Consider the following 121,896-nt stretch of genomic DNA (forward strand, 5'->3'; position numbering starts at 1 on the left):
AGGAAGGCAACGTGGCAGGCCACGTACTGTAAGAACTGGAGCAAAGACATTAAGGCTTGGACAGGTTGTGGCTTGCATAATCTTCTCTCAGATGCAAATAACCAATTTGACAGAATGATTTCTGTGGCAGCATCTTTTATGTCTCCCAATGACTGCACATAGTCAAGGGACTGAATGAAATGATGACTGAATGATTTTACAGGAAAATGGTGAGTAATTTATTAGCTGAGAATGCACCAGAAGCTACCAGAAGGCATGCAAATTTCAAAATTTTCTGGTGGGGCATGCCTCCAGAGCCCCCTAGCATTAGTGCGGAATTCAAGAGCCACCTTCTGTTGTGTTTTTTTTTTTTTTTTAAATCAGCTACTTCAGATTTTCTGGAGAACCCTGAACATGCAAACTCCACACAGAATGGCTCCAGCCGACCAGCAGTTTCAAACCCATAACCTGCTTGCTGTGAGGTGACAGTTCTAACCACTCATCATTTTTTGCCATAATTTTTTTTTTTAGATAAACATCTTTAAAGAAAGCTCCTTGTTTGTGATAATTCATGTAATGGAAAATTTCCCAACTTAAGAATATCACTCACCTTTTATACTTTTTTTTAATCCACATGTACACTACCGTTCAAAAGTTTGGGGTCACTTTGAAATGTCCTTATTTTTGAAAGAAAAGCACTGTTCTTTTCAATGAAGATCACTTTAAACTAATCAGAAATACACTCTATGCATTGCTAATGTGGTAAATGACTATTCTAGCTGCAAATGTCTGGTTTTTGGTGCAATATCTACATAGGTGTATAGAGGCCCATTTCCAGCAACTATCACTCCAGTGTTCTAATGGTACAATGTGTTTGCTCATTGCCTCAGAAGGCTAATGGATGATTAGAAAACCCTTGTACAATCATGTTAGCACAGCTGAAAACAGTTGAGCTCTTTAGAGAAGCTATAAAACTGACCTTCCTTTGAGCAGATTGAGTTTCTGGAGCATCACATTTGTGGGGTCGATTAAATGCTCAAAATGGCCAGAAAAATGTCTCGACTATATTTTCTATTCATTTTACAACTTATGGTGGTAAATAAAAGTGTGACTTTTCATTGGAAAACACAAAATTGTCTGGGTGACCCCAAACTTTTGAACGGTAGTGTAAATTGTAACATAATAATAAATCAGAATCTAAATTCTAAATCCCTAACAATAGGGATCAGTTTGTTAGTGGAAACACCTTCTCTGTTGGGTTGTACAGCTTCGTAACTGAGCCTAGCTTTCCTTATCCACATCTTGGTATTAAGCACCATAAGAGAAACCAATCAGTGTAAAACTAAGTCCATCTGCCCTCTATTGCCTCATTTGTTACATTTACAATGAGAGCATCCAGACTTACAGATGCTATCAATTAATCGGTACTGGTGTAATTACAATTCAATTAACCTTTCTCTCTGTCTGTGTGTGTGTGCCCTAGTTTGTCCATCGCTTAATCACTAGAAACAGAATGAAAATTGAAAAAAGGAGTACAGAAGATGCAGAAGAAGAAGAAGAAGAAATGGAAAAAAGAAAGAAGGAGAACAGCAGTGTATGGGCAAGCGAGCAACAGATGGGATAATGAGATGGGAGAGGGATGACAGGCGCACAGAGGACAGAGACAATAATTCACTGCTGAGTCTCATGTGGTGTTACACACACACACACACACCTATACTTCTTTAAAGATCTGTAGTATTGATCTTCTTGTCTCAGTCCTGAGACTTTAACAGTGCAGTCACGGTGCACGGATGATCCTTGACTGCTTGGGTAACTCAGTGTCATGTACATTTCATAGGAATTCAATGAGTGTGAGAGAGATTTCTTTGGAATTCATATGAATCAAGTTATCAGAAATGCTACGGCTCCTAACCTCATCTTTCACCCCCAATCATAACCATTCATACTTTTTGTTATCAGTTACTGTACCCCATGAGAAGTGTTGCACATTTAGACATGTGGTGAGAAAACGTTGGCCTGGGTATTCAGTCTCCGTATCATTGTTCATCTAAGATCTCAAGTCTCTAAATATGATGTTCATCCTTCGGGGTTGAAGATGACCATGACTTCAGTTTGATGGGTGGTAGTTGTGGGTCCAGAGGTGACTGATAAGGCCAATCCCGGCTTTGAAGGTACACCCACATGTCGACATTCCACATGCCAAGGTTGAGTACCTTCACTATCTTTTTGCTGTATTTCGACCACTGAGTGGGATCCCCACTAGCCACGGTGTGCTGACCAAGGTGAGGTGAAGCAGGTTATGTTTGGGGCACCTTTTCTAGCCCCTTCCTCCAAGGAGGTGAGCAGAGTGAATCCCAAACAGGGCTACTCAACAGAGCTATTTAGACACCCAGGGGACTGCTGAACTCCACTGCTCCTTCGTTCCAGCAGAGAGTGACCCTATGCCCTGGGCCGCCAGTGTGCAGGTTCGTGACTACAGCTTCCAGTGTTTCTGGACCTGCTGCTTCGCCACTTGCCCATCACCACGGGACTTGAATTTGAAGTTATGACTTGCACATGACTTGGATTAGAGTGAGGGAGAGTTGCACAGCCATCAGCCTCACTCTCTCGTCCCGACCTAACAGGGCCCAGGGTCAAGACAGAATCAAAACGGCTGGAGCTAGATTTGGATGCAGTAGATGACCAACAGTGTTCTTCGTGTTGCACTGTGTCCTGATTGCACTCCACAAATGCTTTGCTGGGTCCACCTTCCTGCCCGTTGAACAACCAAGTGGTAGTCTCCTCCACGTAGTCTGCCTAGTCCAGTCTTCAATTGTAACCCTGACCAGAGGGAGGCTGCTAGTGCTTGCTCAAGGCACCACCCCAGGCTAGTGGAGGGAAGGAGAGGCCTGACTATTCCACTGCATGGTGGTCCAGGATGGCACATGCCCACTGCCCTACTCTAAATATAGTCAGTGTCTAGGCACTGTATTGTAAATTGTACACTCTCTATCCAAAATGTTGTGATGAATATACTGTACATATTATTTGATTCCATTTTTAGAGTCAGTTTTTAAGTCTGTAACAGAGGCATTTTTGCTTTTTTTTTTCCTGTGTCCACCTGGGGTTCTCAGGTTTCACCCCATGTTCCTGAAACTTGCCAGCAGGTAGATAGGAGCTTATGAATCACCTCTAGATGTGAAAACCTCTAGATGTGTGTGTTTGTCTGTGTAACATGCCTTTTAGATGAGGCAGGACGCAATTCAGAAATCAGATTCAAAGTCCATGACAGATTTCAAAATGCAGGTAGACAACATTTAGTAATGATAATTCGTGATCAGGAAACCAAACTACAAGCAGGGTCAAAACCAGGAACCACCAAAAGACAGCAAAATACAAACTAACTAAAGGTTAAATTTAGAACAGGTGCACACATTAGGTAACAGATCAAGGATATGACAGGGTAGAGACAAGACTAGAACCAAAAGAAAGGCACATGACAACATAAATAAAATCATATGACATGAACTCAAACCAAACAGCAATTCATGACACAGCTGCTTCTTAAAGCATGATCAGCATTCCCACTGGCACTCATCACACATCACTGACGAACATAATCCATCAGTGATGAAGAGAAAATTACTAGCAGTCGTCACCATGATGAATGTATTTGTCATCTTTATCATTATCATACAGTGGGGCAAAAAAGTATTTAGTCAGTCACCAATTGTGCAAGTTCTCCCACTTAAAAAGATGAGAGGCCTGTAATTTTCATCATAGGTATACCTCAACTATGAGAGACAAAATGAGAAAAAAAAATCCAGAAAATCACATTGTCTGATTTTTAAAGAATTTATTTGCAAATTATGGTGGAAAATAAGTATTTGGTCAATAACAAAAGTTCATCTCAATACTTTGTTATATACTCTTTGTTGGCAATGACAGAGGTCAAACGTTTTCTGTAAGTCTTCACAAGGTTTTCACACACTGTTGCTGGTATTTTGGCCCATTCCTCCATGCAGATCTCCTCTAGAGCAGTGATGTTTTGGGGCTGTCGCTGGGCAACACAGACTTTCAACTCCCTCCAAAGATTTTCTATGGGGTTGAGATCTGGAGACTGGCTAGGCCACTCCAGGACCTTGAAATGCTTCTTACGAAGCCACTCCTTCATTGCCCGGGCGGTGTGTTTGGGATCATTGTCATGCTGAAAGACCCAGCCACATTTCATCTTCAATGCCCTTGCTGATGGCAGGAGGTTTTCACTCAAAATCTCACGATACATGGCCCCATTCATTCTTTCCTTTACAAGGATCAGTCGTCCTGGTCCCTTTGCAGAAAAACAGCCCCAAAGCATGATGTTTCCACCCCCATGCTTCACAGTAGGTATGGTGTTCTTTGGATGCAACTCAGCATTCTTTCTCCTCCAAACACGACAAGTTGAGTTTTTACCAAAAAGTTCTATTTTGGTTTCATCTGACCATATGACATTCTCCCAATCCTCTTCTGGATCATCCAAATGCTCTCTAGCAAACTTCAGATGGGCCTGGACATGTACTGGCTTAAGCAGGGGGACACGTCTGGCACTGCAGGATTTGAGTCCCTGGCAGCGTAGTGTGTTGCTGATGGTAGCCTTTGTTACTTTGGTCCCAGCTCTCTGCAGGTCATTCACTAGGTCCCCCCATGTGGTTCTGGGATTTTTGCTCATCGTTCTTGTGATCATTTTGACCCTACAGGGTCAAAGATATACATGAGATCTTGCGTGGAGCCCCAGATCGAGGGAGATTATTAGTGGTCTTGTATGTCTTCCATTTTCTAATAATTGCTCCCACAGTTGATTTCTTCACACCAAGCTGCTTACCTATTGACAGCTCTTTAGTCTTGGCCATAGTGGAGTTTGGAGTGTGACTGTTTGAGGTTGTGGACAGGTGTCTTTTATACTGATAACGAGTTCAAACAGGTGCCATTAATACAGGTAACAAGTGGAGGACAGAGGAGCCTCTTAAAGAAGAAGTTATAGGTCTGTGAGAGCCAGAAATCTTGTTTGCTTGTAGGTGGCCAAATACTTATTTTACCGAGTAATTTACCAATTAATTCATTAAAAATCCTACAATGTGATTTCCTGAATTATTTCCCCCCATTCTGTCTCTCATACTTGAAGTGTACCTATGATGAAAATTACAGGCCTCTCTCATCTTTTTAAGTGGGAGAACTTGCACAACTGGTGACTGACTAAATACTTTTTTGCCCCACTGTAAGTCATCTTTTATAGAAATCCCTCCACAAATCTATCTGTTTACCGAAATCCAACCCCAGTGAAGAGACGGCAGGAAGCCAGAGTGTAAACAATGAGCACGTGCTTTTGACCAGTAAATTTGGCTACACATAATGACCAAATGAGCGCCAAGCTTTTGACCAATCACAGTGCATCTTAATCGGCCTGGTGTAGTGGTGTAATTATCTCTGCGTGAACCAAACAATGGCGCAGTTGAAGCTGATGAAGTTTTTTGGGCGGGCTTCTTCAAGCACTGAAGATGATTTAAAGGCTGAAACAGCCACAGGGGAAGCACACTCAGAGCCCCTACCATCCCCAAGCACAACAGACCATGTCAGTAATATGGGGGTCAGTTTTAAAAAATGCCAAAGTGAAAGTGCTGTCAGCCAGCAAACGACTAAAGGGAACTATGTTTTGGGGATCATGGCACGTTGAGTTCCCGTGGTGAACGTATGTTGAAAACCACGGTGTCATTCTGTCTTCGGTTCATAAATCGACAGGAAAATCAAATTCCTCTACTGTTGGTTGGTCCAAGATTCTTCTTGACTCTGTTCAATTGTAAATCAACTTTTGTGTTGAAGTAAAGGCTAAAGGGAGTCCTAATACCGCTTTTGAATAATTCCATGCTAAAACAATCTTCAATAAGCTCAAACTAAAGAGGTTGATTTTAGCTTGGTGATGCACAGTGGGCGGCACGGTGGTGTAGTGGTTAGCACTGTCACCTCACAGCAAGAAGGTTCTGGGTTCGAGCCCAGTAGCTGGTGGGGGCCTTTCTGTGTGGAGTTTGCATGTTCTCCCCGTGTCAGCGTGGGTTTCCTCCGGGTGTTCTGGTTTCCCCCACAGTCCAAAGACATGCACTTCGGTTAACATGGGGTGGCCTTGGGCTGAAGTGCCCTTGAGCAAGGTACTTAACCCCTGACTGCTCCCCGGGTGCTGTAGTATGGCTGCCCACTGCTCTGGGTGTGTGTGCGTGTGTTCACTGCTTCAGATGGGTTAAATGCAGAGGATGAATCTCACTGTGCTTGAAGTGTGCATGTGACAAATAAAGGTTTCTTCTAGAATAAAGGTTTCTTCTTCTTTCTTCACAGGGTGCCCAAAATCAAGTCTTTCTTATCAGAGACTGGAGTGGAGCCCAAATTTTATATGTAATGGAGAGGCCTATTCAAATATCTGAATTGTGCCAGTTTGGTTGGTATAAACCTGTATTAAGTCCACATTGATATGTCAGTAACTAAGAATAAATCCAGACTAAGTGAAGAAAAAATAAGAAAAAGTGAAGAATACTTCTTTGACTTGCGGCATGGTGATGTAGTGGTTAGCACTGTCGCCTCACACCAAGAAGGTTCTGGGTTCAAGCCCAGCGGCCAATGGGGGCCTTTCTGTGTGGAGTTTGCATGTTCTCCCTGTGGGTCTGCGTGGGTTTCCTCCGGGTGCTCCGGTTTCCCCCACAGTTCAAAGACATGCAGGTTAGGTTAACATGGGGCAGCCTTGGGCTGAAGTGCCCTTGAGCAAGGCACCTAACCCCCAACTGCTCCCTGGGTGCTGTAGCATAGCTGCCCACTGCTCTGGGTGTGTGTGTGTATTATTGCTCATTACCTCACCCGCAATGGAGTAAGCGGGGCGAGGTATTGTAATCAGTGCGGTTTGTTTGTGCGTCTGTCTGTTAACAATCTAGCATCTAGACGGTTGCACCAATTGACTTCAAATTTTTCAGGGTAGGTGGGCAATGGTCCGTAGATTACCTGATTAAATTTTGGGGGTAATCCGGTCAAGGTGAAGGCCAAGATCACTGGAAAGGTCAACCTTTCGGTCAAAATAACATATTTTCCATTATAACTCAAAAACAGTTGCCGATAGACAGATGTTTACTAAATGAGCATATAGGAACTCCCATATGGCTTTTCATTTGGCACCATGATCCTTGACCTTGAGTGGCCTTGAAAGGTCAAACTCAAGGTTACGGATTTTCAGAGGGTTGTAACTTGAAAACGGTTGATGGTAGACAGATATTTACCCCTATCAACTTACAGGAAGTCCCATATGGCCTTTCATTTGGCACCATAATCTTTGACCTTGAGTTACCTGGAAAGGTCAAACTCAAGGTCATGGGTTTTCAAAGGGCTATAACTTTAAAATGGTTGATGATAGCCAGATGTTTGCCATTATCAATATATAAGAAATCCCATATGGCCTTTCATTTGGCACCATGATTGTTGACCTTGAGTGACCTTGAAAGGTCAAACTCAATGTCATAGGTTTTCATAGGACTATAACCTGACAGCTGATGATTGAGAAATATTAACACTATCAACATATAGGTATAAAATAAGTGCTGCCGGGTGAGGTCTGTTTTGCCTGGCAACACTTGTTTATGTGTGTGTTCACTAATTCAGATGGGTTAAATGCAAAGGACAAATTTCACTGTGCTTGAGTGTGCATATGACAAATAAAGGTTTCTTCTTCTTCTAATTCTTTTTCAAGGAAAAAAGTGGAGAATATTTTTCAGAACCCAGGGGGAACCCTGCATGATGGAGCAATGAAGCAATGTCCTCTGAGAACCTGGGACAAGAAGTGACAATGATGTCCTCACCAGAGTTCGGAGGCATGAAGTCATGAAGCAGGTAATGAACTGATTGGTAATGTTTAGCTGATAATCTATAGAACTTTGACTTGTCCCTGGTGCTATCAAAGTGTTAAAAGAGTCCATTGCTTCAATGTATAACATTTCTTTGAAAGAATCGCTTGTTAAAAATGTATTCATGACCATCGGCCAACAATTTGCCTGTTTGTAATGAATCCAAAGCCAAACACCCAAAGTAAAGTTTTAGCACCCTGTTTCCTGTCCTTCAATAGTCCTCTATGATGGGTTATTATCTGTATTTCTGACACAGTGCCATTCCTTTGACTTTAAGTCTATTAAGCATAATTTTCAATTCGCATTGATCAAAAATGAATGTTTTTCTTGTTGTTGACTTCTGGTCTTGATCTTGAGCTGGACCTTGCTGGACTTCCCACCACCCAAATTCACTGATTACATCAATTCAGATGAAAACAGTCCGGTGGAAAAACAATTTCATGAACCTGTCGACAATATTGGCACAATATAAGATTTCATATATCGGAGGTCAAAGAAAAAGAATGAGAGATATTACAGAAGTCTTGATAACCACTCAAAATGTGAGCACCTAACTCAATTTTTTTCCCAATTTAGTTGTAGCCAATTCCCACCTGCTAGCTGAGGCTTTCCTATCACACTCGTTTACAGCTGGAGAGGATGAAAACTAAAAATTGGAACATCTGGTCATCGGTGGAGCCACCATATCTTTTCAAACTACTGTTCATGTAATGTAATAAGGCAGCGCACACTTGGGCCACTATGTGTCTATGTGCAAGCTACACCATGCAAGCGCCACATCCTATTCATTTCAGTACTCTGACGCATGAAGTTGCACTGATGTGAAATCTGGCATATAAGCTTTGCTTCTCAAAGGGAATAATCCTCAATATTATATTCACATTTACTGGATATGAGCAATCGCATGCTCTGATTGGCTACTCTACTACTAGGATGTCAGCTCATATACCATGAGCAGAAGAAAAACAAAATGGCAGAACGTGTTGCTGAACCAACTGAGGACAAAATAAAAACTCTACTTGAAAACACCCCCCCCCCCCCAAAAAAAAACCCAACCAAATATGAAATGAAAGTATTTGATGGTAAGAATGTATCTTTTTGATTTTTCAAGAATTATTATTATTTTTTAAACCTTTTTTCACAAATTGCTACTGTTATTTCACCAGTTTGTTTACATTTTTTTTGTCTTTAAGCATTAAAATTTGGTGATTTTTTTTAGACTGATTCAAAAGCTCAAAGAAGTTTGAAAATTACATCACTGGAACATCCAAAGAAGAAGTAAATAAATGTCTAAAGCTATCTATACCTTGGCACAACAACAAGATGACAATTTCTACAAAAAATAAAAACCCAACAAACACTAAAGTCAATTCATACAGCCATCAAGAGGTTTTTAAGAAGTCTGCCTAAGCGGAAATTATTTTCTCTGGCATTTTGTATAAAGTTTTTGTTGATCGAATTTGCCAAAAATAAAAATGCTCTGTTTCTCAAAATCCAGTGAATGTGGATGTAATAACTCAATCTTGTCATACATGGCTTATAGCCTACTTGGCACTATGCACCTCATCAGCTATCAGCTCATGTACGACTCGATTTCATGGAATAACTGTTAAATATATGCACAGTAATTAAATGCTCTATTAATGCACCAGGTTTTAAATGTTACACTTAAGGCATTGTTCTGTCCATAGAGTACACGAAACTTTGCCAGTTGAGTTGCTTAGCAACCAAAACATACTGTTAACAGCATGGCAGAAGAATTGTTTAGTCTGTATGATCTTATCACAGGTAAAGGTTCTTTAGGTTCTCCACTTTGCATCCTTTCTAAATACACCCTTACTCCATATGCCTTAATAGCAAAGACAAACAACCTCCTCATCACCAGTTTTCAACTTTATGATCACTTTATTACTGATAATACTCAATCAAATCTAGTTAGCAAGCTAGGGTTAGTTTAACTATATGACCTGGGACTGGAAAGAATGTTGTTATGGTTACAGTGTGTGAATCTTGTTGATGGTGGAGGAGCTGGCTGCTTTATGTCCCAAGGCTCGATCATGACTGTGTTACATTCTGGCGCTCCCTTTTTGTTCTGCTGTCATAGTTAGTCTTGCCAGAGTCCCTGCTTCCACTCAATGCAAAATGTATACTGTTCTTACTTTTTAGATGACATTGGGCATAAATAATAACCTGTGTTTTCTCTCTCTCTCTCTCTCTCTCCTCTGTCTGTCTCTCTCTGTCAAGTTATATGTTGATCCTGAGTTACATGACCTCTTCTGCTCCTCAGACTCGCCTGATCCATCCTGATGCCCTACTTCTAGCTGGAGTCTCATCACATCATTCCTGTTGAGGATGGCCTCATATCAGTTTTGTAGTTGAGTCGCTAAACCTCAAGTCCAAGTCCAGTCTCAAGTCCCCAGTGTTCAAGTCCGAGTCAAGTCCAAGTCATTAAAAAAAAAACAATGCGAGTCGAGTCCGAGTTGAATCCACTATTGATCCAAGTCGAGTCCGAGAACAAGACTCCAACCGCACTGTTTGATGGTGGCTGTTTTATCGCCATTAACATTAGTTTGTTCCTGAACATGACGTATGAACAGGTGAATGTGCTTCTCTTTGTCAGGGAGTGTGAAGTATTCTGTCAGAGATGGTTGGGAGACGGATGTAAGTGCAGAAGGTGTGTTTATTAATACAAGTGAAGACAGGTAAACAATCCAGAATGGCAGGCAAAATTGTAAAACAGTGAAACAGGCAATAGGTCAAGCGAGGCACAAACAGGCTATCGGAGACTCGGCAGAGTCAAAGACAAGAAACAGGAAATCAGGGATCAGGAAACCAAACAAGTAAATAAGGCTCGGTGATGTATCACTAACGCAACTCAATACTTCGCAAAGTGTTCACAGTTTTTATATAGGCATGCTGATTGCTCCTTAATCCTGTGCAGGTGCGAGTCATTTACGGCGTGCGCGAGAGTCTGCTTGGCACGCATGCTGTCCGGAGCACACCCAAGAGTTTATCTGATGCATGCACCAAGGTGCGCAGGTGTGACACTCTTGCATGAAATTAGTATAAAAATTAATGTAGATATAAATATTTGATGCCAAATTATTATGGCATGTTACAAAAAATAAGCAAAAAATCCGAGTCCTGGTCTTCAATTTATGAGTCCGAATCCAAGTCCAAGTTATCAGTGCTTAAGTCCAAGTCAAGTCACAAGTCCTTAAAATTAGGGCATGAGTCAGACTCGAATTCGAGTCCTGGACTCAAGTACTACAAGTCTGCCTTATATGGACAGTCCGAAAGTCACACATGGAAGACGGCTCTGGACACTCACAGTAATACATTTATGACTGAGGACTACAATTGACATGATAACTTTTGGACTGCAGTTGTCATGAATAGTTTTGCACTCGAGTTTCCATCAATGAACAGTTGATAACTTCAATAAAATAGACCTCATGTTAAAACTATAATGAGTTTCCAGGTTACACAGTTGTACTTTATAACTATATAGTACACTGTTTTCAAAACAAATTCTTTATAAATCATGTTATCTGTTGTCATCCAGATGAGGATGGGTTCCCTTTTGAGTCTGGTTCCTCTCAAGGTTTCTTCATCATTATTAGGGTTTTGCTGGGATTTGAACGTGGTTTGCTGGTGTGATAATCCAGCAAACCCCCACTAGACCACCAGGGGGATGACTCAAATGCAGAGGCATGAGGCAGAAGTAGAAAAAGTATCAAAAGGTTTATTTTCAATATTTACACTATTTACAATCCAAGGCAAAAACAAAAGTATAATCCAAACGCTCAGAAGATAACCAAAAAACAAAAGTTCAAAGAAACAAAGAGCCAAAAAACCAGAAAAGAAGAGGCAAAAATACAAATGCTCAGAGGATCCAAAATGGTAAACACAAAGTCCAAAAAGTCCAAAAGAAAGCAAAGTACAAAAATCACAAAGACACGGGCGAGGAAATCAGAACAGAGGTAACTGGAGCTAAACATAACAGCACAAAGACTCCGTGACAAGAGGACTGAACTCAGGGGTATAAATACACTAATTAAGGACAGGGCGGGGCAGGAAACAGGCAATAAGACAAAAACAAATCACAGAACACAGTGGTGACCTCTAGAGGCCCAAAACAAACAAGGCCAGAAAAGGAAATAACAGTGGCCTCTAGAGGCCAAAACAGTCCCAGTCCTAACAATCATGTCGTCTGAGGGTTTTTTTCTTTGCTACTATCGCCACAGGCTTGCTCATTGGGACAAATTAGGGATAAAATTAGCTCATGTTTAAAGTCTTTAATTTTCTGTCAAGCTGCTTTGCGGGAACATCTGTTGTTAAAAGCACTATACAAATAAACTTGACTTGAATCTTATGGTATAAGCCACAATTTTTGGCAAATGTGTAGACATACTGCACTAAAAGGGTATTGCTACATCCATGTTAATGATTGCTTCCCTTCGACAGTCAAATATTCGTTTGCAGAGGATATTTGCACTCATTGTACCTCCATCCATCCATTATCCATAACCCCTTATCCAGTACAGGGTCACAAGCAAGCTGGAGCCTATCCCAGTTGACTATGGGAGAAAGGTGGGGTACACCCTGGACAAGTCACCAGATCATCACAGGGCTGACACATAGAGACAAACAGCCATTCATACTCACGGTCAATTTAGAGCCACCAATGAGCCTAACCTGCATGTCTTTGGACTGTGGGGGAAACCAGAGCACCCGGAGGAAACCCATGCAGACATGGGGAGAACATGCAAACTCCACACAGAAAGGCCCCTGTCGGCCACTGGGCTCAAACCCAGAACCTTCTTACCGTACTGTGAGGTGACAGTGCTAACCACTACACCACTGCACCGCCCCAAAGATTAAGTTTTATTTAGTTATTCTCATCATGTGAAGAAAAAAAATGCTGTTGATCTCTTTTGGGAGGATGCAATGTTCAGATTTTGAGATTTGTAGAATCCATGTCAATATGTATTTATGTGGATTGCCTTGGCTTGTAGGAGCCCAGATCCTTACTATGACACTTTATTCTGATGTTTTCATTTAATTTGTTTTCTGTCTGTACAGAGAAAAGTGGAACTTTTGATACCAGACAGTCAGTATTTACAGACTCGCCAGCTTGTGTGTTACTTGATTGGTGTATTCCAACTCTTAGAAATATAGAGATATATTTTTGTACACTATGTATATTAATTAAAAAACTGGCAGCTCAATGGAAGTACACAATATTTATGAGGAAATGAGAAGATGATTTGGGCTGGTACCGGATTTCAGAAGCCGATGGAAGCTGAGTACTGCTAAGCGCCCTTGAGCAAAGTCTTATGACAAGAACCCTAAAGGATTTCAAGCAGAAGCCAAACGTCTAAATGACAAAAATCTGTCACTCCAACCCAGCATCAAACAGCGACCGATTTTACCATAGCCTTCACTTTCAAAAGTTCACGTTCTTCCACTTTCAGCAAGCCACAGCATTTTTCGAGTGACTTCTAGTGAAACTACAAAACAGCACAGGAGTCAAACTGGAGATGACACATGGCTTAAAAAGGGAGGCATGGAGAGCTTGGAAGGTGACCTTGTGCACTTTTTCTCCCCTAAACAACAGAAATAGTAGTGAGAAAGATGTGTTTGTAAAGTCAGGCAATATAGAGGGTATGTGATATTCAGGGATTAACACCATCAGTCAGGTTGGAGCTGAGGGGATAAGTGTTCCAGGGTGAAATTGGAGGTTCAGTGGAGGCAGGTGGAAGGTTGTGCATGAGGGATGGGGGAACATCTTACTCTGAAATAAGCGAGAGATATCTCGTTTACACACACACACACACACATCTGTGTTCAAAGGCTGTCATCAAAGCTTGGCAGAAATGTCAGGCCCATAGGCAGCACCACACTACAGCCTCTGAACGCCACTAGTCACAGAGAGAGAGAGAGATTATTTTTCACGTATAGAGAAAAAAATATGCTTGGTTTGGCGTTTGTGACTTATCCTCATTTATATCACAGCACTGATAAATTCTCATTTCTGCTTGGTCAGTAAGTATTGATTCATTTTCTACACTCACTGGCCACTTTAATAGGAACTTGTTCTTGATTCTAAGATCCCTGCTCTTTTTAGGACTAGAACCCAATGTGTTGTTCTGCTGTTGCATGCTGAGATGCTTTTCTGCTCAACACGGTTGTAAAGAGTTGCTATGAGTTACTATGTCCTTCCCGGCAAATAAGATCGAACCAATCTGTCCATTTTCCTCTGACCTCTCTTATCAACAAGACGTTTGTTTCCATTCACAGAACTGTCACTCACTCATTCAATGTTTTTTGTTGTTGTTGTTGTTTTTCGCACCATCCTGTGTAAACTCTAGAAACCGCTGTGTGTAAAAGCCCCAGAAGATCAGCCATTTCTGAAATACTCAAACCAGTCCATCTGGCTCAAACCAACACCCATGCCACAGTGAAAGGAAGTCACACTTTGAGATCACAATTTTTCCCATTCTGATGTTTGAACACTGTGAACATTAACTCAATTAGATAATGGCATAAAACAGCAGGTGGATGAGTGGGTGTTCCTAATAGAGTGGCCGGTGAGTGTACAGTATAAGGATGGGTGGTAAATAAAATTGTAGATAAATATTTGATGTTTTGTTACAGAAAATTTATTGTGAATTTTTTTTATTGTTGTGTGTATGGATGTTTGTATTGGCTCGATGTATTGTTAACTGTGCTGCTTGGCCAGGACTCTCTTGTAAAAGAGATTTTTAATCTCAATGAGTCTTTCCTGGTTAAATAAAAATTGAAGAAGAAGAAGATTAATTTCTGTAGAACAGAACAGTATGGAGTCCAGCATCCATGTTTTTTGCAGTCATTATCGGCTTAATCTTGCTTGATATTGGTTAAAAATACCAGTTGATTTTTTTTAAATAAGTATTGAGAAAAAGACCAATCCTGGTACTATAATAAGAGTCAAGGTATTGATACAACTATGCAACAAACACTTTAAAAAAAAAAAGAAAAAATGAATATGATAAACGCACTGCTTAGGATGAACTCAATTTCACAAAACATAAGTTCCAGACGTTTATTCAAAAATGTATGAAATAAAAATGACTTTTATTTATTTGTTTGCTTTGATTTATTATTTTGTTCATTGTGTATTTGTTTATGTATAATGTATTTAATTATTGTTTTTAAATACGACCTTTTACATTTTACATATGATCTAAAAAAAAAATCACTTCGCCTCTGATGATAAATTTAGCTCCACCTCAAACCATCTTACTTTCCATTTTATTCTTGTCGTCCTAACAGCTCCTATTTCTGACCGACAGTATTGATTTCCAACCCCGATTCCAAAAAAGTTGGGACAAAGTACAAATTGTAAATAAAAACGGAATGCAATAATTTACAAATCTCAAAAACTGATATTGTATTCACAATAGAACATAGACAACATATCAAATGTCGAAAGTGAGACATTTTGAAATTTCATGACAGCAACACATCTCAAAAAAGTTGGGACAGGGGCAATAAGAGGCTGGAAAAGTTAAAGGTACAAAAAAGGAACAGCTGGAGGACCAAATTGCAACTCATTAGGTCAATTGGCAATAGGTCATTAACATGACTGGGTATAAAAAGAGCATCTTGGAGTGGCAGCGGCTCTCAGAAGTAAAGATGGGAAGAGGATCACCAATCCCCCTAATTCTGCACCGACAAATAGTGGAGCAATATCAGAAAGGAGTTTGACAGTGTAAAATTGCAAAGAGTTTGAACATATCATCATCTACAGTGCATAATATCATCAAAAGATTCAGAGAATCTGGAAGAATCTCTGTGCGTAAGGGTCAAGGCCGGAAAACCATACTGGGTGCCCGTGATCTTCGGGCCCTTAGACAGCACTGCATCACATACAGGCATGCTTCTGTATTGGAAATCACAAAATGGGCTCAGGAATATTTCCAGAGAACATTATCTGTGAACACAATTCACTGTGCCATCCGCTGTTGCCAGCTAAAACTCTATAGTTCAAAGAAGAAGCCGTATCTGAACATGATCCAGAAGCACAGACGTCTTCTCTGGGCCAAGGCTCATTTAAAATGGACTGTGGCAAAGTGGAAAACTGTTCTGTGGTCAGACGAATCAAAATTTGAAGTTCTTTATGGAAATCAGGGACGTCGTGTCATTCTGACTAAAGAGGAGAAGGACAACCCAAGTTGTTATCAGCGCTCAGTTCAGAAGCCTGCATCTCTGATGGTATGGGGTTGCATTAGTGCGTGTGGCATGGGCAGCTTACACATCTGGAAAGACACCATCAATACTGAAAGGTATATCCAGGTTCTAGAGCAACATATGCTCCCATCCAGACGACATCTCTTTCAGGGAAGACCTTGCATTTTCCAACATGACAATGCCAAACCACAGACTGCATCAATTACAGCATCATGGCTGCGTAGAAGAAGGGTCCGGGTACTGAACTGGCCAGCCTGCAGTCCAGATCTTTCACTCATAGAAAACATTTGGCGCATCATAAAACGGAAGATACAACAAAAAAGACCTAAGACAGTTGAGCAACTAGAATCCTACATTAGACAAGAATGGGTTAACATTCCTATCCCTAAACTTGAGCAACTTGTCTACTCAGTCCGCAGACGTTTACAGACTGTTGTAAAGAGAAAAGGGGATGTCTCACAGTGGTAAACATGGCCTTGTCCCAACTTTTTTGAGATGTGTTGTTATCATGAAATTTAAAATCACCTAATTTTTCTCTTTAAATGATACATTTTCTCAGTTTAAACATTTGATGTGTCATCTATGTTCTATTCTGAATAAAATATGGAATTTTGAAACTTCCACATCATTGCATTCTGTTTTTATTTACAATTTGTACTTTGTCCCAACTTTTTTGGAATCGGGGTTGTCTTTAAAACATACAACTACACACTGACCACGCAGAAGTAAAAATAAATCTTAGACATAAATATGCAAATTTATTAATGTGAGTTATGGAATTCATGAAAATGAAGGTGTAAACCTTGGTTAACTGAATAACTGAAGGATAAAAATGTTTTCCCGTAATTTTCTGCTGATTTCAGGATTGCTGTCGTGATGACATGGCGTGAGGAGACTGACAGAAGATAAGTCCAACTCTCAGGCAGGTCATCACGAGGAAAGAAACGTGGGCAAATAAAGAAGGAAGGTGTCAGAAAGTGTATGCGCAAACTGCAAAACAGAGACACGCACAGGTTGTTGAGAACAGGTCTTAAAGGATCCTTCGGATTACAGGAGGGTAATTGAAATAGTAAGAGACGCAGGAGGTGGGTGCGCAGCATGACGCTTCAGCTCCAACTCTGGGGAAATTCAGCACACGGATTTGAAGAGATGCTGACTTCAGAGAAGCGATAAACCCTGTGTTCTCTTCATTACTTGTTTCACTGACAATCGCTTTGTTACTTCATTTAGTATCTGTACTTTGAGCTTTTCTTTCATTTAATACTTTTGAATTTTACATTTTACAATGAAAAACCTTTTCATTCGCTGTATTTCTTTATAGATCATATATCTATAAATACAGGTGGGAGATATGAAATAAATATCATAACATGATACTGAGATATATTTAACCATTATTCCACTCAATCTCATCATACATGAGCTGATAGGATATATAGTGCCTTGCAAAAGTATTCGTCCCCCTTGGTGTTTGTCCTGATTTGTCGCATTATAAGCTGGAACTAAAATGGATTTGGGGGGTTAGCATCATTTGATTTCCCCAACGTGCCTACCACTTTAAAGATGAAAATTGTTGTTTTATTGTGACACAAACAATAATTAAGATGATAAAACAGAAATCTGGAGTTTTCATAGGTATTCACCCCCCAAAGTCAATACTTTGCAGAGCCACCTTTTGCTGCAGTTACAGCTGCAAGTCTCTTGGGGTATGTCTGTATTAGCTTAGCACATCTAGCCACTGGGATTTTTTGCCCATTCCTCAAGGCAAAACTGCTCCAACTCCTTCAAGTTAGATGGGTTGCGTTGACACAGATTCTCAATTGGATTGAGGTCTGGGCTTTGACTAGGCCATTCCAAGGCATTTAAATGCTTCCCTTTAAACCAATCCAGTGTAGCTTTAGCAGTATGTTTCAGGTCATTGTCCTGCTGGAACGTGAACCTTGATCCCAGTCTCAAACCTCTGGCTGACTCAAACAGGTTTTCCTCCAGAATTGCCCTGTATTATTGCCATCCATCTTTCCTTCAGTCCTGACCAGCTTTCTTGTCCATGCAGATGAAAAATATCCCCACAGCATGATGCTGCCACCACCATGCTTCACTGTAGGAATGGTGTTCTCAGGGTGTTGGGTTTGCACCACACATAGGGCATTTCCCATGATGGACTAAAAGATCAATTTTAGTCTCGTTTCTGCTTAGAATATAAACAAACCAGCAAAATGACAGGAGCAATTTGTGAAAAATGTGCTAATAATTCTTGAAAATTTTAAAAATATATATGTTCTTACCATCAAATACTTTTATTTCATATTTTGTTGTGTTTTGTTTTCGAGTAGTTTTTATTTCGTCCTTGGTTGGTTCAGCAACACGCTCCACCATTTTGTTTTTCTCTACTCACAGTATATGAGCTGATAGCCTAGTAGTAGAGTAGCCAATCAAAGTGTGCGACTGCTCATATTCAGTGTCTGTGGATAGAATAATTACTGACACACACATATATATATATATATATATATATATATATATGCGGGGCGGCACGGTGGTGGTGTAGTGGTTAGCGCTGTCGCCTCACAGCAAGAAGGTCCGGGTTCGAGCCCCGTGGCCGGCGAGGGCCTTTCTGTGTGGAGTTTGCATGTTCTCCCCGTGTCCGCGTGGGTTTCCTCCGGGTGCTCCGGTTTCCCCCACAGTCCAAAGACATGCAGGTTAGGTTAACAGGTGACTCTAAATTGACCGTAGGTGTGAGTGTGAATGGTTGTCTGTGTCTATGTGTCAGCCCTGTGATGACCTGGCGACTTGTCTAGGGTGTACCCCGCCTTTCGCCCGTAGTCAGCTGGGATAGGCTACAGCTTGCCTGTGACCCTGTAGAACAGGATAAAGCGGCTAGAGATAATGAGATGAGATTATATATGCTGTAGACCAAAAATGGCTTAAAAAATAATGAAATTAAATATTTCAACATTACAAAAAAATACTATAAACAGCAGGCAGTCATAATAAATGAAACAAAGTCATTATTTGCTGTGAGATGACACTTTGCTTTTAAAAAAAAATAGTCTCAAGTACAATTAGTGCAGTTTTATGTGGAAATGAGCTGTAGGTTTTACTGAGCATCTTGCAGAACCAGCCACAGTTCTTCTGGACACTTTGTAAATAATAAAAATGCTCTGTTTTTCAAAATCCAGTGAATATGGATAGAATAAAACAGTTATTCCACTTAATCTCATCGTACATGACTTATAGCCAACTCGGTGCTACGTGCCTCATCGGCTATCAGCGCATGTACGACTCGATTTCATGGAATAACTGTTAAACGGTACATAAGTGTGTAGCAATGCATGATCTTTTACAGTTTTCTTCTGAAAAATAAAAGCCTGGTAGTGCACTAGATAGGGTGTACACAGCATTATTTCATACTGAATGTAGGGCACTTAAAGCTAGATGGCCTTTCGATTTCATAAAATCAGTGAAATTTAGTTCCCTTTGAAATTTTGTCACTATGATATATGTTTATTTGAGCAATATCTCACAAAATATGAGTTCTTTAATTTGAGGGGATTCTCTAGCAAATAATGTGTATGAAATCGCTCGCTTCGTGCAGTCAAGCAGACAGAGGAAGTCCGTGTGTGTATGAGCAGGTTTACCTTCTTATTATTCTTCTTTTGGGTTTTCCAGCAGCTGGTATCCACAGTGTTGCATTACTGCCATCTTCAGGTTTACCTTTGAGCATGCACTGACAGTTCCATCATTCTGTCGCTAAACGAACAGCTGATGACACCAAGGTGCTCACTGACCGCCAATATTTATTACTTTGGTCTTGTGTTTCCTTTCCTTCACAACATAACGTCTTTTCTTCTCGCTTTCCATTACTCGTTGTTTTTTCACGTTTCATTCGTTCACTCGTCCTCCATTTTTCTCTCTTGTTTCACATTTCTATCCCACAATGCCTTGTATGAAGGGGGAAAGCCCATCACATGATGTATGATATAGTATCTTGAATTGGGTCATGGTGAAGCAGGAAAAAATAGCAGAGAATTTAGGGCCACGTGGCTCTAAATTCATTAATTGTTCTATTAAAAAAAATAATAAAATTGGAAGTCTGTGATTTGAATTCAGTAGCTTTCAGTCCACTAAACAAAAATAACTGGGTGTCAGGGAAAATTCTTTTTACGACCTACACTTGAAAAATCTGAAAGGCAGTCTAGCTTTAAACAATAACGTAGAGATCCATTTGGGATTTTTGATAGCGATTGTCAGGCTAATCAACATGCCAATCATTTTAGCTGGATTTCCAATAAATTTGTGATATAAAACAAAGAGAAAACAGTGCTAATATCAAACCATTTGCAGTTTTCTCCCAAAAACTAACAGTCGAGTATGTAGTTGGTCAACTACGTTGTTCGCCCGGGCTTTACAGTACATGTGCAGGAATAAAACTTGACTTCAAATGGGCTTAAACTGTGAACATATTATTATTTGATTGGAACCACCAAAACAATTACACAAGCATGAATACAACTTCACTGACATTTATCTATTCTTTCATTTATTTTGTCTTCCTTCTCTTGATTCAAGAGATTTGCAAAATGTGCTCTCTCGAGCCAGGGCTTTGTATCTTCTTCTCCTGAGTGACATGACCCCAGTAGAGTTTATTTAAAGCACAGGTGTAAGAGAAGCAGTAAGGAGACACTGATCTAACACACACACACACAGCTTCATCCATTAAAGCCTGAATGTTTCATGCTCATGTGCAGGACTGTAGGCTATTTCTACAGACAACTTTAAAAAAGAGAGGGAGAGAGAGAGAGCGGGCGTGGCTGTCTCTGATACCACACACTCTTTACTCCATACTGCATTTTCTTCCTTCAGGTGTGAGACATTTCAAGAGAACTGCAGTTTGTACTGTAGTACTATAAACTTCTTTCCAGAGCTTCTGCTACAGTGGTGCTTGAAAGTTCATGAACCCTTTAGAATCTTCTATATTTCTGCATAAATATGACCTAAAACATCATCAGATTTTCACACAAATCCTAAAAGTAGATAAAGAGAACCCAGTTAAACAAATAAGACAAAAATATTATACTTGGTCATTTATTTATTGAGGAAAATGATCCAATATTACATATCTGTGAGTGGCAAAAGTATGTGAACCTTTGCTTTCAGTATCTGGTGTGACCCCCTTGTGCAGCAATAACTGCAACTAAACGTTTCCGGTAACTGTTGATCAGTCCTGCACACCGGCTTGGAGGAATTTTAGCCCATTCCTCCATACAGAACAGCTTCAACTCTGGGATGTTGGTGGGTTTCCTGACATGAACTGCTCGCTTCAGGTCCTTCCACAACATTTCGATTGGATTAAGGTCAGGACTTTGACTTGGCCATTCCAAAACATTAACTTTATTCTTCTTTAACCATTATTTGGTAGAACGACTTGTGTGCTTAGCGTCGTTGTCTTGCTGCATGACCCACCTTCTCTTGAGATTCAGTTCATGGACAGATGTCTTGACATTTTCATTTAGAATTCGCTGGTATAATTCAGAATTCATTGTTCCATCAAAGGCCTGGCCCAGATGTAGCAAAACAGGCCCAAACCATGATACTACCACCACCAACATGTTTCACAGATGGGAGAAGGTTCTTATGCTGGAATGCAGTGTTTTCCTTTCTCCAAACATAATGCTTCTCATTTAAACCAAAAAGTTCTATTTTGGTCTCATCCGTCCACAAAACATTTTTCCAATAGCCTTCTGGCTTGTCCATGTGATCTTTAGCAAACTGCAGACAAGCAGCAATGTTCTTTTTGGAGAGCAGTGACTTTCTACTTGCAACCCTGCCATGCACACCATTGTTGTTCAGTGTTCTCCTGATGGTGGACTCATGAACATTAGCCAATGTGAGAGAGGCCTTCAGTTGCTTAGAAGTTACCCTGGGGTCCTTTGTGACCTCACTGACTATTACATGCCTTGCTCTTGGAGTGATCTTTGTTGGTCGACCACTCCTGAGGAGGGTAACAATGATCTTGAATTTCCTCAATTTGTACACAATCTGTCTGACTGTGGACTGGTGGAGTCCAAACTCTTTAGAGATGGTTTTGTAACCTTTCCCAGCCTGATGAGCATCAACAACGCTTTTTCTGAGGTCCTCAGAAATCTCCTTTGTTCGTGCCATGATACACTTCCACAAACATGTGTTGTGAAGATCAGACTTTGATAGATCCCTGTTCTTTAAATAAAACAGGGTGCCCACTCACACCTGATTGTTGTCCGATTGATTGAAAACACCTGACTCTAATTTCACCTTCAAATTAACTGCTAATCCTAGAGGTTCACATACTTTTGCCACTCACAGATATGTAATATTGGATCATTTTCCTCAATAAATAAATGACCAAGTATAATATTTTTGTCTCATTTGTTTAACTGGGTTCTCTTTATCTACTTTTAGGACTTGTGTGAAAATCTGATGATGTTTTAGGTCATATTTATGCAGAAATATAGAAAATTCTAAAGGGTTCACAAACTTTCAAGCACCACTGTAGACAGACTGTCCTCAGTGTTGGAGTCTTGGAACAATAACAATAACTAGAAGGGCACTTGGTAGAGTGTATAACTCCACCAAAGTACATCTGGATTTGCATCAAAATCTATTTGTTCCTAGTCAAACGGTCCACCTTTCTTCCAAATTTCATCAAAATCTTTTCACTACTTTTTGGGTTGCGTTGGGAACAGACCAAAAATCCTGGATGCACATTCATATCCAGATTTGCATCAAAATCTAATCAATTGTTCCTTGGCCCATGGATCATCCAAATTTTACCAAAATCTGTTCACTATTTTTTTTTTTTGAGTTACATTGGGAATAGAAACAAACAGAGATGAAAACATAACCTCTCCAACACAGTTGGCAGAGGTAATAAATGATGCAGCCATGTCTAGTTAGTGGGTGCAGATTGGCAACGATTAAAACTTTGGGAAGAAAAACTGGGTCCAGGGTATACCCCGCCTCTCACTCATAGTCAGCTGGGATAGGCTCCAGCTTGCCCGTGACCCTGCACAGGATAAGCAGTTACGGATAATGGATGGATGGATGAAATCCATAGCCAAAGCAATAAATGGGTGAATTGATAAAAGGGTAGTTCTTTGGTAATGGAATTACATTCACAGAAAATGTGGCAACATTTTTTTTTTTTTAGTTGCAGTACTCAAGGTATTAAAGGGCTGATGACACGAACATGACTCTATGCAATTTCTTAAATAAACTATACAACATGGCAAACATGTTAGATTTCTGTTATAATTACGTGAAAAGAACCTGTTGTTATGCGAATATCCAACTTTTAATTGCACAGCGCAAGAAAACTGGGTCTGTGGCTCGCGGCCATGTTGTGACGTCAGCGGAAGAACACGCTGCGGTTCACTGGCTGTTCTACTCAATGGAAATGGCGCATGAAAACGCTGGTGAATTTTCTAGTGCTAGCTCTTCCTCTGAACAAAAGAACAACCAAATACTGGTACTTTAAGCAGTGATCATGATGGCATGATGGCATGATGGCATTATCTGATTTTAAATAAATGAGATTGATAATAATGTGAATGTTCACAACTAGTACATACAAACTCTGCAGCTTCTGATTCAGCAGCTGCGTCATACTCCACAAAAACATCAGCAAGAACCTACAATATAAATGGAAATGCAATACACTAAGCTCAAATGACTTTTGGAAAGTATAATTTCTAAATTTGTTCTACATATTCTTGAAGTCGGTCATCGGGGTACTTGCTACCGTTCCCTAACAACGCATGGCAAAGGGTAAAGTGTAGTGTTGCTACGAGTACTTGCTAAAGCCTCCGGTGGAAGATCCTCAATGTGCTGATAAGACATACAGTTCTATATAACACACAAGTGTCACGATAATCACAAAACAGATGCAAATTGTTAAAATACCTAATTTTTAAGCAATCATGTATTGATCTCTTCCGAATAGAATCTATGATAGCCTACCCTCTTTACCCTTTGCCTCTCGTTGCTAGGCGGCAGTTACATGAAAGCCGCAAGCTTTCACAAGCAAATACATGACTGATATCACGCCGACTTTATGATTACATTTATGATTATCATGAATGTGTACTCTATGATGTGTACTCTATGAGCGCTCTGGAGCGAGTCACTTCCAAGATGGCCGCGCAGACCGCATGGTTACTATTTTTAGCATCATGTCGGAGCACTCTATAGCTCTACGTACCTTTATCTTATGTCGTTTCTCAACACATGTTCTGACAGGAGGACTGTCTTTGGAGGAGTCGCCTTGTCCCAGGCGACTGCTGGATCCGGCATAGCCACTAGTAGACCCCCTCCGGAATACTGTAGGCACTGCTGATGGTAGTAACACACGTTTGTGCTGAACTGAACACCCAAGAGATTCTTTTAAGCTGGGAAGGGTGTCAAAACAATCCAAATCGAAGTGTTCAGAGCACAGGACGGATGTTGGTGAGGGCTCCCACTTGTCACGAGTGCGCCTGACTTGCCTCACCCACTTCGCATGCAGCTCGGGATCTCTGGGAAACTTGAATAAACTTACCCCATCCTTGTGGGTTTTGGAGCAAAAGCCAGCAACACAACGTGAAGGCATAATAACTATATATATATATATATATATATATATATATATATATATATATATATATATATAAAATGTATAATAAAAATACTAATAATGATAAACTGAACACCTGCCGCATCAACAACAAACTGGTAAGTTAGGAGGAAGGTTCTTTCACTGACGTCATATAGCTCCTCCTCCTCTTTCGTCTCCTGGGTGCTGCAGCCCCGTCAAATTTGCCCAAATAGCCGCGTTTTTTATCATAACTTGTAAAATAGGCGCCTTCGTGAATTAATATATGGATCATCGGGAATTACTTTTTATGTTATAAAACATCGCCAAAGATGTCAAAAACGTGTCATCAGCACTTTAAATTAAATTTTCACACTGTATCGGGTCTCTTTTGACCCTAAAAAAGGCATCGAAAAATTGGCTATGTTTAACTCTGAACACAAAATCTTTTATGAGGAAAGAAAAGTCAGTAACGGAATTACGTCAGAAAAAAACTGAACTTTCATTTCTTAAAATCCAAACCAAGATTTCTCTGAAACGACATTGCTATAACTGAGGTGATGGTTTTCAGTACATTTTGCCTTGGATTCCATACTCTAGCAATATCACTGAGCTGACAAGTTAAGGCAATTTTAATCATTTCATAATTTTGGCGTCTCTGCTATGTCCAAAACAAGTTGTTTTTCATTTTCCATGTTCTTTCTTTTTTTTTAATTGTTATTTCTAAATGGATATGGATTGAAAGAAGTGCATGCACACACACGCACATGTTTTCTCCCTGTGTCTTGCTCTGAAGTTTGGCAGTACAACCCATCAGAGTGTCATTGTCCTTGAACAGACTCCCAAAAGAAGCGGATTGACAGCTGCCAGCTCAGCTGACAGATGGAAACGAGTGTGTTGGAGCGAATATACAGTCACTTACCAAACATCAACACACTGCTCGTGTTTTTTGTTTCTCTCTCTCTCTCTCTCTCTCTCTCTCCCCAATGGTTCTGCTCCAAAACCATAAGAAGGAATCAGAGAGAACATCATCATCCCCAACCAAAGTATCTGAGAAAATAGATGACATTGAGTAGTAAAAGAAGGAGGAGGGTGGATGGATGATGGGAATAAAGAAGAGTGGCAGCAGAGAATTTGCCTGGCGGGTGTGAAGTTTGCTGATGTGCAGATGTCATTGGTGCTGTGAAGTGGAAATAATAAGGAATTAAGATTGTCTCTGAAGACAGGAGATTTCATGCAAATGGAATTAGAAAGAAAGAAAGAAAGAAAGAAAGAAAGAAAGAAAGAAAGAAAGAAAGAAAGAAAGAAAGAAAGAAAGAAAGAAAAGGAGGAGAAATATAATAGTGGCATGTTTCTTCTCTCCTGCACTTCCAAGCAGAAGCAGACAATTCCTCTTTCTTACGTACTTACTCTTGAAAAAATAAAGCAGAAAGTAGGGATGAAAGCTAATCATTGACGGAAAGTTTAAAATGGAGCAACAGAAAAATGACCCTTTGTGCAATATTGCTGTACATTTCACTAAGAAATAAAGCACTTAGGGATGTGCTGTTATAGGAAAATAATCAATGACCAAGTGGTGTGACGTAGCCCAATATAAAAAGAAAATTACTGTTACCACCATGAAGTTGACTATTTTCTGATAACAGCACATCCTAAAAAAGTGCTTTATTCCTCTTTTACCACAACAAATTACCAATATTTCATTTTTTTTTTAATTAAAGAACTTTTAATCCGTGTCGAGATACCTTTAATGCTTTGGATCATCCATGAAACAATTTCCGTCCTGTTATCACTTACATTATAGCAGCTATAAACTGTCAATACGACACATCATACATATGACAAGTAATTGTACAGACCCCTTGCGCATGATGTCACACATCACATGATAATTTCACCTGGGGGTCAAACAGACACTGTCTTTCGTGTAAGCAAGGCTTAATCTGTCTTCAGTATGGTGTATTTTTGGTTGTTCAAATCATTCAAATAGATACAGGTCAGAAGTTTACATGAATGTCATCTTGGATATGAACGTCATGGCGATATTTGGGCTTTCAGTAATTTCTTTGAACTGTTCTTTTTCTGTGGCAGAATGATTGTACAGCATACATCTTTAATTGCGTTGTGTTGGTGTACAGCAATCTTCAAGTTATGCCACAGATTCTCAATTGGATTGAGGTCTGGGCTTTGACTAGGCCATTCCAAGACATTTAAATGTTTCCCTTTAAATCACTCCAGTGTAACTTTAGCAGTATGTCTAGGATCATTGTCCTGCTGGAACGTGAACCTTGATCCCAGTCTCAAACCTCTGGCCAACTCAAACAGGTTTTCCTCCAAAATTGCCCTGTATTTAGTGCCATCCATCTTTCCTTCAGTCCTGACCAGCTTTCCTGTCCCTGCAGATGAAAAATATCCCTACAGCATGATGCTGCCACCACCATGCTTCACTGTAGGAATGGTGTTCTCAGGGTGTTGGGTTTACGTCACATGTGGCGTTTCCCATGATGGACAAAAAGATCAGTTTTAGTCTCATCTGACCAGAGAATTTTTTTCCATGTGTTTGGGAAGTCTGCCACATGCTGCTGGGCAAACTCCAAATATGTTTTCTTAAGCAATTACTTTTTTCTGGCCACTCTTCCATAAAGCCCCACTCTGTGGAGTGTACAGCTTAAAGTGGTCCTATGGACAGATACTCCCATCTCCACTGTGGCTCTTTACAGCTCCTTCAGTGTTATCTTTGGTGTCTTTGTTGCATCTCTGATTAATGCCCTCCTTGCCCGGTCTGTGAGTTTTGGTGGGTGGCCTTCTCTTATCAGGTTTGTAGTGGTGCCATGTTCTTTCCATTTTGCTATAATGGATTTAATGGTTCTCTGTGGAATATTCAAAATTTGGGATATTTTTATAACCCAATCCTGATCTATACTTCTTTACAACTTTGTCTCTGACCTGTTTGGAGGCTCCTTGGGTTTCATGTTGCTTGTGTTGCAGAGTCAGGGTCCTTCCAGAACAGGTTGATTTCTACAGACATCATGTGACAGATCATGTGACACTTTGATTGCACACAGGTGGATCTTAATCAACTAATTATGTGACTTATGAAGTGAATTGGTTGGACCAGCTCTTATTTAGCGGTTTCATATGAAAGGGGTGAATACCTATGCACACTCCAGATTTCTGTTTTTTCATCTTAATTATTGTTTGTCACAAGAAAACAACAATTTTCTTCTTTAAAGTGGTAGGAATGTTGTGTAAATCAAATGGTGCTAACCCTCCAAAAATCCATTTTAATTCCAGCTTGTAATGCAACAAAACAGGACAAACACCAAGGGGGATGAATACTTTTGCAAGACCCTGTATTTTTCGCAATCAAGGAAAATGTTAACAAAGAGAAGCAAATTCTTCAAGAACAATGAAGAAATGAGTGGTTAAAGAGAATATGATGAGAGGAGCTAAGCCTGAAAATGAGATGAGAGGAGCAAAGCCTGAAGCCTGAAAACACACACTGACTGAACTTTATAACAGCTGCATGCATGTGAAATGGAAATAAATCAACTAAGGCAGGAAAAACTCATCTCATCTCATCTCATTATCTCTAGCCGCTTTATCCTTCTACAGGGTCGCAGGCAAGCTGGAGCCTATCCCAGCTGACTACGGGTGAAAGGCAGGGTACACCCTGGACAAGTCGCCAGGTCATCACAGGGCTGACACATAGACACAGACAACCATTCACACTCACATTCACACCTACGGTCAATTTAGAGTCACCAGTTAACCTAACCTGCATGTCTTTGGACTGTGGGGGAAACCGGAGCACCCGGAGGAAACCCACGCGGACACAGGGAGAACATGCAAACTCCACACAGAAAGGCCCTTGCCGGCCACGGGGCTCGAACCCGGACCTTCTTGTTGTGAGGCGACAGCACTAACCACTACACCACCGTGCCGCCCCCGGCAGGAAAAACTATTTTGGATAAAATTGTTACTGTCCATTACACACTTATCAACCTGTGTGACTTAGTTGTGCCTTTTGAATAGAGAATAAATGAAGAGGGAATTGAACATTAACCATTTACTGAAATTTTTATTACAAGGGTGATTATAGTTCCTATATGACTATAGCTACAACTGGAATGTGCTGATTCTGTTAGGATTTGTAATTATTGTACCATCCAGTCAAAAGTCAAAGTCCATCTCATGCCAGAATCTGCTCTTCCCAGGCAGTCTCCTGTCCCAGTACTAACCAACTCTTTAAGGCATATAGGTATGGTACCAGTCTCCATTTTAATAGCCCTCAGCTTCTCACCTATACAGCTAGGGTTACAGTGGGGGGGCTAGTCCTCTAGTAACCATGAAAGTTTGACTTCCCCACTCGCATCTGTATTGCAGTGTACCTTACCAGACGGTAGTAGGTATCATTTTTTGATGGTCTTTGGTATGACCTGACCGCAAGTAGAACTCACGATCTCCTGGTTGAAAGGGGGACACATTAACCACTAGGCCAACTCATGGTCATTGTACCATCTACTATTAGATAAACTCAAAATAAAATCTTGCAATATTGTTTGAAAGTCTAGAGCAAGATATTTTGTTATTTTCCAAATAATAACACCTCAGATATTGTTTTAGCAATAATAAGTATCAATGTATAAATGATAGAGTGCAAATAGCTCTGTAGCTACATGTCCTTGGGGTTGTTGAGTCATGGAGGGCTGGGAATACTATCTCACCTACAGTTCATGTCGGAGTCCTTTGAGAGTAAATGCTTTGGCTTTCGCAACATTCTGTTCCCAAAAGCTGATGTTGGGAAATGTTATTTACACAAAGAAGGTTTTCTTGCTTTTGTAGGTTTTTTTAAACTGTTCTTCCATGTTGGGACTCTTCAGGAAAAAGAAAGTATATTCCAACATGCAGCTAATGCTAATGCGAGGCCACAAATCTGCACCATCACTCCAGTCATTTGGAGGAATTTTGTATGGATCAGAACCGCTAATAAACTCTAATTTCCACGTATATCTATCCTTTGCTTCTTTTTGACTATCTGAGTAATCCAGTAGTAGAGCTTTTTTTAGCTATAGTTTTCTTTGGACAACAGCAACACACATCAGACATCTTCACTTGGTTTCAGTATGTCAACAAAGTTCGCTTGTCCCCCAGGTCAAGGGTAGCGATGGTTGCTAACGTAAATGTGACATCAGTGCAAAGGGTCTATAAGTTGTTTTGTTACTATAGAAACAATAAAAGATTAGTATGAGTGCATTAATATAAACCTGTGATTTGTCTTTCAGCTAGAACTACTCTCAGAGCTGCCATTATAGAAAATTAATCAACACTGTCCAACCAATCAGAATAGACTCCTTGCACGTGATGTGACGCATCACATGATAATTTCTCCTGGGGGACAACCAGACACCATCTTTCCTGTAAGTACGGCTTAATCTGTCTTAAATATGGTTCATTTTTGGTTGTTTCAATCGTTCAAATAGAGAAAACGATCAAAGGTATTACTGTCTCCCTGGAACTTTGTCTTGAACTTCTGATTGTGGCTTAGGAACCTGACTTGAACATTTCTTTAGAAAGGAAATATCTCTGATCCAGGAGTAGGAGACTTTTTTCACAGCAGTAAGAAGAACTCAGTATGCCTTTTTATCTGTAACTGTCAGCGAATCCTTTTGTTTCACTCCAGCTTCGAGCCCACGATAATGATGCTATGTGAGAACAGCTCTCTCCAAGGCCTGCCATACAGTCACAGTGTGCAGCCACAATCTCACCATTTTTTTCATTCACAATCCACGGAATTAAAGGTTTTTTGGTCATTCTTTGCGAGTGGTTAACCTGGAATAGAATATAGGTTGTATTCAGTCATGTGACTTTTGCTTGCGAGTTTACTTCTGGTGAATGAAGTGGTGATCAGGCAAACCAATCTGGCCGCCGGCATGTAAAGAGTTCGTGAAGACGTCTCCGACTATTTTCACAGTTTTGAGGCAATGCACAGTCAAGATACCTTCAGAAAGTTGCTCTTTGCAATGGGATAGATCCTTACATGCTAGTAAAGAAGGATTTTTTCCTATGAGTTTAAAAATTATCCATCCGTTGAGTTCCCCAACATCACAAACTACCTGGTGCTGCAGACTTTGTTCTACATGGACAGATGAAAACCTGGAAGAGCATAGAGGCGTACAACTTTTTATATATGACTGGGTTAAAGATCTGGAGATCAGGGCATGACAAGATAAATCCTGAATCATTTATGCCTCGGGTAAGTAGGCATTTTTGGGCTTTTTGAACGTGTCTTTGTGATGTTTGCTAGGCTACAACAAGAATTAGTATTAAATGTAAACAAACCACAGTTGCTCAATTCTCAATCGTCCCTGCTCTTCTCTTCCAGCAAATTATAAGTTTTTTTTTTTTATTAAAACAGAGAAAATGCAGTAAGAAGGTACATTCCAACATCTACAGTGGGGCAAAAAAGTATTTAGTCAGCCACCAATTGTGCAAGTTCTCCCACTTAAAAATATGAGAGAGGCCTGTAATTTTCATCATAGGTACACTTCAACTATGAGAGACAGAATGGGAGGAAAGAATCCAGGAAATCACATTGTAGGATTTTTAATGAATTAATAGGTAAATTCCTCGATAAAATAAGTATTTGGTCACCTACAAACAAGCAAGATTTCTGGCTCTCACAGAACTGTAACTTCTTCTTTAAGAGGCTCCTCTGTCCTCCACTCATTACCTGTATTAATGGCACCTGTTTGAACTCATTATCAGTATAAAAGACACCTGTCCACAACCTCAAACAGTCACACTCCAAACTCCACTATGGCCAAGACCAAAGAGCTGTCAAAGGACACCAGAAACAAAATTGTAGACCTGCACCAGGCTGGGAAGACTGAATCTGTAATAGGTAAGCAGCTTGGTGTGAAGAAATCAACTGTGGGAGCAATTATTAGAAAATGGAAGACATACAAGACCACTAATAATCTCCCTCGATCTGGGGCTCCACGCAAGATCTCACCCCATGGGGTCAAAATGATCACAAGAACGGTGAGCAAAAATCCCAGAACCACACGGGGGGACCTAGTGAATGACCTGCAGAGAGCTGGGACCAAAGTAACAAAGGCTATCATCAGTAACACACTACGCCGCCAGGGACTCAAATCCTGCAGTGCCAGATGTGTCCCCCTGCTTAAGCCAGTACATGTCCAGGCCCATATGAAGTTTGCTAGAGAGCATTTGGATGATCCAGAAGAGGATTGGGAGAATGTCATATGGTCAGATGAAACCAAAATAGAACTTTTTGGTAAAAACTCAACTTGTCGTGTTTGGAGGAGAAAGAATGCTGAGTTGCATCCAAAGAACACCATACCTACTGTGAAGCATGGGGGTGGAAACATCATGCTTTGGGGCTGTTTTTTCTGCAAAGGGACCAGGATGACTGATCCATGTAAAGGAAAGAATGAATGGGGCCATGTATCATGAGATTTTGAGTGAAAACCTCTTTCCATCAGCAAGGGCATTGAAGATGAAACGTGGCTGGGTCTTTCAGCATGACAATGATCCCAAACACACCGCCCAGGCAACGAAGGAGTGGCTTCGTAAGAAGCATTTCAAGGTCCTGGAGTGGCCTAGCCAGTCTCCAGATCTCAACCCCATAGAAAATCTTTGGAGGGAGTTGAAAGTCCGTGTTGCCCAGCGACAGCCCCAAAACATCACTGCTCTAGAGGATATCTGCATGGAGGAATGGGCCAAAATACCAGCAACAGTGTGTGAAAACCTTGTGAAGACTTACAGAAAATGTTTGACCTCTGTCACTGCCAACAAAGGGTATATAACAAAGTATTGAGATGAACTTTTGTTATTGACCAAATACTTATTTTCCACCATAATTTACAAATAAATTCTTTAAAAATCAGACAGACAATGTGATTTTCTGGATTTTTTTTTCTCATTTTGTCTCTCATAGTTGAGGTATACCTATGACGAAAATTACAGGCCTCTCATCTTTTTAAGTGGGAGAACTTGCACAATTGGTGACTGACTAAATACTTTTTTGCCCCACTGTATATAGGTAATGCTAGGCCACAAATCTACATCGTCAGTCCAGTCATTTCAAGGAATTTTGTATGGATCATAACCACTACTAAACTCTAATTTCCACATATATCTATCCTTTCTGACTAAGACTAAGTTTTCTTTGAACTACAGATGTCTGACATCTTTAATATCGCTTGTCTTCAGTATGGAAACAAAGTTTGCTTGTCTCCCAGGACAAGGGTAGCAACAATTGCTAATGTACGTAAGTGTGACATCAGTGCAAGGGATTTATAGATTGAATTCAACAGTCTGTTGGAGAAAAAAGTCTTAAGTACAGTTTCTAATCCAATATTCCACAACTATCCATACTCTTATCCAGGACTTCTGTTCATTTCGGATCAAATAACATTACCTGTGAAAGTAGAAAGTGACTTCTCTGGAGGTTCTGGGGCCAAGACTAGTGATGGGTGATGATTTGGCTAATCTAGTACTCTTTATGTCACCACTTGATATCACTTTAGTTGTTGTACTCTTCAACCATGACATCACCATTACTATGGTTCTAATATGGTACTTACAGTATGTGAGTAATAATAAACATTTGACAGACATCTGGCTTAAATGAAATAATTATAGAACTGAATCATTTCAAGCATTTGTTTTTAGAAAGTTATCTGCTAACATTCACTCTATTGACCTTATTTTCCATGACAACAAGAGAGGCATCATCTTTGTTTACTTTGTGTAAGGGGGGAAGCCATGGCCTATTGGTTAGAGAAGCAGCTTTGGGACCAAAAGTTTGCCAGTTCAATTCCTTGGACCAGTAGGAATGGCTGAAGTGCCCTTGAGCAAGACACCTAACCCCCAACTGCTCCCCAGGCTGCTCTTGGTATGTTGTAGGTTGCTCTGGATAAGAGCATCTGATAAATGCCATTAAGGTAATGTAAAGAGGACCTGGATCTGTGTTTGAAAGTCCTAAATTTAGTCCATACGTCTGCTCTTACTATTTTGTGGAGGAGAAACCAACACCAGAACATCCTTACTAGGAGAAATTGCTTGGTTACAAGGCTCCAGCTTTTGGGTGCTTTTGAGGCTGTCAGGTAGGACTAATACATTAATTTAAGACCTAGCTAGTTAGCTAGCTAACATTAAACGGCTTGTTGGAACATTTGATTAGTTAGCATAGCTACTTTATTAACATCGGTAACTGGAGAGAAAGCCTGTCTGACTGTCATTGAATTGCGTATCTCACTGTAATGTTACCCCTCACATTTGCTGAAAACAAACATGGGAGAACATAGCTAGCTTCTACCTTCTGCATAGCATGTTATAGTAGAAACATATGAAGCAACACTAGCTAATGTCATATGCAGTTGACAAACATGATTATGTGAAAGTAAGGCTGTTTGTCTGTCACTGAATTGTGCACATCAACATAACGTTGGCTCGTACAGCCAAGTAGCTGAAAGAAAGTTATAACACAAAGGCAGAAGAAACAAACTCTTGAAAGTGGGCGTGGTGTAATAAGGTGAATTATCCATTGCAGGTCAGGGGTGAGCTGGAACCAATTGCTGGGTTGCATATGCCGTCATGTCCAGTTTCCTCCATCATGGAGTCATCCACATGGAGGGCAAATAACTGATTACACAACAAGGGACTCAGAGAGGCTACACTACAATTGCTGCTGTGTATTTGGATCCTCGAACCACTCAAACAGAGAAATAGGGAAAAGTTTATTCAGGGTACCTAAAGAAATGAGTCATAAAGGCACTAAAGTGAGAAAACTTACGAAATCCTGCCAAGAGAAATGCATTTTGAACCTTTCTCTTTCTTCGAGTGGAGCTCAATCGGACCATGCTTGCGTTTGCAGTGATCACGTCGTTAAAGGTTTGTATGAACTTCAAGCCCCTTTTAGGGGTTTCTTTAAACATACTGTATGTGGATCAGATTTTCCTTGCGTGTTTTGATTTTCTTTGTAGGTGCAATCAGTTAATTATTGAAATTAAGTGATCAATCTCATTAAATCAGTCTCATTAAATTTGAAGGTCAATAATTAAAATGAATCAATCCCATTGAATCGTTTACTTTGACTCATTTGAATTGAATCATACCATAGAATCAGTCTCATTTGAAGTGAATCATTCAGTGAATCATTTAGTGAATCATTCAATGAATCATTTAGTGAATCATACCATTAATCCTGGTGCTTAATAATAAATTACCAAACAGCTAAATTATGGTATATTTCCAAATTATTACGATCACTTACCATATTACATAACTTATATGCACCTTTTTGAATTCTTTGAGAGATTGGGGACTTCAGAAATATTGGAACACCAACAAGATGAATACACGCAGCTTTGATAATAAATGGATTTATTATAACAAAGATAAAAATGGATAATCAATATATACAAATATGATATGGTGTGTGTGTGTGTATGGCCTGGCTTGTTGCTAGCTAAAACAAAGGAATGTTATCTAAATAGAACAAGGGATTAGCTCTGTTGCTAATGTGTGCTTGTGTGTGTGTGTGGGAAGGACTTGACCATGTGTTTAGCCTCGTGTAGCTAACTACACATGGTGGAGGCCTAGATTAGCCTTGTGTTGCTAGTGTGTGTTTGTGAAAGGCCCTATGGCCTAGCTAAAGTGTGTTTGTTAGGCCTGGTGAGGCCTACTGAGCACGTGTTGCTAAAGACAAAGGAATTAGCCGTAGCTAACTAGGGTGTGTTTGTGAGTGGCCACGTGGCCTGAACAAAAAGCTAGCTTGTGGATTTCTAGCTGAGGTGTGGTTTATCAGGCCTGATGGCCTGCTGAGCACATGGTAGGCCTTGATTAGCTTTGTGTTGCTAAGCAGACAAAGGGAACCTGTAGCTAACCCACTAGCTCATAACCATACTGAATCCACTGAAATCTTGATGAGATCAAGATGTATAATAATGAAATTAAAATGTTAGTAAGAATAAGAGAGAGAGAAGCATGCACAGCCTGTCTATTAAAACAATTGAGATTAAAACAAAAACAGAACAATTCAACACGCTGTGTGTTTAACAGTGTAACAGATAAACCTGGGTTTAAATTCACACTTTCAATAAAGCAACTTCCTAAAACTAGCTTAATTATTATGCCCAAATATATTTTACTCAATATCTTGCCTCTATCAAAGTTCTGAGAAGATGTTCGCCGTTGCAGAGCTTCGCTGTTCATGAAGCACGTGAGTCGATTCCGTGAGTCGATTCCGTGGACAGAGAACTTCTCTTGATCCGACGCGTCGTTCGTGATGAAAGGAAAGTCTCTGATTAATGTGCACAGAACTTCAATCAGGAGGAATTCTGGTCGCTCCTAATTACAAATTAAAACTGCATTTGAGCTGCAGTCGTGACGTCACTTCTAATACGAATAAACCGGTTGTAACTCAGGTTGAGTTTAAAGATCGCGCTATTCTGGACTTTTACCTTGGCCAGTGGTTAAGCACAGAACGCGCTGGATGGTGAATCTTGCAAGAAGGAAGTGTTTTCGGGTTTGAGAGCATCTCTTTTGTGCGTCTAGGTTCCTTGGAATCCAGACACGAGAGACAAAGAGCGGAGCTTCTGCCTGGACTTATGCGTGCATGGCGGACTGACGTAGATGATCCCGCCCACGCGTGACGTAGGTCACGCGGAAGAGGACTGGGAGTTGTAGTTCTTAGACACAGAATGGCGGCATGATACCTACATCTTGAACCCTTTTGGCATAAACTTCGACAAGAACTTGACAATGTTTTGTTTACGTTTGTCGTGTTGAGTTGCTAGGTTGCGATCTCTTCCCTTTATCCACTTGAAATATTATGAAAATTTGCCCAGGACATATTAGATACAAGTGAGATTTTAATAGTTATGTGGGATATTTTCAGAAACTTCAGTTTTTGGAGCTTTTCTACTAGTTTTAAGCATGTTTTCACCATCGATGCATGTGCTCACTTTCTAACATGAAAAAACAGGATGCCAAACAAACATTGTTTACACACGACTTCAAGAACAAGCATGATAAGTTGCGCTGAACAAGGCTTTAAAACAGTAAGTACCCTGGCAAATATCAGTCGTAGATTTCCTTCTAACACTTTTACACCCAGATCGTGGACCCAGCCCATGGTGAAAAAGTTGTGAGCCTCCATGCTCTTGTGGTTCTTGAACTGGTTGCGTGTGTAGAACGATGTCTGTGTGACCAAATAGTTTGAAATGTCTACTTCTGTTACAGCCAAATTGTAGGAAAAATCTTTCTTCTTGAGTGTATAGGGATGTATATTTTCACATTTTTATATTTTTTGCCAATATCTAGCTTGAATATTGGGTTCTAAGGTCTTGTAATAATCTGACAACTTGTATACATGTCTTGCCCCCACAGCCACCATATCGGAATGTTTGCCCTCCAGCTGACAACCAGAAGTGAGGCCGCACACCCAAAAGGTCACATGATTGCAATCCAGCAATGCCAGATCTCATTGACAAAGACATGGGGTTCACCCTGGACAGGTCACCAGTCTATCAGGAGTGAACACAGAGGCCAAGTTTACGTTAGACCGTATCTGTCTCGTTTTCTTCGCGGATGCACTGTCCTGTTTACATTAAACCGCCTGGAAACGCCGGGAAACGGGAATCCGCCAGGGTCCACGTATTCAATCCAGATCGTGTCAGCTCCGGTGCTGTGTAAACATTGAGATATGCGGATACGCTGTGCTGAGCTCTAGCTGGCGTCGTCATTGGACAACGTCACTGTGACATCCACCTTCCTGATTCGCTGGCATTGGTCATGTGACGCGACTGCTGAAAAACGGCGTGGACTTCCGCCTTGTATTACCTTTCATTAAAGAGTATAAAAGTATGAAAATACTGCAAATACTGATGCAAATACTGCCCATTGTGTAGTTATGATTGTCTTTAGGCTTGCCATCCTTCCACTTGCAAGTGGTAAGTGATATGCGCTGGGATCACACACACAGCGGCTCAGTCCCGAATCGTGGCTCGTGCACTTCACTCGCGCACTCTGTGAGCTGCGCAGGGCCGGAGTGCGCACCCTCCAGAGGGCACTCGCTGTTCAGGGCGGAGTGATTTGGAGCGCAGGATGCCTGCGGAGCCGAGCGTATCCGTGTATTGGTGTTGCTGTGTGCACGCAAATCGTGTATTGGTGTTGCTGTGTGCACACTAATCGTTTTAAAAACGTTAATCTGATGATCCGCTGATACGGTCTAATGTAAACATGGGCAGAGAGACAGACAGCCATTCACGCTCACATTCACACCTAAGGGCAATTTAGAGCAGCCATTTGACCTAATCTGGATGTCTTTGGACTGTAGGAGGAAACCAGAGCACCTGGAGCAAACCCACACAGGCACGGGGAGAACATGCAAACTCCACACAGAAAGGCCCCAGTTGTTCAACAGGTTCAAACTCAAAACCTTCTTGCTGTGAGGTATCAGTGCTAACCACTGCACCAATGTACCACCCCATCTGCTAACAGAATAACAGTTTTGTATTTGCAGTAAGAAATTCAAACGTACATAAGGCTAAATGATCATTTCTTTGTTTTATAGTAATTTACAAAGAAAAAGATTGAATACATCTAGATACTTTTTACCTGCTAAGAGAAAGTCTCCAGTTTAGCTGTATGGCTTAAAATTTTGCATCCCTTCTTATAGGGATATTCCTGGGTTTCACATGATGTCACAACCGCCTCATTAGTTATTCAAAAGTTTAGCTGGTGGTCTACCAAAGCTCAGTTGACAAAGCGTTTGTATGGAGAAGGTACATTGCTCGCATGAAAAATCCCTTACACTTGCGTTGCTTTAGGTTATTCAAATCGATCAAACCATGAAATTGATCAAAGTTTCTTCAGGGTTCCCTGTGAACTAATAAAAAAGGGTGAACGAACACAGGATTTCACAAAAAGATGTCGAGAAAGGTGACTTTTGAACTTCTCATTGAAATCAAAAGGAAACGGAGTCGAAGCATGCTCGAGTTTGCAGTGATCACTAGTGAAAGGTTTGTATCTCCCTCTCAGCTCTGTCCTTCATGTTTTCCAAGTACTTTTCTTGCTATGTGTCATTATTTTACGGTACTTTTTTTAGTCACGAAACGCTAAAGTCCCCAGCTGCTTCTTTGTTTCCTCCTCACTCCTCACAAAGTCCATATGCATGAAGGTTGTGAAAAAATTCTTCCCCAGCCATACAGTTACAATGCGCCGTGATCACTTCTTCTCCGTCTTGTTTAACTAAGATCCAGGTCTTTAAAGGGGTTTCTGATGATCTTTGTGAAAAATTTAACTGAGAGATAAGAGCCAACACAAGTGAGAATCAAGTGAACTGTTGTTTGTTTACACTTCAACTTGAAGCGCTTTGTTGTAAAGACGTGAATGTAAAGCTTAAAAAAAACCTTACATGGGCAAAAACAATACAGGATTCATTCAGCAGCGAGTTGATCCCGAGGTCCTTTACCCAGCTACATACAAAAAAGTTGTAAGCCTCCATACTCTTCCACGCTTTCATCTGTTTTGTGGTGTAGAAGGACGTCTGCAACACAAGATAGTTGAGATGTCAGGGAACTCGACTGAAGGGTAGTTTTCGAGATTGTATGACAAATCCTTCTTTCCCAGACTGTAGGGTCGATTTCATTGCGCATAGCAATCTTCTGAATATATCTAAAGCCAGCAGTGGCTTCTAGATTACATGCATGCTCTGATAAGTTATCACTAGTTGTTTGCACTATGGCAGCCGTTTAGACCACCAGCTATTTCACTTCTGGTAAAATCGCTAAGAAAAGTCAATTGATTCCATAGAAACCCAGCAATAGGAGCCATTGAGAAACAATGCTTTTCCATTTTCTTAGATAAAACAAACGTCAATAAAAGTCACCCAGACAACAAACCTATTCACCAAAGTAGCCATCACGCCAAAGTTTTCTCTTGTTTTCTTACTGTTTCCTATCTCACTTTTGAAAACAAAACAAAATTCAAATGAGCTAGCTACTCTTACCATCACGTTCTCTTCAAAAACATTACCATCAGGACTGCATTTATCATTACGCATGGTACAATCCTTTCCACTGGCATACACTGAAGTTTTTGTCATAAAATCCTGTTGTTTTTTGCCTTTGCCTGCTAGTATTGTCTCGTTAGCAATGCTGTCCTCTGTGGTACCATTTATATTTCTGTATCACTTTTCATGTGTATAGCTTCCAAAAAAATACTTAAAAACTAGAAGAGCACTCCACCAAGGGCAATAGTCCATTCTTCTACAATATGCAAATCTGCAACTGCAACCACTTTATATGTCTGGATATATTTCCAAAACTATTAGAATTATGTGCCTACATGTGTATCCCAGAAAATTTCTGCTCCTCGTGAATGTGGATTACGATATGAAGTTGTCATATTTCTACATTGGCTATGTTTTGTCATGACTGAACTTTACTGCCATCTCATAGATTTTAAGATGTATGGCATTATTGAGTGCAGACTTCCACCGAGGCCAAATGCCGTATTTTGCAATTTAGTGAAAGGGAAACTGAATTCATGGATTTGTCCTGCGACTCAGATCCACTCCAAAATTTAAGGGGTTCTTCCTTGGTCCCAGCTATACCCTTCCACCAAGTTTCATGGGAATTTGGTTGGTAGGTTTTGCGCAATCCTGTTGACAGCCAGACCAACAAACCACAGCAAAATCATAAGCTCCTGGGCAGGGGTAAATATCATTTGAAAGCTTAGTAGTTTTTAAAGAAAAATACTATATTACATTTTTAATCAGTAGCGTATGATAAAGGTTTCAGTATCAGTATAGTTATTCAAATACAAAAACTAGTTTTGTGATTTCTCTAGATGTAATCTAGCGCACTGGACTCTGTAATGCTGGTGCCTAGGGTAAATCTCCCCTCCCTACTCATCTGGACCAAAACACGAAGACTTTTCTTACTGAATGCAAGATACACACAGAGGCACATCATGAATTATATTCATAGCTGTAATAGATGCTATAGTTCTCGTCTGTCTTTCTTTCACTACATAGAATGATATTGAAACACAAAACACAATCAGAGCAGCACGGTGGTGTAGTGGTTAGCGCTGTCGCCTCACAGCAAGAAGGTCCGGGTTTGAGCCCCGTGGCCAGCGAGGGCCTTTCTGTGTGGAGTTTGCATGTTCTCCCCGTGTCCGCGTGGGTTTCCTCCGGGTGCTCCGGTTTCCCCCACAGTCCAAAGACATGCAGGTTAGGTTAACTGGTGACTCTAAATTGACCGTAGGTGTGAATGTGAGTGTGAATGTCTATGTGTCAGCCCTGTGATGACCTGGCGACTTGTCCAGGGTGTACCCCGCCTTTCGCCCATAGTCAGCTGGGATAGGCTCCAGCTTGCCTGCGACGCTGTAGAACAGGATAAAGCGGCTAGAGATAATGAGATGAGAGATGAGAAAACACAATCACGGTGGATTATTGATAGAGAAAGTGACAGAGAGAGAAGCGAGACACTCAGTAGTCTGTTATACAGCTGACCTTTTGCTGTCTCACTCCCAGGTAAGCAAAAAAGGCAACTCAAACAGCTGCTTACTTTATTTTAAAAATCCACTTAATTGCTTCTTTTGTGGCTGAAACAAAGACATGTAGTTGTTTGTGGAGGTGCATTAAGGAAAGGAAAGGGAAAGAGAGGTGAGGAGCATCACCATCAAGAGGGCAGACCATGTGCTTTGACCCTGCGCCCTCATGTCAACCCACTTTTATCTAACAAAACAAGCAGCCACTGTGTGTGCGCTTCTAGCTGTGTGTGTAGCCTCACATATGCACACATATAATGTTATGATTTGATGCATTTGAGCAGCACCAGAGCTCCCCCTAATGGAACTGCACCACTGGAGGAGATACAGTGTCTTGCAAAAGTCTTCATCCCCCTTTGTGTTTGACCCATTTTGTTGCATTACAACCTGGAATTAAAATGGATTTTGGGGGGGTTAGCACCATTTGATTTACACAACATGCCTACCACTTTAAAGGTGAAAATTGTTGTTTTATTGTGACACAAACAATAATTCAGATGAAAAAAACAGAAATCTGGAATGTGCATAGGTATTCACCCCCTTTCGTATGAAACCCCTAAATAAGAGCTGGTCCAACTAATTCATTTCATAAGTCACATAATTAGTTGATTAAGAGCCACGTGTGTACAATCAAAGTGTCACATGATCTGTCACATGATGTCTTTAGAAATCAACCTGTCCTGGAAGGACCCTGACTCTGCAACACTACTAAGCAAGCAACATGAAAACCAAGCAGCACTCCAAACAGGTCAGAGACAAAGTTGTGGAGAAGTATAGATCAGGGTTGAGTTATAAAAATATCCCAAACTTTGAATATCCCAGGAAGCACTATTAAATCCATTATAGCAAAATGGAAAGAATATGGCACCATTATGAACCTGACAAGAGAAGGCCACCCACCAAAACTCACAGACCGGGCATGAAGGGCATTAATCAGAGATGCAACAAAGACACCAAGGATAATGCTGAAGGAGCTGTAAAGATTGACAGCAGAGATGGGAGTATCTGTCCATAGGTCCACTTTAAGCCGTACACTCCACAGAGTGGGGCTTTATGAAAGAGTGGCCAGAAAAAAAGTCATTGCTTAAGAAAACACACTTGGAGTTTGCCCAACAGCATGTGGCAGACTCCCCAAACACAGGGAAGAAGATTCTCTGGTCAGATGAGACTAAAATTGAACTTTTTGTCCATCATGGGAAATGCCATGTGTGGCACAAACCCAACACTCTGAGAACCCCATTCCTATAGTGAAGCATGGTGGTGGCAGCATCATGCTGTGGGGATATTTTTCATCTGCAGGGACAGGAAAGCTGGTCAGGACTGAAAGAAAGATGGATGGCACTAAATACAGGGCAATTCTGGAGGAAAACCTGTTTGAGTCGGCCAGAGGTTTGAGACTGGGATCAAGGTTCACGTTCCAGCAGGACAATGACCCTAGACATACTGCTAAAATTACACTGGAGTGATTTAAAGGGAAACATTTAAATGTCTTGGAATGGCCTAGTCAAAGCCCAGACCTCAATCCAATTGAGAATCTGTGGCATAACTTGAAGATTGCTATACACCAACGCAACCCAGCTAACTTGAAGGAGTTGGCGCAGTTTTGCCTTGAAGAATGGGCAAAAATCCCCATGGCTAGATGTGCTAAGTTAATAGAGACATACCCTAAGAGACTTGCAGCTGTAATTGCAGCAAAAGGTGGCTTGACAAAGTATTGACCTTTTTTTGTGGGGGAGGGGTGAATGCCTATGCACACTCCAGGTTTCTGTTTTTTCATCTTAATTATTGTTTGTGTCACAATAAAACCACAATTTTCACCTTTAAAATGGTAGGCATGTTGTGTAAATCAAATGGTGCTAACCCCCCAGAAATCCATTTTAATTCCAGCTTGTAATGCAAACACCAAGGGGGATGAATACTTATGCAAGACACTGTATCCTGGTGTCTTCCTTAAGTGTGCATAAGGAAAAATATGAAGCTGAGCTTTGGAGGATCTTTATGAAAAGTCAAATCCGGCATGTTCTGTTTTTGGTGATCAATAGTCAGGCAACTAGAAGAACATCTAGATAAGGTGCATAAGGTGGAAGAATTACAATAGACTGCCATTAAAGACCACCTCTCCTTTCTTCTTTAAATAGTTAAGGGGTCTTTGATTTTCAAAGGGTTCTCTGGAGGGGAAACTCTGTTGTAGGGTTCAACATAAAAATCTTTAAAGGTTGTTCCATGGAGGAAAACCTCATTTTCAAATGACCTCAATTTGGTCATTTCCAAATTTTCATCCACTAGCTAGCTCTCTCTTATCGTAACATACCATCTACCAAATAAGGTCAAAACCTAGCACATGCTTCCTCCAAGATATGGAAAGCCAGCCTCTTTTCAAACTGTTGCTCATGCTAAGTCACATTGCCACTGAGCACAATTGAAAGAAAGCGCTATCTACCCTCTTCCGCATACATGAACTCACAGATGCCCATGATTGGCCTAGTTAACACGAAGAGGTATAAACAGGATCATCCCAATCAAAAGAAAAAGGAACAAACTGTTAGCCAATGGAGCGTCTGTACAGTATTTATTAACAAACATTATACCACACCACTCCTCAATTCTCGAATCAGAAGATGTTGATTCATTTACCATAACAGCAGCTCTGACAGTAGTTCTGACTGTAACATAAATGATTTTTATATTAATTCACTCGTTCTAATATGTTCTAGTTTCTATAGTAACAGCTCATTTAGAGGGACTTGTATGGCGAACGCTCCACATAATCTAAGGCTAATAATAAACAGAATTTTTTAAGTGTGCTGTTGTTTTACAAAGAAGAAAAACCTACAGAAGAAAAAGCTATACATAAAAAAAGTACAGTATTATCATTGAAATGATGTCATTAAAAAAAATTGAGTCGAGTCCGAGTCAAGTCCACTATTGATCCAAGTCGAGTCCAAAAACAAGACTCCAACCGCACCATTTGACGATGGCTGTTTCAGTGCCATTAACATTAGTTTGTACCTGAACATGACATATGAACAGGTGAATGTGCGTTCTTTTTGTCAGGGAGTGCGAAGTATTCTGTCAGAGATGGTTGGGAGACAGATGTAAGTGCAGAAGGTGTGTTTATTAATACAAGTGAAGACGGTAAACAATCCAGAACAGCAGACAAAATCAGAATCAAAGACGAGAAACAGGAAATCAGGGATCAGGAAACCAAACAAGGAAATAAGGCTCAGTAATGTGTCAGCAACGCAATTCAATACTTCGCAAAGTAAGTGTGTTTACACAGTTTTTATATAGGTGCGCTGATTGCACCTTAATCCTGTGCAGGTGCGAGTCGTTTATGGCATACACACGAGAGTCTGCTTGGAGTGCATGCTGTCCGGCGCGTGCCCGAGAGTCTATCTTATGCACGTGCCAAGGTGCACAGGGTCTGACACTCTTGCACGAAATTCATACAAAAATTAATGTAGATATAAATATCTTATGCCAAATTATTATGGCATGTTACAAAAATAAAGAAAAAATCTGAGTCCTCATCTCCAATTCACGGGTCCGAATGCAGTTAATGCACGAGTCCGAGTCCAAGTCCGAGTCATCAGTGCTCAAGTTCAAGTCAAGTCGCAAGTCCTTAAAATTAGGGCACAAGTCAGACTCGAGTACTACAAGCCTGTATTGAGTGAATGACTGTTTATAGCTGCTATAATGTGAGTGATAACAGGAACTAGGTACCTCCACCAACTGTGTTGGAAGGTTATGTTTTCGCCTCCATTTGTTTATTTGTTTGTTTGTTTTTCTGTTCCCAACATAACTCAAAAAGTAGTGAAAAGATTTTGATGAAATTTTAAGGAAATCTGAGCCATGGGCCAAGGAACAATTGATTAGATTCTGACGCAAATCCAGAAACGTATGTGGATCCGGGATTTTCTTTTCTTTTCTTTTGCTTTTCCCAACGTAACTCAGAAAATGATGAACAGATTTGGATGAAATTTGGTGGACAGCTTTAATATTATCCTAGGTTCAAGTTATTTGATTTTGATGTTGATAATATGTGGCTTGGTGGAGGTACGCACTCTATCAAGGGCCCTTCTAGTTTGCCTTATGGATATTTACCATTAAATGTATCTATAAATGGTTAAAACACAACATTGCTCTTTAATAAAGTTTAAATTGTAACCACTGCTAAAGTGCTGTAGTAGAAGAGAAATAAAACACTTTAGGAGATTCTGTTATGAGTATATCACATAACCATTATGTGTTTTCTTTACTTTCCAACCATAAACTGTTGATATATCATTTCAAATGAGGATATAGGCTGGCTATTGGCTATTGATTGTCTGTAGAAGGGTAGTAGAGCATGTACATGTTTGTAAAAGTGTTATATAAATGAACTGGGATGAAATCCAGACTTTCTTTCTGATTGCATAGTTCTTTTCAGTCGTGCTGATTCATAATGGCAGCCATTTTGAGAACATGTACACTAAAGAGAATGTGGGCTGTTACAAACATGTTCAACTGTCTTACAACATCGTAGGAGCAACAGTTTAAATACCGTACATTCATCTCCCACAGGCAGGCCTTATTTTACACACTGGGGGTTTTGAGAGTCACACATTGTTGGAAAAGAGGGCCCTCTGCAGGAGAATTTAGGGAAATACCAATGGTTGTTAGACTAAAAGGGTTGGTTTACATCCAAGGACAGCCAGAGAATTATAGTTGATCCTCTGGATCAAGACCACCTCTTGCAAAAGTCATCCAAAATTGTATAGATTTTCTTTCTTTTCCTTTCTGATGAAAAAATAACAAAATAGGTTAACAGTAATATGCAAACACAGGCCATGCAAGACCAGTTTACAAGAGGAATAAGGCAGGGTATGTGTGAGATTGGGGGTGTTTACAAATAGCATATTTACAGAATCTAGACGTTTTAATGAGGTTTTGTGTATATGCATTGTGTATGGATTTAATTTTCAGTTGTCTCGTAGTATTAATAAAATAAAATCTTGAATTACTGCTTTATTCTGATCAGGGTTCATGTGGATCTGGAGATCACCGCAGGAACACTGAGTCGAGAATACACCCTGGACGGGACATCCAGTATATATGATCCAGCTTATAAAACTTGTTATATCCAGTCTCACATTTTGCTTTGGATACAAATACATAATAGTTATTCCACGAAATTAAGTGAGCTGATAGCTGACAAGGTGTTTTATTACGTCCACATTCACTGGATTTTGAGAAACGGAGCATTTTTCTTTTTTGCAAATTCGTTAAATAAGAACTTTATACAAAACGTCCAACAAAATAATGTCCGCTTAGGCAGACTTCTTAAAAACCTATCGATGGCTGCACGAATTGACTTTAGCGTTGTTTTTTTTTTTTGTAGAAAGTGCCGTCTTGCTGTCGTGCCTAGGTATAGAATAGCTTTAGACATTTTTTTAAAATTCTTCCTTGGACATTTCAGTTCTGTAATTTTCAAACTTCTTTGAGATTTTGAACCAGTCTAAAAAAAAAAATTCGACAAGTCTTAATGCTGAAAGATGAAGAATGTAAACAAACCGGTGAAATGACAGTAGCAGTTTGGGGGAAATGTATTAATAATTTTTTGGGGGAGATATATTCTTACCATCAAATACTTTTATTGCATATTTTGTTGCCTTTTTTGTATTTTTGGGGGGTTTTGTTTTCAAGTAGAGTTTTTATTTCATCCTCAGCTGGTTCAGCAAAATGCTCCGCCATTTTGTTTTTCCCTACTCACAGTATATGAGCTGATATCCTAGTAGTAGAGTAGCCAATCAGAGCGAGTGAATGTACACTACCGTTCAAAAGTTTGGGGTCACTTTGAAATGTCCTTATTTTTGAAAGAAAAGCACTGTTCTTTTCAATGAAGATCACTTTAAACTAATCAGAAATACACTCTATACATTGCTAATGTGGTAAATGACTATTCTAGCTAAATTCTACTAAATGTCTGGTTTTTGGTGCAATATCTCCATAGGTGTATAGAGGCCCATTTCCAGCAACTATCATTCCAGTGTTCTAATGGTACAATGTGTTTGCTCATTGCCTCAGAAAGCTAATGGATGATTAGAAAACCCTTGTACAATCATGTTAGCACAGCTGAAAACAGTTGAGCTCTTTAGAGAAGCTATAAAACTGACCTTCCTTTGAGCAGATTGAGTTTCTGGAGCATCACATTTGTGGGGTCGATTAAATGCTCAAAATGGCCAGAAAAATGTCTCGACTATATTTTCTATTCATTTTACAACTTATGGTGGGAAATAAAAGTGTGACTTTTCATGGAAAACACAAAATTGTCTGGGTGACCCCAAACTTTTGAACGGTAGTGTAAACATCATAAGTAGTATTATCCAAAACTGTGCATACGGTCTCTTTATTCATTCATGTTGTCACTGCTTTCATAGGCTCAGTTTTTGCATCGAGAGCTGACTCACAATAAAAGCAATAAAACAGAACTGGACGAACATAAATGCAACCAGGAGTCTATAAAGGAGACGAAAGACGCCTAAGCTGTTTCATTGTCTGCCGTTAACACAGATTTTATTTACAACCTGCCTGCATTCAATAAAATCCTCCATCCAGCTTCAGCATTCATTAAAGCCATAGTGTTAGTTCACTGGTTCTGTTTGAAGGAGACGGTTTGTTTAAGTGATAATAACAAGACTCCACTGGTTGAATATACAGTACAAGCTTGTATGTGGAGAAACACACAGTCAGGCTGCATAGCATTTTCATAAGTCACACCAAGCTGAAGGAATACATTTCAAAACAAGTACAGCTGGAGGATAAGAAGCCACCCAGTTACTGTATATACAACAAAGAAATAGTCCGTGTCCATAACCGTAGCTGTTAAGGAACGTTAAATGAGGTTTTGATTTGTTCGATTTATGTTAAATGACCTTGTCAGTGAGCTTTCTCCGCCCAGGACATAATGAAATTACAGAAACCAGTGATTAGGAGGAATAGCTGTGAATATGAGCAATAATGAGATTCCGTTATTTCATTTGTCAAACAGAAGCACCCATGCTCCCACTGATAAATTGCAGTAAACATCATTCCAGCGCGTGTGCGCATGTTCACGTCCGTGTTTCTGCCATGCTGTGCACCGGAGACAAAAGAAAAGGAAATTGATTTTACCAGAAGGAGTAGCTGAACAACAGCAGCCCCGGAGATAACAGCATCTTGGATATTAATACGCCATTACTCAAAGAATATGAAAGTAAGTAAACAGATCAAAACAAAGATGTTTTTACAAACGTAATAAGGGTACGAGAAGATCCGTCGCTTACGATCCAGAGACCAGAAATATAATAAAGTTTTTTTTTTAAATTACTTTGTATTTATAGATATTCCAAATGATAAATGTTTGGTGTATGAGAGAGTCATAAAGAGTTGAAGAGTGGAGACAGAACTATACGGTTATTAAGCTCGGGCTTGAAAGGAAATGAAACCGAGTGTCCAAGGAGAGAAAGATAGTGATAGCAGCTCGTGCTTGGGTGAGTTCACATCAGTTTGATTGACAGATTTAGGGATCCAATCAGGCATCTCATCCATCGTTCAGGAAGGAGGTGGCATGTAGATGAGACTTTGAGCCATGAGTCGGATGAAATTCTGTTCCCTCGTTAGCATTCGCTGGCTGTGAAACTGCCTGTGGGCACAGTGTGCCAAAAGTTGGCTCTTTAAAGTATGCCATATGAAATACTTCCACATGAAGTTTGTTCAGCCATTATACTTTCATATCACTTCCTGCTATGGGAGGAGGAAGAGGACGGTCCATCACCCCGAACAGGACAAACCACACAGGGAGAAGGGAGGGGATGCACATCCAAACCTCCTCATGAAAGCCAGGAAAAGAAGAAAGAACAAAGGCAGAAGAGAAGCACAGGGGAGGATAGAAGGGGATTGAAAGGTTCGGCTCTCCTGTTTCTTCATTCTGAGCAAAAGCTAAGGCGCTATGGCTGGTTCTGCAGCGCCGAGTCCCTGCAGATGGCCCAGAGGTTCCCTCTCAGCCCGAGTAGATCTGAGTGCCAATCACACGCATGATCTCCTTCTGCACCTTGGGTTCCTGGGTGTTGATGTTAGCATCTCCAACCTGGCCATCTTCATATCTGAGAGATGGAGAGGTAGAAATCAGAATAGTAGGTCACAAAATCTCACTAGTTCAAGCCTGAGCTCTCTTACTTATAATAATAATAATAATAATAATAATAATAATAATAATAGGGCGGCACAGTGGTGTAGTGGTTAGCACTGTCGCCTCACAGCAAGAAGGTCCGGGTTTGAGCCCCGTGGCCAGCGAGGGCCTTTCTGTGTGGAGTTTGCATGTTCTCCCCGTGTCCGCGTGGGTTTCCTCCGGGTGCTCCGGTTTCCCCCACAGTCCAAAGACATGCAGGTTAGGTTAACTGGTGACTCTAAATTGACTGTAGGTGTGAATGTGAGTGTGAATGGTTGTCTGTGTCTATGTGTCAGCCCTGTGATGACCTGGCGACTTGTCCAGGGTGTACCCCGCCTTTCGCCCGTAGTCAGCTGGGATAGGCTCCAGCTTGCCTGCGACCCTGTAGAACAGGATAAAGCGGCTAGAGATGATGAGATGAGATGACAGCATGTCTCAAAGTGGTTTAATCCTTTTATACCACAGCAATTTGACAATGAAAACAATGTTGAATTAATTAAAGAATGGCACGGTGTAGTTTTATCCATTTATAAGTACATTTCATTCCTATTACCACCGATTTTATAGACACTATAGAGGACTTTCAGTGACGTCACAGGTTTTTGTTTTTTTACGCAGCGTCCACCATATTGCTGGGCAAACAAAGAAACAGCCGCAAGAGTTAATAATGAAAATCAAGACGACTGCAGTCAGTACAATCTCTCTGAAATGATTAAAAATTTAATTCATCCCAGCAGATCATGTTACATCCAAAAGCTGAAACATGCAGGCATCATAGATCCATATAATTTACCCACAAATGTAATTATTTATTATTTATTCTGCACACTGCTCTCTCTCTCTCTCTGTATGTATGCCCACATGTGTGTTCACTGCTTCAGATGGCTTAAATGCAGAGGAGGAATTTCGCTGTGCTTGAGAGGACATGTGACAAAAATTAAGACCGCTTCTTCTTAATTTACCCACAAATGTATTTATTCTACTTGAAAACTGTTTGGCAAACCAGCTAACGGATATGGGACACTATGACAACCTGAGCTATTTAGTATTTGAACTTCTAAATACACTAGAGATGCTAAGGGCTTACAAAAGTACAGATGCCTACCAATATTTCGAGGCAGGTTTCGTGCTGGAATATTATGGGAAATTCCCATAAAAATACTTTATTATGACAAAGGTAAGCTCAAATGTGAACTTATAATAGTAAAAAAAAAACAAGCCAGGGCCTAGATCTAGCATATTTTATGGTGTTTAGCCTCATCTACATTATCAGTACATAATAAACATGCTGCTAGTCAAGCCAAGCATTAAGTCTAATAAAATATATCGCATCCAAAACCCACATTCAGATCTACATTTTAACATCGCCCAGAGCTTTCACACTAACCGGATATAAAATGTTTTCCACACACACAGGGATGTTTTATCATCCAGTCTTCCTGTTTAACTGCAGCTCACTATTTTTCTCATCTTTCTGGGTTCATCAGGAAGCAGTGAAAAATTAAACCACGCTTATCTCCACATCTGTTATTACATCCAAAAGCACTCCTGGCCTCTGGCATTGTTCTTTTAGATGGAGCTTCTACAAGTTTATCTGTAGATGTTTACTGAATTTGGCTTATGATCGCTTGCAAATACTTGTGCCAGTCACTGGTAAACACAAAGCTTGCCAGGCAATATGGCCATGCAAACAAATCTGCAGTTGCGATGACGTCACATGAAAGTACTCTATAAACAGAAGTTCATTCACTACTAGTCTCTCTCTCTCTTTTTTCTTTCAAGTTAGTACATCAAAAAAATGCTACTTATGTTACAGAGAGAGAGAGAGAGAGAGCACATGTAAAAAGTCTTTTCCCATGTTAGAAAACATTTTATCACATTAAGAGTAATCCTATTAATTAATAAAAATTACCTACTGTTTGCCCATTAGGTTGCTTAGGAACAAAATCTTACTGCTAATCGTTTACGTTGCATGGTAGAAGAAGTGTTTATTACAAATACTGTATTATTACTAATATAATATTTATTGAACACTGGTGGTGGGTTTTTTGTTTGTTTTTGTTTATTGATTTTTTTTTGTCCATTTTCTACATGAACAGTAATCTGGTTAAATTAAAAAAAAAAGATAACTGATAGTCAAACTGTAATTTAGGTCACGGTATGTTCCCAACCATAGTCCTGGAGTCCCCTCTGTGCTTGAAACTGATGCATCGGAAGCAGGGAAAATGGGGAAAATGGAAAACAGAAAAAATGAATATGTGCAAGAAGGGGTACTCCATCCAGGACCAGGGCTGGGAATACAGTCCAAGCCCGAGATGCAGTGAAAGTGTGGATTCATTTCTGGTCCGACATCGCCCCCTGGTGGGAGAGTGTAACAAACACGACTGGACATGTTCCCAGGAAATCATCCACACTCGACCCGCACTCTTCACACACAACCTCATCTCATCTCATCTCATTACCTCTAGCCGCTTTATCCTGTTCTACAGGGTCGCAGGCAAGATGGAGCCTATCTCAGCTGACTACGGGCGAAAGGTGGGGTACACCCTGGACAAGTCGCCAGGTCATCACAGGGCTGACACATAGACACAGACAACCATTCACACTCACATTCACACCCACGGTCAATTTAGAGTCACCAGTTAACCTAACCTGCATGTCTTTGGACTGTGGGGGAAACCGGAGCACCCGGAGGAAACCCACGCGGACACGGGGAGAACATGCAAACTCCGCACAGAAAGGCCCTCGCCGGCCACGGGGCTCGAACCCGGACCTTCTTGCTGTGAGGCGACAGCGCTAACCACTACGCCACCGTGCCGCCTCACACACAACCAGTTCTATAAATTGCTACCAAAACAGGTACTCACACAAAGAAGAAGCGTGTGCACACGTGGTCTGAAACAGGACACACCCAGATGTTTCCGTGTTTCTGCAGGTCCTTGGATGTGATCACTGTGATAGATCATACCAAATGAAAAACATTAAACCTCATCCTCACATAATACAGGATTTACTCTTTCAATGAAGCCTTGGGGTGGTTCGCTTAGGCAGGAATGCAGCAATCACATCACACTCAAGTGCAAACCTAAACAACTTCTCTAAGAGCACCTGCATGAGGTTATCAGTTCACTCCCATAATAACCCAAACCAATCCAGTATTGATATAATCCCACTGCAGAAAGCTTTGTCCAATGCATGAAAATCTTCTGAGAGATTTTTCCTGATCCCTTGACACATGTGTGATGTGAAACCAAATTGGATTAAAAAAAAAATCTGTTACTCCCTTTCTACCAACACGAACTATGTGCTAGTCCTGGGCTGGTACTAGTGCCAGTTTGGAGTTGGTTCAACTTGCTAACCTTCTAAGACCTGGTTTGCTTTTGCTTCTCTTTCTAGGTAGGTAGAGAGACACCTCCAGACTGAAAGTCTTTCCTGGTTTTATATGAGGGTACTTCAAAAAGTTCTCATCCTCACCCAGAAACAAGGGGCGTAACTCCTATTTTGGGGTGTAACTCTATACTATAAAGCCTTCCATCATTGTCCACAAAAAAACTCAAATGAACGAAGCAATCAAAGAAAAAAGGAGAGGAAAGCTTCAAGCTGGCATGCTACTGCTCCAGGACAATGCGCCCTTCCATACAACACAGGTGGCAGGGGCAGAAGCAGCCAAATGTGGCTTTGAACTGTTGCCCCATGCACCTTACTCACCCAACCTGGCACCGTCTGACTTCTATCTGTTTCCCAAACTGAAATCCCACTCGTGTAGTTGCCATTTTCAGAGTGATGATGAGGTTATCCATGCTGTTGAGGAGGATCTGAAGGCTCAAGATGTGACCTTCTTCCATGAAGGGATAGTGAAGCTTGAACATCGGTGGACCAAGTGCACTGAAGTTAAAGGAGACGACATTGAAAAATAACACAAGAACAATCTGTCTCCTGTGATGCTTTCTGGGTGAAGCTGAGAACTTTTTGAAGTACCTTCATATCTTCTTTGGATTAGGCAGACTGGACTAGGTTTTTTTTTTTTTAAATGGCAATCACAAAATTTTATTTGGTTTTGTTGGTCGTGGTCATGATAATCCCACCCCAGCCCATGATGTACATAAGCAGTTCTTAGTTCGAGACAAGCAGAGCATTGGTGCCACACTTGAGTCAGTTTTCCTGGCCGAGAGTCAATTCTTTGGCTGCTGAAATGTGAAGAACTGGTTTGAGATTAGGCACCAGTCTCCAAACTGGCCCCTGAACAGCCTTGGTGGAAAAGGGGTAGAAGTGAAAAAAAAAATCCCCATCTGCAGAGACACATACTAATCACCAGAGTCCATCAGATAAATCATTAAATTGTTAATCAATAAATCATAGAATTAAAAAATAATATAATAATAACAATATCTAAGAAATAAGACATTGGGTGGTGTGCTGTTATTGGACAATAATCAATGATGGATTTACTGTTACCACCCCAAATTGTTTGAATAACAGCATGTCTTGAAATATTTTATTCCTCTTATACCACAGCAATTTGTTAATAACAATTAACGAGACCTTCAATGACAGCGTAGTTCACTCCAGCCCCATCTAGTCCAGAAGGAACGATCTAAAATGGGCCACCTTGCGCAGTTCTACTCTCAACCATCCATTTGTCCATTATCCATAACTGCTTATCCTGTGCAGGGTCAATGGGCAAGCTGGAGCCTATCCCAGCTGACTATAGGCAAGAGGCGGGGTATACCCTGGACAAGTCGCCAGATCATCGCAGGGCTGACACATAGATACAGGCAACAATTCACACCTACGGTCAATTTAGAGACACCAATTAGCCTAACCTGCATCTCTTTGGATTGTGGGAGAAACCGGAGCACCCAGAGGAAACCCACACAGATACGGGGAGAACATGCAAACTCCACACAGAAAGGCCCCCATCAGCCACTGGGCTCAAACCCAGAACCTTCTTGCTGTGAAGCAACAGTGCTAACCACTACACCACCATGCCATCCTTACTCTCAACCAGTCAAGCTCAAATATTTGAGAGTAGAACTGCGCAAGGTGGCCCACTTTAGATCATTCCTTCTGGACTAGATGGGAGAAGTTATATGCACCCTAGGTACCCCTACCTTCATGCCAAAAAGAATCAAAATCGGTGAAGAATTGAGGGAGAAGAAGCGATTTGTGTGGAAACTGCTCATTAGGGCTTAATTACTCCATATCTTCATTATTACTTGCAATTATGCAAATTTGGGTAGAAGCTATATGGACCCCAGGCAGGCCTACCTTCCTGCCAAAAAGAATAAAAATCGGTGAAGAATTGAGAGGGAAGAAGTGATTTTCATGAAATGTGGATGACGAATGGATGACGGACAACACATGATGGCATAAGCTCATCGCCTATCGGCCAGGTGAGCTAATAAGACAAAAAAACTGAGCCTGTTGTGTTAGCAAGACACCAGAAAGAGTAAACTCCCCTCTCCCTGCCTTGAAGATTTTACCATGTAGGTAAATAATGTATTGGAAAGAGCACATAAATATAAACCAGTGATTTTGGATTACAGCCAAGAATATTGTCAGAGCCACTACTATAGAAAATTAGTCAACACCTTCTGACCAGTCAGAATTAACAGCAGTGCTCTGGTACCATTTAAAATCATTTCTTGTTAGGATCTGTGTGCTTTGGCCAACAATATGCCATAAAATGCTTCTTCTTCTAACCCATGAGCATGTTGGGTCATTTCCTGCAGGAAATGATTGTGAGTGGTTATTTTGGTCCACACTAGAGGACCAAAGCAAGTGGTAGAAAACTTAAAGACATAGAGGTATGCACTAAAGACAAGGGGAATGAAAGTCAGTAGGAGCAAGACGGAGTACATGTGTGTGAATGAGGGGAGGACAGCGGAATGGTACAGCAGCAAGGAATAGAGGTGGTCAAAGCAGAGGAGTTCAAATATCTGGGGTCAACTGTACAAAGTAATGGCAAGTGCAGAAGAGAAGTCAAGAAGAGAGTGCAAGCAAGTTGGAATGGATGGAGGAGAGGAGGATGTCAGGAGTGATTTTTGACAGAAGGTTGCCAGCAAGAGTGAAAGGGAAAGTGTACAAGACAGTAGTAAGAGCAGCGATGTTGTATGGTTTGGAGACAGCGACACTGACACATAGACAGGAGACTGAACTGAACTGGAAGTAGCAGAGCTGAAGATGTTGAGATTCTCACTGGGAGGGGAAAAAGTTCGGCAGGATTAGAAACGAGAATATTAGAGGGACAGGACATGTAGGACGGCTTGGAGACAAAGCGAGAGAGGAAAGATCAAGATGGTTTGGGTATGTACAGAGGACAGATCCAGGGTATATTGGGAAAAGATTGCTGGAGATGAAGTTACCAGGTAGAAGGAAAAGAGGAAGAGCAAAGATGAGATTTATGGATGTGGTGAAGGAGGACATGAGGACGGCTGTTGTGACAGTAAAAGATACAGAGGACCGGAGAAGATGGATGGACATTATCCGCTGTGGCGACCTCTAACGGGAAACAGCCGAAAGAAGAAGAAGAAGGAGGAGGAGGAGAAGGAGAAGAGGGAGAAAGAGGAGAAGGAGAAGAGGGAAAAGGAGGAGGAGGAGAAGAAGAAGAATAGGGAGAAGGAGGAGAAGAAGAAGAGGGAGAAGGAGGAGAAGAAGAAGAGAGAGAAGGAGGAGGAGAAGAAGAAGAAGAGGGAGAAAGAGGAGAAGGAGAAGAGGGAAAAGGAGGAGGAGGAGGAGAAGAAGAAGAATAGGGAGAAGGAGGAGAAGAAGAAGAGGGAGAAGGAGGAGAAGAAGAAGAGAGAGAAGGAGGAGGAGAAGAAGAAGAAGTAGAAGAAGAACAAGAAGAGGGAAAAGGAGGAGAAGAAGAGGGAGAAGGAGGAGGAGAAGATGATGATGATGATGATTTTGGTCCACACTAAGTTAGTCAATGCACCATGGAGCAAACTCAGTAAACACTGTTAATCTCAAAGCCCTTAATTATAAAATAATCAGACTCGGCAAACAGACCAATGGACTCAGTGTAACTTTTATACCCTTTATGCTTACCATGCATGTTGAAATAAAAATGAGTTGTCATGATTTATTTTTAGGAACACAGATGAAACACAATAATATTTATTGCACCTGCAAAATAACCTGCAGGCCAGACACAATCTTCAGTACAAGGGGAATAACTCATCTCCTCGGCTAATTTACAGTAACAAACACTCGGAGACTCACAGACTATTCAATACTGCAATCTTGGGTTTCCTTAGATTGAAATACAGTTTTAAAGGCCAAAATATTTCTAGAAAATCAATGTTATTTTGGAAATTTCAAATCACACTCATCAAGGATGGTTTTCGACACACTTTGGGTACTTACCTTCACAAAGTGCAATGCAGTTCAAATTCCGACTCTGTAGGAATCGTGACTGAATGGGGCGACTCTGTAAAAAGAAAAGACAGTCCTTAATGAGATACAAATTGAGCCAAGTGCATTAGATACTAAAGGTCGTACCTGTGGGATTGTGTTCATACGATTGTAACGTTGCACCAGTTCATCTTTAGTTGGCATCCGGTGTTGTCCTTTACCCATTCCTGTTCTCACACACACACACACACACACACACACACACACACACACACACACACAGGACCTGTAATATCCAATATTTTTATACAGCACTTCCACTGAAGATCATGCATCACATCATGAAGGATCAATGATGGATGAAAAACGCAATATGATTAATGATGCGGATTCTACAGTCAACCAAGTTAAACATTATTATGCAGTACATATGACAATGACAACAATAAACTGGTCCACATATTACACCAGATATGAAGGGTTTATCAGTCATAACATCTGATGACAGTTTATAGTTGCTTTCAAGCACCCACTGGGTGCATGATGAGCATAGAGGCTTTGCAGCATCATGTGACCCCCATAGCAACGGTAACTACACCACCATGACAGGAGGCACACTTGTGGTGCTTCATTCAGATGAGTTAGTTGTTATTGATCAGTATGGGAAGGTTTTGCAGCCTTTTTGGATGTGCAAATCATTTTGAACAAGACAAAGACATCAGATATTTTTAATTTACCAAAAGTAATTCATCATCGGGGGGGAAAACTAGAGAGATTTTGAAACGCAGAAGGGAAAAATGGGTCGCAAACATAAAGTCCAGCAAGGTGCTCATTCTTATACAGTAAAGTGAACATGAGCGTAAAGCTACAGTGACACTACAGCTTGCGATGCTTTGTGATGGGTATCGATGAAAACGAGGCGTTTTGGTGACGATGCATGGTGATATACAGGCGAGCTAAAAGTTGTGTTCAGACAGCAGGTGAACACTTGACTGTCACGCCTTCACACATTCAAGCAGCCACACTCATTCATAGGACCCTGCCGTTATGGGAAACACCTGATGTTGATTTGAGCACAATCAGCACACATATAAGAACACAGAGGCTTTGTGAAGTATTATCATTATCACTGTCACATTTCTTTCTAGCCATGTTTATGATTCTGCTTTCAGATTTGTTTGCTTTTATAAATATCATGCCTGCTAATAAACACTCTTCCTGCACTTAGACCCGTCTCCCACCGCATACCTGACAGAATACTTTGTAAAGTCTCTGTGAAAACAGTGTCCTTATATGCATGTTCTGATTGCGCTCAGCTCAGCATCAGGTGTTTCCCATAATGACTGGGTCCTAAGCGTATGCACAACATGCTCTGAAGGATCCCTGAAAGTAAATGCACTTTTTAAGGCCCACTTTTACACGGGGACGGTCTGAAACAAAAACGCAAAAGTCTGTTTTCGTTCTCACTTTTTTCCGCGTCTACACGACCATTTTCAAGGAGGAAATCTGCGTCTATACGGTGACGCATAAATGTGTGGAATTCAATTGGATGTGCATGCCAGGCGGCTAGGTAGTGCTGTGAAAGACCTCCGCTATGTCTGCACGCATGCGCAACATCTTCCGTCTTGTCTGATCTGCACATCTGCGCCGCGAAAACTTTGACTACTCTGGCTATGGTAAGTAAGAAAGTAAGTAAAAAAGTAAGAGCATACTATACCCGCCTCTGTTCATTAACGGTATATGTGCAGATTCGGTATAGATGTTCGAAGGACTCCTGGACGTTTATTAAAGCTGCCAGAGCAGCTTGAAGGTCCGTTGGATCGATGTAATCAGACATGCTCTTACTTTTTTACTTACTTTCTTACTTCCCGGGCTGGCATGTACAGTATATGACATATGTATGACGTAAACGCGTACCCGACGTGAGCAGATCCGAGCAGAGTTTCACGTATTGGGTAGTTTAGACGGATATGCAACGGGGGCTGTTTTTAACTTATCCACTCTGGAAGGCGTTTTCAATTTTTTCCGTTTTTCAGCCTCGGAAATGCTGTCCCCGTGTAGACGAAAGGCACTTCCGATAAAATATTTAGTCGTTTTTACCCGACAGCGTCCTCGTGTAAACGGGCCCTAAGTCTCGGTAAATGTTAGGCTCTGCCGAGCCGCTGTGTTGATGCTCATGTTCACTTCAATGGATAAGAATGAGCACCTTGCTGCATTTCTGAATTTTTTTTTTTATTCTTACCTTCGTGGAAATGAAGTGAGCATACCATAGGGTTTTTGATCTCTCTGTTCGACACCAAGTCCTGCCAAATGTTTTTGAGCCATTTTTCCCTCCTACATTTAGAAATCTCTCTAGTTTTTCCCCCGATGATGAATTACTTTTGGAAAATTAAAAAATCTGATGTCTTTGTTTCATTCAAAATTATTTGCACATCCAAAAACACAGCAAAACCTTCCCATACCAATCAATAACAACTAACTTGGCTGAATGAAGCACCACAAGCGTGCCTCCTGTCATGGTGGCATACCGTAGTTACCACTGCTATGGAGTCAAGTGATGGTGCAAAGCCTCTATTAGCTGGGGCTGTTCCAACTACTATACATATTGTAATTACTACACATTTATTCTCTAATGCAAGAGGAGCTTTTTACCCTAAAAATAAACATTTATACTATTTCCCTCAAATTCTGTCATTCAGCTAAACATGCTTAGCGTGAGATGTTTGCTTCTTTAGTTTTGTATGATATTGGAACAAGAATTGATCTCACATCTGATGTGTATTTGTTGGTTACACACATGAAACAAATAATGAAATGACAGTACAAACAATACAACAAACAAATCCCAACCACGGATAGCAATGGGAAACAGTGTAATGATGTTAAGTTTGGGGAACACATATCCATGAGCGTCATATAAACAGCACGGCACCGAAAGCAGACAATGAGAAAAAAGTGAGCATGACAGAGACACATGGTGCCATGACACGTTTCCAGCTGAGAGGCATACCTGAATATCCAAAAGATATGCTGGAGATGGGGCTGAGATAGATGCCTTTCCCATAGGCTGCCCCATGCAGCTTGGGTTGAAGAAAGGAAGATTGTCTAATATTAGTCTAGCTCTGAATGGTAGTCATGGTTCAACTGAGGTCCTAGTCAACCTGAACTTAACCTAACATGCTAACTCTAAAACATCCAGACTGACATCCTACAAACTCTTGCAGCTTCATACCTTACAATTGTACAATGCATTATATGGACAAAATTTTGCAGATATCTGGCCATCACACTCCTGTGTTGTTCTTCCTCAAATGCAATTACTGTATATAGAATGTACACTGTAGCATTACAATTTCCCTTCACTGGAACTAAGAGGGGGTCAGCACAGTGGTGTAGTGGTTAGCACTGTCGCCTCACAGCAAGAAGGTTCTGGGTTCAAGCCCAGTGGCTGACGGGGGCCTTTCTGTGTGGACGTTGCATGTTCTCCCCGTGTCTGTGTGGGTTTCCTCCGCATGCTCTGGTTTCCCCCACATTACAAAGACATACAGGTTAGGCTAATTGGAGGCTCTAAATTGACTGTAGGTGTGAATGTGAGTCTATGTGTCAGCCCTGCAATGATTTGGCGACTTGTCCAGGGTATACCCCGCCTCTCACCTATAGTCAGCTGGGATAGGCTCCAGCTTGCCCATTGACCCTGCACAGGATAAGTGGTTATGGATGGATGGATGGATGGATGGATGGATGGATGGATGGATGGAACCGAGAGGTCCAAACCTGATGATGCCCCTGTGCACAATGTGAGCTCCATGAAGATATGGTGTCCCAAGATTAGAGTGGAAGAATTCAAGTTCCTGCACAGAGTCCTAATCTCAACACCACTGAACACCTTTGGGATGAACGGGAACACCAACTGCACCCAAGATCTCACTCTCACTAACACTCTTGTAGCAGAATGACCAAAAATCCCCACAGCCATGCTCTAAAAATCAAGTGAAAGGCCTTCCCAGAAGAGTGGAGGTTATTATAACAACAAAGGGGGCTTAAATCTGGAATGGGATGTTCAAAAAAGCACTTAGGAGTGTAATAATCAGGTGTCCACAAGCTTTTTTTTTCCATATAAGCTATTTCCTTGGTCAAAAGCATAAATATAACAGAAAGAAACAACAACTAGTAAGATTAACCCTTGATCTTTAGGAACCACTTTATCCTAATCAGGGTTGCTGTGCATCTGGAGGAAGGGCAGAAAGGGTGTGAATATATTCTGTAAAGGACACGGCTCTGGATCCAACACGACCCTGATGAAGATAAAGTGCTGACCAACAGGAGTGTGATGGTTGTAAAAAGAAAAGATTTTCCTTTCAAGAATTGTATTGTCACTATATGATTTATTACTGTGGCACTGGAATGTGTGTAATGATTAAGTAAATATAGTACTGTGCAAAAGTCTTAGGCACATGTCAAAAAAAATGCTGTAGACCAAAAATGGCTTAAAAATTATGAAATTAAATGTTTCAACATTAAAAAAAATACTATAAACAGTAAGCCATAATAAATTAAGCAAAGTCTTCTTTTCTTCAAAGACTTTTGCACAGTACTGTATGTCTCTTGTGACCTAAAACAGTCAAAGGCCATTTGCTGCATAGATGGGACCAGATTACCTTCCAGTAGAAAGTTACATACCTGTAATTTGGTATAGGAGGCATTGACTAGTCCATTTCTCAGAACAGAGTGCCAGTTCTCGATATGAGAACCACTAGAGTGATATGGAGAAGGAAAGGAATAAAGCGAGAGGGATATGTATATGAATATAAGATCTGATTAGATCAATTTATATCAAAAAATAATTCTTCAGAAACTAAAGAGGTAGCTTCTATTCCTATTTAACAGTGATCTATGTATATAGAGTTCTTTTCACAAATCAATAACTAGAAATTTCTACACAAATATCAACTGTTTGGGGAAGTTTAAAGTGCATATCCTGGACCAATTTCGGGTTTTTTTTAATATGAAAGTATGTCCCTTTACACACTCATCCAGAAGGGTAATTTTGCACAAGGCCATCTGTCTACAGCAGAAAAAAAAATAACAAAACACGTCTAGAAAAATCCCAAGGGAGTCTGGAGCCAGATTCGTGACGTCACGTGCGGAACCGCCAGCAGGCTGCGCAAGCTTTGCACGGTTTCAGTGCACAGCCTGTGTAGACCAAGCGCTCCCATTTCTCTCTCATTGTCCGGTCTTTTGGAAAACGATGAGTACTAACCCCATCAAGATTGGTGTTGCTACACCCTCCTATGATACATCTGTTAACCATTTTAATAATTACACGATAACGTTGAAGAAATTTGCAGAAAACCACCAGGTTGTTTTCTCATAAACAAGTCAGCGCTGACATAGGATTCAGAAGGAGGCGTCCCGCACACGACGTCATGAAAATCAATGTTTGCCGGGAAATCCAAATGCCAAGTTTTTTCAGAGGCGGACCAATTCGCCTCAAATGGCTCGATTTCAACTGAATTTTTCTGGTATTGCGCAAGGTAAAAAAAATTGCACAAAATGCAAAATGTGCCAGATATTTGACCAAAGTTTCATATAAAATAGGAGAATTACACTGATCTTGTTCCTGAATTTACTCGTGATATGCACCTTAAGGGTGTCATTTGCTGTATTAGAAGGACAATATCAAAAAAAAAAAAACAGTAATGTCATTTTAGAATTTGGGGTACATTTCGCATCTCCAAGATAAGCCTTTTGTTAATTTCCACAAAATAAATCTTTATTGAATCACTTTTGAATAATAATGCAAATTATAACAAACTTTCACCAATAGCAGTACTTGATGTACATTTTAGACCCAATATATCCATAAAACATTAACTAAATGACTGCCACCCCTCCACCCACATTATTGGCTGTCTTCGACTCCTGATTCATCCATTCAACTCGAATAAACATGAAGTGATTCAGTTTAACAATCTGTTTTTTTTGGAGCTTATTCTGTTCACTGTTATAAAATCAATTGCATAGAAAGTCTATTTTCTGTATCATGCGAAATTTTGTCTTGTCAACTCTGTTCACTCTGTTATAAAACCACATAAAATCCACAAAGGCTTTTAATAACACGCATGACACCCGCACCAGGAGAGGTCACTTCCTCTGGCAGGAAACTTCAAAAAGGCAGTGAGGTATGTTATGTTTCTTCTGTCATTAATTTTAACAAAATGTTGAGGATAAACCAACAGTGGATTAATTATTCATCAAATCTGTTATTGTGATATTGAAGTGAATCTCTCACTGATTTAAAAAAAAAAAACAATACTATGATGAAAATCTATAAAATTCTGTTTTTATACATGCCATCTGCCAGCTAGTTTGAGGTTAGCATGCGGAGTTCAGACACAAAATGGCGGAAAAGGTCAACTCTGTTATCATCAGTCATGTTAATGAATTGCCCGGGTTAGCGATAACAGAGTTGACGACGACTAACAGAGTCCACACTTGAAATGTTCCCGCAATTATAGAATGGGCCACGTGTAAAGATCCTGATCTTTTAAAAGATCTCATAGTCAGTGTGAATGTAAAGTTGGAAAACAAAAATAACGCAAACAGTTGGTTGAGTTTTAAATTTAGTATGTTTATCTTCCTATAGGTTTGGTACAAACTTGGTACACACTGACGCCAATGTGCAAACTTTATGTTCAAATTTAAAAAAAAAAAGCAACCATGCATGCTTATTCTGGTTAGCTAAAAGTTTGAAGCACATTTATATCCACCACTAATGGTTGTCCATTAAAAATAAAGCTGCTCACTGAAATGCAAAGGTGCTGCCGTAGAGCTTCTTGGCCGTCCGAAATCGAGCTTCTTTGGCAGGTGGGCTGCTCAGGAGCAAGAACTGATGGGACGTGTGCATAAACTTCAGCTGCTGCTCAAACAGAAATATTGGCCAGGAAATAATGTACATAAATTGTATACAAACATACAACTTAATGAAATATCAGTGAATAAATTAGTACTGAATTTCATTCATGCCAGGCTAGCATACCCTACTCAGAGGCAGTTTGACGATATGAGACCTGTTACTGGATATTATCCTGTAGAAGGTGGAAGAAAACAATCAGGAAGCAAAAACAATACTAGAGAAAGACTAGTACATGTGTAGGATTATGAAACTGCGCATGGAAACATACATAAAAAAAGGAATGTTTTTATGTTGCTTACCATTGTAGTAGAGGATGAGCCAGGGGGTCAAGTTTATCCATTTGTTTCTTTATCTCCAGATAGGATCCCTGATAACATACACAAGGCTACAATTACACAAAAAGACCACAACATAGTTCCAGCTAAGGCAGACATCTTGAAATGTATCCCTCAGAGTACAATAACACCAAACACTGCCTCATTCTTCATAGTGTAGTTACTCCAAAGACAAATTAAATTATCCCTTGTAGTACAGTTACACTGAAGATAGACTCCATCATCCCTCTTCATACAGGAACGCCAAAGAAATTCTCCAGCGTCCAATATCCTCATCCATTACAGCAGAGTAACACGAAAGACACACTCATGAATCGCACATAGTATAGCTAGACCAAAGACACACTCATTAATCCATCATAGTGCAGTAACACCCTAGACAGACTCACACATAATATAGTAACGGAGTCATATGGCACAGAACAGTAACACTATAGACATACTTACTTGTCATTCATAGTACAGTAACAATAAAGGCACACTCACCATTTACAATACAGTAACACCAAAGACACCTCCACACATTCCTGAGAGTATAGTAACATCATACCATACTCATACATTCCTTGCAACACAGTAACACTAAAGACATACTCACTCATCCCTCATAGGACAGTAATACCTAACACAGTAATACTATGGCATACTCATTCACTCCTTACAGTACAGTTATACCAAAGACAGTAACACCAAAGACGGTAACACTATGGCATACTCATTCACTCTTCATAGTACAGTTACACCAAAGGCACACTCACTCATCCCTCAGAGTATAGTTACACCAAAGACAGTAACACTGTAGCATACTCATTCACTCTTCATAGTACAGTTACACCAAAGACAGTGACACTATGGAATACTCATTCACTCTTCATAGTACAGTTACAGCAAAGACAGTAACACTATGGCATATTCATTCACTCTTCATAGTACAGTTACACCAAAGACAGTGACACTATGGAATACTCATTCACTCTTCATAGTACAGTTACACCAAAGACAGTGACACTATGGAATACTCATTCACTCTTCATAGTACAGTAACACCAAAGGCACACTCACTCATCCCTCAAAGTACAGTAACACCAAGGACAGTAACACTGTGGCATACTCATTCACTCTTCATAGTACAGTAACACCAAAGACAGTAACACAATGGAATACTCATTCACTCTTCATAGTACAGTTACACCAAAGACAGTGACACTATGGAATACTCATTCACTCTTCATAGTACAGTAACACCAAAGGCACACTCACTCATCCCTCAAAGTACAGTAACACCAAGGACAGTAACACTGTGGCATACTCATTCACTCTTCATAGTACAGTAACACCAAAGACAGTAACACTGTGGCATACTCATTCACTCTTCATAGTACAGTTTCACCAAAGACAGTAACACGATGGAATACTCATTCACTCTTCATAGTACAGTAACACCAAAGACAGTAACACTGTGGCATACTCATTCACTCTTCATAGTACAGTAACACCAAAGACAGTAACACTGTGGCATACTCATTCACTCTTCATAGTACAGTTACACCAGTGACACCAAAGACAGTAACACTATGGCATACTCATTCACGCGTCATAGTACAGTAACACCAAAGACAGTAACACTGTGGCATACCTATTCTCTCTTCATAGTACAGTTACACCAAAGACAATAACACTATGGCATACTCATTCACTCTTCATAGTACAGTAACACTAAAGATAGTAACACTGTGGCATACTCATTCAGTCTTCATAGTACAGTTATACCAAAGACAGTGACACTATGGAATACTCATTCACTCTTCATAGTACAGTTACAGCAAAGACAGTAACACTATGGCATATTCATTCACTCTTCATAGTACAGTTACACCAAAGACAGTGACACTATGGAATACTCATTCACTCTTCATAGTACAGTTACACCAAAGACAGTGACACTATGGAATACTCATTCACTCTTCATAGTACAGTAACACCAAAGGCACACTCACTCATCCCTCAAAGTACAGTAACACCAAGGACAGTAACACTGTGGCATACTCATTCACTCTTCATAGTACAGTAACACCAAAGACAGTAACACAATGGAATACTCATTCACTCTTCATAGTACAGTTACACCAAAGACAGTGACACTATGGAATACTCATTCACTCTTCATAGTACAGTAACACCAAAGGCACACTCACTCATCCCTCAAAGTACAGTAACACCAAGGACAGTAACACTGTGGCATACTCATTCACTCTTCATAGTACAGTAACACCAAAGACAGTAACACTGTGGCATACTCATTCACTCTTCATAGTACAGTTTCACCAAAGACAGTAACACGATGGAATACTCATTCACTCTTCATAGTACAGTAACACCAAAGACAGTAACACTGTGGCATACTCATTCACTCTTCATAGTACAGTAACACCAAAGACAGTAACACTGTGGCATACTCATTCACTCTTCATAGTACAGTTACACCAGTGACACCAAAGACAGTAACACTATGGCATACTCATTCACGCGTCATAGTACAGTAACACCAAAGACAGTAACACTGTGGCATACCTATTCTCTCTTCATAGTACAGTTACACCAAAGACAATAACACTATGGCATACTCATTCACTCTTCATAGTACAGTAACACTAAAGATAGTAACACTGTGGCATACTCATTCAGTCTTCATAGTACAGTTATACCAAAGACAGTAACACTGTGGCATACTCACTCATCCCTCAGAGTACAGTTACAGCAAAGACAGTAACACTATGGCATACTCATTCACGCTTCATAGTACAGTAACACCAAAGACAGTAACACTGTGGCATACTCATTCACTCTTCATCGTACAGTTACACCAGTTACACCAAAGACAGTAACACTATGGCATACTCATTCACACGTTACAGTCCAGTAACACCAAAGACAGTAACACTGTGGCATACCTATTCGCTCTTAATAGTACAGTTACACCAAAGACAGTAATACTATGGCATACTCATTCACTCTTCATAGTACAGTAACACCAAAGACAGTAACACTGTGGCATACTCATTCAGTCTTCATAGTACAGTTACAGCAAAGGCAGTAACACTATGGCATACTCATTCACTCCTCATAGTACAGTTACACCAAAGACAGTAACACTGTGGCATACTCACTCATCCCTCAGAGTACAGTTACAGCAAAGACAGCAACACTATGGCATACTCATTCACTCCTCATAGTACAGTTACACCAAAGACAGTAAGACTATGGCATATTCATTCAGTCTTCATAGTACAGTTACAGCAAAGACAGTAACACTATGGCATACTCATTCACTCTTCATAGTAGAGTAACACCAAAGACAGTAACACTATGGCATATTCATTCACTCCTCATAGTACAGTTACACCAAAGACACACTCACTGATTCCTCATAGGACAATAATACCAAAGGCATTAACACCATGGCATACTCATTCACTCCTCATAGGACAGTAATACCAAGGGCAATAACACTATGGCATACTCATTCACTCCTCATAGTACAGTTACACCAAAGACAGTAACGCCAAAGACACACTCACTCATCCCTCAGAGTACAGTTACACCAAAGACAGTAACACTATGGCATACTCATTCACTCCTCATAGTACAGTTATACCAAAGACAGTAACACCAAAGGAACGCTCACCCATCCCTCAGAGGACAGTTACACCAAAGACACACCCACCCACCCTTCATAGTTGTAGTATAGTAACACCAAAAACATACTCCCTCACCTCTTATAGTACAGTTACACTAAATCATACCATAGACACACTCAAGTTATTATACAGTTACACCAAAGACACACTCACTCACCCTTCACAGTACGATAACACTAGCTCACTCATAGTAGTTATACCATAGACACACTCGCTTATGGTACAGTTACACCAAAGACACACCCACTCACTCATATTCGTTTCACTAAAGACACACTCACCCATAGTACGGTTACACCAAAGACACACTCAGTTAGTACAGTTACTCATTCACAATAGGGTTAAAGCCAAAAATATGGGGCTGTCATAGGACACTTAAAGCAAAGGCAGACTCACTTTTAGTAAATTTACAGCAAAAAGACAGAATCAGAGTACAATTACACAAAGACGATATACCATAGTGCAGTTAAAATAAAGACTGGTTCATTTATAATGCAGAAGAATCATGAATAACGTATCTCATATTCATATTCACATAAACACAAAACCATACCTGGGTCATTTCTCGTATGGACATAACACTGTCTAGAGCCTTCTGCAGTCTTTCATAATTCTTCTTCTGTGGCCCACCATCCATGGAGAAGCACATGGCATACAAACAAAAATAGTAATTAATGGTTAAAGTGGATAGATTGGCTAAGCTAAATAATCTACATTAAACAAAATTTTGCATAAAATAAGGTAGAAAGAGACTATTGCTGGATAGTGTCGTGTAACATATCAGTTGATTCTACAAATTAGTAGATTTGAGAGAGTATTTCTAAGGGCAAGTAATGTCATGTCAGGAATTGTAAAATACAAACACCCAATTCATGTTGCATAAAAGAGGATAGACAGTCACCTTGGGGTTAAAGGCGAGTGTTTTGGGGTCATTGGGGTCGACGACTGAAGGATATGGTTCAAAGATGATGCTCTTTCGGGGAGATTCTAGAGCAGCTCTACACATGGCAACTAGAAGATCCACAACCTGCAAAACACAATCCAAAAGAACACAAAGCACACAGGAAGTCAATCCGCTTTACAGCAACAACGACAGCGTATGTGAAGTGGTTTGGGAAAACTAGTTGGATGTTGCTATGATGGAATTTTAGAAAGCCGCCAAAAATGACACTTGAATAGGAACTTGTTCTTGATTCTAAGATTCCTGTTCTTGGCTGCAGGAGTGGAACCCAATGTGTTGTTCTGCTGTTGCATGCTGAGATGCTTTTCTGCTCACCACGGTTGTAAAGAGTTGCTATGAGTTACTATATCCTTCCTGGCAAAAAAGATCAAACCAATCTGTCTATTTTCCTCTGACCTCTCTTATCAACAAGGCGTTTGTTTCCACCCACAGAACTGTCGCTCACTCAAATCAATGTTTTTTTGCTTTTCGCACCATCCTGTGTAAACTCTAGAAACTGTTGTGTGTAAAAGCCCCAGAAGATCAGCCGTTTCTGAAATACTCAAACCAGTCCATCTGGCTCAAACCAACACCCATGCCACATAGAAAGAAAGTCACACTTTAAGATCACAATTTTTCCCATTCTGATGTTTGAACATTAACAAGCTCTTGATTTAAATCTGCATGATTTGATGCATCGTGCTGCTGTCAAGGGATCGGCTGATTAGAGAACCGCATAAAACAGCAGGTACAGGTGGGTATTCCTAATAAAGTGGCCAGCGAGTGTATATACAATTTCCACATCTTAAAGGTCCCATGGCATGGTGGTTTGTTGATGCTTTAAACGGGCTCGTGGAGGCTTACGGATGTTATATCCGCAGCCTTTCTCGAAATGAACCCTCGGCACGTAAATATAGCCTCCTGGGAGAAAGCCCCATTTCAGCGCTTTTCCCAGTGCGTCGTTTTGCTAATGAGAAGCAGGAGGCGGGGAAGGGTAGAGAGTGGGAGTGGGCCATGGGGGAGGGGGAGGGGCTTGACCAAGCTGCACACACACATACTCGCTGCTATCAGCGCCTGTAGCCACGCTGCTAAGACAAAACCCCGTTCTCCCTCGGACTCCTTTCATAAACTCAACGTGACACAGAGAACAGAGAGTGAGAGTGTTCGGAGTGGTAGTTTACGAACGTATAATACCCTAGGCTTGAACACGCACTCCATAACCAAAGAGGATAGAAGCAGCAACTACAGCAACATATCGCTTATCCAACAGAAGACATGCATTGCGGAGCAATAGTCAAACATAAGCTCATAAGTTACAGTCAATTTCCAGACTAAACTCAGTTTAACAGAGCATGCTGCATGCTCTTTAGTTTTGTAGCGCAGATTACCTGGCTAACTGCAGGAAGCGGTTAGCTGCACAGCTAATGTAGTCATTGCTAGGCTAACGCACCGATTTTAAAACACGGCAAAACGACCAGTTATACACTTACTTGTTCGGTGTTTGTTGCTGATGCGGCAGGGATGCTTGGTACGGACCCAGGCTTCAGTGACAGTTGATGTGCAAAACCTGCCCTGTACTGTCCCAAGTTGTGGAAACATTCCTCAGGAAAATGCTTCCGACAAACATATACCATCTTAGGTAGACTCGACGGCGTATTATTGAAGTAAATAAAATTAAGCCACTGCGTCTTCAGGGGCTCTCCCGTCGGCAGTAAAAACAGACTCTTTTCTGTGTTGTCACATCCATGTACAGCGCAATTTCCATGTTTCGCTCGCTTAGGTGATGCCATGTTGTTGTGTCCTCTATGGTCTCCTCGCTACAACTGGGCGGGGCAATCCATACAGTGGGTGGGAATCCAGAGGGGGGGCGTGGGGATCATCTCCCTTGCTGACGTAGTAAAGGGAAGAGCTTATCAACGCGCCGTTTTGACGCGCCATTCTCAAATGTTGGGCATAGTTTGGTTTACACATTATGAAATTTCTAGCCACTGGGGTGACTTAAGAAGGTCAGAGGAACTCATTTTAACGTTAAAAAACCTCAGAAAGTGAAAATTTCATGCCATGGGACCTTTAACAGTTATTTCTTTGCTGGCTTGATTTGCCTGTTGGGAATTAATACCCCACAGGGAGGCTTTTATTTTTCTTCACAGCACATGTGACAGGTGGAAGGAGTCATACTGTAGCTCGCTGTCGAATGTTTTCTCAATCCACGTGAGATGCCACTGTTATGACCATCTCATGAAACGCCTACACACTTTTGCCATTCTCTGCATTCAGGTCAGCCATCCTGCCCACACACACTCCTGTGCACCATCATAGTACAATCATCAGTGACTATAAGTGCATCTGTGGTCGAGTGTTTATTGCAGGGTCTTGCTGCTAAGCTACTAGTGCACTTCTGAACTCTGATTGTCATTCAGATGTTGAAAGTTTTCAGCACAATTTGTACTCTTTGTCTTTTCACTGGATTGCTGTTTACTATCATAACGACAATCCCTCCAGTGTCACCCAGGAGAAGACGGGTTCCATTTTGAGTCTGGTTTCTTCCTCATATCATCTCAGCAGACAGAGGAAGTCCGTGTGCGCATGCGCAGGTTTACCTTCTTCTTTTGGGTTTTACAGCAGCTGGCATCCACAGCGTTTCATCACTGCCATCTACAGGTTTACCTTGACCATGCACTGACAGTTGCATCATTCTGTCGCTAAACAAACAGCTGATCATACCGAGGTGCTCGCTAACCGTCGATATTTATTAGTTTGGTCCTGCATTTCCTTTCCTTCGCAACATAACGTCTTTTCTTCTCGCTTTCTGTTACTGTTGTTGGTCTTTCACGTTTCATTCGCACACTCACGTCCTCCATTTTTCTCTCCTGTTTCAAATTTGTATCCCACAATGCCTTGCATGAACGGGGAAAGCCCACCACGTCATGCATGACATAGTATCTTGAATTGGGTCATGGTGAAGCAGGAAAAAATAGCGGAGAATTTAGGGTCATGTGACCCTAAATTCATTAATTGTCCTATTTTAAAAAATGAATAAAATTAGAAGTCTGTTATTCAAATTCAGTAGTTTTCATTCCACTTAACAAAAATAACTGGGTGTCAGGGAAAATTCTTTTTATGACCTAAAATTGAAAAATCTGAAAGGCAGTCTAGCTTTAAAGATCTGTGTAAATCGTTAGCCAAATGGCTCTTGAAGTTAGACAGTGGAATCTAGGCTTTATTAGGGAAGCCATGGCTTAAAGGTTAAAGAAGCAGCTTTGCGAACAAAAGGTCACTGGTATGATTCCCTGGGCCAGTGGGAATGGCTGAAGTGCCCTTGAGCAAGGCACCTAACTCTCACCTGCTTCCAGGCTGCTCTGTCACACTTCCTGGTCTCCCCCTTTCTATGGAGCAGTGGAATGATCCATTTGTATAGAAACATGTCATCGAAAGACGACACACGAAAGTCTCATCTCATCTCATTATCTCTAGCCGCTTTATCCTGTTCTACAGGGTCGCAGGCAAGCTGGAGCCTATCCCAGCTGACTACGGGTGAAAGGCGGGGTACACCCTGGACAAGTCGCCAGGTCATCACAGGGCTGACACATAGACACAGACAACCATTCACACTCACATTCACACCTACGGTCAATTTAGAGTCACCAGTTAACCTAACCTGCATGTCTTTGGACTGTGGGGGAAACCGGAGCACCCAGAGGAAACCCACGCGGACAAGGGGAGAACATGCAAACTCCGCACAGAAAGGCCCTCGCCGGCCACGGGGCTCAAACCCGGACCTTCTTGCTGTGAGGTGACAGCGCTAACCACTACACCACCCGCCCGTCTCTAGAATTGTTTGGTCCAAAAGTGTGTAATATCAACACTAGAGGGTGCTGAAACGCAACATGAAAAATATAAACATGCAAATTTTAATATTTCACATGCAGCAATATTCCACTTGCTTTTTGGTTCTGATGAGAAACCAAACTGCCATAGTAGAACATAGTTAACTAATTAAACGCTAATATTTGGTTAACACTTTGTACTTTGTACAGCCAATCACAAAACCAGGAACCATCAGCCAATAGCATTCGCTGACACATACAGCCAGCATGAGCCTGCCCTGAACTGTCAAAACCACCCTCAAAACTCACGCACAAGTTGACGTGCAAGGACAATTATCAAACCAAAACAGCTTGAGTGCGATATTATGATAAACGTGTGCACAAGTCTTTGCTTGCGAGTTTAACATTTGTGCTTCTGACTGGGATATTTACGCATGTGAAACGTTAAAACTTACAGGTTTATATTTTTCACCTTCTGTTGTAGCGCCCTCTAGGTTTGACATTGATGTGGTGCAAAAATTAGTTCCAGTTTCCCGTTTTACATGCAAAAATGAAGAAAAACGTACAACTGTGGGTTGACCTTATCCTGTCATATGGAGTATGGCCTCTCATTAAATGTGTATAGAGACATTATTTAGAAAAACGAGGCTTGGAAAGAAGAGGAGAAGAATAAAAAATATATAAATAAAACACTGGACAGTGCTGATCCCCCATCCTCGACATGTATATGTAGAAATATTAACATGTGTGTAAGGGTGTACCTCAGCTCCTGTAGCTACCTCTTCGGCTGCACCTGACATCACTCCCAAAGTGTAAAAAGAGAACACACACAGCTCTCTGGTGCATACTGCAGGCTAAGAAAGAAAGAAAGAAAGAAAGAAAGAAAGAAAGAAAGAAAGAAAGAAAGAAAGAAAGAAAGAACCCCCACAGCTATCAGAAGAAATAAATACACCCCTCCTTTATTATACAATAAACCACTTTACAGTAATGGATGTGATCTGGCTATAGACCCTTTTCAGTCACGTGACCTTCGTAAATGCGACCACCATTTTGGACATGTAGCGGACTTCGGCTCGAAATGGTTTGAATGCGAGGAAGGCGACAAACGGAGAACATACAAGAAAAAAGAGCGAGATGCAGAAAACACCTTCGCTATCCAGCGACGTAGGGCATTTACAGGGCGAGCAGAGGGAGAAATAACAACAGTAACAACACATTAGCAACGCCGTACAGAAATAACGGTTTATGGCACAGACCCTTTCGGTTCTCGCTCATCTAGCTGCTACAATGACTGCTTAGACTGCAACAATAATACCTAACACACATTTAAGTATCCGTCGTAAAGACGTGAAACTCGTCAAGTGACGAGTGTGTTCATTGATAAGCTAACACAATCTAAAAGTAGACATACCATCACACTGCCCTGGCGCTGTGTACAGTTTACCTTCTACGGTTTGTGCACTCACTATTTGCCATTACTTTCTCCAACCGTTGTTACAGATTACAGGGAACGGCCTGGATTTAAGAGACAAATACATGTTCCTCTTGTTTTGAACACTTATTTGTAGGCAGTGCTTAATTTGTAAAGTGGGAGGTCCCGGAGCGCAGAGGATGAGCGGCTCCAGGGCGGAAAAAAAGAGGGGGGGAGGGGGGCGCGGCGCGGCGCTGCGCTTCTGGGCATGTTTTGTAATAACACTGCAAATTAAGTTCATCTGCAGATATTTTGTGGATGTTGTTTCATGAGAGAAATCACCAACAAGACAGATATCAAAATCAGACATTAACACTAAATAAACTTCATTTTTTTATTTAATTATTTGGGGTTTTTTTTTTTTGTTACATAGTCAAAAGAGGTGTCGGATCACCGGATCCAGTGTAAATAGCTGCCGGAGCCAACGCCCGAGGTTCCGGCAAGCCGGGGGAGCCCGGCTTGCTCCCCCTCAAATTAAGCGCTGTTTGTAGGACACTGCCTCTGATCTGTCCTACAGTCTACTAACAGCAAAGGAACACAACGCTAGCTAATGTCGTTAGCTAATAGCTACTACAGAAGAACAAAGAGGTTACAATGGGTTATTTTAGCCTATTTGGTTACACACTCGCCGCCACAGAATGTTAACAGCAATGTAATGCCTTTTCTGGCTAATTTTATTCGTCTTACCTCCAACAAAGTGGTCATTGCACAAGCACTGGTATGCTGAGGGCTGCCAATCTGTTAATGGCCGCTATCCATCTTCTCCGTCGGGATCCGATAAAATGATAACCCTTGCCTTGTTTGTTGATGGTTACTACATCCAGGTGCACAACAATATAGTGGCATGATGGAATTCTTGCTGAAAATAAACACTTTCTTTGCTGCCTTTCCTCAATGTTGGCTGTGGTAAACTACTGGTAGTACATGTCCAAAATGGTGGCCGCGTTTGTCGTAACGTCACGTGAAAAGGGTAGTGTGTGTGTGTGTGTGTGTGTGTGTGTGTGTGTGTGTGGTACCTTGAGCATAGATCCATTCTGAAAGACATGTTGCTCATCACACACCACACAGTACTCATTCAGTGTCGGGATGCGCTGCTCAGAATACTTCATGATCTGAAAGAGGACAAGAAGAAAGAAGAACAAGTGGATTAACAGAACAGTTTACAAGTACACAAGAACAATTATGTAACTCTCATCGAATGACACACTTCAAAGATTAGATTTTTTTTTTTTTTTGACATTTTAAAGCCCTGACTTCTGAGATGAGTTGTACAACCCCGATTCCAAAAAAGTTGGGACAAAGTACAAATTGTAAATAAAAACGGAATGCAATCATTTACAAATCTCAAAAACGGAACACATAGACAACATATCAAAAAAACTCTCACAATAGAACATAGACAACATATCAAATGTCGAAAGTGAGACATTTTGAAATTTCATGCCAAATACTGGCTCATTTGAAATTTCATGACAGCAACACATCTCAAAAAAGTTGGGACAGGGGCAATAAGAGGCTGGAAAAGTTAAAGGTACAAAAAAGGAACAGCTGGAGGACCAAATTGCAACTCATTAGGTCAATTGGCAATAGGTCATTAACATGACTGGGTATAAAAAGAGCATCTTGGAGTGGCAGTGGCTCTCAGAAGTAAAGATGGGAAGAGGATCACCAATCCCCCTAATTCTGCACCGACAAATAGTGGCGCAATATCAGAAAGGAGTTCGACAGTGTAAAATTGCAAAGAGTTTGAACATATCAACATCTACAGTGCATAATATCATCAAAAGATTCAGAGAATCTGGAAGAATCTCTGTGCGTAAGGGTCAAGGCCCGAAAACCATACTGGGTGCCGGTGATCTTTGGGCCCTTAGACGGCACTGCATCACATACAGGCATGCTTCTGTATTGGAAATTACAAAATGGGCTCAGGAATATTTCCAGAGAACATTATCTGTGAACACAATTCACCGTGCCATCCGCCGTTGCCAGCTAAAACTCTATAGTTCAAAGAAGAAGCCGTATCTATGCACGATCCAGAAGCGCAGACGTCTTCTCTGGGCCAAGGCTCATTTAAAAGGGACTGTGGCAACGTGGAAAACTGTTCTGTGGTCAGACGAATCAAAATTTGAAGTTCTTTATGGAAATCAGGGACGCCGTGTCATTCGGACTAAAGAGGAGAAGGATGACCCAAGTTGTTATCAGCGCTCAGTTCAGAAGCCTGCATCTCTGATGGTATGGGGTTGCATTAGTGTGTGTGGCATGGGCAGCTTACACATCTGGAAAGACACCATCAATGCTGAAAGGTATATCCAGGTTCTAGAGCAACATATGCTCCCATCCAGACGACGTCTCAGGGAAGACCTTGCATTTTCCAACATGACAATGCCAAACCACATACTGCATCAATTACAGCATCATGGCTGCGTAGAAGAAGGGTCCGGGTACTGAACTGGCCAGCCTGCAGTCCAGATCTTTCACCCATAGAAAACATTTGGGGCATCATAAAACGGAAGATACAACCAAAAAGACCTAAGACAGTTGAGCAACTAGAATCCTACATTAGACAAGAATGGGTTAACATTCCTATCCCTAAACTTGAGCAACTTGTCTCCTCAGTCCCCAGACGTTTACAGACTGTTGTAAAGAGAAAAGGGGATGTCTCACAGTGGCAAACATGGCCTTGTCCCAACTTTTTTGAGATGTGTTGTTGTCATGAAATTTAAAATCACCTAATTTTTCTCTTTAAATGATACATTTTCTCAGTTTAAACATTTGATATGTCATCTATGTTCTATTCTGAATAAAATATGGAATTTTGAAACTTCCACATCATTGCATTCCGTTTTTATTTACAATTTGTACTTTGTCCCAACTTTTTTGGAATCAGGGTTGTATTTAAGTCCGGTTGTACTTGCAAGCTACCTCTATGTTCCCTTCAAAGAAATCTGTAAGAAAATGTAAATTAAGGGGTATTTTTGGTGGGGGGGGTTTCAAAGAAATCTGATATAGGAGAAATAACCAAAAAAAATGTTGTTTGTTAGCTAGTTTGCTTATTAGTTTGTTTTTCAAAGAAATCTGAGATAGAGGAAAATAACTAAAATTTGTTGTTTGTTTGTTTGCTTGTTTGTTTGCTTATTTTTCAGAGAATTCTGAGACAGTGAAAATAACCAAAATTTGTTTGTTTGTTTGTTTGTTTGTTTTTCAAAGAAATCTGATATAGGGGAAATAACAAAAAATGTTGTTTGGTTGTTTGTTTGTGTTTTTCAAAGAAATCTGATACAGGAAAAGTAGCTTATGTTTGTTTGTTTGTTTGTTTGTTTGTTTGTTTGTTTGTTTGTTTTTCAAATAAATCTGATATGGGGAAAATAACTAAAATTTGTTGTTTGTTTTTCAGAGAACTCTGAGATAGGGAAAATAACCAACATTTTTGTTTGTTTGTTTGTTTGTTTGTTTGTTTGTTTGTTTGTTTTTCAAAGAAGTTTGATATAGGGAAAATAACAAAAAAATTGTTTGCTTTTCAAATAAATCTGATATAGGAAAAGTAACTGAAATGTTTTTGTTTGTTTGTTTGTTTGTTTGTTTGTTTATTTGTTTATTTGTTTGTTTGTTTGTTTGATTGATTGATTGTTTGTTTCAAAGAAATCTGATATAGGGGAAAATAACTAAAATCTGTTGTTTGTTTTTCAGAGAACTCTGATATGGGGAAATAACAATTTGTTTGTTTGTTTGTTTGTTTGTTTGTTTGTTTTTCAAAGAAATCTGATTTAAGGAAAATAACCAAAATTTGTTCTTTGTTTGTTTGATTGATTTTTTGTTTGGTTTTAAAAAAAAATCTGATACATGAAAAATAATCAATTTTTTGTTGGCTTGTTTTTTGTTTCAATTTTTTTGTTTGCTTTCAAAGAAATCTGATATAGGGGACACAATTTAAGCCTCCCACCCCAAATAAATCTGATTTACTACTACAACCCCGATTCCAAAAAAGTTGGGACAAAGTACAAATTGTAAATAAAAACGGAATGCAATGATGTGGAAGTTTCAAAATTCCATATTTTATTCAGAATAGAACATAGATGACATATCAAATGTTTAAACTGAGAAAATGTATCATTTAAAGAGAAAAATTAGGTGATTTTAAATTTCATGACAACAACACATCTCAAAAAAGTTGGGACAAGGCCATGTTTCCCACTGTGAGACATCCCCTTTTCTCTTTACAACAGTCTGTAAACGTCTGGGGACTGAGGAGACAAGTTGCTCAAGTTTAGGGATAGGAATGTTAACCCATTCTTGTCTAATGTAGGATTCTAGTTGCTCAACTGTCTTAGGTCTTTTTTGTCGTATCTTCCGTTTTATGATGCCCCAAATGTTTTCTATGGGTGAAAGATCTGGACTGCAGGCTGGCCAGTTCAGTACCCGGACCCTTCTTCTACACAGCCATGATGCTGTAATTGATGCAGTATGTGGTTTGGCATTGTCATGTTGGAAAATGCAAGGTCTTCCCTGAAAGAGACGTCGTCTGGATGGGAGCATATGTTGCTCTAGAACCTGGATATACCTTTCAGCATTGATGGTGTCTTTCCAGATGTGTAAGCTGCCCATGCCACACGCACTAATGCAACCCCATACCATCAGAGATGCAGGCTTCTGAACTGAGTGCTGATAATAACTTGGGTCATCCTTCTCCTCTTTAGTCCGAATGACACGGCATCCCTGATTTCCATAAAGAACTTCACATTTGGATTCGTCTGACCACAGAACAGTTTTCCACTTTGCCACAGTCCATTTTAAATGAGCCTTGGCCCAGAGAAGACGTCTGCGCTTCTGGATCATGTTTAGATACGGCTTCTTCTTTGAACTATAGAGTTTTAGCTGGCAACAGCAGATGGCACGGTGAATTGTGTTCACAGATAATGTTCTCTGGAAATATTCCTGAGCCCATTTTGTGATTTCCAATACAGAAGCATGCCTGTATGTGATGCAGTACCGTCTAAGGGCCCGAAGATCACCGGCACCCAGTATGGTTTTTGGGCCTTGACCCTTACGCACAGAGATTCTTCCAGATTCTCTGAATCTTTTGATGATATTATGCACTGTAGATGATGATATGTTCAAACTCTTTGCAATTTTACACTGTCGAACTCCTTTCTGATATTGCACCACTATTTGTCGGCGCAGAATTAGGGGGATTGGTGATCCTCTTCCCATCTTTACTTCTGAGAGCCGCTGCCACTCCAAGATGCTCTTTTTATACCCAGTCATGTTAATGACCTATTGCCAATTGACCTAATGAGTTGCAATTTGGTCCTCCAGCTGTTCCTTTTTTGTACCTTTAACTTTTCCAGCCTCTTATTGCCCCTGTCCCAACTTTTTTGAGATGTGTTGCTGTCATGAAATTTCAAATGAGCCAATATTTGGCATGAAATTTCAAAATGTCTCACTTTCGACATTTGATATGTTGTCTATGTTCTATTGTGAATACAATATCAGTTTTTGAGATTTGTAAATGATTGCATTCCGTTTTTATTTACAATTTGTACTTTGTCCCAACTTTTTTGGAATCGGGGTTGTAGGTCCGGTTGTTTCTTTATTTGTTTAAAAGTGTGTGTGTGTGTGTGTGTGTGTGTGTGTGTGTGTGTGTGTGTGTGTGTGTGTGTGTGTGTGTGTGATACATGTGTGCATTTTGTTTGTTTGTTTGTTTGTTTGTTTGTTTGTTGTCCCCCACATCATAATTGATTTAAAAAAAATTTTTAAATTATTTTCAAATAAATCTGATGTTTGGAAAATAATGTAATAGTTTGTTAGTTAGTTTGAAAAATTTGTGATGTATATGGGAGGATAGTTTGAGTTTTTGTTGCTGTTGTTTATTTAACCAAAAATACCTGATGAAGAGAAAAAAAATCAAAAACATTTCTTTGTTTTCACAAGGAAATCTCATACAAATCTTTTTCTTCTTCTTTTGGCTGCTCCCGATTAGGGGTCGCCACAGCGGATCTTTCATCTCCATTGCTCCCTGTCTTCCGCATCCTTCTCTACCACACCTGCCACTTTCATGTCCTCTCTCACCACATCCATGTATCTCCTCTTTGGCCTTCCTTGTTTTCGTTTGCCTGGCAGCTCCATCCTCAACATTCTCCTTCCCACATGCTCTGCATCTCTTCTCAGAATGTGCCCATACCATCTCAGTCTCATCTCTCTTAGCTTAATTCCCAAGCTCTCCACATGTGCTGTCCCTCTGATGTGCTCATTCCTTATCCTGTCCAACCTCCCATCGCAAACCTTAACATCCTCAACTCTGCCACCTCCAACTTTGCCTCCTGTCTCTTCGTTAAGGGTGCGGTCTCCAATCCATACATCACAGCTGGTCTCACTACTGTCTTATACATCTTACCTTTCACTTTTGCTGGGACTTTCCTATCACAAATGACTCCCGAAATCCTTCTCCAACTGCTCCACCCTGCCTGCACTCTCTTTCTCACCTCACTATCGCAGCCCCCATTTTCCTGCACAGTTGACCCCAGGTACTTGAATTCACCAACTTTCTTTACTTCTACTCCTTGCATCTTCACTACACTCTCATCCCCATTCTCATTGATGCACATGTATTCTGTTTTGCTACTGCTCACCTTCATTCCTCTTCGTTCCAATGCATACCTCCATCTCTCCAAACCCAACTCAACCTCCTTTCTACTTTCACCACATATCACAAGATCATCTGCAAACATCATGTTCCATGGTGACTCTTGCTTCACTTTGTCCGTCAAGCTATTCATCACTATGGCAAACAAAAAAGGACTCAAAGCAGATCCTTGATGGAGTCCCACCTTCACCTTGAACCATTCAGTTGTTCCAACTGCACACTTCACTGCTGTTTCACTGTTCTCATACATGTCTTGCACCACTCTAATATACTTCTCATTCACTCCACTCTTTCTCATACAATACCAGAACTCATCTCTCGGCACTCTATCGTATGCCTTCTCCAGGTCTACGAACACACAATGTAGCTTTCTCTGGCCTTCTCTGTACTTCTCCATTAACATTCTTAAAGAAAAAATTGCATCTGACGTGCTCTTCCTTGGCATAAACCCGTACTGCTGTTCACAGATTGCTACCTCTCTTCTCAATCTCACCTCCAATACCCTTTCCCATAACTTCATGGTGTGGCTCATCAATTTTATTCCTCTGTAATTACTGCAGCTCTGTACATCTCCCTTATTCTTGTATATTGGGACTAGCACAAATCAACCACCATTTGCCCTTCCACATTTCTCTCTCTTACACCATATCTGCCCATCACGTCCTCATCTCCTTTGTTTTCCTCAGCAACACGTCCGTTGAAATCCGCTCCTATCAACACGCACTCCTCCCTTGGTATATTCTCTACCACTTCATCCATCTTTTCCCAGAAAGACTCTTTGTCTTCATTCTCACATCCAACCTGTGGGGTACACACACACACACAACATTGACTACCACTCCTTGAATCTCCAACTTCATGCCCATCACTCTATCTGACACCCTCTTCACATCAATCACACTGTTGGCCAACTCTCCCCTCAAAACAATACCAACACCATTTCTCTTTCCATCGACTCCATAATAAAACAACTTGCATCCACTTCCAATGTTCTTGGCCTTGCTTCTTTTCCACCTCGTCTCCTGCACACACAAAATGTCTAACTTCCTTCTTTCCATCATACCTGCTAACTCTCTCGCTCTGCCAGTCAGTGTTCCCACATTCAGTGTTCCTACCCTCAATTCTAAGCTCCTTTTCTTCCATCTTTCACGCTGTCTCCTAATACGCCTCCCCCCTCTCTTTCTCCTTCTCCGTTTTGAGAACAGTAGCACACTTTCCACCGGCACCCTGTTGACCAACAGTACCAGAGGCAGTCATTGTTAACCCAGGCCCTGACCGATCCGGGATGGTATTTCTGTTTTCAATCTGCATGTTAGATTTGGCACAGTTTTACGCCGGATGCCCTTCCTGACGCAACCCTCTCCAATTTATCCGGGCTTGGGACCGGCACCAAGAGTACGCTTATGCATCCCCAGTGGCTGGATTGAAATCTCATACAGATAGAAAAAGATAAATAAACAAATTAAGGGTGTTTGTTTGATTGTTTGTTGGCATGTTTGTTTGTTTGAAAAATTTCTGATGTATAGAGGAAGACAATTTGAGTTTTTGTTGCTGTTGTTGTTCATCTCACCTCATCTCATTATCTCTAGCTGCTTTATCCTTCTACAGGGTCGCAGGCAAGCTGGAGCCTATCCCAGCTGACTACGGGCGAAAGGCGGGGTACACCCTGGACAAGTCGCCAGGTCATCACAGGGCTGACACATAGACACAGACAACCATTCACACCTACGGTCAATTTAGAGTCACCAGTTAACCTAACCTGCATGTCTTTGGACTGTGGGGGAAACCGGAGCACCCGGAGGAAACCCACGCGGACACGGGGAGAACATGCAAACTCCGCACAGAAAGGCCCTCGCCGGCCATGGGGCTCGAACCCGGACCTTCTTGCTGTGAGGCGACAGCGCTAACCACTACACCACCATGCCGCCCCATCTCTGATGTATTGGGGAAAAATTGAGTGGTTGTTGTTGTTTATTTAACCATAAATACCTGATGTAGAGAAACAAAAAAAAAACTAAAAAATGTTTTCCCAAGGAAATCTCATATTAATAGAAAAAAATGAATAAATTAACAATTTAAGAGTGTTTGTCTCTCTGTTTTGGAAAAAAAAAAGTTTGTTTTTTTGTTTGTTTATTTGTTTGTTTGTTTGTTTGTTTGTTTTAGATTTTGTTGAGTGGCACATTTACAATTCGGTTCAAGTCTATTTAAACTCACTGTAAATTCAGACTTTTAATTTCTGTATAAAGGTCTTTCATCCAGTGGTGTTGCTATTATTCTGTTCCGTGATGTTAATTTGTACATTTTCATTGCCTACATTCAAATTCTAAAAGACGTCTGGTACATTTCACATGACAAACACACAGATGAATAAATAGTGAGATATCCATGATAATGTCACACACCACTGATGATTCTGACACATTTATGAGAAATCATCAACACTGCTGCATGAATCATGCATGTGTGTGGATGAACGCAATGCAGATTTACTGAGTTTGTAGTTAATTAAGATACACAACAACATGAATTAAATCCATTCAGTGTGTGTTGGAAGATGGAGTTAGTCGATTTACTGCATGTGTGAAGATTCGTATTGATTTCCTGTTCGAAAGCTTGAATCAAGTGGGTACCTGCACTAAGAAACCGTACTCCAGAGTGGGGATGTTCTTGCAGTGGCCGCCCGCCTGGGATGAGAAAAACAATTCAATCAGCTGCCGCGTGGTAATCTGCGCCGGGGCCCTGCCCACCGGGACTGCCACAGTCTGATGGGTCAATGGAGACAAAGCATTATGGGAAAGGGCGCCAGCCATCCGCGTTAGGCAGAGGCAGACGAAAGGGGAGACAAGCTTCGGGAAGGAAACCTGGAGTGGCTTTAAATCATCTGCTGTCAAAATGGCTTCATCATAACTGAATTTCAGCTATGAGAAACTGTTTGACTGGAAATATTCAGCTTGGCAGCACAGAAATGTAGAGAACCTTCAAGTCTTTCGGTCAGTTTCAAATAATAAAAGAACATCCATGATAATATAGATATAAAAAGACACCAGAGACTACAGTGGCCCATAAGTGCAAAACACATTAACAAACCAATAATATAAAATCAAAACCTTAAACAAAACAGTAAAACAAAAAAATTAAAAAATACACAAAAAACCCCACAGCAAAACCACAAACACCTTCAACAAACCAAAAACTTAACAGCAAAATCAAATATTACCGCAAATTTGGAAACACGAACGCAAAAGAGCATTACACTTAAATACAGCATGTATTTCCGAGACAGTTATTACCCACAGTGTGTCATAAAACCAGCATATAATCAAGGCAAACAACTTCATCAATGCATTAGGCCTGTGAAGTCACTTTATTGAACAATGTTTAAATAATACTGGCTGGCATTGAGTGGTATATCAGATATATTCCATTCAACTAGTATGATATTGATCGAGTCGATGATGAGTAGCTGAATGGAATATATCTGATATACCACGAAAAAAAGTCAGACAATATTATTATTATTATTATTATTATACATACAAATTCCTTTTGGGTGTTCAACGCGTCTTTCTCTTTCAAAATTCTCTCAAAATCTTCCGTATTTAACAAAGCAAACCTGGCGGCCATGTTTATTTGCAAATTGTCCCAGTCACTCGCCAGCACGGAAGTTTTACATCTCCGACGTGTGACGTCATGTTGTCTTGACAACCATGCATTATCGTAAACCATATTCAACGTTCATTCTCCATTGGGTAGAGTGACGTAATACACATAGGATAAGCGATATGCTTCCGTAACAATATTGCATGCTATCAAACCAAATGAATGGAACGTGCTAGAAAGGAATAGAATGTGTGTTTTTATTCCATCAAAAAAGTGTCCTGTGTGTATAATAATAGCTTATAATTTCTGACAAATTAAAAAAAAAACCTAACATTCTCTGGATATAGATATTTAGTCGCTGCCTAAAAGTGGAGCTCCTGATGAGTGCATGAGCAAAATATTTGCAAGGGCACAAAATCAACCTGAATAAAATAATAATATTATAGCGCCATGAATGAACCATCAAATTGTGTAGTGTCGTGTATTTCACCACTGCATTGTGTTGTGACAGTGATACCAGTAATGAGATATGCATCGCCGTTATGAAGACATATTTATTCCTTTCTTTGACACCGCATGCAATGTGCCAGAAACAACACCACGACATTTATTATGGTGTGACTCTGCTGGTTGCCTGGTGGACAGTAGTGAACCAGCACTTTCACTTCACATCATTACCATATAGTTACCATCCAATATCAAAGCAGATATGTCAAACAGATGTCTGGTTACATCGCTCACGTCCATGCGCATTGGCACTTGGATCGCACTGCCACAGACTGCAATTATGCCAATAGGATTAATTACCATGCACCTGTTCCTGATCAGAGCGCAATCATAGCGCATACATATAAGGACTCTGAGTAACACACAGACTTTGTGAAAGCCTTGTATTTTGTATTGCTTTTCTGGTTTTGACCCTATTTGTGTTTTTGGATCATGAGTGTTGTTCTACCTCTGATATCCTGTTTGTGCCTCGCCTGACCACTGCCTGTTTTTCGATTCTGCCTTTGTCTACATTTTGGATCTGTTTGCTAGCGTGTTTTCAGCAAAACTCTTCCTACAGTTACATCCATCTTCTGTCTTTTTATATGAAATTGTCATGAATGTTTTCCATAAAATGTGTTAGTAAATAATCCCACGTTATTTTTTAAAAGCAAATTAAAAATAAGCACTGGATAAAAACCCGTCTATCTTATATAAATAAAGATACAAATTTTGTTGTACGGTGGTCAAGTGATTATGAGATACGTTGCCTTGCACTTATGATCTGGGTTCCCTGTGGTGGTACACATTCGTACGGACGGATTTGCATCCCTATTTGTTATAATTCAGTATAATACAGTAGATCAAAGGTGGTGTGTGAGGTGTGAGTGCATTAGGAAAGGCCTGTTATCTGACCTGGCTGTTGGGGGGATAACTGAACAGCTCCCCCTTCGGGTTCTTCATGGTACAGGAGATGGAGCGGTTCATAAGGCGGGTCATTCTCAGCTCAGGCACATTCAGTTTACCCTTCAGCGCTGTGTCCTGGATCAGCGGGAAACTGGGAGATCTGGAGCCAAGACAGAGCCATTGGGTATGGCTATGATGAATCATCAGTTATCGCTTTTACATATACGTACATCTTAGAACAGGTTTAAATGAGACTTTGAAAATCGATAGCATTATTCTTCAATGCAGTGATGGTTTTCATCATCATAATTTAAATCGTGTCCTTGCAGAGCTGAATATGAATCAGCCGAAAAATTGGCTGTCGTGTCATGTGTCATTTGTTTTGAGCATTACTAATTCTAAAGGATGTGAAGGCTGTCTAAGGAGTAAATCCCAGAAACACACCTCATCCAAAGAACTAACACTCTATTGGATTGATTGTGTCAAACAAAAGGAGAGTCATTTCTACAATTATTCAAACAGCAATCAGTTTTTATCCATGTATAAAAGATGCAACTTTTGAGTTGTTATATGCGAGCAAAGAGGCCAAAAGGCACGTATTTGTAAGGAGAGACCATGGCAGAGGGGCCGGAGGAAGAAGAGTTGTGGTGGAGGAAGAAGTGTGGTGGAGGAGCTGCAGCAAGAGAAAAAAAATAGAGCTCAAGTTTCAAGTGAAAAAGTGAAAGCAGCAATTATTGGCCATGTCATCAATCATGGCTTGACCAGCCCAGTCTGAGTCAGAGCACTGTGGCATCTATTGTCTGAATGTTTTGGAACGAGAGTAGGTAAGTCACAATGGTATACCATTCCAACTTTTCTGTATTGTACTGCTGAACATACAACCTCCGTTTCAAAAAAATAATAAATTGGGATGCTGTGTAAACTGTAAATAAAAACAAAATGCAATAATTTGCAAATCATGGAAACCCTCTATTTCACTGAAAATAGTACAAAAACAGCATATCAAATGTTGAAACTGAGAAATCTTTGTTTTTTGAAAAATATATGCTCATTTTGAATTTGATATCAGCAACACGTCAGAAAAGTTGGCACAGAGGCAACAAAAGACTGAAAGTTGTGTAATGCTAAAAAAAAATAATTTGGTTAATTGGTAACAGGTCAGTAACATGATTGGGTATAAAAAGAGCATCCCGGAGAGGCGGAGTCTCTCAAAAGTAAAGATGGGGAGGGGTTCACCGTTCTCTGTAAGACTGTGTGGGCAATCAGTGCAACAATTTAAGAATAACATTCCTCAATGTAAAATTGCAAAGAATTTGGGGCTCATATCATCTATGGTACATATCATTAAAAGGTTCAGAGAATCTGGAGAAATCTCTGTATGCAAGAGACAAGGCTGAAAACTGACATTGGATGCCTGTGATCTTCAGGCTCTCAGGAGACACTGCATTAAAAGTAGACACGTGTCTGTGGTGGAAATCACTGTATGGGCTCAGGAACACTTCAGAAAACCATCATCTGTGAAAACACTTCATTACTGCATCCACAAATGCAAGTTAAAACCAGATATAAACAATATCCAGAAACACTGCCACCTTCTCTGGACCCAGGCTCTTTTACGATGGACTGAGGCAAAGTGGAAAATTGTCCCGAGGTCTGACGAATCAAAATTAGAAATTATTTTTAGAACTCATGGATATCATATCCTCCAGGCTAAAGAGAAGAGGGACCATCCAGCTTGTTATCAGTGCACAGTTCAAAAGTCAGCATCTGTGATGGTATGAAGGTGCATTAGTGCACATGATATGGTAGCTTGTACATCTGGGAAGGCCTCATTAATGCTGAATTATATTTACATGTTTCAGAGCAATATGCTGCCATCCAGACAAAATATTTTTCAGGGAAGGCCTTCTTTCTTTCAGCAAGACAATGCCAAACCGCTTTCTGCACATATTAAAACTGCATGGCTCCGTAGTAAAAGAGCCCAGGTGCTAAACTGGCCTGCCTGCAGTCCAGACCTGTCTCCCATTTAAAACATTTGGTGCATTATGAAGCGCAAAATACAACAAAGGAGACCTTGAACTGTTCAGCAACTGAAATTGTATGTCAGGCAAGAATGGGACAACATTTCTCTTTCAGAACTACAGTAGTTGGTCTCCTCAGTTTCCAAACATTTACAGAGTGTTGTTAAAAGTAGAGGTGATGCAACACAGTGGTAAACATGCCCCGTCCCAACTTTTTTGAAACGTGTTGCCGACATCAAATTCAAAATGAGCATATATTTTTCAAAAAAAAAATTTCTCAGTTTCAACATTTGATATGTTGTCTTTGTACTATTTTCAATAAAATATAGGGCTTCCATGATTTGCAAATTATCGCATTCTGTTTTTATTTACAGTTTACACAGCGTCCCAAGTTTTTTGTTGTTGTTGTTTTGGGGGGTTTTTTTGGAATTGGGGTTGTACAGTACATGCACACCTTTTTACATTCAGGATGAATTCATGCCAAATGTAGCATTTACATGAATGGAGACCAAAAAAAACAAATAAGAAGTCTAAACAGTTGTGATACTTAGGGATGGGGGAGAAGATGCTGAGGCCTGCACGGAACTTCTTTATAGTCCCTCCAGCTTTGAACCAGCTGTGCCTCTTCTCCTGCTGAACTTTCAGGAACTCATTACTCAGGTGTTTCCATTGCTGAGAGATGAAGGTGCTCAAGATCCTGAAGTAAAATACACACTTAATTTAGGTTCTGTTCTAATCAAAATGGAGTGCTTGAAATAAAAATGGATACAATAGGCTACTTGAGTTCTTACCACCAGCAACTTTGTTGGAGGAGGTTATGTTTTTGCCTCCATTTGTTTGTTTGTTGGTCTGTTCCCAATGTAACTCAAAAAGTAGTGAAAGGATTTTGATGCAATTTGGAAGAAAGGTGAGCCATGGGCCAAGGAACAATTGACTATATTTTGATGCAAATCTGGATATGTATGTGGATCCAGGATATTCATATATGTAGCTTGGTGGACTTTACTTCCTTCTAGTTTTCCAAAGTGTAACATAACATCACAATTTTCGCTTTCATAATTAATTAGCAATTATTCCACGAAATCGAGTTGTACATGAGCTGATACCTATAAGCCATGTACGACAAGACTGAGTGGAATAATTGTTTTATTCTATCCACATTTACTGGATTTTGAGAAACAAAGCATTTTTATTTTTATTTTTTGCCAATTCTATAAAGAAAATCTTTCTACAAAACGTCCGAGAAAATCATTTCCGCTTAGGCGGACTTCTTAAAAACCGATTGATGGCTGCATGAATTGACTTTAGTGTTGGGTTGTTGTTTTTTTTTGTAGAAAGTGCCATCTTGCGGTCATGCCGAGGTATAGAATAGCTTTAGACATTTATTTATTTCTTCCTTGGACATTTCAGTTATGTAATTTTCAAACTTTTTTGAGCTTTTGAACCTAAAAAAATTTTAATGCTTAAAAATGAAGAACGTAAACAAACCGGCGAAATGACAGGAGCGATTTGTGAAAAATGCTATAATAATAATTCTTAAAAAAAATTAAAAAATGCATTCCTTCAATCAAATTATTCCATATTTTGTTGCTTTTTTTGTATTTTTTTCGGGTTTCGTTTTTGAGTAGTCTTTATTTCGTCCTCGGTCGGTTCAGCAACATGCTCCGCCATTTTGTTTTTCTCTACTCACGGTATATGAGCTGATAGCCTAGTAGTAGAGTAGCCAATCAGAGCACACAACTGCTCATATCCAGTGAATGTGGATAGAATAATTAAATATATACAGTATATTTCATCAATATCAGTGTTCTGGTGTATTGGACTCTTTTGGCTTCACTCAACACATAGATCAACCCACCCATACACTGGGTCACACCCATGACCTCATTTTGTCATATGGTTTCACTGTAGATAACATTATTATTGAGGAGGCTACTTTCTCTGACCACACACCTATCCTATTCAACACAATTCTTCCCAATCCTGTGCAGACCGTCGGAGCTCTTGGTCACTACTCTAGATGCATAAACTCACTCACTACAGCTCAGTTCTCAGACTGTTTTCTCAGTAAGGCTGTTGCTACTATTTTGTCTACAGCTGCATCTGCCTCATCTTGCCCAGATGAACTGATTGCTTTATTCCATTCCTCCTGCACATCTATTCTCGATTTAGTGGCTCCTCTCAGTTACAGACAACCACATTTCAAATCTCAGGTCAGACTAGATGAAGCTACCCGCTCTCTTAGGCAGGCCTGCCGGAAAGCTGAAAGAAAATGGAGGAAAGATGGTCTCACTATCTCGTTCGAAATCTCTAAATCTTCACTAAAATCCTTTCAGGCAGCTGCCAGAGCTAAATATTTCTCTGATATTATTAATCAGCACTCCAACAGACCTAAAATTCTGTTTAACACTATAAACTCAATCATAAACCCAGCACTCTCACCAGCTCCTATCACCAATACTGATGCTTGTGAGAAATTCTTGGAATTTTTCATTGACAAGATTGAGAATATCAGAGCTCAGTTTCCCCTCCCACCGCCAACCCCCCTTTATGTCTCCCCTGGCCCTATACCTAGTTTCAGTCAATTTCATAATATTCCGGCGCGCAGGTAGCCAAGTGGTTAGAGCGCTTGACCGCTAAGCGAATGGTCCCTGGTTCGAGCCTCGGCTCGACGGGGATCTGGGGCTCGCTCCCTGTCCACCCAGCAGTGAATGGGGACCTGGTGGAAACACTGGGGAAGTTAAAGGCGGTGAGGAAAGGAACTGGCCACCCTACCTCACTATGCCGATGGCCCAGGACAAGTGCGCTCTCTAACAGGCACTCCCCCAATGTACGAATCGTATATGGGACTCCCCTTTGCATAATATTCCCCTTGCAGATTTAAAGGACCTAGTCCTACGCATGAAACCAACCTCCTCTCCTGGTGATGCTGTCCCCTCTCATATTATTAAAGAAGCTTTTGATGTACTTGCTCCTTCCATACAGGTAATTATTAATTCGTGTTTGTCATCTGGTGTTGTTCCTGCATGTTTTAAGCATGCGGTTATCCAACCCCTGCTTAAAAAGCATAACCTGGATGGTAAATACTTGAGTAATTACCGTCCTATCTCTAAGCTCCCTTTCATTTCCAAGGTGCTGGAGAAAGTCATGTTGTCCCAGCTGCTTCCCTTCCTGTCTGAGCACAACATTCTAGAGCCATTCCAGTCAGGTTTTAGAGCACTCCACAGTACTGAAACAGCTCTGCTCAAAGTGACTAATGATCTACTGCTCACTCTAGACTCAGGCAAGAATGCAATCTTGGTCCTTGGTCCTTATTGGACCTTAGTGCGGCCTTTGACACTGTGGACCATGACATCCTCCTCTCTCGTCTTGAGGAGTGGGTAGGCATTAATGGGACAGCACTGCATTGGTTCAGATCCTATTTAAAACACAGAACCTTCTCTGTATCTCTCAGTCATTTCTCCTCTTCCTCAGCCTCAATCTCTTATGGGGTCCCACAGGGCTCTATTTTGGGTCCAGTACTCTTCTGTTTGTATTTGCTCCCCCTAGGTAACATTATTAGAAAGTATGATATCTCCTTTCACTTCTATGCAGACGATACACAACTGTACCTCCCCTTTAAATCTAGGGATTCCATACAGCCATTATTGGATTGTCTTGAGGACATTAAGTGCTGGATGACCAATAACTTCCTCCAGCTAAATAACGACAAAACTGAGGTTATCATTTTTGATCCTCCCAAATCTAGATCCTCAGCGGCTGACAAGCTTGCTCATCTCCCTCCATATGTCAAGTCATATGCTAAAAACCTAGGTGTCACTCTTAATTCAGAACTCTGCTTTAAAAATCAGATTAGTACTGTTATTAAGAATAGCTTCTTCCAGCTGAGAATGATCTCCCGTCTCAAACCTTCTTTATCCTTTGAAGACCTAGAAAAATTCATCCATGCCTTCATTACATCCCGGCTAGATTACTGCAATTCCCTCTATCTTGGTCTCCCCCAGTCTCAATTAATGCATTTACAGTTGGTGCAAAATGCAGCTGCTAGACTGCTGACAGGTACCAAGAAGAGAGAGCACATTACCCCTGTCCTGGCTTCTTTACACTGGCTCCCCATTAGTTTTAGGATCCAATTTAAAGTCCTACTAATAGTCGCTGCATGGTCAAGCCCCCACTTACATCTCAGATCTTCTGAAATCACCCCCTGCACCTACCGTAGGTCCCTCAGATCTGCTGATAAAGGTCTCCTCCATGTGGCCCGGACTCACCTCAAACAAAAAGGTGATAGGGCATTTGCAGTAGCGGCTCCAAGTCTGTGGAACTGTTTGCCCCCAGATGTTAGATTCGCCCCCTCTATCTCCTCTTTTAAATCCAGGCTCAAAACTCACCTCTACTCACTGGCTTTTGCAACCTCTTAGCGGCCCATTCCCTAATTCTTTTTGTAGTGGGTGTTATTCAATGTTGTTGTTAATTTGTTTGTGTAATTCTGGCCTCTTTGTCTATCTGTCAATCTCTGTGTTTGTAATGTGTACTTTTGTTGCAGCTATTAATGCATCTTTTCTTTTGTGTTGTGTTTATGTTTGTGCATTTTACCTCTGATGTCTTAGCTACCCTATGGTATGTATAGCACTTTGGTCAGTGAAAACTATTTTAAATGTGCTTTATAAATTAAATTTACTTACTTACAACCCCAATTCCAAAAAAGTTGGGACAAAGTACAAATTGTAAATAAAATGGAATGCAATAATTTACAAATCTCAAAAACTGATATTGTATTCACAACAGAACATAGACAACATATCAAAAGTTGAAAGTGAGACATTTTGAAATTTCATGCCAAATATTGGCTCATTTGAAATTTCATGACAGCAACACATCTCAAAAAAGTTGGGACAGGGGCAATAAGAGGCTGGAAAAGTTAAAGGTACAAAAAAGGAACAGCTGGAGGACCAAATTGCAACTCATTAGGTCAATTGGCAATAGGTCATTAACATCTCATCTCATTATCTCTAGCCGCTTTCTCCTGTTCTACAGGGTCGCAGGCAAGCTGGAGCCTATCCCAGCTGACTACGGGCGAAAGGCGAGGTACACCCTGGACAAGTCGCCAGGTCATCACAGGGCAGGTCATTAACATGACTGGTATAAAAAGAGCATCTTGGAGTGGCAGCGGCTCTCAGAAGTAAAGATGGGAAGAGGATCACCAATCCCCCTAATTCTGTGCCGACAAATAGTGGAGCAATATCAGAAAGGAGTTCAACAGTGTAAAATTGCAAAGAGTTTGAACATATCATCATCTACAGTGCATAATATCATCAAAAGATTCAGAGAATCTGGAAGAATCTCTGTACGTAAGGGTCAAGGCTGGAAAACCATACTGGGTGCCTGTGATCTTTGGGCCCTTAGACGGCACTGCATCACATACAGGCATGCTTCAGTATTGGAAATCACAAAATGGGCTCAGGAATATTTCCAGAGAACATTATCTGTGAACACAATTCACCGTGCCATCTGCCGTTGCCAGCTAAAACTCTATAGTTCAAAGAAGAAGCCGTATCTAAACATGATCCAGAAGCGCAGACATCTTCTCTGGGCCAAGGCTCATTTAAAATGGACTGTGGCAAAGTGGAAAACTGTTCTGTGGTTAGACGAATCAAAATTTGAAGTTCTTTATGGAAATCAGGGACGCCGTGTCATTCGGACTAAAGAGGAGAAGGATGACCCAAGTTGTTATCAGTGCTCAGTTCAGAAGCCTGCATCTCTGATGGTATGGGGTTGCATTAGTGCATGTGGCATGGGCAGCTTACACATCTGGAAAGACACCATCAATGCTGAAAAGTATATCCAGGTTCTAGAGCAACATATGCTCCCATCCAGACAACGTCTCTTTCAGGGAAGACCTTGCATTTTCCAACATGACAATGCCAAACCACATACTGCATCAATTACAGCATCATGGCTGCGTAGAAGAAGGGTCCGGGTACTGAACTGGCCAGCCTGCAGTCCAGATTTTTCACCCATAGAAAACATTTGGTGCACCATAAAATGGAAGATACGACAAAAAAGGCCTAAGACTGTTGAGCAACTAGAATCCTACATTAGACAAGAATGGGTTAACATTCCTATCCCTAAACTTGAGCAACTTGTCTCCTCAGTCCCCAGATGTTTACAGACTGTTGTAAAGAGAAAAGGGGATGTCTCACAGTGGTAAACATGGCCTTGTCCCAACTTTTTTGAGATGCGTTGTTGTCATGAAATTTAAAATCACCTAATTTTTCTCTTTAAATGATACATTTTCTCAGTTTAAACATTTGTTATGCCATCTATGTTCTATTCTGAATAAAATATGGAATTTTGAAACGTCCACATCATTGCATTCTGTTTTTATTTACAATTTGTACTTTGTCCCAACTTTTTTGGAATCGGGGTTGTACTTTACTTACTTTCTTGGCAAAAGTTAGCCTTGATATGATTACATTTTCTGCGAGTACATTCTGTAAGTTGTTTGCAGTTTTCAAAGGGAGTCTCCAGTTTCAGTGCTTTTAGAAGTAAAGCTATAACTTTAAATTTTCCACCATTTCTTTCACAAACATTCCACTACAGCAATAAACAAGAGTCATCAGGAGATGACATATCCCCCCGGTCCCCACATGACAAATGTGTTATAAGAAAATAATCAACTTTGGGGTGGTTAGAGGAACTTTACTTTGCATCAGGCCACTTCGTTGTTGATTATTTTCCCATACCAGCATGCACCATTGTTTTTTTCCTTATTTATGGAGTAACTATTGTGAAATGTACAGGTAGGTAGGTAGGTAGAATACGCAGGGAGGAATGTAAACTGAACTCCCTGACAGATCCTGAAAACTGAAGAGTTAAGGAATGCAGCCCTGTTTTTTCAGCAAATTTAAACAACATAAAACATGCTGTCAGATTCTGTAAAGGTCACAAAGCAGAAACGTGCAACGATGCAAGTAATTTAACTCTGTGCTGTCAAATACTGAGATGTCTTACTTCTTCAGCTGAAGTCCCAGGCTGAATCCATCTTTATTAGATGGTTGAAATACTTCGACTGAGGGTTCTGTAACAGATATAGTGACAAACACTATGACATAGCAAACACAAAGAATCTACATATACATATCTACATATATCTAGTTGCCAGTTTATTACCCTACATTCACACGAATGGTTGATCCCAATGTCATACACCGTCATGGATCCACAATAATGGATCATGCCACAAGGAATGTATTGACACTTATTATTTCCAGGAACATGACTGAAAGGTGGCGGCACGGTGGTGTAGTGGTTAGAGCTGTCGCCTCACAGCAAGAAGGTCCTGGGTTCGATCCCCGTGGCCGGCGAGGGCCTTTCTGTGCGGAGTTTGCATGTTCTCCCCGTGTCCGCGTGGGTTTCCTCCGGGTGCTCCGGTTTCCCCCACAGTCCAAAGACATGCAGGTTAGGTTAACTGGTGACTCTAAATTGACCGTAGGTGTGAATGGTTGTCTGTGTCTATGTGTCAGCCCTGTGATGACCTGGCGACTTGTCCAGGGTGTACCCCGCCTTTCGCCCATAGTCAGCTGGAATAGGCTCCAGCTTGCCTGCGACCCTGTAGAAGGATAAAGCAGCTAGAGATAATGAGAGATGAGATGAGATGAGATGACTGAAAGGTTTTATTATGGACTGAACTCGTGATGGCTGGTTACAGGAGGCATATCAGACGCTCGCTGGCCGTGCTGTGAAAATTGTGCATGCAGACACTCATCTAAGTTTCCAAATCTGTCACTGCTTAACTCTTGAATATTTTCTATTGTGAATACTATCATTAGAAAGCTTATAATTTCTGCTTTCCAAAGAAATTTATCTAGTTAAAATCTGTTCAGTACTTTGGGAGTAATGGCAGGTTGAAGTTGGTACAACAGAGTTCACGCTCTGCTCGCGTGACATCGGGAAACTGCCGGTGCTTTTTGAGTCACGGGAAAGCAGTCAGGCTCTCTCTCTCTCTCTCTCTCCTGATCGGTTTCTGACTGGATTACTCGTGAATATCAATCAGATAACTTTTATAGGGACGTTCTCTCGCTCTCACTGTTGCTGATGAAGTATTCAGCAAAATTTTCTGTCAGCTAGTTTTGATGTTATGATTCACACGAGACTTTGAAGTGAGTTTTCATAGCTTTACCTACTTATTTTTTCTAATCAAACTGATTAATGTAAACAAATAACTATTTTAGAATATAAATGTAGTTGTTTTGATGAAAAATATTGAGATCTTAGTGGTCAGAATGAGATTTAAAAATAATGGAAGTCAGAAACGCGAGTGTCAATTTCAATTCAGTTAATTGGAATTATTTATTGGATGTGGCTCAGACAGTCTTTTCGAGGTTCGCCTTGAAAGCTGTGAATATTATCATTTATATTCTTGCATATAAACACTAGTAGGCCCTACTTTTGTGAAATACAAAGGTCTACAGAGCACAAAGAGGGTATTAGAAATAATCTTTTATCACTTTTTTTATTGTAATAGAGAATGGTAGATGTGAATGACATTCCTGACTGGGATGGATTCATCTCAAGCTCCAGTTTTTATATTTAACATTGATTTCTCCTTCTTTGTGAAGCATAAGTAAGAGTTAAGATCAGCTTTATATTGCACAAATAAAGACATTTGGTGAAACTTTGAAGACGAGCATGTACCAATTACATTTTTAACCTAATTACCATAATTAATACTAATTAAATACTAATTTGCATTAGTTTTTACTCATTTTTCAAACTTTGTATTCAGTATACAACCATCTATGTGCCTGCCAATTTCCATGTAAATATCTTGAAAAATAAAGTTATTAAGAAAAAAAAACATTTGATCTCATTGGTTAATGAGGCCCATTTTGGACCATGTGATCATAAAAATTTACGTCAGTTTTCGAAAAATTAAGCCGTTTTTTCAATCTTCAATTTGTAATATCTCAAGAACGGCTAAACATATTTTAATTCTGTAAAAAGTATGTTGTTCAGCATTCAGTTCTAAATTCAACGAGGGCAGTTTCAAGTAATTTGGACTGAATTTAAATTTTCACCTGATATGCCTAGTTATAAAATGAAATGGTGGTGATAACCCCTGTCAATCAATAACTGTCACGAACCAATCAGGTGTGTGAGCTCATGTATGCAGAAGAGGGTAGACAGCATTTTCTTATCTGAGCTGACTGTTCAGCTTCTCTATGAAGCAGTATGAACAGCAGTGTGAAAAGAAAATGCAGTGGTTTAATGTGTCTTGGTAGCTGTTGTGTGATTTTGCAGAGTGGATGGGAATTGGAAAATGATCAAAATCAGGAGAAAATGCGATAAAAATAAGATTTGTTCAGTCTTACTTGGCTGTTTGCCAGAGTTTAGTCAAAATGACATCCAACAGGTTTTCCCAGACCACCACATGTTTCAACTCAAATGTCCAACAATATATTTTTTAAAAAGTTCATTTTTTGTAACACTTGCTTCTCACGAGTCATTTCATCCAAACCATGAAACATAAAACTTACAGTTCTGTTGGTCATTGTGGACTTTGATCGTACAACATGCACTTAATCTATTTACTTCATCTTTATCCATGAATTATGGAGGTGTATGAATGTGATCCATACTAGCACCCAGTGATATTTGCCTGCATGGTCCTCAGATCTCAACCCTATTGAGGATTTTATACAGTTCACCCACAGACAAATTTATACTGCTCTAAAGATAAACCAGCAGCAGTGTTTATAGACGCTCACTGCTTACCAGGTCCATCCAAGTACTGCGAGAGGGAGAAGCGGAGGCGGAGAATGATGGGCTCTGTTCGAATGACCTTCCATGCTGTCGCAACTTCCTCCTACAAGCCAAGTATATAACAGAATAGCAATTACTCATGACAAAACATTAGGAGTGCTTTTACACGTTGTAATACTGCAAGAATCACAGTAAAATTACGCACGTCCAGGAAGCTGATGTTGATATGAAGGTCGATATCCACGTCATCAATTGTGCCGTATTCTCTGTTTGATGTAGGCACAAAAAAAAAAGAATTATGAGAAAGAAATGTTATTTTGTTTGTAAAATCAGTGTTTGGGATTATTACTCATTTTCTTGTAATAATGCAGTGCTTTTCTTGTCATAATGAAATGCTTTTCTTGTGACAGTGAGATGGTGTTTTTTTGTGATAACATGACCATCTTTGTAGTAATAGAAAGACGTTTTCTCTCAAAAATAAGATGTTTTTATTTCCTGTTACATGTTTTCATTATAATTATGAAACCCTTTTCTCACCATAACAAGACGCTTTTCTCTTAATATATATCCAGTTATTTATGTATATATATATATATATATATATATATATATATATATATATATATATATATATATATATATAATCTCATTATCTCTAGCCGCTTTATCCTTCTACAGGGTCGCAGGCAAGCTGGAGCCTATCCCAGCTGACTACGGGCGAAAGGCGGTGTACACCCTGGACAAGTCACCAGGTCATCACAGGGCTGACACATAGACACAGACAACCATTCACACTCACACCTACGGTCAATTTAGAGTCACCAGTTAACCTAACCTGCATGTCTTTGGACTGTGGGGGAAACCGGAGCACCCGGAGGAAACCCACGTGGACACGGGGAGAACATGCAAACTCCACACAGAAAGGCCCTCGCCGGCCACGGGGCTTGAACCCGGACCTTCTTGCTGTGAGGCGACAACGCTAACCACTACACCACCGTGCATAACATTGATTATCTCATTACAGTGACACCTGTCAAGGGGTGGGATATATTAGGCAGCAAGAGAACAGTCAGTTCTTGAAGTTGATGTGTTGGAAGCAGGAAAAATGGGCAAGTGTAAGGATCTGAGCAACTTTGGCAAGGGTCAAATTGTGATGGCTGGATGACTGGGTCTGACCATCTCCAAAAATGGCACATCTTGTGGAGTGCTTCCAGTATGCAGAGGTTAGTACCTACCAAAAGTGGTCCAAGGATCCAAAGGACAACCGGTGAGCCGGCGACAGGGTCATGGGTGTCGAAGGCTCATTGATTCGCATGGGGCACAAAGGCTAGCCCATATGATCCGATCCCACAGAAGAGCTACTGTAGCAGAAACTGCTGAAAAAAGTTAATGCTGGCTAAAACAGAAGGGTATACAGCGTTACTGTAGTTTGTGCTACAATAGCTCCTCTGTGGGGGCAGCACAATGGTGCAATGGTTAGCATTGTCGTGTCAAAGCAAGAAGGCTCTCGGTTTGAGCCCAGTGGCCGACGGGGGCCTTTCTGTGTGGAGTTTGCATGTTCTCCCCATGTCTGTGTGAGTTTCCTCTGGGTGCTCCGGTTTCCCCCACAGTTCAAAGACATGTAGTGAGGTTAACTGGCTCCACTAAATTGCCCATAGATGTGTGAGTGTGCAGAAAGGAACTGGGCACCCTACTGCTGCAATTCTGGCCAAGCCAAGAAGCCTTTATTTATCACATGTACACTCAAGCATAGACTTAAGCACAGAGTGAAATTTAACCCGTCTGAAGCAGTGAATGCACACATACACAGAGCAGGGGGCAGCTATGCTACAGTGCCCAGGGAGCAGTTGGGGGTTAGGTGCCTTGCTCAAGGGCATTTCAGCCCAACTGCAGGCCATGGCTGCCCCATGTTAACCTAACCACATGTCTTTGGACTGTAGGGGAAACCAGGAAACCCACATGCAAACTTCACACAGAAAGGCCCCGTTGGCCGCTGGGCTCGGGCTCGAACCCAGAACCTTCTTCCTGTGAGGCGATAGTGCTAACCACTACACCACCATGCCGCCCAAACATGGTTCGCCTCAAGCCTGGATCAGGTTTGGCAGTGATGACAATGACAAGCTCTTCTATGGGATTGGACCATATGGGTTAGCTTTCATACCCCATGTGAATCAGTGAGTCTATGACACCCATGACCCTGTCACCGGTTCACCAGTTGTCCTTCCTTGGACTACTTTTAACACCCCACAAGACCTGCCATTTTGGAGATGCTCAAAGCCAGTCACCTAGCCATCACAATTTGGCCCTCGTCAAAGTCGCTCAGATCCTTACGACTGCCCATTTTTCCTGCTTCCAACAAATCAACTTCAAGAACTGACTGTTCTCTTGCTACCTAATATATCCCACCCCTTGACAGGTGCCATCGTAATGAGATAATCAATGTTATTCACGTCACCTGTCTGTGTTTTTAAATTTATGGCTATATACAGTATATTACAGTTTATATATAACAAATTGCTAGCTTACTTAAAAATTAGTAACCAATAACCTGGCAATTCAATATAGTTAGCTATAAATTATTAAATTTGATTAAATTTGATGAAATAATAACCACCACGATATATATCATTTTTCTTACAATACCTGACTGATATGGCACTGTCCGTGTAAATGTCCTTCACAGCCTCAATGTCAGCATCCAGTTGGGGATGGCGGTACAGATCAGCTGCACAGCTCCCCTGGGTGATGAGAACAAATATATTCATTATAACACTGTGAGAAGGTTATTGTGCCTCACAACTCTCTATTCCAGGTATCACCAAGTGCTGTAATACACTAAAAGCTCTGAGTTCCCTGAATATTATTAAGTTGCAGGTTGTTTAAATAATGCATGCTGCAGTCCTTGTACTGTACTGATATTGCCCATTATGCATTTTTAGACATGTATGGAAAATCTACACTCATAATTACCTCAACCACGACCAATCTGTGCGGTTTGTTTGTTTGTATGTCTGTCTGTTAGCAATCTAGCGTCTAGACGGTTGCACCAATTGACTTCAAATTTCTTCTTCTACATAGCCATGATGCTGTAATTGATGCAGTATGTGGTTTGGCATTGTCATGTTGGAAAATGCAAGGTCTTCCCTGAAAGAGACGTCGTCTGGATGGGAGCATATGTTGCTCTAGAACCTGGATATACCTTTCAGCATTGATGGTGAAAATCGCAACAGAAAAATTTACTATTAAAACCAGTTGTTAAAACAAAGTGTGGTGAAGCAGCTTTTAGCTACTATGCAGTACAGCTATGGAACCAACTGCCAGAGGACATTAAAAATGCTCCTGCTGTTGGCAGCTTCAAATCTAGGTTAAAGACCAAGCTGTTTTCAGATGCTTTCTGTTAAATAATTAATATTTTTACATTTTTTATAATCTTTACTTTCTCTGCATGTTTTAACTTTACTTTAACTTTATTCTATTTTATTCCGCTGGTTTCTTTTTCTTTTTCTCCTTTTTCTTTTTGGCATTTTATTATTTTATTTCTACTATTGTTTAATTCTTATTATTTTCTTTTAATTCTTTTAATTAATTGTTTTAGAATAAAAATAAAATTATTTTATGTAATTTTTTTTCTTTATTGTTTACTGTTTTTGTTTTTACTTCTGTAAAGCACATTGAACTGCCATTGTGTATGAAATGTGCTATATAAATAAACTTGCCTTGCCTTGCCTTGGTGTCTTTCCAGATGTGTAAGCTGCCCATGCCACACGCACTAATGCAACCCCATACCATCAGAGATGCAGGCTTCTGAACTGAGCGCTGATAACAACTTGGGTCGTCCTTCTCCTCTTTAGTCCGAATGACACGGCGTCCCTGATTTCCATAAAGAACTTCACATTTTGATTTGTCTGACCACAGAACAGTTTTCCACTTTACCACAGTCAATTTTAAATGAGCCTTGGCCCAGAGAAGACGTCTGCGCTTCTGGATCATGTTTAGATACGGCTTCTTCTTTGAACTATAGTGTTTTAGCTGGCGACGGCGGACGGCACGGTGAATTGTGTTCACAGATAATGTTCTCTGGAAATATTCCTGAGCCCATTTTGTGATTTCCAATACAGAAGCATGCCTGTATGTGATGCAGTGCTGTCTAAGGGCCCGAAGATCATGGGCACCCAGTATGGTTTTCCGGCCTTGACCCTTACGCACAGAGATTCTTCCAGATTCTCTGAATCTTTTGATGATATTATGCACTGTAGATGATGATATTTTCAAACTCTTTGCAATTTTACACTGTCGAACTCCTTTCTGATATTGCTCCACTATTTGTCGGCGCAGAATTAGGGGGATTGGTGATCCTCTTCCCATCTTTACTTCTGAGAGCCGCTGCCACTCCAAGATGCTCTTTTTATACCCAGTCATGTTAATGACCTATTGCCAATTGACCTAATGAGTTGCAATTTGGTCCTCCAGCTGTTCCTTTTTCGTACCTTTAACTTTTCCAGCCTCTTATTGCCCCTGTCCCAACTTTTTTGAGATGTGTTGCTGTCATGAAATTTTAAATGAGCCAATATTTGGCAAGAAATTTCAAAATGTCTCACTTTCGACATTTGATATGTTGTTTATGTTCTATTGTGAATACAATATCAGTTTTTGAGATTTGTAAATTATTGCATTCCATTTTTATTTACAATTTGTACTTTGTCCCAACTTTTTTGGAATCGGGGTTGTATGATGAGATTGAGTGGAATAACTGTTTTATTCTGCCCACATTCACTGGATTTTGAGAAACCGAGCATTTTTATTTTTTGCAAATTCAATCAATAAAAACTTTATACAAAACGCCTGACAAAATCATTTCTGCTTAGAATGTAAACAAACCGGAGATACTGGGGGAAAACTATATTCTTTTAGGTATTTCTGTTTCTTTTAAATACTTTATAATATTTTGGGGGGTTTTGTTTTCGAGTAGAGTTTTTATTTCATCCTCAGTTGGTTCAGTAACATGTTCCGCCATTTTGTTTTTCTCTACTCATGGTACATAAGCTGATATCCTAGTAGTAGAGTAGCCAATCAGAGCATGCGATTGCTCATATCCAGTCAATGTGGATAGAATAATAGTCAATAGTCATAGAGCTCCACTGGCTGTTTGTCAGTCATATAATTTGATCTCTGTCACTAAAACAAAACTTTCAACTTAAATTTAAGTATTACAGCTGAGGCTTTTGATGCCAATTTCTTTAATTTGTACTTGAAACTAATCTAAAGTCAAGAGAAAGACCCATCTGTCATCTGATGGCAGTTGCTAAAACAGAACAATCACTGTTTTTTGTTTTTCTCAGGACGTCTCGTCTCGTCTTCTTCCGCTTATCCAGGACCGGGTCGCGGAGGCAGCAGTCTAAGCATGGAAGCCCAAACTTCCCTTTCCCCAGACACCTCGGCCAGCTCCTCGGGAAGAACACCGAGGCGTTCCCAGGCCAGCCGAGAGACATAGTCCCTCCAGCGTGTCCTGGGTCTTCCCCGGGGCCTCCTCCCGGGGGGACATGCCTGGAACACCTCCCCAGGGAGGCGTCCAGGAGGCATCCGAAAAAGATGCCCGAGCCACCTCAGCTGGTTCCTCTCGATGTGGAGGAGCAGCGGCTCTACTCCGAGCTCCTCCCGAGTGACTGTGCTTCTCACCCTATCTCTAAGGGAGCGCCCAGCCACCCTGCGAAGGAAACTCATTTCAGCCGCTTGTATCCGCGATCTTGTTCTTTCTGTCATTACCCAAAGCTCATGACCATAGGTGAGAGTCGGAACGTAGATCGACCGGTAAATTGAGAGCTTCGCCTTTTGGCTCAGCTCCTTCTTCACCACGACGGACCGGTAAAGCGACCGCATCACTGCGGAGGCTGCACCGATCCGCCTGTCGATCTCACGCTCCATCCTTCCCTCACTCGTGAACAAGATCCCGAGATACTTAAACTCCTCCACTTGAGGCAGGACTTCTCCACCAACCTGGAGAGGGCAAGCCACCCTTTTCCGGTCGAGAACCATGGCCTCGGACTTGGAGGTGCTGATTCTCATCCCAGCCGCTTCACACTCGACTGCAAACCGCCCCAGTGCATGCTGAAGGTCCTGGTTTGAAGAAGCCAACAGGACAACATCATCCGCAAAAAGCAGAGATGAAATCCTGTGGTTCCCAAACAGGATTCCTTCCGGCCCCTGGCTGCGCCTAGAAATTCTGTCCATAAAAATTATGAACAGAACCGGTGACAAAGGGCAGCCCTGACGGAGTCCAACATGCACTGGGAACAGGTCTGACTTACTGCCGGCAATGCGAACCAGACTCCTGCTCCGTTCGTACAGGGACCGGACAGCCCTTAGCAAAGAGCCCCGAACCCCATACTCCCGAAGCACCCCCCACAGAATACCACGGGGGACACGGTCGAATGCCTTCTCCAGATCCACAAAGCACATGTGGACTGGTTGGGCAAACTCCCATGAACCCTCGAGCACCCTATGAAGGGTATAGAGCTGGTCCAGTGTTCCGCGACCAGGACGAAAACCGCATTGTTCCTCCTGGATCCGAGGTTCGACTATTGGTCGAATTCTCCTCTCCAGTACCCTGGAGTAAACTTTCCCTGGGAGGCTGAGAAGTGTGATTCCCCTATAATTGGAGCACACTCTCCGGTCCCCTTTCTTAAAAAGAGGGACCACCACCCCAGTCTGCCACTCCAGAGGCACTGTCCCCGACCGCCACGCGATGTTGCAGAGGCGTGTCAACCAAGACAGCCCCACAACATCCAGAGACTTGAGATACTCAGGGCGGATCTCATCCACCCCCGGTGCCTTGCCACCGAGGAGCTTGCAAACCACCTCAGTGACTTCGGCTTGGGTAATGGACGAGTCCACCTCTGAGTCATCAGCCTCAGTCTCCTCAGTGGAAGACATGACGGTGGGATTGAGGAGATCCTCAAAGTATTCCTTCCACCGCCCGACAATGTCCCCAGTCGAGGTCAACAGCTCCCCACCCGCACTGTAAACAGTGTTGGCAGAGTACTGCTTCCCCCTCCTGAGGCGCCGGACGGTTTGCCAGAATTTCTTCGAGGCCGACCGATAGTCCTTCTCCATGGCCTCCCCGAACTCCTCCCAGTTCCGAGTTTTTGCCTCCGCAACTGCCCGAGCTGCAGCACGCCTGGCCTGCCGATACCCGTCGGCTGCCTCAGGAGTCCCGGAGGTCAACATGGCCCGATAGGACTCCTTCTTCAGCTTGACGGCATCCCTTACTTCCGGTGTCCACCACCGGGTTCAGGGATTGCCGCCACGACAGGCACCGGAGACCTTGCGGCCACAGCTCCGAACAGCTGCGTCCACAATGGAGGTAGAGAACATGGTCCACTCAGACTCAATGTCCCCCGCCTCCCTCGGAAGCTGGGAAAAGCTCTCCCGGAGGTGGGAGTTAAAGACCTCCCCAACAAAGTGCTCGGCCAGACGTTCCCAGCAGACCCTCACCATACGTTTGGGCCTGCCAGGTCTGTCCAGCTTCCTCCTCCGCCAGCGGATCCAACTCACCACCAGGTGGTGATCAGTTGACAACTCAGCCCCTCTCTTCACCCGAGTGTCCAAGACATAGGGTCGGAGATCAGATGACACGACTACAAAGTCGATCATCGACCTCCGACCTAAGGTGTCCTGGTGCCACGTGCACTTATGGACACCCCTATGCTCGAACATGGTGTTCGTTATGGACAAACTGTGACTAGCACAGAAGTCCAATAACAAAACACCACTCGGGTTCAGATCGGGGAGGCCGTTCCTCCCAACCACGCCCCTCCAGGTGTCACTGTCATCGCCCACGTGAGCATTGAAGTCCCCCAGTAGCACAATGGAGTCCCCAGTCTGAGCACCCCTCAGTACCTCTCCCAGGGACTCCAAGAAGGCCGGATACTCTATACTGCTATTTGGCCCGTAGGCACAAACAACAGCAAGAGCCCTCTCCCCAATCCGAAGGCACAGAGAGGCGACCCTTTCGTTCACTGGGGTAAACTCCAACACATGGCGGCTGAGCTGGGGAGCTATAAGGAAGCCCACACCAGCCCGCCGCCGCTCACCATGGGCGACTCCAGAGAAGTGGAAAGTCCAGCCCCTCTCGAGGAGCTGGGTTCCAGAGCCCAAGCTGTGCGTGGAGGTGAGCCCGACTATCTCTAGCCGGTACCTCTCAACCTCCCGCACAAGCTCAGGCTCCTTCCCCCCCAGCGAAGTGACATTCCATGTCCCAACAGCCAGCCGCTGTGTCCGGGGATCAGGTCGTCGAGGCCCCTGCCTTCGACTGCCACCCAATCCACACTGCACCAAACCCCTACTGCTACCTCTGTGGGTGGTGAACCCACAGGAGGTCGGGCCCACGTCGCCTCTTCGGGCTGAGCCCGGCCGGGCCCCATGGGCAAAGGCCCGACCACCAAGCGCTCGCATACGAGCCCCAACCCCAGGCCTGGCTCCAGGGTGGGGCCCCGGCTGCGTCCTACCGGGCGACGTCACGGTCCTGGATTTTTTCTCCATAGGGGTTTTTTGGTGAACTGCTCTTGGTCTGGCCTGTCACCTAGGACCTGTCTGCCTTGGGAAACCATAACAGGGGCATAATGCCCCCGACAACATAGCTCCTAGGATCATTCAAGCACACAATGATCCTTTGTGTGCTTTGTGTGTTTTCTCAGGACGGTTAGCTTTAATTCAAGTCTTCTCTCTCATTCTGTTATTAATTTGTTTCTTGAATTTTATCACCTGTAATTTGTTTTCCATTATCAGTTTGACAACTCTTGGCATGCATTTTGTTTACAGTTCTGAGTTATTTTTTTTCCTCTGTGTTTTCATCACTCTTAGTTTTATGTATGTTCATAGTATTATCTGATTTTGATCCTCTTTTCCTGGTGACACATGATACATGCCATCCTCCCTGCCAGGATATTCACTATGAGCATTGGAAAGCCTTTAATAAACACAAAGTCAAGTACAAACACATAACTTAGCATGTTACTTCAGAACATTTAATCAGCTTAACCTGTAAATATTATACAGTGGGGCAAAAAAGTATTTAGTCAGCCACCAATTGTGCAAGTTCTCCCACTTAAAAAGATGAGAGAGGCCTGTAATTTTCATCATAGGTACACTTCAACTATGAGAGACAGAATGGGGGGAAAGAATCCAGGAAATCACATTGTAGGATTTTTAATGAATTAATTGGTAAATTCCTCAGTAAAATAAGTATTTGGTCACCTATAAACAAGCAAGATTTCTGGCTCTCACAGAACTGTAACTTCTTCTTTAAGAGGCTCCTCTGTCCTCCACTCGTTACCTGTATTAATGGCACCTGTTTGAACTTGTTATCAGTATAAAAGACACCTGTCCACAACCTCAAACAGTCACACTCCAAACTCCACTATGGCCAAGACCAAAGAGCTGTCAAAGGACACCAGAAACAAAATTGTAGACCTGCACCAGGCTGGGAAGACTGAATCTGCAATAGGTAAGCAGCTTGGTGTGAAGAAATCAACTGTGGGAGCAATTATTAGAAAATGGAAGACATACAAGACCACTGATAATCTCCCTCGATCTGGGGCTCCACGCAAGATCTCACCCCGTGGGGTCAAAATGATCACAAGAATGGTGAGCAAAAATCCCAGAACCACACGGGGGGACCTAGTGAATGACCTGCAGAGAGCTGGGACCAAAGTAACAAAGGCTACCATCAGTAATACATTACGCCGCCAGGGACTCAAATCCTGCAGTGCCAGACGTGTCCCCCTGCTTAAGCCAGTACATGTCCAGGCCCATATGAAGTTTGCTAGAGAGCATTTGGATGATCCAGAAGAGGATTGGGAGAATGTCATATGGGCAGATGAAACCAAAATAGAACTTTTTGGTAAAAACTCAACTTGTCGTGCTTGGAGGAGAAAGAATGCTGAGTTGCATCCAAAGAACACCATACCTCCTGTGAAGCATGGGGGTGGAAACATCATGCTTTGGGGCTGTTTTTCTGCAAAGGGACCAGGACGACTGATCCATGTAAAGGAAAGAATGAATGGGGCCATGTATCATGAGATTTTGAGTGAAAACCTCCTTCCATCAGCAAGGGCATTGAAGGTGAGACATGGCTGGGTCTTTCAGCATGACAATGATCCCAAACACACCGCCCAGGCAACGAAGGAATGGCTTCGTAAGAAGCATTTCAAGGTCCTGGAGTGGCCTAGCCAGTCTCCAGATCTCAACCCCATAGAAAATCTTTGGAGGGAGTTGAAAGTCTGTATTGCCCAGCGACAGCCCCAAAACATCACTGCTCTAGAGGAGATCTGCATGGAGGAATGGGCCAAAATACCAGCAACAGTGTGTGAAAACCTTGTGAAGACTTACAGAAAACGTTTGACCTCTGTCATTGCCAACAAAGGGTATATAACAAAGTATTGAGATGAACTTTTGTTATTGACCAAATACTTATTTTCCACCATAATTTGCAAATAAATTCTTTAAAAATCAGACAATTTTTTTTCTCATTTTGTCTCTCATAGTTGAGGTATACCTATGATGAAAATTACAGGCCTCTCTCATCTTTTTAAATGGGAGAACTTGCACAATTGGTGACTGGCTAAATACTTTTTTGCCCCACTGTATGCAATGGCTTTCTTTCACTTGCTGCAGTTGATTGCTGTTTACCTGAATTCCATAGAGGAATTGCTCTGGTTCATTCTCTCCATCTGATTCCTCATCCGTCCAACACTGGCCTTTGATGTCCTACATGAAAAATATTCAGTTATGTTCTGGAAACGTTTCAAACGTCTTCGTAATTTCATGACCAACATTTGCAATTTGAAGACGTCTCTCAACGAACCAATTCTGTAAACATGCTAAACTGAAAATAAGAAAAGACAACAAGCTATAACAACTACAACAGTGTTAACCTGAACTGGGAGCTACACTGGGAGCTATATGGCCAAAATATTTGTGGACACCTGACCATCATACCCATATGTTGTTATTCCCCAAATTGTTGCCACAAATCTGTAAGCACACAATTCTATAGGATGTCTTTTTATATGTTATAGCTTTACAAATTCCCTTCAGTGGAACTAAGGGACCAAAACCTGTTCCAGCTTGACAGTGATCCTGTGCATAAAGTGAGCTCCATTAAGACGTAGTTTGCCAAGGTTGGAGCAGAAGAAGTCAACTGGAAAGAACTTGACTGGAACACAAAATGCACCCCAGTCCTCATTGCCCTACATCAGTGCCAGACCTCTGTAATGGTCTTGAGGATAAATGAGCACAGATCCCCACAGCCGCACTCCAAAATCTGGTGGAAAGCCTTCCCAGAAGAGTGGAGGTTATTATAACAGCAAACAGAGACTAAATCTGAAATGAGATGTTCAAAAATGACAGTATATTTCTTTCTTCAGAACAAAATGTTCAATCTTGGGTATATCTTAGCCCCACCGCGAGTTGGCCTAGGGGTTAGTGTGTCTGCCTCTCGACTGGGAGATTGTGAGTTCTACTCACGTTTGGGTCATACCAAAGATCATCATAAAAATGGTACCTACCACTGTCTGGCAAGGCACGCTCCAATAGAGATGTGAGTGAGGAGTCAAACCTTTGTGGTTACCGGAGGACCAGCCTCCCACTGTGACCCTAGCTGTATAGGCAAGAGGCTGAGGGCTACGGAAACGGAGATCGGTGCCGCCCAATGCATCTGGTTAGTACTGGGACAAAAGACTGCCTGGGAAGACCAGGGCATGGCGTGGGAAGTACTTTAGATATCTTAGACCCACTTTTACATCAAGAATTCCACACTAAGCCTGCCAATAAACCAGGCCCTCACCCCCAGGGCCACCCAAGAAAATGTATCTCACCCAGAGTGAGCTTTATTTTTTTGGGGGGGAGGGCATTTTCTCTCACGTCTGCACCTGGTATGGAAATGGAAATTGGCACTGCCCTGTGCGCCTTAAGGGCCTGGTTAGTACTGAGATGGGAGACTGCTTTGGAAGACCAGAGCATGGCAGGGGAAGGACTTTAGACTTTAGATATCGTCGACCTACTTTGATGTCAAGAATTCCACACCAAGCCTGCCAATAAACCAGACCCTCGGCCCAAGGACCGCCCAAGAAAATGTATCTCGCCCGGAGCAAGCTTTTTTTGGGGGGGAGGGGGCATTTTCTGTCACCTCTGCACCTGGTAGCACTCGAGACTTCACTTGCCAGCCTTCACAGTGGCCTTCAAATATGTCCACCACAGACTACAACACCCATCCTGCACTTCACCACTCACAGGCCCCTGATTACTGATTACACACACCTGGACTTAATCACCACAGCACTCTATTTAAGATTCTCACTGCAACTAGTCTTTGTGAAAGAAACACTTAGGCTACGTTCACACTGCAGGCTGAAGTGACTCAAATCCGATCTTTTCGCCCATATGTGACCTGTATCCGATCTTTTATTGACAATATGAACGACACAGATCCGATTTTTTCAAATCCGACCCAGGCCGTTTGGATATGTGGTCCTAATTCCGATTCCTATCCGATCTTTTCATATGCGACTTCAGTCTGAACCGCCAGGTCGCATTCATCCAACTTACACGTCATCAACAAGCCACAAATGTCACTATTCTGCGCTGAAGTAGGCGGCGGGTCTCTCAAAAAAAGTTACAACAACATGCCGCATAATCACGGGCGCAGATAGAGGGTGGGATTCGTCCCACCCAGATTTAAATTCACCTCGTTCGGTCCCCCCCACTTATAGGGAGGAAAAAACGTCTATGCTGTCTTTCTTTGCATAAGGCAAACCTCACGGAAAAATCAAAAGACTAATTACCATTCGGTTTATTGAGGTGCACAGCAGTGTATACATAGTTGCAACAACTCACATAAAACAAAGACTGATATTCGGTTGGTTGAGCTGCGCAGACTGCACAGGTTGCGAGCTCGAGCTTGGTTGCTATGGTAACTCACAACAAGTTTGACAGGCATATCGGGGTTGGGGTTGGTTTGCTGGTAGCTTTGTCCCCCCCAGTTTTTTGTCCCCCCCAGTTCAAAAAACGTATCTGCGCCCCTGCGCATGACATCAATGCGAGGGACGCTTCGGGCTGTGAAGGTTCTGAATCTTCTCAATGGAAGGACACAGAGGTTAGGGAGCTGATTTCCATTTGGGGGGATACAGCTATTCAAGCAAGATTGGATGGGTCATACCGCAACCGGGCGGTTTTACTTCCGTAAACACTGGCCATGCTCACTGCGTGTGATGTCGTCGTATCCTGCAATGCGCATGCGGAACACTTTTAGGTCGCTTTTCGTTCATACTGAGGATCACATACAAGTCGCATATATTTGTTAATGTGAACGACCTCACAAAAAAATTGGATTTCACAAAAAAATCGGAATTGAGCATTAAGCCTTGCAGTGTGAACGTAGCGTTAGTGTATCATGATAGGCTGAGTTTGACTTTGTTTTGTGGTTTTGGGCGGTCCCGCCTGTCTCTAATGTCTTGTTTGTGCTTTACCTGATCCTTGCCTGATTATCAACTTTGATTTTGGATTTGTCTGCCTGACTGCCTGAACAAACTCTCTTTCAGCTTTTATATCCATCTGTCACCTGCATTCCTAATGGTTTAGGTTTATAGATATTTAACACAAAAGTCTTTTAGCACAAATCCAAAGTCTTTAGCACAAGATCCAAGAACACTTGATCTTTATTATGAATACTTACTGATCATGTTTATAGATATTTAATAACATTTTTAGCAGTTTATAGCACTGAATAAAAAAATAAATATTGAAATAAAATATAAACATGTTGCAACAAAGTGCATTTCCCTGTAAACCAGCCACATCTTCGAGACTTGTCTTGATCAAACAACCCTTACATCTTTGTGTAATCTCTTCTTCATCTTCTTCTTGCTTCATGATTGCCACATTATAAAGAATTGATATATTCATTTTGGTTGTTTTGTCATTCCTGAATATTTATATTGCACTTTTATTTAATTGCCATTCATTCTAGGATACTTTAGTGGAAGTTTCTTTGAAATTGGTCTTTTTCAGGTCAAGACTTTGTAGTTTTATTAGTCAAATACATATGAAAACAGTGTTATGTGATACCAAATGGACTTTTCATAATTTGAGTACATTTTTAGGAATAGATTCCGCTCTTAGTCAGCAAAACACATGTTGTCAAGCAGGGCAAGAGACATAATCTCCCGGTTAATTAATTCGACAAACACGTAATAATTGACAGTCAATTGAATTTGTGATATGATCAGAAGTGACTGAAGTTATCTATGAAGGAGCCAACAATTCAAGGTTTGTTATGGCTTAACTACAAATATCCAAAGACACCAAAGAATCGGATTTTCAGTCCACGTTTCAGGGATCAACAACTGATCCTTAACATGCACAGCAACAGAAATTCCGGCGTCCAGTCCCTAAGCAATCATAATAAACCCCTTCCTATATCAAGATGAGTTTTTTTTTTTCAATTATTGTGACCATAATCCAGAGTTGTACTAAAGAACATAGAGTTGTGCTAAGAGACTTTAGAACTTGTGCTAAAAGACTCTGGATTTGTGCTAAAAGACTTTCATGCTAAATAACCTTTATGGAGCACTTGCATGTGACGTCACATCCGCTCCAGATTGTAGACAAACGCCATCTTGTCGGTTAAACGCCATATTTCCGCCGTCTTTCCGACACTGACTTTCATTATTTTTCGCCGAAATATTCAAATATTACCATGCCACAATGCCGGAGAATTGCATGGCATATAAATGCCACAACAGGAGAGGTCAGAAAACGGGAAGTTAGTTTCATAGGCTGCCACGGGACCCTGACAGGCGCGCAAAATGGATTGCTGCTATCGGCCGGGCTGATCCAAACAACAAGAACAAGGCATGGGTACCGACTGGAAGGAACAATCACTGGCGCCTGTGCAGTGACCATTTCATCTCAGGTTCGTCATGTATTTATTTCAGTATATCCATGTACTTATTTGCAGCATAAGTTTATGACTTGCTCTAATAAAAAAATTCCGGTAAGTGGGAGCCTGAGAAAAGGGTTGGGGCGGGGTGGATTGGGTCTTTAGCGGTGTGGTACGAAAAAAAACCAGTAAACAGGTTTACCATATATACAGTAATACTGATAGACTACGGATACTTGATCTAACTGATAATATAAAATATTCAACCATAATCGGCTGGTCAGTGCTATGCTAGATACTACTGATATATCTAGCATCAATTCTAGTGCTCAATACTTAAGTGACTTACTTACCCGTCCAATGAGGATTGTTATTTTCTTGTTTACAAGATGCCACATCTGAGGGGGGCTGACAAATCCTGAATTTCTGTAGAGATAACTGTCCAGAGATTTATAAGCACGCAGTGCTTCACCACTGAACAGCGAGGGAAAGTTCCGCTGGCAGTTCAAAATCCGGTCGTGAAAACTCCGTCCGGTAAGCCATAAGGGTCACTAATCTGTAGATCGTTTATTTTAGACATATATCTAGTTATCTGTTCATTAGAAAAATGAGCCGTGTAGTCCGTCGGTTGAAATTGATCCATTTTGTACATGAGTGCAGCAGTATTCAGCGGTGTTGTTGACCGACAAGATGGCGGCTGTTAAGTTTCCGGTCACGTGACTGCAAGATCTCTAAAGTTTTATCTAATCTAATCTAATCTAATCTAATCTAATCTAATCTAATCTAATCTAATCTAATCTAATTTTCCTAACAGTTCTGTGAAATCTTCCCAACCAGTGACTATGTTGGCACATAGTTTTATAATTTGCCCAAGGACATTTTTTTTGCAGAATTGGTATATAATTTGTTTTATGCAACCTTTACATCCGTAAGTGTATATATACACTTACTGAGCACTTTTTTTTTTAAAGGAACACTATACAAATACTGGATAGGGCCTCCCTTTGCTCTCAAAACAGCCTCAAATCTTTGAGGCATGGATTCCATAAGATGTTGGAAACATTCCTTTGAGATTCTGGTCCATGTTGGCATGATTTCATCACACAATTCCTGCAGATGTTTCATGCTGTGAATTTCCTGTTCTACCACATCCCAAAGGTGTTCTGTTGGATTCGGATCCAGTGACTGGGAAGGGTATTGAAGAACATTGACTTATTGTCATGTTCATGAAACCAGTTTGAGATGTCTTGTGACATGGTGCATTATCATGCTTGAAGTTGCCATTAAAAGATGGTAAAGTGTGGCCATGAAGGGATGCACATTATCAGCAATGATATTCGAATAGGCTGTGACAGTCACGCTGTTGCACCCTTTTTGTGTATATATGGGATTTACAAATCTGGTTAACAAAACTCTTAATTTGCACTTCCAGTATCAAATTTGTAAATTTGATTTAGAAATGTTTGGTGTGCGTGCTGGATTTAATCTCAGAAATAACGCTCGAAATACAATATTGATGATCCATAATCATACTAAAATACATCCATCCATCCATCCATCCATCCATCCATTATCTGTAACCACTTATCTTGTACAGGATTGCGGGCAAGCTGGAGCCTATCCCAGCTGACTATGGGTGAGAGGCGGGGTACACCCCGGACAAGTTGCCAGATCATTGCTGGGCTGACACATAGAAACAAACAACCATTCACACTCACATTCACACCTACAGTCAACTTAGAGCCACCAATTAGCCTAACCTGCATGTCTTTGGACTGTGAGGGAAACCAGAGCACAAAAGAGGAAACCCACACAGACATGGAGAGAACCTGCAAACTCCACATAGAAAAGCCCTCATCAGCCACTGGGTTCGAACCCAGAACTTGCTGTGAGGCGACAATGCTAACCACTACACCACCATGCTGCCCTACTAAAATACATAAATACATTATTTGTGATATTTTGAAAGACTTCCATTGTGATCCCACGAGCGATAATGAACCCTAACCCTAGATCTCATTATCTGTAGTTTCAGCATATACACAAACATGGTGCTACAACGCCATGACTGATTGATTGGTATTAACAGGCCCAAAATATGCCAAGAAAATATTCCCCACACCACTACACCACCTCCACCACCCTGAACTGTTGACAAGACAAGTTGGGTCCATGGATTCATGCTGTTGGTGCCAAATTCTGACTCGACCATCCATGTGTCTCAGAAGAAATCTGGATTCATCGGGCCAGGCTATGTTTTTCCAGTCTTTAATTATCCACTTTTGGTGAGCCTGTGCCCACAGCAGCCTCAACTTTGTTTTTGGCTGATACAAATGGAATCCGATGTGGTCTTTTGCTGTTGTAGCTCATCCACCTCAAGGTTCAATGTGTTGTGTATTCTGATATGCTTTTCTGCTCACCACAGTTGTACAGACTGGTTATCTAAGGCTACATCCGCACGACAACGGCAACGAGATTTTTTTTTTAAATATCGTGTCCACATGGGCAACGGATCAGTAAAATTTCAGGTACATATGGCAATGCAACGCTTGCTGAAAACGATGCAATACACATGCCACACCACTACGTGCACTGTAAGACGGTCCCATCGGAGACACCAGAACAATAGAAGTAGACACATGCGCATAAACCCCTTCTTCTGTAGCATTAGCCACAAAGTTTTGATTATTAATCAGTAGCGTAAAATGAAAGACGCGGAAAGAGGAATGAATGGGGGTAGATGGAAGCGGGTACGCCAACATTCTGATATCCTCCAGAATTCTTTAATGGTCCGGAATAAATTGAATGCTACACGTTGATGGATTACTTTGTTCTTCTACACCCTTTTTGAGGAATGTATTGTCAGACTTAAACCAACATCTGAAGAGGTGAGATCGCTCCTTTTTTTTTCCTATGTTTGCTGGCGGGATTGTTTTTGTTTTTGGAAAGCTCACGGGCGGTGCGCGGTTTGGTACTGCTTCCGCAGTGTTTGGACTAAAGACTCTGCCCTAAGGGCTATTCTCTCACTCTCTCTCTCTCTCGCTCTCACTTTGCACCATTACACAATAAATATTCACAGTGAAAATATTTTGTAAGCATGTTTCATGAACCAAGTTATAGGATTTGTTGACAACTCGCATCGAGTTCGTTACACTTCTACCCGGCGTGAAGCACTGACAGTCAAGTGGTTGTGACGTCATCGTAAACAAATCCGTTCTACTCATCTAGACGACTTCGCAACGGCGCCGTTGCCAGATTTTTTCACTCTGGAACCTGTTCTCAAAAGATTTCGTTTTGGGGCACCCAAAACGCCGGTGCCGTGTGGACACCAGGCCGAAACGATAAAGAATTTTATCAGATTCACCTGAATCTGTTGCCGTGTGGACAGGGCCTAAGTTACTGCAGCCCTTCTGTCAGCTCGAACCAGTTTGGCCATTCTCCTCTGACCTCTCTCATCAACAAGGTACTTACATCTGCAGAACAGCCCCTCAGTGGATGTTTTTTTTCTGGCACCAACAACCATGCCATGGTCAAAATCAATGAGATCACAGACCCACCCCCCGTCCCACCCCTTTCTGAAGGTTGACATGAACAGCACACAAAGCTGCTGGCCCATATCTGCATGATTGTATGCAATGCACTGTTGTCTCATGGTTGGCTGATTGGATAACTGCACAAATGTGTAGGTTTACAGGTGTTCCTAATAAAGTGTCCGGTGAGTGTATATGGTTATATAGCTGTCTGTCAATGTCTTTGTGGCAGCAAAGTCAATATGAGACCAAGGAACTCAGAAAACTACAGTTGATTTTGTACACACATGACCCCTGAGCAACCCTGAGCTTATTAAAGATGCAGTTTTACCATTGGATCAGTCATTTAGAGATGAAGGTCTGACAGGTTTGGAATGTTCCCATCCATTTCACATCAAACACCCCAAAGGCAGGAATGTACTGCTGAGAAGGTGTCTGAAGCTCTGTGGCTTCTATATGCCGAACTGTGGAGAGAAAAAAAAAAGCATTGTAAAGCAAAAGAACTGAACAAAAGAAATAAACGAAACCTCAGTTATATGGAGATCAAATTGGAGTCGATTCACAATGATGACAGAACCACGGCTTTCAGTTCCCAATCAGCATTTCAAGGCTGAACTCGTTTGTCTCTGTATGGCTTAATCACACCACTTTATAATCACTCTCTATCTCTGTCTTTGCTTAATCATCGACTCTGCACCTTAGCGTGTATCTTAGCAACAGCCTTTTCTGGCTTGTGTAACTGTTTCATGAATCATGGCGGCATGTGTGGGTGAGACGCTGTGTGGGTGAGACGCTGTGTGTGTGTGTGTGTGTGTGTGTTACCTCTGCATGTTCAAAATTAAGTTTGTGGGAGTGAGTTCAATAACCATTATTTTTTTTGAAAGAACTAAAATAAGATTGGATCTAACAATGGAAACTACAACTTTATTTTTCAGGAAAAAAACAGTAATATCTCATCTCATTATCTCTAGCCGCTTTATCCTTCTACAGGGTCGCAGGCAAGCTGGAGCCTATCCCAGCTGACTACGGGCGAAAGGCGGGGTACACCCTGGACAAGTCGCCAGGTCATCACAGGGCTGACACATAGACACAGACAACCATTCACACTCACATTCACACCTACGGTCAATTTAGAGTCACCAGTTAACCTAACCTGCATGTCTTTGGACTGTGGGGGAAACCGGAGCACCCGGAGGAAACCCACGCGGACACGGGGAGAACATGCAAACTCCGCACAGAAAGGCCCTCGCCGGCCCCGGGGCTCGAACCCAGGACCTTCTTGCTGTGAGGTGACAGCGCTAACCACTACACCACCGTGCCGCCCACAGTAATATCAGTTGACAAAATAATGAGTCTAATATAATATATGAGTTTATATATATATATATATATATATATATATATATATATATAACAGTTATTCCACGAAATCAAGTCATACATGAGCTGATAGCTGATGAGGTGCGTAGCGCCGAGTCGGCTACAAGCCATGTACAACAAGATTGAGTGGAATAACTTTTATTCTATCCACATTCACTGGATTTTGAGAAACTGAGCATTTTTATTTTTATCTTTTGCAAATTCGATAAATAAAAACTTTATACAAAACATCTGACAAAATCATTTGCGTTTAGAATGTAAGCAAACTGGTGAAATGACAGGAGCAATTTGTGAAAAATGTGATAATAATTCTTGAAAAATAAAAAAGATATGTTCTTATCGTCAAATACTTTTATTCCATATTTTGTTGCTTGTTTTGTATTTTCGGGGGGGGGGGGGGTTCGAGTAGAATTTTTGAACACGCTCTGCCATTTTGTTTTTCTCTACTCACAGTATATGAGCTGATAGCCTAGTAGTAGATTAGCCAATCAGAGTGCAGAATTCCTCATATCCAGTGAATGTGGATATATATAAAATATAAGCTTACTTCACAGTCGAATTATGTACATTATTTTGGTTTATTCCAAACGTTGCATTTACATTCAGATAGCAAAAAGAAAGGCCTTATTACAGAGCCTTGAGCAAGACTATATTTGATCTGTATTTAACACATTTAGAACAGTCTCTGATTGAAATCACTGGAAAACTAAAAATAATAATCACAAACAATGCAAAACAGTTTACTTTTTTAGTTTCTTCATTTGGTTCGCATGTTTCCAATCAGGCTTGTTTGAGCCTGTGAGAATATTAAGCTTTCAGTGCAGTCCTTAATACGTTTAAAAAAAAATAAACATGCAAACAGAATTTTATGAATTTTGATTGCGCTTAAATGCTTATTCGAAGTTATTCGTCAAAACAAGCTGTTATCTAAAGGCTTCTGAAATGCAAACCTCTTCTCCTTTTTCATCTTTACTGATTCATTCATCTTCTTCACCCTGCCTGTCTTTATCAGAAAGCCATCTCGAATCATTTTGAATTTATCCAAGAATAAGGGGCTCTGTTTAATACTCGTTGTAACAGCACATGCAGAAATGCGGCACATTTCTTCCACAATGTTAGGATTTGCAGAAGCATATTGGCACAAATCATGATTTCAATTCATTTCATTCATTCTGCAGCAGCGTGTCCTTCTGCCTCCTCCATGTCCTTGACACACCATCAATTATCCTCACAGAGTACCTCTGACAGGTCTTGCATCACATACCAATGCATAGGTTATATCACATCAGGGATGTTGGCAAGGTTGCCCCTCCCCCCATCTTTCTCTCCTCCTCTTTTATTTCTGTATCTCTTACCTTCACAAAAAAAGATGGAGGGACAAGCTGTTTGCAGTCACTCTCCTTCAATGGACTTTCTTCTAGTGATGCCGCCTCCTCCTCCTCCTCCTCCTCTTCTTCTCTTGGTTCACAATAAGATCATAAAATATCTATGAGATGAATGAGGAAGGAAGCTCCATTTTCATGATGTTCGATTTTGATTCTCCTTTTCTGGCTTGCTCCAAATGTGTGTGGGAAGGTGTGTGTGTTTATCTGTTGCAGATCTCTGCTCCCAGTACTGCCTTATTCTTTGCCTGACAACACTGAGCAGGCTGCACATGCGCAGCAAGAGCCAGCCACCAGGATCATGTGATCTACAGCTGACTCTCTCTCTCTCTCTCTCTCTCTCTCTCATATTCAATGCCAACTGATGACAGAAATTCTTGAGATTCTTCCGACCCACCCCTCAAAAATTGGACATTTTATTTATGCAACTGACATTTATTTAGATTACTTCTCATTAATTATGCACACATTTGCATATGTCTTGCATACTTTTGCATTAAAAACAAATCTAGACTTTGGTGCAAAAATCTTAAGCACATGTAAAGAAATGCTGTAGACCAAAAATGGGTTAAAAATAATGAAATGTTTCTGTGGTTGGTAGAAGAGAGCAACTGGACTTGCTTGAAAAGTCTTGAAGACGTTTCGCCTCTCGTCCGAAAGGCATCCTCAGTTCTGTCTGTCTAATAGGGAGTATCAAGTATTAATCCTCTCATGGATCATAATACACGGAGTGCAGAATTATTAGGCAAGTTGTATTTTTGAGGATTAGTTTTATTATTGAACAACAACTATGTTCTCAATCAACCAAAAAGACTCGTAAATATCAAAGCTGAATATGTATGGAAGTTAGAGTGGGGTGTTTTTAGTTTTGGCCATTTTAGGAGAATATGTATGTGTTCAGGTAACTTTCACTGTGCAGAATTATTAGGCAACTTAATAAAAACCAAATGTGTAGCCATTTCACTTATTTATTTTTCACCAGGTACACTGATATGACAACTCCAGATTTGCAAATAAACATATCTGACATTCAAACACAAAACAAAAACAAAATCAGTGACCAATATAGCCACCCTTCTTCATGAGGACACTCAAAAGCCTTCCATCCATAGATTCTGTCAATTTCTTTATCTGTTCACGACCAACATTGTGTGCAGCAGCAACCACGGCCTCCCAGACGCTGTTCAGAGAGGTGTACTGTTTTCCCTCTTTGTAGACCTCACGTTTTATAATGGACCACAGGTTCTCTATGGGGTTTAGGTCAGGTGAACAAGGGGGCCATGTCATTATTTTCACCTTTCAGACCTTTACTGGCTAGCCACGCAGTGGAGTATTTGGACGCATGAGATGGAGCATTATCCTGCATGAAAATCATGTTCTTCTTGAAAGATGCTGACTTTTTCCTATACCACTGCTTGAAGGTTTCTTCCAGGAACTGGCAGTAGGTCTGGGAGTTGAGTTTGAGTCCATCCTCAACTCGAAAAGGTCCAACAAGCTCGTCTTTGATGATACCAGCCCATAGCAGTACTCCACCTCCACCTTGCTGGCGTCCGAGTCGGAGTGGAGCTCTGTGCCCATTACTGATCCAGCCACAGGCCCATCCATCTGGCCCATCAAGAGTCACTCTCATCTCATCAGACCACAGCACCTTAGAAAAATCAGTCTTAAGATATTTCTTGGCCCAGTCTTGACGTTTTATCTTGTGTGCCTTACTCAGTGGTGGTCGTTTTTCAGCCTTCCTTACCTTGGCCATGTCCCTCAGTATTGCACACCTTGTACTCTTTGACACTCCAGGAATGTTGCAACTCTAGAATATGGCAGAACTGGATGCTAATGGCTGCTTGTTAGCTTCACGCTTGATTTTCCGCAGATCATGTGCAGTTATTTTGCGCCTTTTTTTCCCCCACACGCTTCTTTCGACCCTGTTGACTATTTGCAATGAAACGCTTGATTGTTCGGTGATCACGTTTCAACATCTTCGCAATTTCAAGAGTGCTGCATCCGTCTGCAAGACATCTCACAATTTTATACTTTTCAAAGTCTGTCAGATCTCTCTTCTGACCCATTTTGCCAGAGGAAAAGAGGTTGCCTAATAATTATGCACACCTGATATAGGATGTTGATGTCATTAGACCACACCCCCTCTCATTACACAGATGCACAGCACCGGATATACTTAATTGGTAGTAGGCTTTCAAACCTAAACAGCTTGGAGTGGGACAACATGCATTAAAAGGATGTTGTGGTCAAAATACTCACTTGCCTAATAATTCTGCACTCAGTGTAGAATCCGAATCAGAATGCTGATGGCTGCATTGTAGGTGGCTGATAGATGTCATAGACACCCACCTCTGTTCAGTGATGGTCGTTCCAGGTTGACAAAAATGAACGATCCTCTCTGGCTAAGATGTCTGCCAGTTTTCTGGAAGTCCTCTCATACTCCCGCACCAGTCGAAGGGAACTCATCCCAAAGTGCGTAGAAACATATCTGTGAAGATACTCAGTCATCCAGGTACATAGTAATCTGTGGTTGGTAGAAGAGAGCAACTGGACTTGCTTGAAAAGTCTTGAAGATGTTTCGCCTCTCGTCCGAAAGGCATCCTCAGTTCTGTCTGTCTAATAGGGAGTATCAAGTATTTATCCTCTCGTGGATCATCATAGAATCCGAATCAGAATGCTGATGGCTTTCGGACGAGAGGCGAAACGTCTTCAAGACTTTTCAAGCAAGTCCAGTTGCTCTCTTCTACCAACCACAGATTACTATGTACCTGGATGACTGAGTATCTTCACAGATATGTTTCTACGCGGGCGGCACAGTGGTGTAGTGGTTAGCGCTGTCGCCTCACAGCAAGAAGGTCCTGGGTTCGAGCCCCGGGGCCGGCGAGGGCCTTTCTGTGCGGAGTTTGCATGTTCTCCCCGTGTCCGCGTGGGTTTCCTCCAGGTGCTCCGGTTTCCCCCACAGTCCAAAGACATGCAGGTTAGGTTAACTGGTGACTCTAAATTGACCGTAGGTGTGAATGGGAGTGTGAATGGTTGTCTGTGTCTATGTGTCAGCCCTGTGATGACCTGGCGACTTGTCCAGGGTGTACCCCACCTTTCGCTCATAGTCAGCTGGGATAGGCTCCAGCTTGCCTGTGACCCTGTAGAAGGATAAAGTGGCTAGAGATAATGAGATGAGATGTTTCTACGCACTTTGGGATGAGTTCCCTTCGACTGGTGCGGGAG

The 121,896-nt window shown here is 41.3% G+C and overlaps 1 protein-coding gene across 1 annotated transcript; it reads right to left on the minus strand.

Moving 5' to 3' along the window:
* Nucleotides 1–47,827: 47,827 nt before the first annotated feature.
* On the minus strand, nucleotides 47,828–116,255 carry parp6a (poly (ADP-ribose) polymerase family, member 6a). Its single transcript, XM_060922844.1, has 22 exons — nucleotides 116,241–116,255; nucleotides 108,131–108,208; nucleotides 100,088–100,182; nucleotides 97,650–97,710; nucleotides 97,457–97,547; nucleotides 94,694–94,760; nucleotides 88,230–88,379; nucleotides 85,671–85,821; nucleotides 83,300–83,431; nucleotides 75,046–75,141; nucleotides 73,320–73,412; nucleotides 68,693–68,818; nucleotides 68,345–68,410; nucleotides 64,058–64,125; nucleotides 63,882–63,930; nucleotides 63,649–63,761; nucleotides 61,523–61,595; nucleotides 59,853–59,922; nucleotides 56,990–57,069; nucleotides 56,855–56,918; nucleotides 52,357–52,441; nucleotides 47,828–49,424 (listed from the first exon to the last, which is right to left on the minus strand). Exons 1-22 carry the CDS (start codon nucleotides 116,253–116,255, stop codon nucleotides 49,322–49,324), a joined length of 1,926 nt encoding a protein of 641 aa, XP_060778827.1. The 3' UTR covers nucleotides 47,828–49,321.
* Nucleotides 116,256–121,896: the final 5,641 nt, after the last annotated feature.

This window comes from Neoarius graeffei, chromosome 6, assembly GCF_027579695.1.
Source record: "Neoarius graeffei isolate fNeoGra1 chromosome 6, fNeoGra1.pri, whole genome shotgun sequence".
Lineage (NCBI taxonomy): Eukaryota > Metazoa > Chordata > Actinopteri > Siluriformes > Ariidae > Neoarius > Neoarius graeffei.

What these genes read in the sequence shown, in the direction of transcription:
- parp6a (XM_060922844.1), bottom strand. An exon ending in TCAAACTGCCTCTGAGTAGG is followed by an intron (nt 63,762 to 63,881) that starts GTATGCTAGCCT and finishes CTGTTTGAGCAG; the next exon opens with CAGCTGAAGTTTATGCACAC. An exon ending in TGCACACGCTTCTTCTTTGT is followed by an intron (nt 49,425 to 52,356) that starts GTGAGTACCTGT and finishes TCCATCTCTCAG; the next exon opens with ATATGAAGATGGCCAGGTTG.